At 41.8% G+C, this 102,066-nt stretch overlaps 2 protein-coding genes across 16 annotated transcripts; both read right to left on the bottom strand.

Annotated features, from left to right (window-relative positions):
* Positions 1–12,841: 12,841 nt before the first annotated feature.
* On the bottom strand, positions 12,842–69,204 carry SLC35D2 (solute carrier family 35 member D2). 14 transcript variants are annotated; one of them, XR_006518636.2, is made up of 13 exons: positions 68,998–69,204; positions 58,646–58,679; positions 55,929–56,015; positions 49,523–49,590; positions 43,368–43,439; positions 42,397–42,465; positions 37,762–37,864; positions 36,373–36,465; positions 29,876–29,943; positions 15,736–15,814; positions 15,309–15,630; positions 14,624–14,706; positions 12,842–13,467 (listed from the first exon to the last, which is right to left on the bottom strand). XR_006518636.2 is itself a non-coding variant. In XM_014856939.3 (12 exons), the coding sequence occupies exons 1-12, from the start codon at positions 69,153–69,155 to the stop codon at positions 13,365–13,367; spliced, it is 1,017 nt and encodes a 338-aa protein (XP_014712425.2). In that variant the 5' UTR covers positions 69,156–69,201; the 3' UTR covers positions 12,842–13,364. The 14 variants fall into 14 exon arrangements, 11 of the variants coding, with proteins under 11 accessions (XP_014712425.2, XP_044612519.1, XP_070351500.1 ...); XR_011497233.1 differs by lacking the exon at positions 42,397–42,465; XM_014856939.3 differs by lacking the exon at positions 15,309–15,630 and having other exon boundaries at positions 68,998–69,201.
* A 2,266-nt stretch (positions 69,205–71,470) lies between these two features.
* Positions 71,471–93,608, bottom strand: ZNF367 (zinc finger protein 367). Of its 2 annotated transcripts, none has more exons than XM_044757019.2 (5): positions 92,881–93,608; positions 80,510–80,663; positions 77,591–77,710; positions 76,171–76,309; positions 71,471–74,013 (listed from the first exon to the last, which is right to left on the bottom strand). In XM_044757019.2, exons 1-5 carry the CDS (start codon positions 93,262–93,264, stop codon positions 73,791–73,793), a joined length of 1,020 nt encoding a protein of 339 aa, XP_044612954.1. In that variant the 5' UTR covers positions 93,265–93,608; the 3' UTR covers positions 71,471–73,790. The 2 variants fall into 2 exon arrangements, with proteins under 2 accessions (XP_044612954.1, XP_044612955.1); XM_044757020.2 differs by having other exon boundaries at positions 80,510–80,660; positions 92,881–93,605.
* Between the last annotated feature and the right edge of the window lie 8,458 nt (positions 93,609–102,066).

The following is a 102,066-nucleotide window of genomic DNA, read 5'->3' as shown; positions in this document are numbered from 1 at the left end:
GCCATACATGTGCAAGCTCCTCTCTCTCTCTCTCTCACACACACACGATTGCTGGATCACACATGCTATAGATATACAACTTCAGTTTTACGAGTGTATCGGTCAGGTCCACCCAGGAGACACATATTGAGCATATTGAGACACACATTGGGCTCCCTTGTCTAAGCTGCTTCGGTGGCTTCCTGTTGCTCGCAGACTAAAGTTGAAACTCCTCGCCAAGAGGATCTGGGTCCTCCCCGCACCTGCACCCGACCTCGTTCTTTCCTTTGCTTGTGCTGCGCAGAGCAGTCCCTCACTGTGTGGGGCTGTTTATTCCGCAGGCACGTGGCTCTTTCTCAGCTCAGGGCATTCGAACTAGCTCTTCCCTCAGCTGGGAGGGGGACCTCATCTGTGCAGGGCTGCCTCCTCTTTCCATTCAAATTTTGGCTCAGAGTGCCAGTCCTCACAGAGCTCCTTCCTGAGCACCCTCTCTCGAGTCTCCGCTCACTGGTCACTCTCACAAGTCGCTGCACAGCACTTCCCCACGGCACGGACGTTTATTTGGGCATTGTCTCTCCCTACCAGACTCTCAGCTCCCCGCTGCAGCGACCCTTGTTTGCTATTTGGGTTTCAGAATTTTGAGATCCCCTCTAACAAAATGGAAGCACCCTGCGCTTTTGAAAATCTGGGGGAGAGGATGCAGAAATTTACTTGTGACTATTACATATTCCCAGTGCCTGGAACAGCCGTGTCACCTGGTAGGCGGTCAATAAATATTTGTTGAGTAAAGAAATGAATAACTTACAGGATTTTGCATCCTTTTGAGTTTCCAAATTCAGGGAGAGAACCCTGGGCTGCCACTTTTTCTTTGTCCGGGCTTTATCTTTCTTCCTGTCCACCTTTGGCTTCTTCACCAACTCCCCTGCAGGCACAAAAGCCCAACAGTGCTGGAAAGATATTAGAAAGAACACTCTATTTCAAAGGCTGTGAATCAGACGGTTGTGTAAAGAAGTTACTTTAAATGCCTTAATGGAGTGAAAGGCACCCTGTGGCCGACTCCAGGAGGTGACTGGCTCGCCCCCGCACAGCCGCGTGCGAGGAGGCCTGCCGGTGGTGGCCCAGGCCAGGTCTGAGACAGCCTCTGCAGTGCTGCCATCATGGGGGAAGTTCTGGAACAGTTCTTCATTCTTGTAGGGCTGCTGGTGTGCCTAGTGTACCTCGTGAAGTGCGTGAGATTCTCCAAATGTATTTTCCTGCGCTTCTGGAAGGTTTTGCCGAGATCTTTCTTGAAGTCAATGGGACAGTGGGCAGGTAAAGAAAGCTTCTCATCTCTTGCTTTGTGTTGCTTCTGCTTATCATTATTTATGTCTCAAAAGGTATATCGCACCTTTTCCCTTTGAGCACAAGGACGTAATTCCTTGGGTGATTTTAACGTGGGGGGCTGGAAAGCATGAGTGAAATTAGAATGGAGTGAAAAACAAGATGTGGGGCCTGAGGAGAGGGACTCGGGCAGCATGGTGCTCAGTTCTTGCCTGTGTGCTTCTCCTCTCATCCTCACTAGTTGGGCTTTCTTCTTTGTGGTCTCTGATGACACAAATAATAAATGCTGCAGAAGTTTCTGCATCCTCTTCTTCAGATTTTCAAAAGCCTAGAGTGTTTCTGTTTTGCCAAAGGGTGTTTCAAAATTCTGAAATCTGAATAATTTTAATTCACTTTATTAAAAAAAATTGCTTCAAGCCCTTTCATGAAGTGAAGGTATTGCAAAATCAAGGCAAAAGATCTCCATGGAGATGCGTTTTCAAGATGGTTAGATATGGAAGCTGGGTCTGGTTTCTGTTCCAAGTATGGTGGGTTAATTGCTGCCTCCCAGTGGACTCTGTCTCCTGGAACCACCACTTGGAATTTCAGCCCCATGGCTGGGTTTAAGGTGAAGGGCATAAGGCTACGGTTTCAGCATCTCCTTGGCTCACATGCTAAAGTTACATTTCCAAGTTAGGCACCAAGAAATCCAACGACAGAAAACAGAAAAAAAAGAATTTAAACAGCTTTAGAAATACCACACCAGGTTAAATAGGGGAGATGGTGAACAACCTTACAGGGCTGCCAGATAAAATATGGGATACTCAGTTAAATTTGAATTTCAGATAAGCAAGGAATAATTTTTTAGTATGCGACATCCCAAATGTTATGCGGCATCCATCAGAGTAGGGCAAAACCCTTCTAAGGACACGCATTCCAAAAGAAGCTCACAGGGCGCCAGATACTAGAGTACTTGTTGACTCAAATGGAAAAACGTAATCTTCAGCTGTCTTCTGAGTCAATATTGAATAGGCTCAATGTCACCTGCAAGAGTAAAGTGTCTTGGGCGATGGCAGATCTCAGGGAGGTGATCTATTTCAAGTGCAGGGGACAAGAAGAAACTCCAGCTACTAGAGACCAGAATTTTCAACTCCCCAGAGCTCTGTAGTTGATTTCCTAATTATGTCACTGGTGCATCTGTTTAGACTTGTGGCTCCAAAGTCAGGTATAAAGAGGAACAAGCAATATGCACAGATTCACTGAGAATTACCCAAATAAACAGACAAAATCATTAAGAAGGATTAAAATGAGGGTGCTTTTGCCAGTGTGCTGCTTGAAGCTTGCACAGCTTGGCTTGCTCCCGCTCCGAAGTGAGCTAAATGCACACGTATCTCTTGTTCACACTTCTGGAAAGCGTCCCCTTCAATTGGTGCAAAGGTAAACGGGACACATGTATACGCTGAATTGCAGTGCGTTTTGAAATTGTGACATTTGTGTGAATAAGGCTTATCCTGGAGCTCAGTCATTAAATAAATATATATGTAAGATTGGCTATAAAAGGACTAGAAGGCCGGTCTGAGTGTTCCACATTCATCAATAGACCTATTGAGCACAAAGTCTTCAGGCCCCTGCATTTCTGTGTTTCTGTCTTTGTTGGGTTCCCTATCTTCCTTGGGCTTTGATTGCTGCTTTCTGTGGGGGTGCGGATGGGAAACCAGGAGAACTCGGCTTGGAGGAGGAACCAAGAAATGTCCTTGCAGTGACAGGTGGCTGTGTGGGTGGAGAGATACTAGTGTGCGCTGCTGGCTCCTCGTGAATTACGGCTTAGAAACGCCTAGCTCCTTGTGGGGTCTGAAGAAACGTTCTCTGGCTGAAGTTCTTTGCCTCATTTTGGAGCATGTTTTCCACGGCCTTACCGATGCCTCAAAAAAAAAAACAAAAAGAAAAGAAAAATAGCTTCATTCTGAACGTGTGGTGAGGGGAGTCAAGGCTGGAGACTTCACAGCTGAGCCGAGCAGGGCTGGAGAGCAGAAGGGCGCTGCTCTGGGACATGGAGAGTCCTACAGAGTAGGCCGGCGAGAAAACGTAGTCAGCGAGAAAGGGCACTTGAAAGATTAATTCTCTCCTTTGAAACCGTTTCTGCCTTTTGCAGTGATCACTGGAGCAGGAGCTGGGATTGGGAAGGCTTATTCATTCGAGGTAAGGCGTGCTCTTGGAGACCCCTCCCCTTGTACCGAACACATCAGAGTCACATGACACCCACCCAAACACTCGTTTTCTGATTATAAAAGCAAAAGGCATTCATTTAGGCAAAGAATATTTTCTATAAAAAAAGGAAATTTAGAAATAATAATGTCATCCTCAGGATACCTGTTTTTTTTTTTTTGGCGAGGAAGATCCGCCCTGAGCTACCATCTGTGCCCATTTTCCTTTGTTTTATGCGTGGGTTGCTGCCACGGCATGGCTGATGAATGGTGTAGGTCCACACTCGGGGATCTGAACCCATGAACAGGGGTCGCAGAAGTGGAGCACGCCGAACTTAACAACTACGCCAAGGGCCCGGCTCCTGGACACCTTTTTAAACAAACAAAACGAAACAATGACGTTCAGTTGGGGTATCTCCCCTTAGGAGTCGTTTTACGAATTGATGGGGCATCGTTATTTTCTAGTGTGATTGTACCACAGGCGTTTATACACTTAAACACAATTTTAAACAAGTTTATAAACTACTTTCCTTTTATTTATCTTTTACATTATAGTTGGGGCATATATTGATTTTTCAAAAATTATTTGTGTAGGCAGGGCATATTATCTATGACTTTATTTCAAGAAGACTAATGGGCATTACAAAATAGTGTAAAAAGAGAAGATCTGAAAGGGCTGAGAGTCACTGGAATATAACTAGTGTTTTGAACATTTCCTTCCGGGCTTCCTGTTGCTCTGCAGATAGATAGGTAGATAGATGGGAAGTTACACTCTTTAAAAAATGCATTTATAGCCTATGTAGTTTTGTATGCTATTATTATTAGCATCACTTATTTCCCATTTTCATTAATGAAATATTGTTTCTTGGAGTTTTTATATGTTTTATTTCTTCTTCATGCCTATCACACTGACCTCTAGAACCATGCAAAATGCAATAGGAGAAATAAAGAGAATCCTAGAAATTATGAGAGGATGGCTCTTAAAAAATCAATACCACCTTAAAAATATAGTGAAAAGCACTTCCATTATGAAAACTACATTCAACAGCAGTGTGGAGCCTGTGTGTGTTCCCGTCCCGAAGGCCTGCAGCATGACAGATGCCCAACCATCCTGTCAAGTGGACAGTGCAGTGCACATCGGAGGCACTTGACAGAAACTTTTGGGATGTTAACAAACCTAAACCGTGCCAGTCAAAAAGCTCCCCGTGCTGGTCAGTCAGGTCTGCCCCGACTGTCCATCCTCTGATGAAAATTTCTTTGGTGCTGACGTTCTGCTTCAACTCTGTGTTCCTGAGCTAAAGAGCTCTTCTTGGCTCTCATCCTCATCGGAGTCCAGCAGCTTTCTCACGGTCGGTAGTGCCCAGCGCTCACGAGACCCGTGGTCAGAGTTGAGGGGGCGGGGGGACCACTCAGCAACATTGTCCAAAGCCTTGTGTCTTCCATTCCCAAAAATCGGAGGGAAAGCTTTTTGAGCTATTTGCGTTAGAACGATACCACCTTTTATGTAATTATTTCCCCTTAGAGCAGGTTTCTGGAAAGGGCCCGATCCCTCATCCAAAAGATCCGTGGCCTTACCTCGCAGTTCTCTGGATTGCCGAGAAATTCAGGTTCTTTCTTTACGATTTTCCAGATTCTCGCCTCAGATTCACACTGGCCTGATGTACTTGAGCTCCCCTTGGGATCTTAAGACTCAGACACTTTTTACTTAGAGGAGACCCATGTGGAAACTCTCCTTAGCCGTTTGTTTCTTTACTGTTTTCAAAAGCAACGGCCTGGGGTTCAGGAGCTGTGGGTTCCAGTCCTCACCCTGACGCTCACTGTCTGGAGATTCTGGACCAGTTACACATCCTGTCTGGGCTTCTGGGTCTTTCCTGGCACAAAAGATGCCTCCCAAGAGCCTTCGGGCGCTCAGTTCTGCTTCTGTCCTCTACTAGTTCTTGCTTTGCTCTCCTCCTTGTAGAATCTTTCTCCTCATTTCCGTTTGCTCCTTTCTGAGGCAGTGTTGAACGGTTTTCGGGCTCCCTAGCCCTCCTTCTCGCAGGCTCTTCTCCCTTCCGGAGGCCCATTCCTGTCCCCTGCTGGCTGCTGCTCCACGGAGAGCCGTGCCGAGCTTGGGGTGCCGCGGGCCGGAACGGTTAAGAGCTCGAGGTGGAGAGTTGAGCAGACGTCCATGTGTTCAAACCCTGCCTCTGACGCTCGCTGCAGAATTCCCACATCCATAAACTGGAGGCGATGATAATCTGGCCTTTTGTAAAGGTTAATGGGATGAGGCAGGCAAAATGCTTTGCGGAGAGTAAGCTCCCCAAGAGGCCGCTGTTATTATTGGATGTTTAAACTGTGCTCGCTTTCTCACGTGTTGTGGTTCTTTTTCAGGAAGGAAAATGGATTGTACTTACCCATAGTTTTACTTCTTCCCTTGTTCTTTCTTCTTCCCTGATGTTCCAAGATTCTTTCTTTTGTTATTTTCTTTCTATTTGGAGAGCTTCCTTTAGCTGTTCTTTTAGGGTAGGTCTGCTGGTGAGAAATTCTCTTTGTTTTCCTTCATCAGAGAATGTCTCGCCTTCCCCTGCATTCCTGTAGGATGAACTGCTCTGCTGGATATAGGCTTGGCGGTTGAGGGTCCCTTTCTTCCAGTACTTGAACCACTGTGCCCTCCCTTCTGGCCTGCATGGTTTCTGATGATCTGACGTCATTCCAAGAGTCTTTCCGCAGAGGTGACGTGTTCGCTCTCACTGCTTTCAAGACTTTTTCCTTTGTCTTTAGTTTTCAGAAGTTTAGCTAGAAACATCGTGGTGTGGATTTCTTCGGGTCATGTTGTTCAAGTTTCACTCAGCCTCTTGCGTCTGTAGGTTTATGTCTTTTCCCAAATTTGGAAACGTTTCTTTATTTCTTCAAATACTTTTTCTGCCCAGCACTCTTCTCTCCTTCTGGGGTTCCAATGACACGCATGTTAGATCTTTCTTCGAGTCCAGCGGGTCTCTGAGGTGGTGTCCAGAGCAGTTGGCTCATGGACTAAAAGTATAAGGCCTCAGATTAGAGAGATGAATTAATTTAGTTAACTGCCATGCGCCGTGTTTGGTCGTGGCAGGAGCTGTGCAAGGAAATGGTGAACAGCACTCAGTACTAAAATTCACAAAGTAACAGCTCCTCTTACCTCTGTAGGGGTGGGGAGAATGGGGACCAGCAGAACTCATAACAGCTGGGGGCACTTTGAAAAGACACATCAGGTCAGGTACAGCTTAGCCCGCATATGGGCCCAAAGGGGGTTTCAGATTCAGGACATAACGTCAAGGACAAAGGTCAAGGACGATTTGGGTTAAAGGCATGGGCAGAAAATTAAATACAGAGGACATACAAGTAGCACGCAAATGTGTGAAATAATATTTAACTTCATATATTATTAGAAATGCAAATTAAATTAATAAAATACTATGCACACATAAATTAGTAAACAGAACTTCAAGCTGTTACGCAACCTCATGAGGATGTGATGAAACTGAGACTCTTCTCCATCTCTTAGTGGTAGTAGATTAAACTGGCAAAACTTTTTTGAAATGTACTATATACAAAGCAGATTAGTGGTTGCCTGGGCTGGGTGTAGGAATGGAAATTGACTACAAAGCGAATAAGGGATCTTTTTGGGGTGATAGAGACATTCTAAGACTGGATTGTGGTGATGGTTACACAACTCTATAATTTACAAAAAAAATCATTAAATCATACACTAACGATTGGTGAATTTTACAGTATTTAAATAATACCTCAATAAATCTGTTTTTTAAAATTGGCAGAGCTAGGATGTAAACCATCTGATTCCAGAAGCTGCCATCACACAAGTGTTGCCTCCCCGTACCATCACAGCAGGAGAAAATATCACAGTTGGAAAATGCCAGTGATCTAGATGTCAGCAATCTCGTCAATTGGTTTCCTAGATAAAATACGCAAGTACTGGACCATCCCATTTAAAACTATATACATAGTAACACTATCCACCTCCTGCTCTTCAAGCCAGTACCCCAAGTTTGAGACGAGAACACATGAGCAACTCAGTCTAGAGGAATTATCCCAAACAAAAGTCCCCAAACCACTGGGGAGTTTCTGAAAAAAGGAATGGCCACCCCCAAGTAATTTTCAGTATCCCCAAAAAGCCAAATTTTCAGAATATTTTCCATCGCAAAGCCTCAGGGATGAGAGAGAACATAGAGTGGAGTCTGGGGAAGTACCAGAGTTGGAGCTTGCATTGTTCTCCCTGGGGTCAGGAAACCTGACTTGCCCAGCGTCATTGTGTGATGATATCCATGGAGTATTCCAACCAGGGAGGCTCGGCCAAGCCTCAGCGTTCAGAGTTTATTGGGGTTCCATCGCATAGGCATGACTGATTGCCCATGGGGCTGATCTCAGTCTCTGGCCCCTGCAGGCATCACCCACAGCCCCCACCCTAAACCATATTATTAGTCTTTCTGGTGTGGCCAGCCCCAACTTGGGTATAGCCAGCCCCCATCCTAAATCACACTGTTAGGCTATCCAGTAAGATCCTAAGTCCCCAGGCAAACGACATTTCTTTCAGGCTTAACATTCCAAGAGTTTAGGATTCTCTCTCAGAAGCCCAGGGCAAAGGCTGGACATCTTTTCGGGTAAGGTTAAATTCTTGACTGCACAGACTGCCTCTTCTAGACAAACTCTCTGAGTCACTGTGCTGGGTGCCTGGCAGGGTGGTCGCCTCTGGTCCTGTCTGCTTTCCTCTCCCCAGCATGGGACCTCTGCCCTACAATCAAGTTGGGGCAAGGACGATTGGGAACCCAGTGTTCTTGGCCTCCTGCACCTGGGGTAGGGCCTCCATCCATGGGCTTGGTAGAGGGGGCCCTGTCCCTCAGCCACACTCACCAGGAGCTGAGCCTCTCCCACTTGGAGATGAGAAACACTGGCGGCCTGCCCCTGCAAGTCAGATCCGGTGACCCTTGATTGGGAGCTGAGAAGAGCTCCCAACGCACTGGGGACGGAGCTTCCATCAGGCTGAGGAGGGGAGAGGAACTGGGTCAAGGCTTAAACGCCACAGGCTCTCACTGTTCTTACCCAGCTTTATCAGGTTTTCTTGAATCAATGTTTCTTCATTTGCTACATCTCCTCGGATGATTTCCAGAGAGCTTAAATGGTTGTTTCTTGAGAGCTTCCTCTAGTTTTGCTTGTTTCACTGGAGAGTGGGTCCACAGAGCTCCTCATGTGGCCATCCCACCTCTGCACAGACTTCTAACATCATGCTCCAGGGAAGCAGTCACAGAACTTGAAGAACAGGTGCCGTGCTGTGACTCGAGCGGGGATCCACATCTCTGTTTGATCTTTGAACAGGGAGGCTACGGCAGTGAAGCCGAACTGCCCTGCCCCATGGCCTCCCTCTCTGGCCCTCCGGCTGCAGACGGCTGACCACCTCTGCCTGGAGCGTGCCCCTGGGCTCCTCCGCACCCATTCAGTCAGCAAAGCTCCACTGGTACTAAGGCCAAAAACGAAACAATTTCCTGAGAAAACATATTAATCTGGAATTTTCTCTCTCCCTCTACAGCAGTAATCCTTACTTCTTTCAGTGCCATGGGCCCCAACTACGGCCTCCTCCTCCATAATGTTTTTAAATGCATAAAATAAAATACATAAAAGTATAAAGGAAACCAATTACCAAAAAAATTCTCACAATATTTTCTGAATATGATGGACTAAAAGTAAGCTTCTTTATGAATATAACTAATATTCATAACATATTCTAATATATTATATAATAATAATAATATATAATACTATATTCTAATATAAATAACAAGAACTAGCGGAGGCTCTGATAACTACCAGAAGACTAAAAGTATGGTCTGAACCAAGAGCCTTCTCAGATCGCCCGGGTTAAAACGCAGATTTGGTTCAGTGTGCACAGCTCAATCCTCCGCATTTCTGACAAGCCCCCACGGAACACTGATGTTCTGGTCCAGGAACCACACACAGCTCTGAGGCTTCTCGGAGGAGACTCTAACCTGGAGTGGAGATGGGAGTCAGAAGCCACACAGATGGCATCTCCTGACCCTGGCCGTCCCCGGGCCTGGCTTGGGGGTTCCGGCCTTCATCCTAAAGGGGCACACTTTCTTATTCCACGTGCTCAGCATCTGATGACAGAAGAGAACCTTGGAGATTCTGAGCTGCTGGATGCCCCGTTCCCCAAAAGCTAAGGAGCAGCAGCTACTGGTCAGCTAAGTTGGCAGTCTCAGCACCCAAAGTGTAGTCACCAGGACGCACACCCATTCACAGAAACAAAAACGACTCACATGTCATAAAAATGACTCACTAACACTTAAAAGTTGAAGCGATCATGCAAAAGGAAAAAAGTAACTAAAGACTCCAAAATTATTGACATATGTCCCTTTGCCATTTTCCTGAGGGCACAAAAAATATATATAAATGAAAATAATATATAACAAAAAGTATATATGATACATCTACTATACATGTAAAATATGTAACTCTTCTCTAAACTAGGTTCTATTCTTTAAGCAAACTCAGCTGTCACAAAACTCCAGTGCCCATGCACCTGAGATATATTTAATATTTAGAAAAATATTAAAACAGCAGAAAAAAGTCCAAATTAACAAGTAGTGTCATTGTTATTAGCAGTACAATAGCCAGAAGCAAGCAAAATATCAAGGATATTAAACTAATTTTTTTTGTCCCATCCAGAGCGATTTTTATGATTTTTCAGTAAGAACAATCTGGAGACCTGAGGCATTGGGCTTCCTTGGAGCTCATGGATCCCTTTCCCACCACCTCTCTGCATCCAGAATCCTCAACTAAGCTTAACTCAAAAGCTGGGGTGGAGCTCCCAGCACCCTCGCACCTCGGGAATCTGGTGCTTTAGAAGAGGCAGCAGAAATTGCACGTTTCAGCCCAGTCACAAGGGCTGCCGGGCTGCTCTCAGGGTGCCCTCTGCTGGCCACACAGAGAAGCAGGGGACGTCTTTCCACACAGGTGAAAATAAAGGGTCCTTCAAGAAGAAACCAAGAAAGGTATTCCGATCAACAGCAAAAGAAAATCGAAATAAGAACCCCCACCCACAGGCATCCTGGTGATGAAAACAGAAGACCGACCACGTGAAGAGTGTAGAGAGCCACAAAAGCACCTTCCTTTAAGAATTCTGAGAACAAAAAAAGTTGGAAGAAAGCAAAAGCTTGTTTTTATATGTTTTGTTTTGTCACTGAAAAAATGAGTTGATAATATTTTTCAAATCTTAGCATTTTTGGTCTCTTGGTTTCAGAAATGATGTTGATGATACAAGAGAAGGTGGTCATACATCTCAGGAGCCCCAAGGTCACACTCTAGAAGTAAACTGAAACAATAAAAAACTCCTACAACTCAACAACAAAAAGACAAACAACCCAATTCACAGATAGGCAAAGGATCTGAATAGACATTTCTCCAAAGAAGACATACAAACGGCCAACAGACACCTGAAAAGATGCTGAACATCACCAATCAGTAGTGAAATGCACATCAAAACTACAGTGAGGTATCAACTCACATCCATTGGGATGGCTACTACAAAAAAAAAAAAAAAAGTAACAACTGTTAGACAGGATGTGGAGAAATTGGAACCCTTCTGAACAGTTGGTGGGAATGTAAAATGGTGCAGCTGCTGTGGAAAACAGTGATGAGGCCTAAAGGATGGGGGTTGGAGGGCTTCCAGATTGGTGGCCAGGTCAATGTGCTGGGAGGGGGCTGCATGTAGAGAGGGCGGAGAAGCTCCAAACCAGTGCCCACATGCCTGGTCCTCTTCGCTTTGGCTGTTCCTGAGTTGCATCCTTTATTATAAGCTGGTATTAGAGAGTGAAGCACTTCCCTGAGTTCTGTGAGCCATTCTAGCAAATTATTGAACTCGAGGAAGGGGGTGTGGAAACCCCTGAGTGATGGCTGTTGGTCAGAAGCACCAGTCACAACCTGGGACTTGGGATTGGCATCTGAAGTGGGGGGCAGTCTTGGGGGACTGGGCCCTTAACCTGTGGGATCTGTACTAACTCCAGGTGGTTAGTAACAGAATTAAATTGTAGGACACCCAGTTGTGTCCAGAGAGTTGGAGAATTGCTTACTGTGAGGGAAAGGCCTCACATATTTGGTGTCAGAAGTGTTCTGTGTGTACAGACAACAACTTTTCTTTTACTATCCCAAAGAATTGAAAGCAGGGTCCCCAAGACATATTTGTGTACCCATATGTTCACAGCAGCATCATTCACAAATAGCCAAGAAGTGGAGGCAACCCAGGTGTCCATTGACAGATGAGCAGATAAACAAAATGTGGTCTATCCATATGATGGAATGTTATTCAGCTTTCAAAAGGAAGCAAATTCTCACACGTCCATGCTAAAACAGGGATCAACCTTGAGGACATTATCCTAAGTGAAATAAGCCAGTCACAGAAAGACAAAGACAGTGCAATTCCACTTAGAGTAATCCGGTTCCTACAGACGGACAGTCCCACGGCGGCTGCCAGGGGCTGGGGCAGGGCACGAGGTACAGTTTCAGTTTTACAAGAATGAAAAATGTTTGCAGGTGGTTGCTCAGCAGTGTGAACATACTTAACACTACTGAACTATATACTTAGAAATGGCTGAGATGGTAAATTTTATGCTGTGTATTTTATAACTAAAAGTAAAATTTCTTTTAAAGTAAATTGAAATAACACGTCAACACAATCATTCCTTCATTTGCCGCCCTGCCCCACATCTGGCTCCGCTTCTAGAAACTGAGAAAGTCAGGGCTGGCAGGGACGTGGAGCTCTAGTTCAATTTTCCAGATTAAAATAACGAGGCCAGCATGGCAAGGCGACCTGCTCTTGGTGGGTTGGCAGCAGAGACAGGACTAAAATGAAGGGCTCCAGTCTCCCAGCCTGGGCCCTACCCACCCTGCACCACAGCCCCGATGGGGACAGGCCATTTCTTGATGAAGATAACAGATCACAACACAACGAGGAAAATATACGTATCACATCAACAGTATCAAACCATCATTCACACGAGAAAACGCACTGTTAATAGTAATGAGAACTCTCATCCATTCAGGGCTCCTTCCCGTGTAACCCTGGTCTGGCAGGTCAGGCCTAGGAGGAAACCGACCTTTGGTGAAACTCCACAGAAAGCCACCTGAAAAACCTGGAGGGATATGAGGAGAGAAACATGACCTCCTGACAGGTTACAGGGCACACCAGTCTTGTTTTTTCCATTATTCTGTGATTTTTCCCAGCATGAGCCTTAAGAGGAATTTTACCCTTCAGGGCAGAGTGAGTGAATGACTGTTTTTCCGCCTGTCTCCAATAATATCACAGTATGAGGCATGCATATAAAGTATTCTTTATTTTATTTTGATTGGGAAAAGATACCAACATATAAGATCAAATCAAAGCTAACAAATAACTTTACTAGCAGTTAATTGACTGATTTTATTAAAATGAAGACGTCTGTTTAAGCCGAAAAAGTGTTCACACTGGCACGTCGCTTTGGCTGGGAGCTTTGAAACGAAGGCCAAGGTGCCAAGAAGGAAATAAAGGCCATCCCAGCATCGACCCCTCGGCCCCTCTCAAGCGCGCGCGGCGGACGCCGGCCGGTGCCGAGAGGACGCGCCGTCGGGCGGGGAGGTGCTGCCCACGCTTCCGCGGGGGGCGGTGGATCGGGGCCGCGGCCTGTGAGGTACATTCTCCCTGTGTTTTGCAGACACTCCTGTTCATGCTTTAACGGGGCGGCGCCGTGGGGGGGCTCCCAGGACCCAAACACCAGGCTTCACACGCCCGCGCCTGGGTTGGCCCGGCCCCACCCTCCTCCCCGGCCCCAGTCTGCCAGTCAGTCTGCAATTCTGTCCCAGATTCTAGCCCTTCAAATCCGGCGGGATGCTTTCTTCGTCCGCCAGTGGTTTCGGTTTTAACTGGCTGCTCAGAGTTAAAAAGGAGTATCTCAAGCCCCCCGCCATGCTGAAAGGGAAAAAAGAGTGAAAATCAGTGGGCGTCACAGGTGGCACGCCAGCAGCTACTGACATCTTTAGTAAATACACTGGTTCATTCAGAAGGAAATTATTGACCCCCTGTTTTTCTCCTCAAGTTTGTATATTACTTGATGAGAATTACCCCTCTTATTTACAAATCTTTGGGGTAGAAAAAGAGTAGAATAAATCTAATACAGAAGCTTGGAAAGAAAAGCAGCACCTGGTTTTTCTTTTAAAGATTGGCCGTGAGCTAACATCTGGTGCCAATCTTTTCTCTTCTTCTTCTCCCCAAAGCCCCCCAATACATAGCTGTATATTCCAGTTGTACGTCCTTCTGGTTGCGCTCTGTGGGATGCTGCCTCAGCATGGCCTGATGAACAGAGCTGGGTCTGCACCCAGGATCCGAGCGGGCGAAACCCTGGGCCACCGAAGCAAAATGTGCGAACTTGACCACTCGGCCACAGGGCCGGCCCCCGAATTTGATTATTATTGAATAAACTATATACTTTTGTCCTAAAATAGCATCCTATGTATGAGACCCCAAAACGCCTTTCAGAAGGGTCTTGGTCACTCCTCCCGTGTCCTTAGCATGTGGTGCTCTGAGGGAGCAGAGGTTTAGTGAGGCCCACCTCACAAGAGGAAGGCACATGAGTTAACTTCAGATCTTGGCCCCCTGAATTTTCATTACACACATTCCCGTGATCCACAGGAGGGAGTGTGTCAGAAAAATAGATGAACTGAGTGATTTACATAAAATAGAAACTGTAATGTCAAAACACCTCCTGCTCTTTCACTTACAACATATTAATCAGACTTTTTAAAATTCATATTTTACTAAAATGAGTTCATTTAGAAAACCCTACTTGGGGCTGGCCCTATGGCACAGTGGTTAAGTTCACAATGTTCTGTTTCAGTGGCCCAACCTTCACCGGTTCAGATCCTGGGTGCCGACCTATGCACTGCTTGTCAAGCCGTGCTGTGGCAGGGGTCCCACATACAAAGTAGAGGAAGATGGGCATGGATGTTAGCTCAGGGCCAGTCTTCTTCAGCATAAAAAAAAAAAAAAGGAGAAGGATTGGCAGCAGATGTTAGATCAGGGCTAATCTTTCTCAAAAAAAAAAAAAGAAAAAACACCACCCACTTACCAAATATTTAACCCTACAAAGTTTAACACAGAGAAAATGTAGTCTCCACCAACTAGCATCCCAATGTAGGCAACGGATACATTCTGCAAAGAGAGAGGATTCATAATTTTAAAAGTAAAGGATTTAGCGGAAAAATACATATATATGGTGAAATCCAAAACTAAACGTTTTAGTTACTTTGCACAGAGTTGTACTCAGTAGGTATTCACAGGATGTTGAATGAATGAACAAAAAACCATTACTATGACTTTATTAAAAAAATGAAGTAAAGTATGGCACGATGACCACAGAACACTGCATCATTCGTGCCCCCTTCTAGTTCATACACGAAGAAGATGTAAGCTCTGCATTTCCAGACCCCATCTCTTTACCACCATTGGGTAGTAAATTTTAATCATATTGCTGCTAAACTTGAAGAGATTAGAGACAATGAGCAATTTCCATCTAGTGAATTCCACGCAGTTCTCAGTCCAGTGTGTGGCAGGGGCCCTCTGGGAGCCAACGGACAAGTCTGCTGTGGACGCAGGCAGCACTCCTCACCCACTCTGGGAGTTCACACGAAGAGAAGAACAAAGCAGCTGCAGGTCAGAACTGAGAACACCCCACCTCCTAGTCGCATGTGTATTCAAATGCATGTACACACACAGAACATATCCACAGACACAGCAGTCCATGAGTTCATTACCTTATTAGCGAGTGTATATCTAGATTGAAAACAGTTCTTCACGAGGACTCCCTTTCTTAGTCGGCAGGTTCTCCCAGAAAACCAAATTATAGATCAGAAGGTCATCTCGGTGAGTGCTTGGAAACTTGGAAATTGTTTCAGCTTTCTTACTTGGTTTTCCCAGACCAGCCCCTCCAGCACCCCCAATCTAAAAGTCATATTTGTCTCTCTTTTGTAAATTAACAAATCCTCTCTCTGTTTTCTGGATTAGGAGATGAGAAGACCTAAGAAGGGATCCCCAGCACAGCTGAAAACACCACAAGCCTCCATTCTTACTCCGCCCCTGGTGACGACAACAACAAATTCAAACTCAGCTTCTCTCGTAAAGACAGGATTCCACAGTCCATTCCCCAATTGGGTCATGCATTCCAAGGTTTCATTCACTTACCTTGATGGCTCCAACCACTGCCGTCGTCAGGGGCGAATTGTAATGGCTGCACAAAACTGTGGAGTACATCAACAGAAACCTGGGCCAAGGAAGCAGACGTCTGAGTGCGTGCCTTACTGTGCTGGGCAATAACAACAGGCTAAGAAAGGTCAGCGAGGAACCCATGCACACGTACTTTAAACAAATACAAAAGAAGAGCATACCATAAAGATTTTATCACCTACATCTTAAACATCTCTTCAACTCCGACTTTTTACAGGAAAATGGTCCAGTCGTGCATAGGCCAAACATTCTACCTTAGGTGTCCTTTTCCTTTTGTCTGCATTTCCCACTAGTGTTTCCATAAAAAGAAAGTAAAGACAACGAGATTGTTTTAATGACCCAAAATCTTTCATTTCACAGCTGTTACAACAGTGGTTTTGATCCTCTCTGTGCATCAGGATAACTGGCAAACCTTTAACACACAGTGGTGCCCAGCAGAGGGTCTCCACCAGTCAGTTTGAGGTGGGGCCCCTGCTGTGCGCGGTATCAAAGCTCCACTGACAATTCTAATGTGCAGCCGCGCTGAGAACCACTGGTGTTAGAAGGGAAAATCAGCTGAGTGATCACTGGCTTTGGACAAAGGAGATTAAAATGAACAGATTCCACGTGTCAATAATACTCCTGTACCCTATTACCAAAGTTAATTCAACAGGCACTCAACATTGACCAGTAAGTACCGACACTTACTTGTCGATAAAACGGCTACAGAGTTGTGACCAAGCAGCAGACAAGAAAATACATACACACAGGAAAGAATGTAGAATCCGATCGGAGGTAAGGAAATGAGTTTATTTTCATCGAGTAGTGGGGAAAATTAGCTGCAACCTAAGTGTGGTAAAAATCCGTCTACCCAGACCAGGTGAGTAAAAGTCAACGGAGTTTACAATCAAAACTGAGAAGGCAACTCAAAAGATACAGAGAGAGCGTAAGGTGTGTTGGGTTTTAAAGCAAATCCCAGTTAGACGGCATGAGCATGGCTCCCCCACTGACAGAGCAGAAAGAACCAGGCTCCAAGAAAGGGCCCAGTCCACACAACCAGCGGCAGGTAGACAGGTCCTGTGGGAATTCCACCCCCGTCCCAGGTCCAGGCCCCAATCTCTCACTGTTGATAACAGAATCCAGATCACAAACCTTCCACACAGGAACCACTTTGGGCCCGAGTATGTTTATGATGGTAGAGACAAAAATTAGAGAGAAGCTACATCGGGCTTTTACGTTAATTGAGGAATAAACTCAATTACAAACACATTTTGTAATCTCCAGAATAATGTGTCTTTGTTATCAAGGTAGTTAAAACAATCTGATAAATTAGAGAATCTAACATCTTGGCTTTTGTGGTTTTAACGTGAAATGTGCAATTGATATTAGACTTCCAATCTTCATTTGAAATAAATAAGAGAATCTGAGTAAGTCTGTACACAGAATGTTTACAAGAAACTGATTTACCACATTTCCAAGTTTGGTTTCTTAGATTTCAAAGTTGCGTGTGTAAATAATCTGGCTCTTTAGCTCCGCTTGGGCCTCATTAGGGCTCGGAATTGCTGGAGAAAAATCAGGTAAATCGCATTTGTAAATGCAGTATAAAATGTTTAAAAACTTTCTAATTCAGTAAATTGTAAACGAGACCAATTTACAGCAAATTGTTTAGGAGATTTTAATCAGCTAAACTTGAGTTAATAAACTATTAATCAAATGAAAGTAAATGTTACTATGTTTATACAAAAATTACTAGCTTCATAAACAGAGCAATAGTATTTATAAATTGAACTTAAAGCTTAAGAAAATCTAAGTTTTTTTAATGTTTACAATTTTAATAAATTCAACGTTAATTCAGGGCCCTGGGAACTATAAATAATCCTATTCATGCATAAAATGAAAAGATTAACACACTCAACCTGATGTTACAAGTGCCTGCTCTGCTTAGCCCAGCAGTAAGAGTACAAAACCCACAGCATCTGCCCTGGGGGGAGTCCAGAGTCTGAGAAGATGACAGGTTACAGTACAGGGAGAGAGGGGGCAGGGGGTGGCGGAGGGGTGCGGAGCACCAATTCAGGGGACCCAGAAAAGCTTCCTGCAAGCTTCCTAAAGTGGGATGCAGCCTAAACCCAGGACAATCATGGGTGTTCTTTATTTTCATTTTTGCTTAAAAATTCCTACTCCAGGATTCCAATCATGCAACATGTTCCCCATCCTGCATTTTCGTGAAACCAGCTGGGCCCACATTCAGAATTAGCAGATAGCTTGGACCTAAGATCCCAGTATCCATCTCCCATGAGTGTGGGCAACTAAGACACACACCAGCTGGGCTGAGCCAGGGGAGGAGCCCCGGTCTCTAACACCCTGGGGAAGTCTGAGTCAGCAGCAGTCCTCCTCAGTAACACATGGCATCTGTTACCGGAACAGCCACTCTCTGTGCAGACAGAAAGGCTGCACTTCTTACTATAACCACTAGGTGTCCCCAGAGAGGGTGCATGGAAAACCACTAGGATCAAGTAGGATATTAAAATTTTTCCCAAGAAATATAATCTATTTATATATGCAAATAAGTACAGATGTAGTCCTCTGGCGAAGACTAAGGTTCTGAACTAAATGAACCTCCATTAACTCAGTACACAGGAAACCACACCACTTTAAACACCAAAAATGTCAACCTCCACATGACAGAAGTTTTGATTTTAGCATCCATGGATTAATAAAATGCAAAGATATTTAAAAGCATTGCTGAATTCTCAGTAGCTTTTTGCCACTCTGTATTTTTTAAATTATATATCATCTGTGTACATTTGGAAAATAACAGCACATATATGCAATACACATTTATTCAGACAACAGATGCCAGCTGCGTGTTTTGGCTCATAGGGCCCCAAGGGATGGAGGTGCCCACGTGGAAACCCCTGGACCAGAACCCTGCCCAAAGGTTTCTTCCTGTTTCTGAAAATGACACAAAAAATAACCGATTTACCCAAGGCTGTATGGCACATTCATGGCAGTCACAAAGAGAAATCAAATGACCTCATTTACAACCTGTTACCGGTTACTATTCTATGTACAGGCATATATATAAAATCAACACAAATACTCAAATAATTAAAGGCCACCTTTACACTCCTTCCACTACCACAATGGTAGCCAAGCACATTACTTTCTTATAATTCCAGATTTCAAAGAATTTCAGTAATCTCACCTTGCCCTTCTGTGGTAAGAACTCACTCCAACCAAAGGCCTCAGGGTGTGCCAAGGATGGCAGAGTCATGGGACAAATATGGTCCATCTTCCTAGAGCATTGGTTTTGCACTAAGATTTGGTTAGTCTGTAAATGAAGGGAATATTTGCACTCTAAAGGTTCCATTGCCCCTGGGCCCCAGCAATACACAGAATCCTGTTTCCTCTTTTATGCTCCATCTCAGCGCCACCAGTAAAGGTTCAAACAATAGAACATTTTTTATCCTATGAGTAGGGAAAATTTGATACTTTTGTGTTTTTATTAAGGAATATATTATTGCTTCAGTGGGATCAAAGGGCCTCCTACTGGGGCAGAAACAGATTAGGATAATCACCTCAGGGCCGGGGGGCTGGTGCCAGACGCTGGAAGAACAAACCAGAGCCTGTCATTTCTCAGCAAGATTAAAAAGACCTGTGCTGCCAGCTTTTTAAAATCTAGTTGTCAACTTAAATTCCAGTCTATATTTTACCTTTACCTGCATTAAATTATCTTAGCTCCCACAATCCAGTTTACCCTCCTGAAATAATTTCACTCCATCATATGCTTTATTTACAAACTCTTGATTACAAACAGCATTTCTTAAAGCTGAGTCCTTCATCATAACTCAAAAAAAAAAAAAATTAAAAGCCTGCCCTTTTCACCACTCCACTGGCTTCCTAACATATACTTTTTACATGTTATAATATTTAATTATATTTTCAACTTGGGATAAAGGTTTAGTGATTGGAAAAAGCAAGTTTGAAATGTAAACTTGAAAGAGTGAAAATAAATAAGAAGCTGAGAGTCAGAGTCCTCTGCAGTCAGGGCTCAAGACTTTCCGCAGGGACCAGAAGAAGGGACAGCCCGGGCCCACGGCTAGTTGTTCTGAAAACCAAGGATATGCTCAGAAGCTTACAATGACTTCTCTTAATATGAAGCAGCCAATGACCCGATCCTTTGAATGAGAAAATGTGAGAAGACAGGATTCTGAAAAGTTTACCATGCCAAAATTGGAGCTTCCTTCCAGAGTAGTTTCAGAAATAAAACTTGACCATGGAAGGTAACATATACGTAATAGAAGAAAGACAGTTGGAGCTACGGGCTATAGGTAGAACCAAATCTGTCTGGGTAAATAAAGGACAGCCAAACCAAACAGACTGACCACAAGAAAGAGAAGCACGTCAACATCAACAATAATTCACACTCACCAAGCGTTTCTGTGTGTCCAGCTCTGTGCTAAGTGCTTTTCACTATAAACTCATTCATCCACATAACCCCACCCCATGGATCAGATACTTCAGCTCATTGTTCCCATTTTAAAGATGAGGAAATGGGGCTCAGAGCAGTTAAATAACTTGTCCAAGGACCCAGAGCCAATAAGCGGCAAAGCCAGGACTCAAATTCAGGCCATCTGATTTCAGGGTTCAGGCACTTGACTGTTGGAATGATGATTTTAGTGTGCTCAAAAGACCCACTGAAAAAACTGAGACCTACCTAGTTTTTATCCTTAAACTTGGGTGAAACCTAAAATGTTAATGATTTCATCACTTTTTACTGATTTATTTATAATTACCATGCCTTTATGACATTTTCATTTGCAAAGTGACTACTGACAAAATAATATATTAAGAACTTTTATCAAGAGAGTGTTTGTTTTCTAAGAAGCACAGTATTAAATGGAAAAACAAATGTATAGAGTTGTACACAGATGGGGTCAAGCCTGGGAGAGGCAAGCCCCAGGGAGTCACATCTCACATCCAGGTGCCGCCCACCACATCACTCACTAAGGACAGTGGACAACAGAGCGTTTACTGCTTGATTTCCTTCATGGAATGGTTAAATGGAAAAGTGAAAGTAAAAAAACAAAACAAAATAAAACCAGTACCACATCAAGTTTATAATGAAGTGAGAAGACTCTGAAACTTGGCTCTGCTGTTCACATGTGAATATGGGCTTAGGCAGGGAAAGGTGCTGGTCTGAGTTTGTCTGATACAGGTTGAATTTTTTTTTGTAATTGGAGAGAAAAAAGTAGATGGTTTGACAAAAGGTGACTCTCAAACACAGTCCAGTAGATTTTTTTTCAAAGTTAAATGTGCACAGTCAACAATTAGAAAAACTACCAAGATCTTACTAAACTTATGCTTCCAACAGTGGCTGCCTGAGTACTTAGAGTACTTAGTACAGAAGTCCCCCCTTATCCGTGGTTTTGCTTTCCTCAGTTTCAGTTACCCTGAGTCAACTGCAGTCTGAAAATATTAAACAGAAAATTCTAGAAATAAATAATTTATAGGTTTTAAGCTGTGGCCATTCTGAATAGCATGATGAAATCTCATGCCATGCCACTCTGTCCCTCCCAGGACCTGAACCATCCCTTTGTCCAGCATATCCATGCTTTATATGCTACCCATCCATCAGTCACTTAGTAGCCAAATGGGTTATTAGAACAACTGTCATGTTATCACCGTGCTTGTGTTCAAGTAACACTTATTTTATTTAACAATGGCCCCAAAGTGCAAGAATAATGATGCTGGCAATTCAGATATGCCAAAGAGAAACTGTAAAGTGCTTCCTTTAAGCAAAATGGTTAAAGTTTTCAACTTATCAAGGAAAGGAAAAAACCCTACACTGGACTGATGTCAGCATCATGGCGGAATGAGCTCTTCCCTTAGACTCACTCCTCTAAGATACAATGAAAAGGACATTCATAAACCAACAGAGGACATCCACACAACACAGAAGACGTCTGAGAGATCCATGCAGCCATACGTCTGAAGGCAGAGGTGCTGGACTCCTGGGGAGGCAGTGGAAGGAGGTAAGGGGATCTCCTCTCCCTCCCCAATGGCAGTGATCGAGGGTGTGGGACTGCACACAGCTCTGAGGTGAGGGGAGGGCAGCCCTCCACAGGAACCCCTTTGCTCTCAGAGCTGCCTCCCAGCCCACGGGAAAGCTCCATACTGAGGAGGTTAGGCTATTGCAGGGACATCTTCACCAAGCCGAGCACCCCAGGAGGGCAAACGGCAATTGCAGAGAGGGAGTGCCCCCAAGATCACACATACGAAACAAAGCACCCCTCCCCTCGTCTAGAACACCAGCTTGGCCAGTCGGCCAAAGTCAGGGACCCCACCAGAGCACCTGCACAAACATGTGTAAAGCAGTGCTGGTCAGGAGACAAATGCAGATGGCCTCTGTTGGCATAGCTGCCAAAGGACAGGCACAGCTGCCAGGGATCATGGCAGGCTCAGAATACACAGCTCCCACCCCTCTCCCAGTGGCGGCAGGTGGAATCTGTAACCACATACTACTACTATGTGATGGCACACTCCTCCCCATCAAATATTATGAAGAGGTATATTAAATCTCCAGACCAAAAGGAAACTGAAAAGCACCCAGAAATCAATCCTAAAGGCAGAGAAATTTATAATCTAAATAACAGTGAATTCAAAATAGCTATCATTAAAAAACTCAATGAGTTACAAGGAAACTCAGAAAGACAGTTCAATGAAATTAATGAACAGAAGGAACTGTTCACAAAAGAGCTTGAAACTATTTTTTTAAAAAAACCAATCAGAAATACTGGAGTTGAAAAACACAATGGGTGAGATAAAGAAAAATCTGGACTCCTTAGATCTGATATTATGGAGGACAGGATTAGTAATTTAGAGGACAGAAATAGAGAAATGCTTCAGATGGAGGAGAAAGAACTAAGACTAAAAAGAAATGAAGAAATTCTCTGAGAAATATCTGACTCAATTAGGAAATGCAACATAAGGATTATAGGTATTCCAGAGGCAGAAGAGAGGGAAAAAAGAGCAGAGAGCTTGTTGAAAACAATAATAGCTGGAAACTTCCCAAACCTGGGGAAGGAGCTGGAATTACAAGTAAACAAAGCCAAGAGAACTTCTAATTACATCAATGTAAAAATACCTTCTCCAAGGCATATATTAGTAAAACTGTCAAAAGCCAATGACAAAGAAAAAATATTAAGGGCAACAAGGCAGAAGAAAATAACCTATGGGGCCAGCCTGGTGGCATAGTGGTTAAGTTTGCACACTCTGGTTCAGTGGCCCGGGGTTCATGTGTTCAGATCCTGGGCACATACCTATGCATCACTCATCAAGTCATGCTATGGCAGCATCCCACATACAAAATAAAGGAGGAGTGGCACAGATGTTAGATCAGCAACAATCTTCCTCAAGCAAGAAAGTAAGATCAGCAACACATGTTAGCTCAGGGCCAATCCTCCTCACCAAAAACAAAACAAACCTACAAAGGAACTCCTATCAGGCTTTCAGCTGACTTCTCAGCAGAAACCTTAAAGGCTAGGAGAGAGTGGAATGATATATTCAAAATTCTGAAAGACAAAAACTTTCAGCCAAGAATACTCTATCCAGTGAAAATATCCTTCAGGTATGATGGAGAAATAAAAATTTTCCCAGATAAACAAAAGCTGAGGGAGATCATCGCCACAAGACGCCCCCTATAAGAAATGATCAAGAAGGCCCTAATACCTGGGGGAGCAAAAGGGTTTACAAAGCCTGGAGCAAGGAGATAAATAAGCAGACAAAATCAGAAAATTTCAGCTCTCTATCAGAACAGGTTAGCTAACACAATTATAAAATTAAAGATAAAGGGAAGGAAAATATAAAAAATAAGTATAATCACTTCATTTTAATAACAAATTCACAACACAAAACAGAGTAAGTTGTGACAACAATAACTTAGGCAGGGAAGAGGAAAGGGATGGAACATGCTTAGAATAGCGAAATAAGAGGCTATCAAAAAATGAACTATCTCATCTATGACATCTTGTATACAAACTTTGTGGTAACCACTAAACAAAACATCAGAACAGAGACACAAATGATAAAGAGAAAACTGAGAAAACCATCATAGAGAACCACCAAACTGAACTAGCAGTCAGAAATACATGGGATGAGAAACAAGGGAAATACAGAACCACCGGAAAACAAGTGATTAAATGGTAGGATTAAGCCCTCATATATCAATAATCACTCTAAATGTAAACGGACTGAATTCAATCAAAAGACACAGAGTGGCTGGATGTATTAAAAAACAAGACTCAACAATATGCTGCCTCCAGGAAACACATCTCAGCTCTAAAGAGAAACACAGGCTCAGAGTGAAGGGATGCAAGACAATACTCCAAGCAAATGGCAAACAAAAGAAAGCTGGTGTTGCCATACTTATATCAGACAAAGTAGACTTCAAGACAAAAAAGACAATGAGAGACAAAGAGGGGCAGTATATAGTGATGATAAAAGGGACACTCCACCAAGAGGACATAACACTTATAAATATATATGCACCTAACACAGAAGCACCAAAGTACATAAAGAAACTATTAACAGATCTAAAAGGAGATATTAACAGCAACACAATAATAGTAGGGGACCTCAACACCCCACTCACATCAATGGAAAGATCATCCAGACAGAAAGTCAACAGGAAACAGTGGCCTTAAATGAAACACTAGACCAGATGGACATAATAGATACATAGAGCAAGAACACTCCATCCAAAACTAGCAGAATACATATTCTTCTCAAGTGCACATGGAACATTCTCAAAGATAGACCATATGTTGGGAAACAAGGCAAGCCTCAATAAATTTAAGATGAGTGAAATAATGTTAAGCATCTTTTCCAGCCACAATGCTATGAAACTAGAAACCAACTACACGAAAAAAGCTGGGAAAGTCACAAATGTGTGGAGACTAAACAACATGCTACTGAACAACAAGTGAATCATTGAAGAAATTAAAGGAGAAATCAAAAAATATCTGGCGACAAATGAAAATGAAAATACACCATACCAACTCATAGGGGATGCAGCAAAAGCAGTCCTAAGAGAGAAATTCAGAGCAATGCAGGCCCACTTTAACAAACAAGAAAAATCTCAAATAAGCAAGCTGAAACTACACCTAACAGAACTAGAAAAAGGAGAACGACCAAAGCCCAAAGTCAGCAGAAGGAAGGAAATAATGGAAATTAGAGTTGAAGTAAATGAAATAGAAACAAAAAAATAACAGTAGAAAGGATCAATGAAACTAAGACCTGGTCCTTTGAGAAGATAAACAAAATTGACAAACCATTAGCCAGATTCACTAAGAAAAAAAGAGAAAAAGAGAGAAGGCTCAAGTAAATAAAATTAGAAATGAAAGAGGAGAAATTACCACAGAAATACAAAGCATTATAAGAGAATACTATGAAAAACTATATGCCTACAAATTGGACAATCTGGAAGAAACAGATAAATTCTTAGACTCATACAACTTCACAAAACTGAATCAAGAACAAATAGAGAATCAGAATAAACCAATCACAAGTAAAGAGATTGAAACAGTAATCAAAAACCTCACAAAAAGTAAAAGTCCAGGACCAGACGGCTTCTCTGGAGAACTCTACCAAACACTCAAAGAAGATTTAATAACTAGCCTTCTCAAACTATTCCAAAAAATTGAAGAAGTGTTAGGAACACTTCCTAACACATTCTACGAGGCCAGCATCACTCTGATCCCAAAGCCAGATAAAGACAACACAAAGAAAGAAAATTAAAGACCAATATCACTGATGAACATAGATGCAAAAATCCTCAACAAAATATTGACAAACCAAATACAGCAATATGTTAAAAGGATCATAAACCATGATCAAGTGGTATTTATACCAGGGATGCAGCGATGGTTCAACATCTGCCAATCAATCAATGTGATACACCACATTAACAAAATGAGGAATAAAAATCATATGATCATCTCGAGAGATGGAGAGAAAGCATCTGACAAGATCCAACAGCCATTTATGATAAAAACTCTCAATAAAATGGGTGTAGAAGGGAAGTACCTCAAGATAATAAAGGCCATATATGACAAACCCACAGCCAACATCATACTCAATGGAGAAAAACTGAAAGCCATTACTCTGAGAACAGGAAAAAGACAAGGATGCCCACTCTCGCCACTTTTATTCAACATAGTATTGGAGGTTTTCACCAGAGCAATTAGGCAAGAAAACGAAATAAAAGGCATCCAAATTGGCAATGAAGAAGTAAAACTCTTGCTGTTTGCAGATGACCTGATTTTATATATAGAATACGTAAGGAATCCATCAAAAAACTATTAGAAATAAGCAACAACTACAGCAAAGTTGCAGGGTACAAAATCAACTTACAAAATTAAGTTGCATTTCTATACCCTAATAATGAACTAATAGAAAAGAGAACTCAAGAATACCATCCCACGCCCCCACTTACAATCGCAACAAAAAGAATAAAATATCTAGGAAAAAATTTCACCAAGGAGGTGAAAGACCTATACAATGAAAACAATAAGACATTATTGAAAGAAATCAATGATGACATAAAGTGTATATGGATTGGAAGAATAAACATAGTTAAAATGTCCATACTACCTAAAGCAATCTACATATTCAATGCAATCCCAATCAGAATCCCAATGACATTCTTCACAGAAATAGAACAGAGAATCCTAAAATTCATATGGGGCAACAAAAGACCCAAAATAGCTAAAGCAATTCTGAGAAAAAAGAACAAAGTTGGAGGTATCACAATCCCTGACTTCAAAATATACTACAAAGCTACAGTAATCAAAACAGCATGGTACTGGTACAAAAACAGACACACAGATCAGTGGAATCGAATTGAAGCCCAGAAATAAAACCACACATCTACAGACAACTAATCTTCAAAAAAAGGAGCTAAGAACATACAATGGAGAAAAAGATAGTCTCTTCAATAAATGGTGTTGTGGAAAACTCAACAGCCACATGCAAAGGAATGAAAGCAGACCATTATCTTTTGCCACGCACAAAAATAAACTCAAAATGGACGAAAGATCTGAAGGTAAGACATGAAACCATAAAACTCTTTGATATTGGTCTTAGCAGCATCTTTTCGAATACCATGCCTACTCAGGCAAGGGAAACAAAAGAAAAAATAAACAAAAGTGACTTTATCAGACTAAATAGTTTCTGCAAGGCAAAAGAAACCCGAATCAAAACAAAGAGACAATCCACCAACTGGGAGAAAATATCTGTAAATCATATATCCAACAAGGGGTTCGTCTCCAAAATACATAAAGAACTCACACAAGTGAACAACAACAACAAAATGACCTGATCAAAAAATGGGCAGGGGATATGAACGGACATTTTTCCAAAGAAGATATATGGATGTCAAACAGGCACATGAAAAGATGTTCAACATCACTAATCATCAGGGAAATGTAAATCAAAACTGCAAAGAGTTATCACCGTACACCAGTCAGAATGGTTATAACTACCAAGATGAAAAATAACACACGTTGTAGAGGATACAGAGAAAAGGGAACCCTCATCCACTGCTGGTGGGAACGCAAACTGGTGCAGCCACTATGGAAAACAGTACAGAGATTTCTCAAAAAATTAAAAATAGAAAATACCATATGACTCAGCTATCCCACTAGTGGGTATTTATCCAAAGAATTTGAAATCAACAATCCAAAGGGACTTATGCACCCCTATGTTCATTGCAGCACTATTCACAATAGCCAAGACATGGAAGCAATCCAAGTGCCCAACGACTGATGATCAGATAAAGAGATGTGGTATATTTATACAATGGAATACTACTTGGTCATAAAAAAGACAAAATCGTCCCATTTGCAACAACACAGATGGACCTTGAAGGTATTATGTTAAGCAAACTAAGCCAGACAGACAAACACCATATGATTTCACTCATATGTGCAAGATAAACTAATACATGGACAAAGACAACAGATCAATGTTTACCGGGAGGGAAGGGGGTTGGTGGGGGTGGGCATAAGGGGTAAAAGGGCACATATATATGGTGACTGACAAATAATAATGTACAACTGAAATTTCAAAATGTTATAAACTATTAATGACCCCAATAAAATAAAATATGCTAAGGTTGCTAAAATCTACAGTAAGTTTTATTACAGTATATTGTTATAATTTTTCTATTTTATTATTAGTTATTGTTGTTAATCTCTTACTAGGCCTAATCTATAAATTAAACTTTATCACAGGTGGGTATGTACAGGGAAACACATAGTATATATAGGGTTCAGTACTATCCTTGGTTTCAGGTCTCAGAACATATCCCCCACAGATAAGGGGGGACTGCTGTACTCTCCGTTGCAGAACAACCAATACCTGGAACAGACATACTATTTAACAGATTTTTCATCTTGAAAGAGGCACAAGAAGTCCCCCTAAATCCAGTCTTTGAAAAAGGGAGGCCCTGGCACAGAGTGATAAGGAATCAGGGCCAGGGAGGGTGAGAGCAGCAGACAGTCAGAGCAGGATCTGGTTGCCTCAGGGCAGAGGCTATGGCAGAACAACGCTGTCTGGAAACTGAGCCTTGAGCCAAACTCCAGGTGGGGAGGGACACTGTAGCCCGCTGAGCCCATACCCTCAAAGAGGCCTCAAGTGGTCCAGGTTAGGGGCAACACCTGGCTACCAGCAGGAGCAAAAACAATTTGTCTCTGCAGTAAAGTCTCTCAAATTCCCAGTTTCAGCCTACAGGACTGATTCAAACTAAGCAAAAGGCTCACAATCACAGGTCACCAAACACACATGAGAGCAAAGCACAATGACAGTCACAAATTACATATTTAGTCAACAAACTACAGATTTACATTGTCAAGAACTGCAGATACTGGAATCATCAGACAGAATATAGAACAGCTAAGTGTGTAACATTTAAAGAAATAAAAGGTACAACAGTCACAAAGATCAACAACGAGAGAGTGTTAGGAATGAACGGACAAGTTCCCCCAAAACTAGAAATTCTACAAATAAAATATAAAATTGTTAAAATCAAAAAGTCCATCAACAGTTAAATATTAAATCAGACAGGGCTAAAGAGAGAATTAGTAAACTGGAAGATATACATAAATGTTTATACTGTAAGTGACTACATGACTGCAATTAAAATCAAGTTTGAGGATTGAAGAACGATCAAAGAGACCATGAGTTGTCACAGTTCATTTACACATAATGAAAATTGGAGTATTAGTGGTTAAAAAAAAAGAAGTAAGGTGGAAATTCATCCTTCTTCACAGGAAAAATCTTTTCATAAGTTATTCCCTGAGACAGTCGTTCACAGACCCTGTCAGACGGGATGAGACAGGGGTGCTTGTGTGCACAGGGAGCCCAGCACAGGAGGTGTACTCCAGAGACCCCAAACGCCGGGGCCCTGAGGAATAAGTCTGCAGTGTGCAGGGCAGGAAGAAGGGCGGGCCGCTCACACTCCCTGTGCATTCTTGTGCAGCTGTTGGATTATTTCCTAGTTGTGTGCATTATCTATTCATCAAAAGGAATTTTCAAGTTTTAGGAAGAGAAAAAAAGGCACAAGCTACATGGCCCCTCAACAGGAAGATACAACTAAGGAAAATTTTAAGAACAAAAGCCTAAAATTATTGGGCAATACAATGACCTGGACATCTCTCCTCAGAAATTTCCCTGAATAGGGCACGTACAGCACTACAGAAAATGGCTGTTATTTCCACACATTTATGTAAAGTGGGGCTCTCGGAAATTCTGCAGCATTGTGACAAAGATAACAAACACAGTCCTGAACTCAATAGTCAGCTGACTTCACTGCAGACCAACTTCCGGCAGTCAACAGACAACACCTCATTTGGAGAAGGTGCCGTTGGTGCTGCTCCTGGACTGCCAGGCTGCGCTCCCAGGCGTTGGGTCCCAGGCCACTCCTCTGCCACAGAGGCACTCTCCAGAGAAAGTTGGAGAAGGACAAAGAGATTTTGCAGAACAGACAGAATGCATATTTTTCTTAGACTTGCCAAGAAATAACAGAGACCAAAGCTTGTATTTATCTATAGTTTCTTACCCCAAAAAACAGGAAAGAAGAAACTGTATGAGAAATAGAACATTCTTCCATTGGTTGAATTCAGTAGCCTATTATCAAAAAGAAATAAAACTAATGGTTAGATTAATAATACTGCAGTTTAATCTATTGGTTTTATGAAATGGTAGATTTTATTCAGGAATCACTTCCCAAAACAGAAAATACAATTTAAAAACTCCTAGGTAATACCAGTTGTGTGACATTGGGCAAATTACTTTTCCTTCCTGAACCTCAGGTTCATTTTACAAAACAGGGATTATTTTTAAAAACTTCCTCAAAAGGTCAAAGTGAGGCTTTAATGAATTGTTTAGAACTTTGCAGGTGACAAGTACTAAATTACAGCTACTGCTGCTGTGGCCACCATTAACCCTTTACTAACCTGTAGCCACAAAATCAGTGTTGGGTTTCTTTTTTTTTTTTCTTTTCCTTTTTTTTTTCCTGCTTGAGGAAGATTAGCCCTGAGCTAACATCTGTGCCAATCTTCCTCCATTTTTTTGTATGTGGGATGCCTCCACAGCATGCCTGGTGAGTGGAGTAGATCCATACCCGGGAACCGAACCTGCAACCCAGGCCGCCGAAGCAGAGCACGCAGGACTTTAACCACTAGGCAACGAGGCCAGGTCCTGGGTTTACTTTTTATAAGGAAAGTTTATTATCAAATTAATAATGTTGGCAAGACTAAGAAAACCTTAAATTCATAAACTGTTTTCAAGAATTTGCAAATGCTCAGAAAGTAACATGAAGAAATGAACTATTATTTGCTACTTACAAAGCAAACAAGTAATTGAGGAGGAGTAGTTGGGAGACAGAGAAGTTTAAGACTCAGTTTCTGCTCTCCGAGAACTTAGTTCCTAGCAAGAAAATAAAACTGACCCTCTTGAAATGACAGGTAACAATAAAAAGTATTTTATTCAGGACTTGTCCGTTGCCTACATCCAAAAATGATTTTAAGGTGACTCAAGACTATACTTTATGTGCTAAATAACATGATTAAATATAAGTTCTATTCACTTTCTATTAAGTAATACTTTGTTAGCCAAGTTTCAGCAACTATATGTTAAAAACCATTGCAATCTTTTTTAAGTTTATAATTCAAAAATTTTAAACCAATTAAAATGGAATTCTCTTCTCCAATTAGGACACCCTTGTCGCACTTTACTGTCCTTGTTTCATTAGTAATACTTTGCCCACCCTCTCTAATCAAAAAGATACACACTAAATGGTGATATTGCTGAAACTGGCTGATGGGGCCACTGGGTTTATTATACTATTCTCTCTCCTTCTGTATAGGTTTGAAAGTTTCCATCATAAAGCTTTTTTTCTTTAATGCTTACTTGTAAAAGAAGAAATATAGTAAATATAAATCTGTCTTACTGGCAAGCCTCAAGCCAATCAAAGGAACAGAAAACATCCAAGACAGTTCATGCTGAGGTGAAGATCAAAACCAAACAACTGGGGCCGGCCTAGTGGCGCAGCCGTTAAGTTCAAGCACTCAGTTTCAGCAGCCCGGGGTTCACCAGTGTGGATCCCAGGCGCAGACCTATGCACCGCTTGTCAAGCCATGCTGTGGCAGGCGTCCCACATATAAAGTAGAGGAAGATGGGCACAGATGTTGGCTCAGGACCAGTCTTCCTCAGCAAAAAGAGGAGGATTGGTGGCAGATGCTGGCTCAGGGCTAAACTTCCTCAAAAAAAACCCAAAAAACAAAACACCAAACAACAACTATGGAAAACACTCTGTGTCTGAAATTAAAATACAATCGGGAACAAGAGAAAACCATATGCCCGAAACTTCAACCAAGGGTAGAAAAACATTTATTTACTCAAAGACCTGGAAGCGTTTACATAAACAGTAAACATACATATATATATTCCTGATACCACACAGACCATTGAGCGCTATTTAGTAATTTTCATAGAAGTATTTGGATTCTTTGCCCATCTAAATTTTGACAGATTTCAGTTTTGTTTCTTTAGTAATGATGAGGCTGTGCTGGTGGCATTTTAAAAAATAATGTAGCATGACATTTAATTTAAAACGAAAATAATTAAAGATGAATAACAATAAAGTAATTCTTCTTTGAGACTTACTACATTGCTGTAAAAGTATGTTGGAGTGTGAATCTTTTTCATTTTGCATTTATAGATTTTTTTTATTAAAAAAAGTCCCATTATCTGTCCCTGTTCATCAACTGTAATACACTAAATGTACACTGAACCTATTGTAGTGATTCAAATGACAAAACAAAGTTCACCGACTGAGGATTTTCCAGGGGCCTCATCTGGTAACAAGAGTTGCTGACATCGCTGACTTGTCAGAGTCCAGGTGCTGTTACCAGATCTACTAACTGTCTAAGGCCAAGGTCCAGGTGTGAGCCCAGGGCTGTGGGTCACACACACGCATCTCAGCACCATCTCTGGTGCTCTCCAGTCAACCAGGATAAACGACTCACCCAAGAACTCCCTCTGTTAAGGAGAGAAGGTAACATTTCACTGTAATTCATCAAACAACTTTTGGTACAAGCAAACCAAACTTGGCAAATAAAATGCAATTTTATATTGCAGCCTAACACATTAATTACATAAATTTGCCTCTTTATTGCATTTGGTGCACAATCTAAAAATGGATTCAGCCATGTTAAAAGTGACCACCTGAAGAAGTTTGTCCTGATTCAGTGAACACAGAGTGGATCAATGTCAGTAGGGAAAATCTCACCATTTTTTCTACAGAGTTTATTTTCATTACTGATTACATTACAGAAAGTGTCCCGTATCTTTTGGCATCTCTTATCATACAAGAGTTTTAAATTAAAATAGAATTTTTAACTTTGACTTAAGTATTTTGTCATTTCACAGACAGCCTTCCTTACAGTCATAAATATATTCCATTTTTCTAATTATAATTTTTCTTAGAGACTTTTGAATAAATCTATATATTTAGCTCTGATCCACCTGGAATTTCAGTGAACCGTAATCACAGCCAGGGCTCTAAGGTACTTATAGGAACTTTTATTTGAAATCATAGGAGTCCGGTCAAATGGAAGAAGTCAGACAGAGTAAATATTGAGATATTCTAGTACCACCAGCCAGAATAGGAACATAATATTCTCCTAGAGCACCACAATTTAATATGTTAAAGTATATGCCAGGCCTCTTGTACTTTCTAAGATACATGTGTGACAAATAGAAATGGCAAGCAATAGGATATATTGGAGTATAAGAGGAAGCCATTTGGTGTAAACCTAATTCGGTCTGACCTTGTTTTTTCCAAAAGGGCCTGACATGACCATTGAGCATGCATTGTACATCTGCTTAAGCATATGCTATGTCCCAAATACAAGAACAAATGGCCTTAAGATAAAGGTGCAACTTCCCCCCCCATTGGCATTTCCTTAGGGATAACCATCTTTCCTTAGGCTAGGAACTGATTGCTGCACTCACCTCTGACCACCCAGACCTGCCACCTGCTGAGTCCACCGAGACAGCAGACCTACTACCTGCTGTGCCCATCAATCACTGTGCAAACAGAGGAACCTCGCGACTACTGTAAAAGGGCCATTTCAATCATCTGTGAAACATCCTCTTTGGGGTTATATAACCACTCTGTACATTCCACTTCTTTGGTGCCCTTCTTTCCTTTGGGAAGGAAGGCCCTGGGCCATGGTCCTCAGATTTTGGCTCAGAATAAACTCACCCAAATTTTCATTTATAAATTGGTCATGGATTATTTTCGTCAACATGTGATAGGTTATAGTTTTTCATGCGTGCAAGAAAGAAACACTTTTCATATATAAATAAAACCACTGAGATTACAGCAGAGGATGTGTTCCAGAGTCGACTGCCTGGATCCATCACCGACTGTCCTTGGGAAGCTGTTGAAACGTGGGGCCCTAGGTTCCTTCTGGGGAACAGGGATCTCAGCAGCACCTCCTCCTTGGAGGGTGTTGCAGGAGCAGGATGAGACAGTTCATGCACAATGCTTTGATGTCTGATAGAACAATCCTCAACAAATATCAGCTACTCTTATTTTTACTATCGTATGAGAAAGTATAATAATTCTGGGTGATAATCATTACAGGCAGGCAGCAACTTCAGAAGCACCCGCTACAAGTTTATAAGTCAATGATCTGGATGTGGGAACACATATTCTTACAAAACAATGTTACAAATTATTAAAAAGATATATCATCTAGTTTAGTCATAATGTAACTAAAATTCAGTTTTTGGTCACTATGCCACTCATAAAATTGTTCCTATGGAGAAATATGTTTTAGTTCCAATCAGGTGTTCTAAGAGTTCTTAGGAGTTTCTAGATATCTATTTCTGGAAATAAATATATAGCTGAAACAGCTATAAAGTACCAGAATTTCAGAACTGATGAACTCCAGTGACTTCAAAAAACCCCACATTTCTATGATAATGAGGTAAGCCACTAGGACTACTTCATTGAGGGTTCTTTATTTCACTTTATGTAACGTCATATGTCATATGTAATGACACTGAATTGGTTTAAAATCAATTGACGGCAGCTGAAAAATAAATATTGTGTTTTCAGATGTCCTGTTCATTACTACCAGAGAGCTGTAGGGTGCCTGCTCTAACTTCGGTGGGAGACTGGAATTGGCCACCCCAAGATATGTCTCTTTGGCATGAGGATTATTTGGGGCTGGTTACTTTTAAAAACTGCAGACAAAAGAGAAACTCTGAGAAGTAGAAGTTACCCTTTGTAAGAGACATTTACATTAATAAGGGAAATCTCCATCTGTGAAGGTGTCTCCCTCTCTGTACCAGCAAGAAGCAGGAATGACCTTATCTCTAAAAACTCTTATCAATGCAGAGGGCAAGGACTTAAATCTGCATAATAACCTTACCCTTGTTTACTGTGCTTTTCTGGTAATCTCCTATAACTGGCTGCCCCCACTCCCAACATCCTCCTTTGTCTTTAGTTGAGGATGGTATTTAAGGGGAGAGCTTCCGCCATTTTGGTGTGTTGCTCAGTTTTCTTGGGTCTCTCCCATGTATACGTGTTATAAAGCTTTGATTTTCTCCTGTTATTCTGTCTCATGTGAATTTAATTCATTGTCTGGCCAGAAGGACCCAGAGTGGGTAGAGGAAATGTCTTCCTCCCCTACACTTCCAACACTCTGAATTAATAGCAGGGCCCAGGGTCACACACGAGGGTTCTATATCAATACTGGTGTTTCCTGCTAGTTTTCAGTATAAACATGTGGACATGGCTGTTTACCTCTGGGGATGCTGCTGCTAAGCCCTTCTGCTGCTCCATCTTTCAGAAAGGAATTGTACATGTGAGAAAGTATAGTTTTGAGAAAGAATAATAAACCCTCACATCCCCCCAGGAGTGCACAGGAGCCCGCAGCCTTCCAAAGTCATCCAAACCCCTAAAGGCTACAAATGGGATTGGCTCTCAGCCAGTGTGCATCACACCACCATGCTGACTGTGAACACAGAAATACTGCCCATGGCAGGTAAACGCCTGCTGCACTGGCCTGCCTAAAGCCCCAGTCCGGGCCAGCACTGAGAAGGGGGCTGCCCAGCCAGCTTGGGCGGGTTCTGTGGGTGGAGGCCACAGTGGACCAGGATTTTGCCCAGCACATCTAGTTTCCCACATGAACTTAAACATCTCCTTGAGATTCAGGCAAAAGTCTTCCTGGTGGTGTGGCCGGCAGCTCTCTGAAGAAGCAGGGCTCGGCAGGGGCCGGCAGACTCCAGGTGGCCACGGCAAATGCGATGAGTGAACACTGAGCCTTCCTGAGACAACGGCCTCTGCCCCCTCCAGCTGGGCCCCCACCTCTCTACTTATTCACCATTTTCTTAATCTCTCAGGAGTGTGCAGCAGGTGAGGCGAGTATGGCAAACACCAAAGGAACAACATTTCTCAAAATTCAAATGTAGATCCTGGAATATTTAGAGGCAAAATTCCATGATATCTGGGATTTTCTTTAAAATACTCCAGGGGAAAAAAAGTGAAAGCGAATGGGGATAGAGGAAGTAAGGATAGTGAAACGATGAAAAGGTTAAAGCCAGCTGACAGCTACATCAGCGTCCATTAAATTATTCTCTCTACTGTATGATTCAAAATGTCCATAAAAAAGGTAATAAATAAATAAATCCATTTTTTAAACTATCAAAATCCCCTTCTAAGTCAGTTTTCCCAGGATCCCTACATCAGCAAAGGGGGATGAGAGGACTCCATTTTTAAATTTTTCTTATTTGTATTGTTGTTTCCAGAAAGCTTCAAGTCTGGAGTTCCCGTGACTCCTTCCTGCTGCACGCACATGTCTGAGGATAAACGCCAACGCGAGGACAGGGCCACAGATGTGCCTGGGATGGCAAGCATCTTCCTTCCATGTGCCCTCCTGTCACCCCAGTTACGTTTATGTTTATTTCCACGAGTACCAAAGGTTAAACATTCACATTTTCAAAGACGGCTAACTAAGAGTGTGCAGACGGGACGCTCACCTGCCGCAGGTCCCCTGTGGAGGCGCTGAGGACGAGAGTGGGCACAATCATGAAGCAGGCGTTGTAGAAGAGCACCCCGTACTTCCCCAGCTCCTGAGAAGACAAAGAAAACCCCTCACCCACAGAAACAAATGTTTTTTTTTTACACAAAAACAACAGATAAAAGGGATGGAGATGGATGGCCTCCAAGGTTCCACCCATCTCTTAACATTCTCACTGATTTTTTTTTTTTTTAGGAAGATTAGCCCTGAGCTAACATCCACTGCCAATCCTCCTCTTTTTGCTGAGGAACACGGGCCCTGAGCTAACATCTGTGCCCATCTTCCTCTACTTTATACGTGGGATGCCTACCACAGCATGGCTGTGGCCCCCACTGATTTTTTTTTTAAAGCATGCTATTCAAAATGAGAAATCGGGAACAAAATAAGGAACATTAAAAATGTTAATATAAACAGAACTCCTTAAAAACATCTGCTCTCTCTGTGAAAGAGCAGCAGGGTTCAAACACCAGGCGTCCTGTTTTCCAACCTTGCATAAGCTGACTTTTCATTAAAGTGGCTCCACCACTTCCCATAAAAGGTGACACATTGTGATTCTCAAAAAGCAACAAATCTGTTTTGTAAAACTGCCACCATTAAAAAACAGTCATGCAGAAAAAAACAGTGCTGACAAAAAACAGCTCGTAGAAGTCAGCCTGCCTGTCAGAGGGAGCTCCCTCACTCAACACAAAGAACCTGGGACAAAGAAACAGACATCTGGCTCATCCTCCGGAGCTTCCGGAAGAGCTGGGGGAGGGGGGTGGAGGGCTGGGGCCTCCATACGGAGGCAGCTACACGGAAGAGAGGCTCACGTGCCCACCAGGCCCCCACGACCGGGAGAGGCGCTGACTGCTGGACAGGACCTTACAGATGACCCATTCCAGTCACCGCATCCCAGAGGTGAAGCGACTGAGGTCTGGAGAATTTAAGGTTCAAAGTCACAATGACAAGTAGCAAAATCTGTATTGTTTCTGTCACCCACGTCTCCAGACTCCAAAACAGAGCTGTTCTCAGAATATACCTGACTTCACCTTGGTCATTGACGATAATCGTAAAAAACCTGTTTTAATTTTAATTTGCTTTTCAAAATAACCCTCTTTTTATATATTCTGATTGTGCACCTAAAGTAGTGGCATCTTTTCCCTTCCTACCTTAATTTTCATCCAAAACTGCAAGACAAGGAGTAACGAGAACCTACACAGACAAGATAACTGAAAAGAAATTAGTAATTTATAGATCATATTATAGAAGTTAAATGACATGCCAACCTTACAAATTTGTTTTATTTTTTCATGTAATTTCAGGGGCCAGAGGACAAAGCCTAAAAGCCATAGGAGTGAAGATCTGGTACCTTCGGGTCCATTTTCTGTTTGGTATAAACTCCATTCGCTGCTGTGAAGATATCATTCAGGAACACAAAAATATAGCCTTCCAAGTTAAAAGCAAGGTCAGAACTGGGAGGAAGAACACAAGAGGAAGAAGATTCTTCAGAAACTCGCAACTTGGCCTGTTTATTTTTCCCTAATCAAATCCATTTGCGACGCCAGTAACTACGCTTTCTCTGGCGCATTTCCCCCTCTGTGGTGGAGAATGGGTAATTCCTCTGCTTTGCCTCCAGACAAAGACATAACTAGGCCATCAGGTGGCTTCAACTTAATCCTGAATGGTTTAAAACCAGAGGGACATTAACCATCTTCCTTTGTTTCTTTGCTAACTGATAAATCAGCATAATAATTGGGGAGCTGCTTTCCTAAGGGCAGTAATTTGTTCAACCCACTCAGTGGCTTTGCTCATGGCAGTAAACAGGGCATCCCCAGGGGACAGCCGTGTGGGGACAGCTGGGCAGTGAGGGGCAGTAGGGGTGAATGAGGAAATGGCACCTCCATCTGGTGCCCAAATAGCCACCTCATCCACCAGCACCCCCAGCACCCTGCCCATGAACAAGGCGAGGCAGGGATCCATTCCTTCTCTGCAACTCCTCTCAGGCTCCCTTCTTCCCATTCTTTTGAAGCACCTTCTCTTTGCTTTCCTTTTTAAATAAATAACACTAGTACGACAATGTCTGGGGGGATAAGGCATTGGGAGAAGACACAACAACAGCTGGGCCACGGCAGGATTTGTGCACCCGCACCTGACCTTGCAGACAGTATAGCCCCACGCCGCAACTCATAAACATACACTGTCAGGAATGCTACCTCCACGCTCTTAGGCTCACTACAGGGGGGCCTGCAAATTTAACTGAGAATAGACAGATTAATGGGAAAAATGGAATACAAATTGTATTAAATATCTTACATGCACAGGAGTTCACAGAAAAGAAGTAAGACTCAAAGAAGCAGTTAGACTCTGGGGCTTATATGCCATTTTAACAAAGAAGAAGGTTTGGGTTTTGAGGAACAAATAAATTATGGGCAAGGGACTAGGAAATATATGGGGGAATCTAATGGAAGGTAAGGGTTATTTTAGTGAAGTTTGTTTATGCAGACTCTGTCCTGGGTGATAGGAACTGCGTTCCCATTCCTGGTGCGGGAGAGGGGGACACCTTCACAAAGGGAAATTTATGGTCTGCCTCTAGGCAGAGAAGGGAAGGGCAAAGAACTCTTCCCACATCTGTTAAGTGTCAAGTGCCTTCAGCTCAAAATAATGCTTATGCCAAAGCGGCATATTTTGATCCCTTCAATATCAAAATAAGATTATTTCTAATCAAAGAGAAGGAAATAGGCAAAAATTGCATCAAAATCTGAACACAAATTAAACCCGATTTTGCTTGAGGCCTCCACTAGCATTATCATCTACAAGCATATTTGTGAGGACGTAAATTAAGTTTAGATCATCATGACTCAGAATTCACTAGCTCAATCACAAAAATAGAATCTCTCAAAAAAAAACCTTTTCCAAACCTCTCGCCTCCCCACATTGGGCTGAGCGGGAAGTCTCCTATTCCCGAAAATGGAAAGAGCTGAATAAGCAGAAAAAGCCCGGCTTCTAGGGGAATGGAAAGGAGGCACGGCTCACCTCCCCGCAGCCGAGGGGAATTCCAGAGTTCTCAGCCCTCCCCCTCGGGGCCAAGAGCTCCCAACAGCCATCTGTTTAGGCCAGTCACGAAAGCACAGAGTTTGAGAGGAATTTACTTGTTTCATAAGTGAGAGCAGATTCATGGTTAAGCCTTGTGGTTGTCATTCAGGGCCGTTCACAGACATTCTCTTTCAACTTTTTCTGGATATGCGACTTGCTTTGTCAAACAAAATGCAAGAGGAAGTAACACATGTCACTTCTGGGCAAAAGCCTGAAGAGTCAGTACACGATTGCCCATGTTCTCTTCCCACCCGGACGTGTAAGGAAGTCCCCTTTGACGCAGGAGTTCCATCAGCCTGGGTCTGAGTAGCTACGATGAGCAGAGCACCCCCGCAGCATTCACCAATGCTGGTTTGCATGTGTGGTGTGAGCAGAATACATGTGGTATGTGAAACCACTGAGACATGCGGGCTGTTTGTTACAGGAGCACAAACCAACTCATCCAACTGAGTCCATTCTGCAGTTACCTGCATTTGAATAGGTTAACCTGACTCAGAGGAGAGAAGGGTGCAGTCACAGCTGGCCTGCAGCTAGAACTGTACTAGTCACCCACCAGGACAGTTCCATCCTGTGGGTGCTGAGGAAGGGAAAGTCGAGAACTACCATTCCAAGACGGCTCTTGGGTAAAAGTTTAGGAAACACTATTTACCCTTTCAGCTCATTCAAGTGTCACATATGTTAATTTCTATGGACTGGTTCTAGAAAAGTGCTTCCACATAGCCAGCATCTGAAGGGCCATTCCAAACCAAACACTTAGATACTTTTATAAACCATGTTTTCTACAAATCTTCAACTGGCTCTAAGTCAGTGGTTTCCAAGTTGAGCACTAAGAAACCTAAAAGAGAGAGGCTGCCCAGGGGAGACCCAGAGCATATGGGAGGAAGGCACCTTCAACAGAGCACCACTGTTTTTTAGCCACTTTACTCATATAATTTCATTTGAACAAAGTCTTCATGACGAAAACAGGCTCTAAGTGCTGTAACGTCTACACTGGTACCATACCAGAAAGACGGAGCACAGAGCGACAGCACGGAGGCCAGCCTTCAAGGGGCTGTACTCAGCCACAGCTAGGACTGGGGAAGAGGAAGCCATGAATGAAAACATACATTACAATGAAAACACAAATGTGTAAAGACACATGCACCCCTATGTTCATTGCAGCATTATTCACAATAGCCAAGACTTGGAAGCAACCTAGGTGCCCATTAAGGGACAAATGGATAAAGAAGATGTGGTTTATATATACAATGGAATACTACTCAACCATAAAAAATGATGAAATCTGGCCATTTGTGACAACATGGATGAACCTTGAGGGTATTACGCTAAGCGAAATAAGTCGGAGGGAGAAAATCAAATACCATATGATCTGACTCATAAGTAGAAGCTAAAAACAACAACAAACACATAGAAACAGAGATTGGATTGGTGGTTACCAGAGGGAAAGGGGAGGCAGGAGAGGGAAAGGGGTGATTAGGCACATGCGTGTGGTGATGGATTGTACTTAGTCTCTGGGTGGTGAACATGATGTAACCTACACAGAAATCAAAATAAAATGATAAAATATAATGATTAAACATATAAACCAATGTTACTGCAATAAAAGGGAGGCAAGGAGGGAGGGAGGAAGGAAGGAAGGAAGAAAAGATATTAAGAAAAAAAAAGAAAACATACATTACAAATTTTAGTCTAGGCCAGGGACTACATGCCTGTATAATAAGAAGAAACATCACTGTTTTTGCTAATATCTGTCACCATCCAGCATGCTATATTTTTTAACATTTCTTTTGCTTACTGTCTGTCTCCACTGAATAGAATGTAAGCTCCGTGAACACAAGGACTCTTGTCTGTTTTGTTCACTGCTGGACTCCCCAGTACCTGAACAATGCCCAGCATACAGCAAATGTTCAATGTGTTTCTGTTGAACTTGGCCTCATACCAGCATAAACCCTAGTTTATTATTATCTCATTTAATTCTCACAATGACCTAAATAGGTGGATGCCATTCTAGAATAATCGCCACTTTACAGTTGAAATAACTGGGGCCCACGGAGGTTAATAGCTTGTGCTTGGTTATTAGCTAGTGAGTGAGACTAGACGAAGATCCAGACAGCCTGGCTCTGTGGCCTACACCCTTATTTAATTTGTAATTAATGATCCAGAACTCTTGCTTCTGAAGAGTTAAGGAAATCAATTTAACGGAAATTCCTCCAACCTTTTCTTTCTTCCCTTTATTCAGGTAGCTTTTTCTTTTCTGTTACCATCTTAACAGATGAGGAAGCTGAGGCAGAGAGAGGCTGAGAAACAGCTGGCAAGGGAGGGCTAAGTTTGAACCCAGGGAATGTAACTGCCCGCGTGCCTTAACCACTGTGCTATCCAAGACAGGAGTCTGAGTGCCTGCTTTCAAAAGCAAACTTGGAGTCTGCATTCCTGGTCCTGCAGATCAATGGATAAGACAGTAGTCATGCACTGGTATTGGCTCAGGTCCTGAGAGTATTCCATCCTTGGAAATAATGACTGCTAAGGCATCACAGGATAATGAAATAAATCCTTATAAAGGCTTTATAAATCTGTTATTCTGCTTGATCAAATGCCTAAGAATTTTTCAAGTAAATTTTTTATTTTGAAGACAAACATTCAGTAATAAAAGTAAACAGTTCACTCCTTTTTATGAAGAAAAAGCTGTATTAGTATCTTGTAATGCTCTCTTTCTATGTTCTCAGAAATGGCCAACTTGGAATCCGGTTTGACTTTCACAAGAACACCTGGGGATTCAACTAACATCAACAGCTTTGTCTCTTGGCTGCTCAATTCAACTGCAGCCAGATGGAAAACGAAAACCGAGGATGGGGCTGGGCCTGTTGTCAAAGACACAAAGAAGTTATTGAGCAGAAACAGTCCAAAGTCTTACCCAGCGGCTATGAAAGCACCAAGAATGATGGCAAAGACACTGACAATGATGTTCACGGAATACTGTTTCCTGTAATAAATAAATGGATGGATGGATGCACAAATAAGGAGAAGAGGAAGAGAGGAAAAAATACGGATTATATTTTTTAAACAAACTAAAAATAGACATTGTTAACAGCTTTATAGCTAAAATCTAAGGGACAATGCTTTACATAGAGAAAGCACTAAAGTCTCTAAGTGCCAGACCAAATTTACTTTATTTCTTAAGCAGTTGTCTTCATCTAATTATAAACTTATTTCTCTGTTCTCACTACACAGATGCTGGGATGAAATGCAGAAGAGCTACCGCTGGTAGGTCTAGGCTGAGTGTACTCATGTCAAGCCTACAAAGATTAAGATAAAATTCAATATAGGACTTAAAACATCGGGCCATCATCCAAATTTCATTGTTATATAATCTTCACAGCAAAATCAAGAATCATGTTTTTGTATGTCAGCCTAAATATCCTCATGAGAAACTTTTAAACCAACACTATAAAATCAACTTATTCTGATGTTACATTATAATCATTGCATCACAATGGATTTCCCTGGTTTTCTGCATTCCCATCTTACATGTCTACATGGACAATTTTCCCTCTGTATTCCTAATCAGTGTGTATTACATCTGGCTCAGGAAACAGGTTTATATCTGTTTTGGGGTGCTTGTTTTTTTAATAAATTTCTACCACAAATATGTATTATTTGTCTAATGTAAAATTACAATTAAAAAATCACTTATTAAGTTCTTAGGAAAACATAGAAACAGGAGATTGCTTTTAGGTGAATAAACATTTGTCCTTAAACAACTGCTACTAGCAATTCAAATCAACGATTTGGAAAGATGACTCGATGCTGAGAATTTGCGAGGTAAAAATAATTCAGGGGAGGGAGGAGAGGACACCACAGGAATAGACGAAAAAGAAAAATCACCCGAGTATGATGGTTTCCAGGAGTAAAGTAAGTGGAATGGTAAATTTCCTGAGCACGGTGAACATCGGCAAGCTGTCAGGAAAAGATTCAAGTACAATAACATCAGACAAGTACTTTTTTAACATGTTTTACATTTTTAACTAAGCCCACTAATTTCCCAAATTAAACTTAAGGAATTAACCTTAATTCTCACATATACCACTAACAAATCACATTAAATAATAAAAAGAAAAGGAGATTAAATAATTTCATGCCACTTTCACCTATAAGCAATTTAAAACATCATACTATCCAACTACTACAAAGATTGTGCTAAAACTAGTTCATAATGTAAACCAACACACCCTTTGGCAAATCAAGTTGGGACTACGTATCAACAGTCACTAAATGTCCCTCACCTTGGACCTGATTATTTCTTGCTGGAAAATGTATCCTAAGGTAATCATCCAAAGGAAAGACAAAATCCTGTGCACAAAGTGTTCACTGCAGTGCGGTCTTTGGGAAAACATCAGAAACAACCAAATGCCTGACAACAGGCAATGATTAAATTAAGAGAAACCCACTTGAGGAAACATTATACATATAATTCTATAGTATAAAACTTTACCAGTATTGGAAAATGAATATTAAAATAAATATTAAATAAATCAAAGAGGACACAAAACTACGTAGAGTCTACAGCTGTATATGTACATTCTATATAGGGGAAAAGACTGAAATGAATATTTAAAAGTGTATTAGAGGATAGAATTACAGATGATTTTTCCCACAAACTGTATGTTATGAAGTTACATTCAATGCCTTAAAAAATACTTAAGAACCTTTCACCCACTCTCAAAACCCAGAGATGCCAGGACACAGGTCAATGCAAAGCCCAACAGCCTGTCAGGGCTGGAAGAGGCTACTTTCATCTGCTTCCAGAAGTGGCCCTGAGACGATGGTGACCTGGGGAAGGAGAGTCAGACCCTTCGCCAGGAGGGACAGTGGCCAGCTCCTCCTGACCAGAGCTGAGCAGGGGTTTCACATTATCAATGACTCTACAACTAGAGAGCAGGTGCGGAAAGAATTTTCAGGAACTTTTTATATCCACACTTAAAGATGTCTTATGAGGCTGGTTTGAACTGCCTTTTTCAAAGTAAGCAAAAAAAAAGTCTTATTATTTTCAATTAACTAAAAAACATTTTTAGATGATGACTTTTAAAAGCAGGTAAATATAATTAACATACTTAAAGGAAAAGCTGAATGTTTCCCCCTAAGATCAGGAATAATACCAGGATGTTTGCTGTCCCCCCGACATCTGTGCAACATTGTACGTGAGGTTCTAGACAGGGCAATTAGGAAAAAAAAAATCCAGTTTGGAAGGGAAGAAATAAAGTTATCTCTATTTGCAGATGACATATACATAAAAACTCCCAAGGAGTCCACTAAAAAATTACCAGAACTGGGGCTGGCCCCGTGGCCGAGTGGTTAAGTTCGCGCGCTCCGCTGTAGGCGGCCCAGTGTTTCGTTGGTTCGAATCCTGGGCGCGGACATGGCACTGCTCATCAGACCACGCTGAGGCAGCGTCCCACATGCCACAACTAGAAGGACCCACAACAAAGAATATACAACTATGTACCGGGGGGCTTTGGGGAGAAAAAGGGAAAAAATAAAATCTTTAAAAAAAAAAAGAATTACCAGAACTAATGAGTTAAGCAAGTGTGCAGAAAACAAAATGAATATAAAAACATCAATTGTACACTAGCAATGAGCAACCCAAAAAGAAAATTAAAGCAGTTCCATTTATGATAGCATAAAAAAGAACAAAATTATTAGGAATAAATTTAACAAAAGAAGTCTAAGGCTTATACACTAAAAACTACAAAATACTGTTAAAAGAAATTAAAGAAGACCTAAACAAATACAAAGATATTCCATGTTCATGGATCAGAAGGCTTAAGATGCCCCAGATAGATCTACACATTCAACACAATCCCTCTCAAAACTTCAGCTGGCTTTTTTCCCCAGAAATTGATAGGCTGATTCTAAAATTAATACGGAAATACAAGGAAACCAGAAAGCCAATTTCAAAACCTACTACAAAGCTACAGTAATCAGTACTACCTAGTACTGTTTTAAGGATAGACATATAATCAGTGGAATAAGACTGAGAATCAAGAAATAACTCCTTACAATTATAGTCATTTACTTTTCAACAAGGGTGCCTAGAAAATACAATGGGGAAAAAAACCAGTCTTTTCAACAGATGGTGCTAGGACAACTGAACATCTACATGCAAAAGAATGAATTTGGACTCCTACCTCATACCACGTATAAAAAACTATCTCAAGATGTGTCAAAGACCTAAACAGAGGAGCTAAAACTCTTAGAAGAAAGCATAGGAGTAAATCTTCACGACCTTGGGTTAGGCAAAGTCTTCTGAGATATAATATCAAAAGCACAAACAACAAAAGAAAAAACAGATAAATTAGACTTTATCAAAATTTAAAACTTTTATAAATACATAAACAAAACATGACATATACATACAACAGAACATTATTCAGCCTTAAAAAGGAATGAAATTCTGATACATCCTACAACATGGATGAACCCTGAAAATATTATGCTAATCAAAATAAGCCAGACATAAAAGGTCAAATATTATATGATTTCACTTGTATGAAATATCGAGAATAGGCAAATTCATAGAGACATAAAGTAAAATAAAGGTTACCAGGGGCTGAGGGCAAGGAGGAATGGGGAGTTTCTGTTTAACGGGTGCAGAGTTTCTGCTTGGGATGATGAAAAAGCTCTGGACATAGTGGTGATGGTTGTTCAACACTGTGAACATACTTAACGCCCCTGCACTGTACACTCAAGAAAGAGAGTCCACCAAAATGGCAAATTGTACGTTAGGTATATTTTAGCTTAATTACTAATTAAATTTTTTAAAACTTAAAACTTTTGTGCTTCAAAGTACACTGTTGAGAGTAAAAAGACAAGCCACAAAATAGGAGAAAGTTTTGCAATCATATATAATAAGGGACCTGTTTCTAGAATCTATAAAGAAGACTTATACCTCAATAACAAAAAGATAAATAACCCTATCAAAAAGTAGGCAAAAGAAGCTACATAAATGGCCAATAAGCAGATGCTCAACATCATTAGTCATTAGGAAAAGGCAAATCAAAACCACAATGAGAGAACAACTCACAACCACTAGAATAGCTATCATCAAAACAACAACAACACATCTGGCAAGAATGCAGGCAAATTATAACCCTTATACAGAGCTGGTGGGAATATAAAATGTTGCAGCCACTTTGGAAAACAGTTTGGCGGTTCCTCACACGTAAACACAAAATAGCCGTATGACCCAGCAATCCTACTCCCAGGTACAGACCCAATCAACGGCAATCCCATTCCCCGACTTCATCAGAGCAGAAACCATCAAGTCATCTTTCTCTCTTTTCTTTCTCTCATATCCCACATGCAATTCATCAGGATATTGTATTAGATCTTCCTTTAAAATATATCCAGCACCCAGACTGTGGCCTCAGTCAACGCTGGAAATAGCCAGGGGATCCTTGGAGAAATAGCAGGAAAATCCAAGATAAGCCTGGGATATCACGTGCCAGAAAGCAAGGAAGTAAAGACTGCTGGAGCCCCCAGAATACAGGGGCCAACTGAAAGGGGCTCCCGCTGGCCTGAGATGGTACAATTTGAGCCTCAAAAGAATCATTTCTCTAATGAATTGAAACAAAGTAAACGAAACAAATAGATCAATGGAACAGACTAGAGAGCCCAGAAATAAACCCACACAGTCAACCGATCTTTGATAAAGGAGCAAACACAATTCAATGAAGAAAGGACAGTTGTTTCAACAAATGGTGCTCAAACAACTGGACATCCACATGCAAAAAACTGAATCTAGACACAGGTCTTACATCTTTCATGAAAATTAACTCAAAATGGATCATACACCTGAACGTAAAATACAAACTATAAAACCTCTGGAAAATGAATAGGAGGGAATCTAGGTGACCTTGGGTTTGGTGATGAGCTTTTAGATACTACACCAAAACCATGATCCATGAAAGAAAAAATTGATAGTGGGGGGCCGGCCCAGCGGCGTAGTGGTTAAGTTCGCATACCCCGCTTCTGCAGCCCAGGGTTCGCAGGTTCATATCCCAGGTACAGACCTACATAACACTTGTCAAGTCACACTGTGGTGGTGTCCCACCAAATATAAAATCCTCTACAAAACAGAGGAAGATTGGCACAGACTTTAGCTCAGGGCCAATCTTCCTCACCAAAAAAAAAAAAAAAAAGATACTGGTACTTCATTAAAATGTAAAATTTCTGCTCTGAAAGACAGTGTGAAGAAAATGGAAAGACAAGCCACTGACTGAGAGAAAATATTTGCAAAACACATACCTGATAAAGGATCTGCATCGATAAATGAAAACTCAAGAGTTCATAATGATAGTAAAAAAGAAACAAAAAACCACTCTCATTGGTCACCATTGAAAGTGACGGGACACTAATTTATTACTCTGAACATTATAAACAAAGGTTTTATCCTGCTTTTCCTGTGTGAAATGGTGAAAGTTTGTATTTATTGAGGTTTAGACAATACACACAGGAAGGGTGATATAGTTAAAAAATCACCAATTTGCAATTTGTAATGAAATAATGGATCTAGACAATGATCATCAGTGGATGCTAAAACCCTTAGGTGAAAGATTGACGGGGAACTTTCTAATGAAGGGACAAGATTGACTCCTTAAAATCATTAAAAAGTGGAATTGATCTTAATATCATTAAAAATGAGATAAAACATTATGTGGGGTAATGCAGTAGAAAGAACTCAACATCACCAATAAACTGATATTGCCTGGAAAATTGAACCTGATTCTGATCAAGCCTCTGGAACCAACTACCAGTTTATGGAAACTACAGGGATAGAGGAATACACTACATGACACCATGTATAAGCAATCTTCCTTCCTTCTTCCTCCTAGTTGTCATTTGCTGGTTCCCCCTCTTCTCCCAGAAAGCCCCCATGGCACCCGAGAAGCCCTCATCTCAGCCAGCCTGAACTGTATGTAGAGAAGTGTTCTAGAACACGTGTAATAAAGATGTTTCCAAGATCACTAAAAAAACAAGCCTCATTGCAAGGTAGAGACCCCCACAGGAGAGGGAGCAGCTGTTAGTGCTAACTGAAGCCATGGCCCCACAGCGCAGGTGAACGCAGTCAGGCCAAGAGGACACGTGGGAACAGCAACAACATTTGCCACAGGGCGCTTTAAAGCAAATCTGAGGAACACTGATTGTCCTACGTGCAGAAGGAAACAACAAGCCGACCAAAATATATAACTAAAAACAATAGTTCACCTGTTGTTTTTCACACCCACAACCTGTCCTTCCAAACACGAGTGAAAGGCGACAGGCTTCCATTCACATTTCTCAGGTTCACACACCTTCTCCTTCTGGTCCACCTCCAACCTGCCTCTTCGCCACCCACACCATACAAACAGGTTTTCCTCCATTTCTGTCACCCTTTGCACAAACTTTATTTTCTCATTATTTACGTTTTTGTCACAAAGGTGGTGATCCTAATGTGTGTTCGTTAGGCTACATATTTCACACCACATTTTCCAATTTAAAGGACGGCTTGGTCTTTTTACATTTTTATTTTCATTTTGTACAGTTACTTTTAATAAAAGCAGTCAATCAAAGGACCCTAAAATAAATACAGATGCAAATTTCAGGAGTGTATGGCACACACTTGAAAATAACATCTGTCATTTATTTTTCCCTGTACCAAATCTGACGTACACCAAATCTGACAGAATATTCTGCTTTTATAAAACTGTGACGACACCAGAAGTTACACAGAACCATATGCATGTAAGTGAATCTTCCTTATTTTGATTTCTACAGATCTCACATTGTATGCTCAGGCTTAAACACAAGGAAAAAAATATTGGCTTTTAACATTTCTAAAAACATTATCAAATTAAAGTAAAAACTCTACCTTATTTTCTTAAATTATTCAATATTACTCTCTCCTATATGTAGCCCAAGCAGTATCGTGAAAACTCAAACCTGGTCTTTTGTACCAACAGAAGCAAAGGAAGAACCTCGTCCCCTACGACCCCACACTCTACCTTAATTTACTCGTGCTTGATAATCCACTTATGTGGTTCCCAACGTACAGCAGAGGCAAAGGAAACAGCTTCAATAAAAAAAAGAAAGAAGATTTGTTTAGAACTCCAATAATGCATTTTCCTTCATATATAAAAATGGTGACATTCACACTCCATCACTAAGCAAATCATTCTGAGTTCCTTTCCCTGAAATGACTGTGAATTTTCCAGAATCCAAACAACATTCACAAGTTCCTCCAGGTGATCAAAACAATTAGGTGGGCAGTGATATCCATAATCATGGGTGGGCAGGGCGTGGGGGTGTGGGCTGGATAGAAACAGAAATCTTGACCTTGCCCACATTAGTAGACTATTTCCCTAAAGGAACGCTCTGAAAGAGCACCTCTCCCGTTGGTGGGTTGGTGAGTTGAAGATGGGTATTTACAGTTTATGCATGAGATTCAGGAGGCCTGGGAGGCGTTCAAACTTCTGTTATCTTCGCCTAGATGCATTTTTCTGGACAAAGACAAAGGGTCATATCTCTCATTGGAATGTCACACAGTTCGTGACCCTTTCAAAAAGTTGTGTATACCAGCCAAATTACTTTGGAGTTACTTTATTTGCTTTAAATGCCTAGAATGATTAAACAGCTACCAAAGTCAAACACCGTACCCTTCACTTGAATTAGCTTTACTGAACTCTGAGCTCCTGAATTATTTGCTGATTGTCAAGAGACAGATTGTTAGGAACAGACAAACATTAAGTCCTAGTCTCCTGTAAGTGGAAAAAATACATATCCTTTCATAAGTTCAAACAATAAATTTTAAGAACTTTTTACCTGATCTAACAGTCTGTAGCTATCAAGGTGAGTCCAACATTTCTTTTTCCACTAAACAGACACTAAGCATGCAACTCAGACAAGACATCCTTTGAAAGATTTTGAAATACTATGTGTCATCTACAAAAAAAAGATACAATTTTTTATGATCAGGATATTTCTTCAAGGAAGAAGATACACGGAAGAGAGGCTAAAAGATCCAGGATCTTCCCCTTTATTTGTCAACATTCTGGCTAACAGCCTACAAATCACTCAACAATAACACAGCTGGTGATGTTTCAACTTCACAGGGTCTTAGGCATTGAAAAGAATCAGTTGCCTCTATTTCCATATATATAATTCAAAATAAAAACAATAGTGACTTCTAGTTTCTGGTAACGGTGGGCTACATTATTTGTGCTAATCTCCCAGCTGACAACAATTAAAAATACTAGCTAAAATAACTTAAAACCTTCAAAAGAGCATGGAATAACTGGGAAGATAGTGAGGAATCAATCCCTAGGCCAAAACCATAGGGGACACAGAAACCCAGAGAGAAACAGTGGCGCCAGAGGACAGCAGAGGTGCATCTTCAAAGCTCTGCCAAACTAGAATTCCACCCTCAACAAGAATATTTTTCAAAAACAAAGTAAAAACTTGGACTTTGTCAGACAAACAGAAACTAAAGGAATTTAAGCAGACCATCAGTAAAGTAAATTCTAAACGAGGTACTTCAATCAGGAGGAAAACGGAAAGTGTGAAATGCAAAAAGGAAAGAAAAACAAAGGAAGCAGTAAATCTGTGGGTAAATATAAATAAGCACTAAGGGTTTTTTCAAAAGAAAATATAAATGTATTGTGAGATTTAAATAGAATATTAAAGAACTTGGTGACAAGCCAAGTATGCTCTGACGAGAGCATATAAGTTGGGAGGAGAAGTAAATGGAGGAAAAATCCTTACATTGTTGAGGGAAGGATGCATTTACTAGTCAACTCGAGAATCTGGTAAGTTAGCTGTGCCTGTTGTAATTTCCAGGGTAACACTAAAAGAAATGAAACAGAAGAGGTCCACCTCATATAATTAAACACTTTAATCACCCAGAAGACTGAACTAGTTAAATTTTTAGGCACCTAACAATACAGCCTCAAAACACATAAAATAAAAACAAGACAAAACAAAAACCTGACAGAAATATCAAGAGAAACAGACAACTCCACAGAGATGACGGCTGTGCTAATATCTCCCATCCCACATACTCTTAAAATGTGCCTTTGACATTCCCTTCCATCCAGAGATAGGGTCTATGTCCCTTCCTCTTAGAACTAGATGGCACTGTTTCGACTAATAGAGCACAGCTGAAATGATGCCATGTGACCTCTGAGGCTAGGTCATCAAGAGGAACACAGTTTGGGTCTTGCTTGCTGGAACACTCACCTTGAAGACTTCAGCCAGCCTGTCAACCATTCTGACTCCCCTGAGCCTACCATTTTGTAAGGAAGTCCAAACTAGCCTACACGCGTGACCACATGGAGAGACCTGAGATTACAGTTAGAGAGAGATGAGTGACCAGCCCCCAGCTGCACTAACCACATCACCATTGTTTCAGCTCTGCCATTGTCTGTTTGCAACTATATGGAAGCCCTAAGCCAGAACTGCCCAGTTGAGAACTTCCTGAATTCCTTAACCACAATAACTGTGAGAAATAATACAATGATTATTGTTTTGAGTCACTAAGTTATGCAGTAAAAGATAACTAGAACACAGATAAAAGGTATCTACAGAAAACCCACAGCAAACAACATACTTAATGGTGAAATGTTAAAAGCTTTCCCTCTGAGATCAAAGATGCCCAGTAATACTATTTCTACCAACATCGTCCTAAAGGGTCTATGTTATACAGCAAGGCAAGTGAAAAGAAGTAAAAGTTAGAATGTTGGAAAGAATAAAACAAAATTGTCATTTTTTTGCAGCTGACCTGATTGCGAATCTAGAAAAAATCCAAAACTACAAATAAATTACAATTAATATTCCATTATTTTGCAGATACAAAAATAATATACAAAAGAAATACAAAAATAAGCACCTCTAATTTTCCAAATATATTTTTAAAATATACATGCAATGGCAAAAAAAAAAAAAGAAGTACCTCAGAATAAATCTAACAAAAAATAGACTCTACATGCTGGCCCGGTGGCGCAGTGGTTAAGTGCGCACGTTCTGCTTCTCCGCAGCCCGGGGTTCGCCAGTTCGGATCCCGGGTGCGGACATGGCACTGCTTGGCAAGCCATCCTGTGGTAGGCGTCCCACGTATAAAGTAGAGGAAGATGGGCATGGATGTTAGCTCAGGGCCAGTCTTCCTCAGCAAAAAGAGGAGGATTGGCAGTAGTTAGCTCAGGGCTAATCTTCCTCAAAATAAATAAATAAAATAAACTCTATAGAGAAAATTATAAAACTTTACTGAGGGCAATTAAAGAAGGGGTATGTATACCATGTTATACATATGGATTCGAAAGATTCAATACTTTAAAGACATCAATTCATCCCAGACTGCTTTACAGCTTCAATGCAATCCCAATCAAAATCCCAAAAGGTTATTTTTTCTGAAACTTGACAAGCTGCTTCTAACATTCATATAGAAATGTGAAGAACCAAGAACTAGGAGGAAAGACTCGCTCCACCAAAGCGCAAGACTTTTTCATAAAGCTATAGTAATTAAGACCGTGTGGTTATGGTGCAGACAACACAAAGAGACCAATGAAAACGCATGGAGAGCCCAGCAACAGATGCACACATATGTGAACGGCACATGGGAACACAGTGGCATGGTCCAAGTGGCACAGCACCAGGGACAGACCTGTCAACTGAGTCTGTGAAAAGTGAGTGCTCTCTGGGGAAAAAATGAAATTGGACATTAACCTCACATCATACACAAAAATCAACTCCAGGCAGATTAAAACTTAACTCTGAAGACCTAAATACCTTTTATCTAGAAGTATATCTTCATGACCTCAGAGTAAGGAAGGATTTCCTAAATAAGAAAAACAGTGATGAATCATAAAGGCAAAGATTGATGAAATTTAACTATTTTAAAATTACGATTCCTACACATGATAAAGAAATACATGCTAAAGAAAATAAAAAGAGACGCCACAGAGAGGGAAAATGTATCTGTAATACTGCATATAACTAACAAGAGGACTATCATTAACATATTTTTAAAAACTCCTACACGAATCAGTATGAAAAGATGTCAACCCAATAGAAAAATGGGCACAAGGGCTGAACAGGTACTTCACAAAAGAAGACATCCAAACCGGCACTAAAAAATGAAAAGGTGCTCAACCTCATGAGTAACCAGGGAAATGCAAATTAAAGTCAAGAAAATGTCACTGCACCTGCCAGACTCCCACAATCTAAAAGGACCGACACACCAACAATCGGCTAGCATATGGAGCCACATGCACTGTGATGCACTTTCGTCAGGAGTGTGGACTGGTACAACCCTTTGGAGAACACTTTGACATTGTCTACGAAAGCTGAAGATACGCACACCCAGGAGCAGCATTCTACTCCTTGATATACCTCACAGAGAAACTCATGCGCATGTGTTGTTTTGGACTGAACTGTGTCGCCTCAAAATTCATATTCATTCTTTTCCAGCCCTCCAGTGCATGTATTTGGAGATGGGGCCTTTAGAAGTAACTGACGTTAAATGAGGTCAGAAGGGAGGGGCCCTAATCCAATAGGACTGGTGTCCTTATAAGAAGAGGATGGGACACCAGAGATCTCACTCTCTTCTCCAGAGAAAAGCCCACATGCGGACACAGAGAGAAGGCAGCTGTCTACAAGCCAAGAAGAGAACTCTCACCAGAAACCAACCCTGCTGGCACCTTGACCTTGGACTTCCTGCCTTCAGAGCTGTGAGAAAATACACTCCTGTTGTTCAAGCCATGGCAGCCTTACCTGACTAGTATATGTGTACTGACATCCAACTATAAGTATGTTCAGAGCAGTGCTTTTTCTTTTTCTGGTGCCCAAACTAGACGCAACCCAAATTACCGTAAACCGTAAAACAGGTAAGTAAATTATAGTATATTCATACAATGAAAATAAAAGAATACAGCTACACACAACAATATGGGTGAATCTTACCATCATAATAACAAGTGAAAGCAACAAGATACAAAAAAATATATAGAATTTGATTCTCTTTATACAAAGTTCAAAAATAGGCAAAAGTAAACTATATAATTCAGGGATGCAAACAAACTTAGAAAAATTACAAAGCAAGAAAATTATTATTACAAAAGTCAGAAGAGCTGGTAAGGAGGATTTTGTGGTCTGATCTCACAACCTGGGGCATGGTTACAAGGGTAATTATTCATTCAACTATATTCAGATATAATGCCTTTTTCTCTATGTAGAGATGAAATTCCACAATTTTAAAACATTTCAATTTTTCCCATGATGACTGGGTTAATACCTTCTATATACTTCAACATTTTGTTTTTCTCTTTTTGTAGATGGCCCTGTTGATGCCATAAGCATGTGCTTAGCCAACCTGATGAATAATCCAGTGCCAGGTGCCAGCATTTTTCCAGGCCTTAGAGACATGTCAGTGAACAAGCCATGTGAGGTCCTCACCCTCAAGGAACTGACAGTCTGATTTAACCTTCTTAAATCCAAATGTCACTATAACAAATTTAACACTACCCATTGTACGGGACTGCTCTAAGAATTAAATGCCTGGCCTAATGCCTGGCACCCAGCACTCTTGAATACAAGTTAGCTCCGTTCCACATTCCCAGGAAGGAATGGCAGGTCTCATGTTTCTGGTTCCACCATGAAAAAAAACATGTATTTCTATGTACAGTTATGCATCACTTGACAGGGAGACGTTCTAAGAAATGTGTCGTCAGGGGATTTCATTGTTGTGTGAAAATCACAGACTATACTTACACAAACCTAGATGGTATTAGCCTACTGCACACCTTGGCTCTATGGTACTAACCTTATGGCACCACCATCATTTCTGCGGTCTGTTGACCAAAACCTAGTTACGTGGCACATGACTGTATATCAAATTGTATTTTTCATTCAACTCATGGCTTTTATCAAATCAAGCTATAAATGAAAACTTAAAACAGGGATCAGCGAACTAGGGCCCATGGCTAAATCCAGCCCACCTCTTGGGTACATAAATAAAGTTTTATTAGAACACACTTATACTGATTCACTTATATATCATCTATGGCTGCTTTCATGGTAAGTGGCAGAGCCAAATAGCTGCAACATAGATGGTCTGGCCCACAAAGCCTAAATATTTACTAACTTTTCCTTTACCAAAAAAGCCTGCCAATCCTTGATACAGGGCTTTGTCATTTCAGAAGACACATAGTATTTACTTAATGTCAACTGCTAAGCACACACTTTTACTATTATTATGTTACATTAATGGATAACTGAATGATATAAAATCTTTATTAAGACATTTCTACCCAATGTAGTCAGGAAGAACAGTGTATACAGAAATGGACCTGTACTCTAAGATCAATTTGTATGGTATTTTCACATCTTCCATCATAGCTGTATGTACTTTTCATTACATACCTTTACAGGAATTTTCTTGTCAAAATCAGGGAAGTGAATTATTTTATTTAGCTTGGACACATAGAGTATCATTATGGTAGCTGCCATCTAAAGAAAAGGGGAGAGAGAAACTTCAGCAAAATATCTGGAAAACGGATTCATCAAAAAGAAATACATTCAAAGAAATCCATTTTTTAGGTTCCAAAAAAAAACTATTTCTTGCAATATTAAAATTGCTTTTCTTGCCACTATATGGATTCCATCAGGATCATAGGCCAAAAGTATAACACCAAATATTCTAACCCATATCTCAAGGGGCTCAAGGAACATTGACAAAAGGAGAAAAGGAATGGTGTCCCCAAGTGACCAGAGTGATCACAGTCGCTGAGGCCACTTGATCCTGGACCATACTTCACATAGACTAAGCATATGGTCACCTTCCCTCATAAAGTGAGTGTGAGGGTGGGGCGAGGGGGCAAACTCCACACATAAATGCACTTTTTGTAAAGTCCAATATTTCTGTAACATGGAAGACAAATTAAGAAAAAACAAATTTTAAAAGGGATTTACTTTTCTCCTCAGTCTAGCTGGTACTGCAAAAATGTCTCATTCAAATCCTATTCATCTGGAGTATACCAGGTATATTAGAAATACTCCAGATTATCATTACAAAATTAAAAACGTCAATATCCTCTTCCTATGCAAATATTAGAACTTAATTTTCTCCATGTTAGGATGCAAAACTTTAAGGACTCCTTCAAAATGATTATGATCCTAAACCTTAATCCCAATGGTTTACAAACTTAATACTTACGATAGATTTATATAATTTGACTCCATCCTGAATTATAATTGTAGTCTGTATTTATTACTTACTTTATAATTCTTACAGAAACACACTAACACTTATTTTAAATATTCTGTAATTCCGAATATTTAAAATTAAGTCTACTGGCCTCTCTCCAACAAACTACAAATCAGAAAGGCTTTACCTTTATTCAGTACAAGCCAGTGAGTTGACCTGCCTCAAGGAATTAAAAGGGCACATGACCACATAGTCACTCATCTTTCAATGTGCTTTTTTCTACATATTTTCACATTGAAACATAAAAATAATATATTTTTGAACTTAAGGAAACATATTGTTTCCTTATTATTATTTTCCCCCAAAATTGAAACCGGCAAGCAGCCATTGATGATTATCTAGGAACTAAAGTTTTTTTCCCTTTTTGCAATTACTGATTATAGGTTTAGCTGTTTAATGCACCCATTGTTAACTGTGCTGCTTAGGCAATATGCTCTCTGACTCCCACTAGGCTCCTATAGATAACATCTCCCGGAGCCTGGGTCACCACGGTAATGGGTGTGGGAGCTGTTTTTCAGGAATTAGAACCCCCTGTGCACTTCAGGCCCGTTGAGACCACCAACTCATCAACTGGGCCCATGCAGATGTCCGATAAGTGACCTTTTGACATCAACAGACTAAAAACTCCACCCTCAGATTGTGCTAATGCTGCCATTTTGTGAACATGCGTCCTATGGAGCCATGAAGTCTGACTATGCTTGTGTACATCATCAATGACCTCACCTCTCCTCACCTCCGATCACCTCCCTCCACATTTCAGACCACCTTGCCCCCCATCCCATAAATATCCCTGAGCCTCTACTTTTGGGGAAGCAGATTTTAGGCTCATGCTCTCGCTTCCTCACATGGCTGCGTTGTGAGTAAACTCTCTCTCTGCTGCAATCTCATTGTCTCGGTGTTTGGCTTTCTGGGCAGTGGGCAAACACAAACCTGGTTCGGCAATAAAATGAGGTTGCAAAACTCAATGTTGCTTAATAAGATATTAGCAAAACACTTAACCAGAATAATGCTTAATCATATAAACGGCAGTCTTTGCCAGATTCATAGTTAAAAATTTAGTTAACAGATACAACTTTCATAATTTTAAGCTGTTCTCCCCATAAATTAATGCAAAACAAAACAAAAAATCATTGGTGCCTACTACTGCTTGTCTACTGGAAATCACCAGCATATGACCAAAAGAGTAAACAAGCCACAAATTAATATTAATGGAAAATTTCAGAAACAGTCCAATGGGGTTGGTCTGAAAACTTATCCAAAGCTCACCCTTCTACTTAGGAACAAACATCACAAACTGCAGGAAGCAAACTGCAAACATGTTTTGTTCGGCCCAGAGAGGGTTTTATAAAAATCTGAAATCAGTGCCAGCATTTACAAACTGAGAGATATGAGGTAAGAATTCATTCCCTGCTTCTCTTGGAAACACTCTGGGGTTCTGACAATAAGGGCATGGTGGGCCTCCCCTCATCTCCCCATCCCTTCTCCTCTCAGGCATGGTGGTTTAAACTGAGTATCAAGAGCAACTTCAAGTGGGGCAATTGTGCTCCAGGCCCTACCTAAGCCACCAGCCCCTTCATCTGTTACCCATGAGGCCTCGGGGCTTTCAGTCTTCTGGCCCGTTGCTTTAGGACAATTAAATTCAATTAAGAAAGTTAAAATAAGTAGTTGTTTTTTCTACAAATACAACCATTCCTAAGTTGTAGAATGAACAGAACGTGTCACTATTTCATGCTGTTTCACCAAGAGTACCATGATCCTCTGGTCCTCTGCCAGCTGAATACATTTGTAAATCACAGTCTTAAACAAAAGCTCTTAAAACTTCATCAGTTATACTTATGACTAATTATGAGGTTAATTTCTTTTTTTCACTTACTTGTCCAATTCCCAGAATCACTGGTGATGGGAAACTACAAAGAACACAGAATAACAAATAATTTGAGCAACTCACAAAAATTTGAAGACAGTCTATAATACATAATGACAGGAGTTATCAAAAAGCCTTAGACAATGAAAACATCAAATTTGTTCACTTTCCATTTGTTCATGTCTTTTTCATTTTTTAAACTGATCATTGCTAAACATGGCAATCTTATAACTGCCCTTTGAGGCAGACTGCCCTTATACTAAGAGGCAATACAGTTGTGTATGCAGAAAGCCAAAATAATTTGCAGATAAGTTATTTGAACTAACAAATAACTTTAGCAAGGCTACTGGATACAAGATGAATCTATGAAAAAATCATTTATATATCTATATACCAGCAAGAAACAAAGAAAATGAATATTTTAATGACATAATTTACAATAACACCAAAAAAACATCAAATGACACTAACTGGATATTTTATGGTATTAAGGAATTACTTTTATTTTTTTAGGTATAAAATGATATTGGGGTGGTGTTTTTTTAAAACAAAAGAGAACTTCTTATCCTTTAGAAATACATATTGACATGCATATGATGATATATTTTTAATTTGCTTCAAAATAACCTGGGGGGAAATAGTGGGGTTGAGTGGAGGAGCTCTATAATGGAACAAGGTTACTGAAACTGCTGAGGCTACATGGTGATTCATTCTACTATGTTTTTTGAATAATATATACAGGAAAAAAACTAATAAAAGATTTCTAAGAAAGAACTCTGCAAACAAAAATATAAATCATTTTTTAAAAATTAAGGAAACCCTAAATAAAGATCATAGATTGGAAACTTAATATCCTAATGAGGCACATTATCTTCAAACTGATGTATAATATCAACGCAATCTCTGAAAAAAACAGCAGCAGGTATTTTATGGAAACTGACAAACTGATCCTAAAACTAAGAGGAAAGGCAAAGAGCAAAAATTACCCAAGATTATCTCAAAGAAGAACCAAGTTAGAGGAATGACTCTAGTGGACGTCAGGACTCATTTTAAACTTACAATAAACAAGACAGTGTGGTGTTTGCACAACAATAGTCCAACAGGACTAGGGAAGAGAAAAGAGATGGGAACAGATACACACAGATAGGAACACCTGATTCACGATCAACATGACAGTAAAGACAGCAGGGAAAAGAAAGTCTTTCAGCAAATGGCACTGGGTAATTTGGATACAGCATCCTGACCCCTACCTCACACCATACTTAACATTCTCTGAGGCTACTGAAAAAGGGAGAATATCACCAAAAAAACTCAGCTCTCCATCTCTCTGTTGGGGGGAAATATACCCATTTCAGCTAGGGTGAGAGGATAATAAAGAACCCATCTACCTTATCAGAGAAAACAGAATAAATGTCTGGACAATATCACTAGGAGAATAAAATTAACTCTGGATGCTGGGTTGTACCACCCAGACACCCTCTTCTGGACTGAAGCACTCATTCCCCAGTTGCCCAAGAGCATCCTTAGCTGAAGCTGCCTTGCCAATAGCTCATCCTCTCCCTAATAGCAGCCTGCATTTCAATCACTGGTCTATGCAGGAGAATCAAGGCCAGGGCCCCTCATGCCCATTCTGGACAACTCTGTAGAACCATCTCAGCTCCAGAGCCCCTGGGTCAGGCTTTGTTGTGACCGCAGTACAGCCCAACCTCTCCCTCTGCCTAACCCTGCATCCCTCACTCCCCCATAGGAGTGGATCCCAAGAGCATTCCTCAGTTTACTTCCTCTGTATCTTAGAGTCTGCTTCCCAGAGAAAACTACCTACCATGTCATGCAAGACAACAACATAAACAAACAGTAAAACAATAACAAAAGAGCCCAGCCTAGAAGAAAATATAATACATGAAGAGGAGGAACTCTTCATAATTGCTTCCGGCTACAGAACACCTTACTAAGAAGAAGACATCAATAAACCAAGAGCTCAAAATTGTGATGATAAAATAGTCAAACAAGATGAAAAGGAAGCATACAGATCTAAGGAAACCAACTGAGGACCAAATAACACACTGCCACATGAATAATTTAGAAACAACGTGGAACTAAACGGCCACCGCTGAAAACGGAACTACCAACACTGGATATAATCACAGTAAATGCAGATGAAAAAGACAAGTTCTCAAAGATAAACAGACATGGAAGACAAATACCACCACAGAGGGCCAACTGCTGTGTCAGGTGTGAAGAACTCAATAAAGAGAGAAGAAAATGATTCAAAGATAAAAGACAAATCTGTTTCCTTGACATGAGGAAAATAAACAAATAAACCAAATCTTCAGATCTAAAAGCATACTGTGTTACAGAAAAATCTGTTAAACAATGTTCAACATGATTAAAGTAGAAGCTATGAACTTTCCATAAAAAAACTACCTGACAGTGGATCCAACAATTAGAAGTCAAATCAAAATAATGAAGTTGGGAATGGAGACACTGTGGTGAAAGGGCTGTTGCTGATTGCTGTATCATTCAAACACAGCAGAGTCAGACAACCTCAGGACGACAATCGCCCAACAGGAGGCTACATGATAAAAGACGACGCACAGAGAGGGGAGATGGGAAGAAGTGTGCCAGTGTCCTCATCTTTCATGGCAGAGAGGTCATCCATAATATCAAAATGGAAACATGTGTTTACAAAATAAATATAATGACTTCAACTTTTTAACATGTTTCTTGACCTCTCAATCTCAGAGGGATCTTTTAAGAAATACTAAGTATTGTAGTGAAAGAAATACATATTTGAAAGTCAACAATCCTTTTAGTTGAACTTTAATTTCTCTTTTCTCCATTCAATTCGGTCAAAACTAAATTTCATACACACACGCAACTTGCAATCCCCATCTTAAATAAGCCCTCAAACACAGCCAGTGTGACTAACCGAGGTACCGCCCCAATATGACCCAACAGGAAGCTCACGGGGTCAGCCATGAGGTAGTCTTGCCAAAAATGTTCAATCTGAATGTAGTCAAGCCTTTAGGTCTAACTTTCAGTCAAGAAATAGAGGAAAATAAGTTAAATGAGACTTCAAAAAGTAAATCAGACAATCCATAATGTGAGGCATTTTATAACACACCTGGCCCAGGCTTTTCAAACAGTCAGTATCACAGTGAAAGCGGGGGATGGGGGACTTTTCTAGAATAAATAAACTAAAAAGACATAACTCTATGCATTGCATGAAGCTTGCTTGGATTTTGATTCAAATGTTTAAAACATCCATAAAAACATCTTGGGGACAATTGAGATGCTTATAGATTTTGTATTAGATTATTTTAGGAAATCATTGTTAAGTTCGTTAAGAGCAAAAATGGCACCATGTAGGAGAATATCCATATTTCAGGAAAGGCATGTTGAAGTACTTCATAATGAAGTATCATGATGTTGGCAACTCACTTTCAATGGTTTAGGGGGAAAAATGCAAATACAGCCAAATGTTAATTACTGAATCTCAGTGGTGTGTATACAGGTGTTCACTGTACTTTGCTTTCCATTTTTCTGTATGCTTGAAGTTTTTCATAGTAAAAAGTGGTGAGGAACCTACGTGATCCTCAAAAAAATAAAATAATTAAATGAAAGTTTCCCTGTTCCAACTCCTTTTTGAGATAAAACAATTTGTAAATAAAGGAGTAAATAAGTAGCATCAATAATATTGGACACATTTATATAAAAATAATGCAATCTACGTCTCCAATCCATCCGTCTAAAAAGATGTCTAAAATTACTGCCTAATGTCAGACTGATTTTTTTAACTTTTTATTAAGATTATGATAGTTTACAACCTTGTGAAATTTCAGTTGTACATTATTGTTAGTCATGTTGTAGGTGCACCACTTCACCCTTTGTGCCCTCACCCCCCCCCCCCATTTCCCCTGGTAACCACCAATCAATTCTCTTTGTCTCTATGTTTAACTTCAACCTATGAGTGGAGACATACAGAGTTCGTCTTTCTCTATCTGGCTTATTTCACTTAACATAATACCTTCAAGGTCCATCCATGTTGTTGTGAAAGGGACGATTTTATCTTTTTTTATGGCTGAGTAGTATTCCATTGTATATATATATACCATATCTTCTTTATCCAATCATCACTTGATGGGCATTTACGTTGCTTCCACATCTCGGCTATTGTAAATAATGCTGTAATGAACATGGGGTGCATGGGACTTTTGGAATTGCTGATTTCAGGTTCTTAGGATAGATACCCAGTAGTGGGATGGCTGGCTCATAAGGTATTTCTATTTTTAATTTTTTGAGAAATCTCCATACTGTTTTCCATAGTGGCTGCACCAGTTTGCATTCTCACCAACAGTGTATGAGGGTTCCTTTTTCTCCACAACCTCTCCAACATTTGTCACTTTTTGTTTTGGATATTTTTGCCATTCTAACAGGTGTAAGGTGATATCTTAGTGTAGTTTTGATTTGCATTTCCCTGATGATTAGTGATGATGAACATCTTTTCATGTGTCTATTGGCCATCCGTATATCTTCTTTGGAGAAATGTCTGTTCATGTCCCCTGCCCATTTTTTGATTGAGTTGTTTGATTTTTTGTTGTTGAGTTGTGTGAGTTCTTTATATATCATGGAGATTAACCCTTTGTCAGATATATGACTTGCAAATATTTTCCCCCAATTAGTGGGTTGTTTTTTTGTTTCAATCCTGTTTTCCCTTGCCTTGAAGAAGGTCTTTAGTCTGATGAAGTCCCATTTGTTTATTCTTTCTATTGTTTCCCTCATCTGAGGAGTTATGGTGTCCAAAGAGATTCTTTTGAAACCGATGTCAAAGAGTGTACTGACTATATTCTCTTCTAGAAGACTTATTGTTTCAGGCCTACTATTTAGGTCTTTGATCCATTTTGAGTTTATTTTTGTGAATGGTGAAAAAGAATAGTCAATTTTCATTCTTTTACATGTGGCTTTCCAGTTTTCCCAGCATCATCTGTTGAAGAGACTTTCATTTTATTGAGGGTTTTTAGCATAAATGGATGTTGGATCTTGTCAAATGCTTTCTCTGCATCTATTGAGATGATCATGTGGTTTTTGTTTCTCATTTTGTTAATGTAGTGCATCACGTTGATTGACTTGCAGATGTTGAACCATCCCTGTGTCCCTGGTATAAATCCCACTTGATCATGGTGTATAATCTTTTTGATGTACTGCTGTATTCGGTTTGCCAGAATTTTGTTGAGGATTTTTGCATCTATGTTCATCAGTGATATTGGCCTGTAGTTTTCCTTCTTTGTGTTGTCCTTGTCAGGTTTGGGGATCAGGGTGATGTTGGCTTCATAGAATGTGTTAGGCAGTGCTCCATCTTCCTCAATTTTCTGGAATAGTTTGAGAAGGATAGGTATTAAATCTTCTTTGAATGTTTGGTAGAATTCTCCAGAGAAGCTGTCTGGTCCTGGACTTTTATTTTGGGGGAGGTTTTGAATTACTGTTTCGATTTCTTTACTTGTGATTGGTTTATTCAGATTCTCTATTTCTTCCTGCTTCAGTTGTGGGAGGTTGTAAGAGTCTAAGAATTTATCTATTTCTTCTAGGTTGTCAGATTTGTTGGCATATAGTTTTTCATAGTATTCTCTTATGATCCTTTGTATTTCAGTGGTATCCGTTGTGATTTCTCCTCTCTCATTTCCAACTTTATTTATTTGAGTCTTCTCTCTTTTTGTCTTGGTGAGTCTGGCTAAAGGTTTGTCAATTTTGTTAATTTTTTCCAAGAACCAACTCTTCATTTCATTGATCCTTTCTACTGTCTTTTTTGTTTCAATATCATTTATTTCTGCTCGAATTTTTATTATTTCTCTCCTTCTACTGACTCTGGGTTTGGTTTGTTCTTCTTTTTCTAATTCTGCTAGGTGTCGTTTAAGATTGCTTATCTGAGATTTTTCTTGTTTATTGAAGTGAGCCTGTATTGCAATGAATTTCCCTCTTAGGACCGCTTTTGCTGCGTCCCAAATGAGTTGGTATGGCGTGTTTTCAATTAGAGTAATTTTTTTTTTTCCTTTTTCTCCCCAAAACCCCCCGGTACATAGTTGTGTATTCTTCGCTGTGGGTTCTTCTAGTTGTGGCATGTGGGACGCTGCCTCAGCATGGTCTGATGAGCAGTGCCATGTCCGCACCCAGGATTCGAACCAACGAAACACGGGGCCGCCTGCTGCGGAGCGCGCGAACTTAACCACTCGGCCACGGGGCCAGCCCCAATTAGAGTAATTTTTTAAATTCCACCTAATATTTTTATTTTATTTGAATTCTTTATAATGATCACAACAGAAGGACTTTTCTTTAAAAAAAATACATATTTCAAGATATTGACTCTAGGTAGTGGGAATATGGATAATTATCATTGTCGTCTTTGTACATTTCTGTATTTAAATAACCCCAATTTTTTAACTGAATTCTTGTAGGAGTGAATGCAAGGATGTGAAGACAGTATGTGTACACAACTCTTTGAAGAGTATGACTCTGAAGAGAACAGAGAAATCCCTGTGGGATCAAGGGAAGATTTTCATCTGCTTGAGAAACTAGAATCTATTTTAAGCTGACAGAAGTTGCTGATACTGAGTAGAGGAGGACAACGGAAGGAACTGGGTGGAGTGGACCTCCAGAAGCGTGCAGTTGGGCCTTCCACAGGAACAAAGCACTCCCTCTATCTCAGCTGGAAGGACACGGAGGGGGCTTGTTGTACGGTTTGTTTTCTCAATGAAGCATCAGAGAAGGAGTGTGGAGAACGGGGCTGTGGGAGGTTTCAGGCTGAAGGAGAAAGCCTGAAAGAGTCATTTCTGAGACAACAAGAGCTGGTTGAGGTTTGTGATCAACAATTTAAAGTCAACTGAGCCAGCCCAGAAGTGGCTTTTCTCCCAGGAGAGTCAGAGCTGCTCAAGGTCTGAAGGAAGTAGGCTAATAAGGGCCTTAAGCCAACAAGGGCCAGCCAAGGTGGGAGCAGGAAAAGAGCCACAAGGTTCCAGAGCGGCTCTCCTCTCCACTGGTCTAGGATCTGCTGGACCAGAAGGGAAGGGATGCTGGGAGGGTAGATGTGACAGAAAGAGCTAGGTGGAAACTGGAGCGGTCACGCTGAGCACCTGGCCCTGGGAGTGACCATGGGAAGTGGAACAAGACCGGCTGCGAGGGTTCCAGCCATGGATCCTGAAGTCTGATGACTGACGGGAGTCCAGGGGAGAGGAAGACCAGGACTCCTCACTGAAGGAGACACAGGAGCTCTAGGGCCGACACAGAGAGGACGGAAAGGGAGTGGTACAGGCAGAGTCTCCAGGGAGCTATGAGGACCCATCCACCTCCTGGCCACGTCTGGAGAGAGACCAAGATCCAGCTCCCACTGAGGGGCCAAAAGGAACAGCATCGTCAGCTGAGAGCAGGTTTTCACTAAAGTAGGAGAAAATTAGGAGTTGTTTTTGTTTTTTATGATAGACTACCAGTTCCCATCAGCGGAGACTCAGATTCAATAGCTTTTTATAAAAATCTCTCCAATTCACACTAGCAGGAGGTTTAGAAACCACTATGTCAAATGAGCCCAAAGCCCTGGGATGCATAAGGTAGACACATTGCGAATGCCAAGCAAATACTTGTTGAACTGAATACAACTAAGTTCTATATTTTTATTAAGCATCATTAGTAAGTTCTTATGTGTCATAAAGAATAATATTAAAATAACAATTAAAAAACAACTTCAGACTGCCTGCACAACCCTCATGAATCTGATTTCCAAGACCCACCAGTGTAACCAACAGGCCACAGATTCTTAGATGACCTTGCTTTTCCCTCTCCCCCAGTAGGGTCACATCCTTCAAAGACTTCTCTGTCCAACCATGTAAATCTCCTATTACAATAAACTAAACTAACAAATAACTAAGACTACCCATTAACCTTGTACGCCAACCAGAAACAATCTGCTCAAAACGGAAGAGAAAAAACATCCTCTGAGCCACGGTCCCACGATCCTGTGAACTAGGTGATTATTTAAAGGTCCTTCCTTCCATCCTACAACACAACATCCTATCTTTAAACAGCTAATGTTTGGATCAAATTTCTACGGTTTATTTTTGTAACCAAATCACCTCAACCCTTCTCCCCTCAAAAATGTGCTCCTAAAGCATTTTGAGATGAGAGAACGAAGAATGGTACTTGAACATTGTTCTCCAACTGTGTAATATATTATGTGACGGAAATGGGAAACGTCTACTCACAAGGTTTTAAGGGTTTTGCCTTGCTGAGACAAAAACTCGATTTCCTCCTTCAATCATGGAATTCAAACTTTTAAAGATGGGAAGGCTAGAGCATGAGCTCTCTCAAAGAACAATTCTTCCTGGCTGGACACTGCTCTTCGTGGAAGCACTTAACCAGTGTTTACTGGTCCCTGCTTCCAACAAGAAAAGACACATTTTTGGAGGCACTGACTGTGGCCAGAGAGCACAGTGCTCACTCAAGAGCAGAAAGAAGAGACTGATCTTCAAACTTCATCTGACAGAACTTCCGACCACTCTGAAACAAGCCCATTAACAGCATTCTCTTGTTTTTTTATCATAGGTATTTGTTTTCCTTTTCTTTCATTAGCTTGCCTTGTATGTGTGAAATGATCCTGGTTTAGGTATTTTGTTCATTGTAATTTCTTTGAAGCAGGGTTTGTTTCCCATGGACACAGAAAGCATGTGGCAACACTGGTAAGACCTTATAAAGACTATCAAGAGCCATGGGATCCCCCTAAGAAACCCCAATCCATCCCTTCCCTCCACATCTGCTGCTACTCCCACTCCACTCCAAGCCGTCTCTTAGAATTACCTAGAATACTGCAACCGCTTCCTAGCTCCTCTGCCTGCTTCCAATACCATAGTTCTCCAATCACGCATCAGCCAAAGAAATCTCTTTAATTACACAAATTACGTCATGTCACTCCCCATGCTAAAACCTTCCAAGAACTTCCAACTGCATTTAGACTAAATTAAAACTACTTATCATGGTCTCCCTGCTTCCACCCTGGTCCCCTAATATCTGCTCTCAACCCACAGCCAGAGAGATTTAGATCCTGTTACTCCTCTGCTCAACACCTTCCAGGGGCTCCCATCTCCCTCAGAGCTCCCACGTGGCTGCGAAGGCCCTACACAATCTAGGAATCCATTACCCTGGCACCCCATCTAGTACTGTTCCCACCCAAACTCCTGACTCTTCCACAGCTGGAATGTTCTTCCTCCATCTCCCTCACCTCACTCATGTCTTGGCTCAGATGTCACCTCCTCAGCAAGGATTCACTGATCACAGTGAGATAGCAAACTGATTCCCACACCCACACTCCCCAACTCCCTTTCCTGCTTTATTTTTTTTCTCCTAACTACACAGCTGCATCTGACATAATATAAAATCTATCAGTTTATTTACTGATCCACTAGCAAGCTCTGTGTAAGCTCCAGGAGGATGGACGTACTCTCCATGACATCTGGGATTGTGATCTGCTTTATTCACTTCTGTATCCCAACTGCCTAGAACCGTGCCTGGCACACCACAGGTGCTTATGACAGCTCATGCAAAGCTCTGGGAGGTAATTAACAGAGTTGTAATTACCCAGCTTTTGCATCTGATAAAACTGCTGACTTTGGGACTGGCCCAAGAGACAGAGCTATTAAATGGTGGCGGTGGATCTGAATGCACAGTGCCTTCAATGCGGCTACAACGATAGCAGGATTAAACAGGATTCTCTAGTCCTTAGAAATAGGTTCCAGGATCCACAGATATGCTGGTTTACTGCACACTAACCCAAATAAGTACCTCACGTGAACTTCTGTTTTCCATGAACGCGCTGGTATTTCAGAATGAATGATCCAACAATACGAACAAACTTCTCCGCTCAGGTCTCATCTGACTGTCGAGCCAGGTTTGCACAAAGAACCGTTCGCCTTTACCGACAGGCTCCGACCGCTCGCGTCGTTGCCCCGCGCCTCAGAGCGTCGAGGCGCGCAGGTCCAGCTGCGGAGCTGCCACTTCGCTGGGTCGCGGGGTGGCCCTCGAACCGCGGCGAAGCCCGGGCCCCGTGAAAGCGTGGCCACTGCGGAGCACACCGCCCTCGCGCTGGCACGGAGTCAGCAGGGACTCCCGGCTCCGTCCCCGCCCGCCCGCCGACCGGGGCGCGGCCGAAGGGCACCGAGGGCAGGGCACGGCAGCCCCGCCGCCCCCAATCCCCCGCCGGGGACCTCCGAGTCCGGCCACCCCGGCCGACGGCGTGGCGCCGGAGCGGGAAAGGCCTGGACAGGTGGCCGCCGCGCAGCCGGGCGCCCCCGCGGCCCCCGCCCGGACCCCTGCGCCCGCCTCACCGGTAGGTGGTCAGCAGCGCCTTGTTGACCAGCACGAGGAGGAAGGAGCAGGTCCCGTAGAACAGCGCCGACAGCAGCTGCGCCCCTCGCGGGGGCGGCCCAGCGGAAGCCGCGTCCCCGCCCGCGACCCCGGCCCCCGCCTGGCCGCCTGCACTCATGTCCAGCCGCGCCCGTCCGGCGGCCCCGACCGGCCCCGCCTGTCTCCGCTCCGCCCCGCCCCGCCCCGCCCCGCCCACCAGCCTCGCTCCGGCCCCGCCCCAGCCCCGCCCCGCCCACCGGCCTCGCTCCGGCCCCGCCCCCGACCTGGCCCCGCCCCAGCCCCGCACCGCCCACCGGCCTCGCTCCGGCCCCGCCCCCGACCTGGCCCCGCCCCAGCCCCGCCCCGCCCACCGGCCTCGCTCCGGCCCCGCCCCCGCCATGGCCCCGCCCCAGCCCCGCCCCGCCCACCGGCCTCGCTCCGGCCCCGCCCCCGACCTGGCCCCAGCCCGGCCCGGCTCCGCCCCGCCCTCCAGGAGGCTCGGCCCCACCCCCGCCCCGGCCCCGCCCCGCCCTGGCCTCGCTCCGGCCCCCCCCCCCCCCCCCCCGCCCCGTTCGGTCCCCGCCCTGCCGGCCGAGAGGGCGAGGGCGACACAGGAAGAGCTGCCGCCCGCGCCCCCTGCCCGTTCCCCGGGGCCGCACTGGAGGACCGGGCGGCCAGAGTTCGGCCGAAGCACCTCCTCCAGACTCGGTCTAAAGGGAGAACAGAAACGGGTCTGAGCGCGTCAGAGAGCCCTGCCCCTTCCGCATGGCTGTCTCGGGGGAAAATACTCAGTTTCAGTCTCAGCGTTTGTTTTGCTGTTTTTTCCTGCTTTTTTTTAACATATAATTTACATACAATGAAATGTAGATTTTACGAGTACACAGTTCCATGTTTTGACAAATGCATACGCACACGTAACCACCCAAATCAAAACATTTCCATCACCCCCAAAATTGCCCTTTGTGCCCCACTGAGGTTAACTCCCTACCCCCGCTCCTTCTGATTTCTATTACCATAGGTCAATTTGCTTTTCCAGAATTTCATGTAAGTCTCATGTAAATTGAGTATGTGTACTATTTTAAGACTTTTCGCTCGGTTTATTATTTTGGAGTCTCACCCATGTTGGTGGTTTAATTGAGTAATTATCACAATTTGATCATCCATTCACCAGCTGGCGGGCATGTTGGTTGTTTTCAGTTTAGGGCTATTATAAAAAAGCTTCCATGACCATTCGTGTATAGTGCTCGTGTGAGCGTGTTTTCCTTTTTCCTCGGCAAACGCCCAGGAGCGGAACTAGGGTGAGGCGGGCGCAGTCGAACCGCTTCTGCCTCTGGGTGCCCTGGGCAGGTTCCCTCCTCTCCGAGAGCCCCTTTCCCACAGGGATAGCAACCAAGCCTCGGTGCTTGTCGCCCACGTTCACTGAAGGAGAGCCTCCCAAAACTGCCCACTCTGACCGGTCTACCTGCTCTAGCACTTTTCCAAGTTGTGTCCCATATTTCCATTCTAAATAACTAACTTTAAAAATCTGAAATTTTAGCTTTTTAGAAAAGCTGATGACTTCAAGTTAAATAGAAGTTTGAGCCTAACTATTGATCCCCATAAAACAGTTTTTCCATTGTAGGCACTGAACAACAAAGGAAACGAACACAACATCAGACCGTTTTAAAGCAGAAAATGAATTCATATTCAAGTTGAACCAAAAGATGTGAACTTGGTCATTTTGATTGATTTCCTCAAAAAGATCAAGTTGCCAGTGAATCCAAATAAGGTTTGACTGCAAAACAGTGAAGTTCCTTTTAATGACAATCATATTTGCATTTAATTGGCTTCTTTGTACATACTTCAGGGACCTAAGTCACTGTCAAAATCTCACCCTTACTGTTTAAATCACAGCTCACCGAGAGCTGCTTGTGAAATTCTGTTGTGCAAGCCTGAACGGGCTGAAGCTTACCATTTTAAGTACCGACTAAAGACCTACCAAAAGTAACTAATGAAACAATTAAATCAATTTGCTTTACTCAGAAAAGTAAGCAGGACCTGAGTGGATTCTTGGGGAGATGACCCCAACTTCAATACATCCTGAATGTAAGTGAAATGAAATCCCAGTTCCTGATGACCCTAACAAAAGGCCTGCGATGGGGTGACCTTAGTTTAATACTCAACTGCACCAGTGTATTTTTAACACTGTAATAATGAACCAGAGGAAGTTAAATGAATATCTATAATCTAAAAGGCCATCCTTTCAAAGTAAGAAAAAGCAATTCACACTGGTTAAGTAAACCTAAAAAGACGCCTGGGATGAGACAGGAATGAAATATAAAATGCACCAAAACAATAACGATAGAAAAGTGTGGGGCTTTAAGAGACATTTCTATCTTTTAAATTTTTTATATCATGGTTATTCCATTTTTGATAGGAAAACAAATTATAAAGGGCTCAAGAATGAACATATACTTTAAAGTGTAAATTAAATTTTTATTCAAAGCATCTTTTAAAATTACAGCATGTTTATTCTGATGCTGTTAACTCTGCCAGACTACAGCTTAGCCCTATGAAGCACAAAACACTTCAAAAATTTGAATGTAAACCACATTTTTAAAACAAAAAGCAGTCTGAAACACCTCAAATTTTAGATGCCAATGTATTTTGTCCAAGTGTATAGCTTATATCAAAAAATAACATTTTAAATATTTCTGAAGTAGTTGTAATCATTTCTTAAACTCCCAATTATACAAAAAAAAGAAAAAGTGAATATAACTATTATAGTTGACAAAAGCTGACCAGAGAAACAAACAAACAGAAACTCTTACTTTTGAAGCCTTAAATTTTATTATCTGTGACACGGCAAGTATTTGTATTTTTTAAATTCTTACTGCCCTTCCCTCTTTAGATTAAGTTCATCAAATTCTAAATTTCCCAAGGCTGATGAGTGCTGCTTTTCATAGTTCATTTAAGTCATATTTGAGGGGAAAAAATTCTAGAGAAAATGTTGAAACCGAAACCAAGAAAATTCAGATGCTATAGTCTCTCTTGTGTATAAGTGCTCCAAATTAAAATTCCATATATCAGATTACAAACAAAACTCTTAGACCATTACAAATATAAATTCTCTTAATAGGAAAAAAATCCCACAAGATCTGTAATTTACTATACAGAGGAATTACACCTTTAAAGCATGTCCTCATCATACACATTATTTGTTACTATCGTCTTCCACACTTTCACTCCTTGTCAAGACATTTACACACCTCCCCTTCCCATGGCTACGTATTTTAAACTATCTGTGTACTGCAACACATTGGGATTTTTGGATAAAGAAGCCTAATTTTAGATAACGTTTAAAACTACATCTGTAGGCTACTACTTCAATTTTAAAAAAAGGCACTGAAAAGCCCATATTTTCCTTCTGTTATTCTGAGGTTTACTCCAATTAAGCAATCTATAAAATTACCATGCTATGCATGTTATTTAAGTTCTGCTTAAAACAAAAGCTAAAATGGTAGAAGTTTATGCCTACATAAAGGAAGTGAACTGCTCAGCTCTTGATTTTTCTGTTCATGCTTCAGTACATAAGGTGGTATTTAAAAACTTCATTTATTTGGAAGAATAGTTTAAAACCACCACACAAGTTAACACACTTGCAGTTAAAACTATTCCAGAAGCCTACTTATTTGAGTAGCTAATATTTTCTGCAGTGTTTAACTGACAGCTAAGTTGAGTGAACACAAAATAGCTTGGCATGTTATTCTGAAGGAAAGCAAGAAGGTGGATTTATGCACTGGAGATATAAATAGGAGGCTTCTGTTTGCTAATAATTCTAAACAAGCAGTACAATTAAAATTTAGTGTTTGCTAACAAAAGATCTAAAACAGTTCATTACAAAACAACCCTGCAGATGTCCCTTTTATCAATAAAAGTCCAATTGTCAAATCTCATTACAGGGCCCATAATATATAAAAAAAAATACCAATTACCAAGTTACCTAGACTTTGCAAGATTAATCACTCAATTTCAGCAAATGAGAAATATGAAACGTGCAAAAGTTCCCAAGTTAACAAGTTAGGGATGACAAGTGCTTTTCAAACCTGAACATCATAGTGAGTTGTAAAGCCTAAGAAAGATAGAATAAGATTGATTTTACTCCAATTTTGAAAATTCTGAACGATTGTGCATCTTATGAAGATCTTCAAATATCTATTTTCTTCTAAAGTCCATAACTTAGAACATCTTCCGAAATAGTCAGTTTTCCATTTCTCTAGTCTTTTTAGGCACACTATTATGCAATTTAAAAATGTATATCTTACACCCATTTCTTATACTTTCTTGTTTGCTTCAGTGTTTACAGTATTGTTAAACATACTAATATACATTGTTAAAAATGATCTCATAAATAATCTATTTTGACCTTCTTTGGCTACATTTACCAATCTGTTTTTTCATATAAGTGTCTTATTCAGAAAGTGCTTCCTGTGAGAACTGCTTCCAATGAATGCATTAAACTTGCAAAATCTAGCTTCCCACAATAGGTAGTTTTCTACCCTGTACTACAAGTCCCATATTTACAAAATATTTTAAACTTTACAACAAAACCAATACCATATAAAAAAAGTGCAATTCTCTCTCACCCCATATTCTGGGGCAATGACATTCTTCATAAATTTCTACAGAATAGCAGCCTATGATAAGCAAATAAGGTGCTTAGCTTATGCCCAAGGATCTACTTTTTAAGTACGCTGGGCAGTACTTTTGTACAGTGGAAAAGTCAGTGTTCAGGCTACTGGCGCAGTGGCGCCCCTGTCAGGTTGGCGAGCTCTATGAGAGCGAGGGCTCCGTGCAGGCGCTCGCGCTGCTCCTGCAGCCGGCGCTGGGCACCGCTCTTCTCGTCGTCCTCCTCATCAGACTGGAGGTATTCCAGGGGGTCCTGCTGCTCCTGATCGGCCTTCTGAACGAGCTTTCCTTTCAAGCTGGGCATACGCTGCTCTCTTGTTTCCCAATACCTGTATGAGATGCATAGGCATTAGTCATATGGTACATGTGACATTCTCAAATGTTTACTTTTTTAAAAAAAGGTTCATTACCACGGTATTATTTTATGTGTTTCAGTTTAAAAAGTTATAAAGTGATTTCACATACATTATATATATTTCCCATTACAGAGGAAAAACTTCAAGTTCAAGAACTTGAGGAACTTGCTCAGATGTCCAAAATCAAAACTGGCAGTTCTGGGTCTCATACTCAACTCTCTAATCACATGTTTTCGCTATTAAACTATAGCTGCCTTAAAGATCATATGTGAAATAGATTAAAGTATAAAATATAGACATAGTAGAACAAATGATCATTAGAAACCTATTTATCCTATCCACAGAGGGACAGTGACTTGACGGAGTTAACTATGAGAAACTTGAAACCTACAAAATATGACAAATAGTATCTATAACACACGGAGCCTATTCAAAAATTTAAGAGCACCACCATTATTCTATTACATAGCCAACTGATAATTCACAAGAAAAAATGCAAATGTTCTACTTTTTGGTAACTAAAGAAACACATATTTAAATGACAGTACCATTATGTACAAAAATGTCCATAAAAGACTGGTATATTTATATTCATAGTGGCTTTATTTGTAATAGCCAAAAACAACCTAAATGCCCATCAACAGATAAATGAATAAACAAATTGAGGTATAGCCATACAATGGATTACTACTCAGCAATAAAAAGAAATGAACTGTTCATATACTTAACAACATGGGTGAATCTCAAAATAATTATGCTGTGTGAAAGAAGCCAGACAAAGAGGAGTACCTACCATATGACTTCATTTGTATAAAACCCTAGAAAATGCAAACTAGTTTATAGTAACAGAAAGCAGATCAGTGTTGTGTGGGGAAAAGGAGGGCAGGGAGGGGCAGGAGTGATGGATTACAAAGAGGCATGAGGAAACTTTGGGAAGTGATGGACATGTTCACCATCTTGATTGTGGTAATGGTTTCACAGGTGTATCCATATGTCAAATGGAATCAAATTATATATTTCAAACATGTACAATTTATTGTATGTCAATTATACCTCAATAAAGCTGTTTTTAAAATTACATACAAAAAATAATACAACTACTAGATTTCAGGAAATCCAGACTACACAAACTGGAGAAGTTCTGGCAATACTCAGAGATATAAAGACAAGGACGACCAACAAGTTTCTGGCTTGGACAAAATTAGAGATAATGGGGCAGTGGGGGCCTGCCAGGAAGAAGAGGGAGGGAGGAAGTGATGCAGTAACAAAACAAACATAATCCACGCCCTTGTGGACTTACAGTCCAAATAAGTGTGACGGAGGTTCTGAAAGGGAAAATACATTGTGTTATAAAAGCATCTCTTAAATGGGTCTAACCTTGTTTGTTTGGGAGGTTGGTAAGTCGGTTAGGGAAGAACTTCCTGAAGTGATGCTTAACCTGAGCAACAAATGAAGAATGAGCAGAGTGGCCAAATGAAGAGGGAAGCGAGCATCCCCAGCAGAGGGAGCAGTGAGCACAAAAGCCAGGAAACAACAGTGATAGTGGTGTGAGGAGACAGGATGCCCAGGTGGCTGAAGACAGCTGCACTGCCAGAGGGAGGCAGAGCTAAAGCAGCACACTTAGGAATTCCCCACCTCACCCTGAGTGCAGAGGATGCCGATGGAGCTGGGGAGGGGCCTGGTCAGCAGCTGCTGGTTTGTATGCAAGAGAGGACTCCTGACATCAAGATATCCTTGGAGAAATTTTTTTATATTGCCCCCCTGTTGCCATTAAAAAAAAATAAACTGAGGGGCTTTTCGGAACTTTAGAAGAATCTCTCACCTCTATCCCTGCAATGATCAACACATATCTAGCTCTAATATACAGAAAATGAAGAGGGGCTGCACTAACAACAAATGAAACATAATACACAAAGAACAGTCCTTTCAAATGGGGTAACTCTTGCTTTAGTTTTCTATCACACACAGATCCTAATAACACTCCTGTGGTTTAAGGAAATAAAGCACCATTTCAATTTATTTTATAAAGTGTGTATAAAAGCGACTTATTTAAAATGAGAGAACTGTTGAAGTCGCCAACATCCACCCACGCTGGGTGACTTCTGCAGGGGACCCCAGGGAGAGCCTTACTTTGCCAGCCACTCCGCGGCAGCCTGGTTGTCCACAGCCTGGTGCTTATTGAGAGCGTCTGTGGGCTCCTCCCGCTTCAGCCTGGCATAAGGGTGCTTTGGACAGTGGCGGTTTGCATGGGTGAATCTGCTCAGGCAGCCTTCAAAACACGAAAGCAAACACTTATCAGAATCTGTACATCCAGCAGACATAGAAAGCATTCGGTTTCACTGGTATCTGAGGAAAGTAAATTGAGACAATGAGATTTAGCATTCTGTAACTTGGAGGAGAAAAAAACCCCTAAGCATAGTATCATCACTGCCAGTGAGGGAGGATGGGAAGACGGTTCTTTCACCGCGTGGTCATCGCAGAGCAAATGCATCCAACCTCGAGGGAAAGCAATTGACTGGCACGAGTCATAAAAACGTTCAAAACCTCTGACCCGGGAATGCCCTTCTTGGAACCGATCTTAAGGAAACATCTCAAAAGCTGAAAAAAGATTTAAGTAGGAAAACTTGGCCCTCAGCTTTGTTGGTAACAAATTTTAAAAAGAAATTAAATATTCAATATTCCAACATTGAGGCCATCATCACATACATGCTTAAGTGGACTCACTGGATGAAAAAATGTGCAGACATCTGTAACAACTTACAGCAATCAAGAAAAACACAGAGCAGCAGAACAACACTGTATTGGATGTTAAATGTAACCGTAAAAATGCGCATGAGAAAAACACCTTAAGATGTGATAAGAGATTAAGAAAATCACTTAAGAAGAGTGATAAGAAATTACAAACAGCAGCAGTGTTAAAATGGTAAAATCCCCGCTTTACTGAGGATTCAGACGATGCTGCGCTTCCTTCAGTTTAACAGTCCAAAGTTTAAAACCAAAGTAAAACCCTACTCTAAAGGCTGTATTTACTTTTATAGATTTTTCTACTGCCTATACCTGGATATACTATTTTTGATTGCCCTTTAAGATTTTTATCTAAAAAGAATACTTTATTTAAAAATCAATCTTCCCAGAAATTGAGCATGGATCACAATTAGCAAGAAAGAAAGCTTACGGTGTTTTATGAAATTTTTTATCAAAAATCTCTCCTCCCCAAAAATTCAAGCAAAAGTTTTTTTTTTTTTTTTTGATGAGGAAGATTGGCCCTAAGCTAACATCTGTTGCCAATCTTCCTCTTTTTTTGCTTGAGGAAGATTCTCCCTAAGCTAACATCCACGCCAATCTTCCTCTATTTTGTATGTGGGTCACTGCCTCAGTGTGGCTAATGACTGGTATAGGTCCACACCCAGGAACCAAACCCGGGAACCTGTGCCATTGAAGCAGTGAGCAAACTTAACTACTATGCCATGGGGCAGGACCCTAAGCAAAAGATATTTTAACTTTTAACTCACATCTAGTTATTCCATAAACTTAACTCCTAACACCGTACCATTTTCTGAACAAACAAAAGGTTTCTCCCCGGTGTGAAGACGCTGGTGCGTTTTGAGCTGTCCACTTTGAACAAAGGCTTTTCCACAGTCTGGATAGTCGCACAGATAGGGTCTCTCACCTAAGTAGACAGATGGTATCTATTATTTCTGAGACAATAACAAGAGAAGAGGAAGGGGCAGGGAGAGAATCCACCTTTATAGAGGTCATGACTCCAACCCACAACAAAACACATCACAGCTCTACAGAGCTGCAGTGGAAACGCTCATGAGAGCGCTTCACTACCCAGCAGCTATCCACCTGGAGGCACAGTAAGATTTTCTTCAGGCCTTGAGTTTTTAGGTGCCCAGGTTCAAATCCTTGAAGTTACCATCTTTGGCTTAACCCATATTTTTTATCCCCATAATCCAGATCACTAGCTCTTGCTGATTCTTTAAGATGTCTCCCACTCCTGCTTTTTAACTGGCAGGCCCTCTCACCTAGACCCAATCCTGGCTGGCCTCTAGTCTCTCCCCCTGCACAGACTTGCTTTAGTCATAACAACTACTCCATAAATCACTCCAAACCCTACTACACTTCTTGAACAACTGAAAATGATCTGCTGACTTTTAAATGGACTCCTAATATCTATAATATAGCTACTGGGCTAGGGAGCAGGGTTGATATTTACTTTCCTCCTGGACACTGATTCTGGCCATGAGACAGTTCCTCATCTTGTTCTACTCCCTAAAAATCCCATCTTCTCTGCCCATTCAAATCCTCCCAATCCTGTAGGCTCTCAGTGAAACTCCTCCTACCTTCCCTACCTCCAAATCATTGAACTACGTATCCCTTCACTAACTTAGTATCCTTCGTTGTTTACCGATAGTGGGACTCTCCTTACACAAAGATGCACAATACCTTACACTCCACTTCAATTCCTATACACAACATAGTGCTAGGCTCAAGAAAGTGCTCAAAAATGTTGTTCAATCATAATCAAACTTATGATTCCTTTTCTTTTTTTTGTGAGAAAGATTGGCCCTAAGCTAACATCTGTTGCCAATCATCTCCATCTCCTCCCCCTCCCCCTCCTCCCCAGAGCCCCCCAGTACATAGTTGTATATTCTAATTGTAGGTCCTACAACTATAGGAATGTTGCCTCAGCATGGCTTGATGAGTGGTGCCGTGTCCACGCACAGGACCCGAACCGGTGAAACCCTGGGCCCCCGAAGCAGAGTGCGCAAACTTAACCACTTGGCCACAGGCTGGCCCCTAAACTTATTATTTCTTGATAAAACATTCTTTGGTTGACAATTATACAACAGTTCTTCCAATATGACTCAAAGAACAGTAACAAGTCCTCCCTAAATTTGTCATTATTTAGAAATGTACTAAATGGCTATGAGAGTTGGACATAAGTTAATAAAACACAGGAGGTAGGTGGGGGACATTTAAAATAGTAAGAGAAAAGCTTTTTACAAAGCGTGCACTACGAGACCCTAACCACACCCTGCAGACCTCAGGCTCAGTTCCCTGGCAGCCAGTGCAGGAGGGCAGGGCCTAGAAGCATCGGGGGCACCACAGGTTAGTGGTCGAGCAGGACTGGGGCTCAGGGATCTCTTCATTATGCCAGAGTCTTGAATCTTATCTACAATGGCAACACATACTCTGAAGCCTGTGAACCAGTTTTCTGGGGGTATTTCAGACTAATTAGATTGAAAAAAATACAAAAGTTCTCAAAATCAGATATTTCAGTAAGTACTAGTTTTACTGAGTGGTACCTAAAGTCAAAACCTCTGGGCCACCTTAGTTTATAATAATTCAAAATTAAAACTTTACCCTTTTTCAGGGATTTACCTAAGAAAACTATATTCTAGCATATTATTAAAATGGATCTTTTCAAAAACTAAAAGGAAAAAAATAAGGAATGGATGATGCAAATAAACATAGTGGAAAAACAGGGGACTAAGGGTGAATGTCTAACAGTACCGCCCAACAGAAACATAATGCAAACCACTTCTAGGAGCCACATTAAAAAAGTAAAAAGAAACATATTATCAATTAATTTCACCTATTTTATTTAACCCAATATATCTCAAACATTATCATTTCAGTATGTACTCAATATCAAAAATTATTAAGGATATTGTTTATTCTTTTGTTTCAGACTTAGTGCATTGTGCACACACTGCCCATCTCAACGTGGAGAAGCCGCATTCCCCGTGCTCAGGGCCACATGTGCTCTTCCCGTAGCTGCAGCGCAGCTCCAGGTCTAAAGAGGTAGTGGTTTGGCACCTCGGCGTCCTCATCTGTAAATTACTCGACACCGTCACTAGAACCCTAAGTCTCCTCCCGGGCCCAGCTTTCTCTGTGGCAAGAACAAGAGCCTTTATATATCGTTTTTTCACTCTCTCTACGCTATTTAAAATGCAAGTATAATTTCTCCACACAAATAAAGATGTATTATAGTCTTGGGAAAGCTACCTACAATACATTTAATTCTGAAAAATTACTTCACCTTAGAGTCAATGGCTAGGTCAAATACTCTGATGACACACTGAGGACTCTAGAAATTCTATTAAAAACTTGCTAAGTACTGTTTTAGTATGTGGCCTACAAATCAGTTTTAACAATTACACAGACAACTTAAGGGCATGTCAAGTAAAATTCAGGTAGGTAGAAGGATAGAACTAAATTTAGTAATAACATTCCTGTGACAACCAGCTTAATTACCATGATAACTTTAGAAGTCACATGGTAGCAATGTTCAGAAAACCATCCCTCCCCACCAGAAAAGAAACTGACTATACAGTGCCTATTTTAAAAAACTTTACAATTGAGAAATCTAAGGCAACTAAAAAATTAATTTATTAGCCCAAACATCAAATCAGCTTTTTAAGTATTATTTTAGGCATTCTCTAAAATTTGCTCAACTTACCCGTATGAGTCCTTTTGTGGGCCTGGAGCGATTTCTCCCGCGGAAACACCCTATTACAGATGTTACAACGGATTCTGCTGGATGAGTGCTCTCCTTCATTTATTAAATCCCGGACAGTATCTGCTCTGGGTCTACCACGTCGGATCCCATCCTGCTAACAATTTGTATAAACATTAGTATGATTTCTCGGACTCCTCATTAAAGCAAAATATCCTAATAAATACTTTTTAAAAATCTTTCTTGAGTGACATTGAGAATGGCACAGTAGGTAGTTCCAAGGGCCCATCCCTCCACAGATCACTGAAAAATCGAGCAAAACTATCAGAATCAGCTTTGTCACAATTCCAGAAAATAGTCAAATTTACAGCTCAGCAAACACTGAATCAAGAAAAAGGCAACGTAAAACAGTAGGAAATTGTTTGCAGAGTTTTGACATGCTACTGCCCCTCCTCATCCCCCACAGTGCTCTTGGACAGCAGCCTTGATCCTCAGTGCAGGAACCTAGTCCCTGGTTCCAGAGAGCAGAGCGGATCTCATTCTGAAGGAATTGTGTTTGTCTGTTTTGACCTGTCTGGGGGCTCCCTGAAGGACTGAAGCAGGGTGCTTGTCTTTGTTTTGCCTACCTTAGAGCTCTCTCAGGGCGGAAAAGCAGCTACACAGAGAACATTGCTCAAAAACCCTGTAAGGCACATAACAACTTGCTGCTAGCTGGGACAAAAGGTTTCAACCGAGGCAAACAAACAGGCCAAAAGCCTGGGAAGAAAAGCTGGGGAGGGAGTTTCTTTGGAATTTAGGGCATTGCAAAGTGCCCACATATCCTAAAGATAGGAATTTAGAAAGCCACACACCTGCCAGGAGCAGGAAGCATGCTCAGAAAAGATCTGAAAAGGCCCTAAGCTTTCACCTGTAGCTGATCTTCAGGCTCAACATAAGCAGGAAAGGAGGCTAAGGCAGGTTGCAAACAGTCTGGCTCAGCAGTGCAGGAGAGCCACGGCACAGAGCCCTTCTGCCAAGATTAGGAAAAAATTTTTTTTCTTTTTTTTGGCTCAGGCATTCAAGGAAATCTCTCTCAAAACATGAGCTGACTACAAGCTAAAGAAACAGACTTTAGAGAACAAATACAACAAAGAACAGAGATTAGAAAAAATAGTTTAGAAAAGTCACCAAACAACTACAACCCACAGCACAACAAAAACAAATTCTGAGAAGAACCTGATTTCCAGAGTTTACCACAGTATAATATTCAAAACACACAGTTTTCAACAAAATATGACAAAGCATGCAAAGAAACAAAAGTATGGTCTTAACACAGGAGAAATTAATAGAAATGAACCATGAGGAAGCAGACATTGGACTTACTAGACAGAGACTTTAAATAAACTGTCTTAAATATGCTAAAAGAGGTAATGGAAACCATGGACAAAGAACAAAGAAAACCAAGAGAACACTGTTTCAACAAATAGAGAATATCAATGAAGAACCAGAAATTTATTAAAAAAAAGAAATTCTGGAGCTAAAAAGTACAATAACTGAAATGAAAGCATTCACTAGAGAGTTTTAATGGCAGACATGAGCTGGCAGGAAGAAAGAATGAGCAAATTGGAAGATAGGTCAACTGAAATTATCCAGTCTAAGAAAGAGAAAGAGAAAAGAATGAACAGAGCCTAAGACACCTGTAGGATGTCAAGTGACTTAGTCCGTTTGGGCTGCTATAACAAAATATCATGGACAGGGTAACTTATAAACAACAGAAATTTACTTCTCATAGTTCTAGAGGCTGGAAAGTCTAAGATCAAGGTACCAACACGGTCAAGTGAGGGCCCTCTTCCTGGTTCATAGCCAGTACCTTCTCACTGTGTCCTCATGTGGGAGAAGGGGCAAGGGATCTCTCAAGAGCCTGTTCATAAAGACACTAATCCCATTCATGAGGGCACCACTCCCATGACCTAAGCACCTCCCAAAGGCATCACCTCCTAACACCATCATGTTGGGGGTCAGGATCTCAACACATGAATTTTGGAGGGACATGAACATTCAGACCATAGAATCAAACGTACCAACACATACATAATTGAAGACCCAGAAGGCTGGAGAGAAAAGGGCAGAAAGAATATTTGAAGAAATAATGGCTGCAAACTTCCCAAATTTGATAAAACAGAAGTCTAAACATCCAAGAAGCTCAATGAACTTCAAGAAGAATAAACACAAAGAGGCATACACAGTGAGATACATTAAATCAAACTATGAAAAGACAAAGACAGAGAATCTTGAAAGCAATAAGAGTAGAAGTGATTCATCACGTACAAGGAGTCCTCCGTAAGATTGACAGTTGATTTCTCAGAAGAAACTATAGAAAACAGTGGGATGGCATGTTTAAAGTACTGAAAGGAAAAAAACGTCAACCAATAATCTTATACTCAACAAAACTATCCTTCAAAAATGAAGAAATTAATTGGGGCTGGCCCAGTGGCACAGTGGTTAAGTTCACACACTCCACTTTTGCAGCCCAGGGTTCGCAGGTTTAGATCCCAGGTATGGACCTACACACTGCTCTTCAAGCCATGCTGTAGCAGCATCACACATATAAAATAGAGGAAGATTGGCACAGCTGTTAGCTCAGCGACAATCTTCCTCACCAAAGAAAAGAAGAAATTAAGCATTCCCAGATAAACAAAAGCTAAGAGAGTTCATTGCTAGTAGACTTGCCCTACAATAAATCAAAAGAGAGTTTTCAGGCAGAAATGAAAGGACATTAGACAATAACTCAAAGCCAACCAAGAAATAAAGAACGCCAGTAAAGCTAACTACATAAACCAGAATTATTGTGTTTTTGGCTTGTAACTCTTTTCTTTCCTATACAATTTAAAAGACAAATGCCAAATATATTTAAAACATTGTAAACCTATGTTAATGGAAACATAATATAATAAAATGTAATTTGTGACAATAACAAAAAGGGGGAGGGACAGAGCTGTATAGGAGCAGAGTTTTTGTATATAAAAACTATTGAAGCTAAGGTGGTATTAATTTAAAATAGACTGTTTTACGTTTAAGAGGTAACTTGAAATTCCCAGGGTAACCAATACAAGACTAACTAAAAAATAAAAAGGAAACAAGAAAGGAATGAAAATGGTACATTACACAAAAATCAACTGAACACAAAAGAAGGCAGTAATGGAAGAAGTGAAAAACAAAACAGGTATGACATACAGAAAACAAATAATAAAATGGCAGAAGTAAGGTCTTCCTTATAAGTAATCACTTTAAATGTAAATAGATTAAATTCTCCAATTAAAAGGCAGAGATTAGCAGAACGGATTAAAAAAAAAAAATGATCCAACTATACCAGTCTACAAGACTCACTTTAGATCCAAAAACACAAAGAGGTTAAAAGTGAGCACATTTAACATTCCCCAGATCTATCCTGGGGATATTCTTGCTTTGCATGTAGGCCACAAAGCAAGTATCAATAAATTTTAAAAGACTGAAATCATCCAAAGTATCTTCCCTGACACACATGGAATGTAACTATAAATCAATAACAGGAAGGAAAACTGGAAAATTCAAAATATGTGGAAATTAAACAACACACTCTTAAACAGCCAACAGTCAAAGAAGAAATCACAAAGGAAATTAAAAAATACTTTAACACAGATGAAAATGAAAACACAACATATCAAAACTTATGGGACACGGTTCTTGGATCGGAAAGCTTAACGTAAGATAGCAATGCTACCCAAAGTGATCTAGAGATTCAATACAATCCCTATTAAAACTCCAAAGACCTTTTTCGCAGAAATAGAAAAAGCAATCCTCCACTCAGATGGAATTGCAAAAGGCTCCAAATAGCCAAAACAATATTTAAAAAGAAAAACCAGGAGGACTCACACTTCCCTATTATGAAACTTACTACAAAGGAATGGCAATCAAGACAGTGTGGTACTGGCACAAGGAAAGATGTATAGACCAATGAAATAGAATTGAGAGTCAAGGAATAAACACACATCTATGGCCGATTGATTTTCAACAAGGGTGCCAAGAACACTCAATGGGGAAAGAAGAGTCTCTTCAACAAATGGTTCTGAGATAACTGGATTTCTACATGCAGAAGAATGAAGTTGGACCCCTACCTCAAAAATGTACAAAAATTAACTCAAAATGCATCACACACCAAAATGTCAGAGCTGAAACTAAAACTCTTAAAATAAAACAAAGAAAACTCTTCATGACCTTGGATTTGGCAATGGATTCTTAGATATGGCACCCAAGCATCAGCAACAAAAGAATAGATAAACTGGACCTAATCAAAGTTAAAAACATTTGTGTACCAAAGGACATTATCAAGAAAGTGAAAAGACAACCTACAGAATGGGAGATAATATTTACAAATCATATATCTGATAAGGATCTACTATCCTGGATAAAGAACTTTTACAACTCAACAACAAAAAGGCAACCCAATTTAAAAATGGGTAAAGGATTCAAATACACATTTCTCCAAAGTAGTTATACAAACAGCCAGCAAGCCCATGGAAAGATCCTCAACATCTTTAGTCAACAGAGAAATGCAAATCAAAACCACAGTGAGGTTAGTTATAGCTCAATAAAGCCCAAAGAAAAAAACTTTAATCTAATTTTTTAAAAACCCACAAGGAAATACCCCATCACGTCAACTAGGAAATACTCAAAAAAAGGGAGGGGAGAAATAAAAGCGTTTTTTGGCAAGGATGTGGAGAAAGTGGAACCTTCATACACTGCTGGTGGGAATGTAAAGTGGTTCAGCCATTGTGGAAAAGTTTTACAGTGTGGTACAATGTCATATACATATGTACATATATATATACAACGGAATACACATACACACACAGTGGAATGTTATTCAGCCACAGAAATGATACATGCTGCAAGGAGAATGAATCTCAGAAACAGAATGCTAAGTAGAAGCCAGATGCAAAAGGCCACAACTGTATGAATCCATGTAATGAAACATCCAAAATAGGTCAGCCCATAGAGACAGAAAACAGATTGGTGTTTTCCAGAGACTGCCTATAGAGGGGAGTAGGGAGTGACTACTTAAAGAATACAAGGCTTACTTTCCGGGTGATGAAAGTGTTTTAGAACTTGATATAGGTGATGGTTGCACAACACTGTGAATTACTAAATGGCATTAAATTATACTTTAAAATGGTTAATTTTCTGTTATGTGACTTTCAGTTCAACTGAAAAACATTAAGGAAATCTGAATATATGGTATGGACTTCAGTTAAGAAGGTATCAATTTGGTTCATTAATTGTAACAAATGTATCATAGTAATGCAAGATGTTAGCAATAGGGGAAACTGGGTATGCGGTTTATGGGAACTCCCGGTACTATCTTAACATTCCTATACATCTAAAACTAATCTAAAATAAACATTTACTTGAGAAAAATCTTTCTTATTTCCCAGGTAAGTTAATTTTTATACATACAAGTTACATGAAAAAAAAATCATAAAAAGACTATGTACTACATCCAAAATGAAGATGCTTTTACTGCTTTTAATATAAAAACCTAAAGCCTTCCAAAAGCTTAAAAACATCAGCCTCAAACCTTGATGATAAGCTACAGCAAAATTCCCTTCAATCAATTTTCACTTTGAAAGAAAAGCTCAATCTCAACATGGATGAGTTATCTTATAGGATAATTTAAAAAATTCTTAGGTAGTAAAATCTATTTCCACAACAGCCAAGGGGTGGAAGCAATCCAAATGTCAACCGACATATGAATAGGTAAAGGACATATAATATAATGAAAAATTATTCAACCTTAAAAAAGAAGGAAACCCTGCCATATGCTACAAAACGGATGAACCTTAAGGACATTATGCTAAGTGAAGCAAGCTATTCACAAAAAGACAAACACTACATGATCCCACTTACATGAGATATCTACAGGGGTCCAACTCTTAGAAACAGAAGTAGAATGGCAGTTGCCAGAGGCCATAAGAAGGAAGAAAAGGGGAGTTCACTGGGTACAGAGTTTCAGTTTTGCAAGATGAAAAAGTTCTAGAGATCCATTGCACAACAATGTGGACACAGTTAACGCTTAAAAATGGTTAGGATGGTAAATTTTGTCATGTGTTTTTTGCCACAATAAAAAAAAAAAGAATGTGGGAAAGTTCTGTGGCAAATTATATTATTATAAAAATATTGACTGCCCCTCTCTCACTGTGGGCCCTAATGAGGCTACCTTGGCCCTATGACTTGCTTTGGCCAATAAAATGTCAGTGGAAATTACATGTGTGACTTCTGAGCAAAAGCTTTAAAAGCCATCATGTGGTTCTACAATCTCTCTTTTCTCTCTGCCTTGAGACCCACCTGTCTGTTCCTTCTGGGTCACAGGATGAACAGGACAAGCAGCACACCTGCAGTCAGCTCTCACAGGACACATAACATGAGCCATGTTTAGAGTGAGATTGAGATTCTGAGGTTGCATTCTGCTTTAGCCTAAGCTAACTGAATCAGGCACATTGTTAATAAATATTTGTTGATGGGATAAAGATCTCATCAATTCCTTATTGATACTGAGACGGCCAAAGAGGTACATAACTGATGTCTTTTTCCAAACTTATATAACTCTTTAAGAAGTTTCCTTTATGATGAAGCTAGCAATTAGCAAGGTCCTCACTGGATTTTGACTTACATATGTTTACATCCAAATTAGCAAATCAATATGTGGCGATTATTGGTGGTTATCAAATACTTTCACCTTCCCCTTCTTTATTCCTTGGCTGTGATCCTCACTAGCTACATTTGGCTCTAGCCTTTCTTGCTAAAATTGTTAACCCAGTGTCAGCAAAGTGAGATCTAACCAGGAATAAAATTACAGACTCAACTGCCCTCATTTAGTGAGCCACAATAATTGTACAGATTGTTGCTGGTTATGGTCATATCATGAATAATTTTAAATTTTGTTTTTAAAATGCAAAATAAATAAGCAGAATCTAGGATCCATAAAAATAGCAGGTGATTCTGTAAAGAAAGAAACGTAACATGAGGGTCAGCCCCAGGGGCCTAGTGGTTAAGTTCAACACGCTCCACTTAGCAGCCCGGGTTCAGCTCCTGGGCATGGACCTACACTGCTCTGTTAGCAGCCATACTGTGCTGGTGGCCCACATTCTAAAAAATAGAGGAAGTCTGGCATGGATGTTAGCTCAGGGTGAATCTTCCTCAGCAAAAAAAAAAGAAATGGAACATGAAATCAGGTTAATTAAAAATCTTAGTGATACAACTCCTCTGTCATGAAAGGATCCTTTTCCTAATATTTTTTAAATACATAAAAACATATTGTTGACTCTATTACAATTTTAAGTAACGGGTTAATTAGTATCAAAATTTTAAGATTATCCATTTTCTCTGTTTCTGGTAAAAAATAAATAACAAGCATGTTTAACAGGGAAGGAGATAAATAAAAAAAAAGTTAACCATTTGGCTCCTTCCCAGCAAGTCTAAGATCTTGTTTCAGCTACAAACTACACACATTTTCTAAATGAGACATGGAGAGTTGAAAAATACAACATAATACAATATTCCACCGACAGACAGGTGAGCCTTCACGAACTACATTCTTTCAACTAAGAAAATTAGGCAAGGCAAGTAGTCATCTAAAGCCCTAACTGAATCAAGAGCTTATTTTAATCATACATATAAAAATAAGCACCGTTACACTTAAAGAAGACCCTTTTCATTTTGCCTTAGCAATAAGAAAACCACTTTTCTAGGTACATTTTCACGATAATAGAATGTTAACTCATCAGCAACTAGGTATACCCATAGCCTAAGAGACAAATCTTGTCAAGACTGCTTGATGATTCAGAAGAAAAAATACAGCTAACAAGAAATTCTGAGACATCGTATTGTCATTAGGTGGCAACTGCTGCAAAATAAGCTTCTTTCCAGTAAGAAACAAAATGAATTGTCAAAAATGTCTGCACACTTTAGTAAATTTGATTTTTAAAATAGAATCTAAGTACCTCCAGAAGGTAGATTAGTGATTTTGAAAGTGTTTTCTAAAATATTTCACGATAAATGTTTTGAGTTTTCAATGTCAATAACTAACTTTAAAAAGTTACTTGATAAAATTTGGGTTATTTCTCAAGCCACTTAGGATAATGTACACATTTACCGAGGCTTTAGAAAAAGTTACATTCAAACTTGGTATCCATGTGATTACTAAAAGAACTAAGTCATTGACACATTTTGATACAATGTAAAATTCAAATAAAGTACACAAACACAACCTAGAAGGAAGAGATACAGGTCTCAGAGGGAGGCACGTGTACCTTGACAAGAAAATGAGAAAATGTGACTGATCATATTTCCCTTTTCGAATTCAGATTTAGATGCAAATTTCCTACGGCTCACATATCTGCTTGCTGACCCTTCCCCCACCTTGACCTATCCGCACAACTTTCCAGGTCTTCATCTGTATCCATCTGTTGTATTGTGTGTACCTGCCTAAAGCATCTCAACTGAGACAGAGGTAGGTATAAATAGTGTGTATTTCATAAGTCTACTTGCATCAGCTTAATATTAGTCAATTCACACATGACACACACAGGAGCGACGTCACGTAGACAGTGAGAGCGAGGATTCCGCAAGGTTCCAGTCAGTTCACACATGACACACACAGGAGCAATGCCACGTAGACAGCGAGAGCAAGGATTCCGCAAGGTTCCAGTCAGTTCACACATGACACACACAGGAGCGACGTCACGTAGACAGTGAGAGCGAGGATTCCTCAAGGTTCCAGTCAGTTCACACATGACACTCACAGGAGCAATACCACGTAGACAGTGAGAGCGAGGATTCCACAAGGTTCCAGTCAGTTCACACATGACACTCACAGGAGCAATGCCACGTAGACAGTGAGAGCGAGGATTCCGCAAGGTTCCAGTCAGTTACAGGAGCGACGTCACGTAGAGAGTGAAAGCGAGGATTCTACAAGGTTCCAGTCAGTTCTGCCACTTACCACATGATGTTAACTAAACTTAACCTTACAAACTCTTTTCTCTAATTTCTTCTTTTTCATCAGCTAAACAAATTAATTAAAGAATTCAATACAAAGCCTCTTGGTTTGCTGTGCCAGGCAACAAATGGTGGCTACTATGTTAAGATGACGCTATGTTTAACATGGTGGTAGTGAAAGATTACTACACACTAATCAGCTATTTGTAACGCTACGTGCAGTCTAGAGGTTTGAAGCGTTCAGGTGATTGAAAGGGGAAGCAAGATAGGCAGCCAGCAGGTCCTGAAGGAAGAATGGTGTCTGAGGCTATGCAGAGAACTCAAACCACGCAAGTCCCACAGTGGAGAAGTGACTTCACGAATGCAGTCTGAGTACAGGGCACAAGGGCACAAGGTGGGGAGGCTTGGGATATCCTATGGCAGAGGGAAATTAGACCTGCTCCCTTCCCTCCCCAAATTCTACAACCCAGGAGAAGATAGTGCTACGCAATCTTGTGATGAGGGGTCAAAATAAGTTGGGTAAATGATGGAAGTTCTCCTCAGAGGCAGGGGAGGCGATGCTGTGCAGGAAAAACGAGAGAGCAAGCAAAAGCTGGCACTGGGTGTGCAGGACTCAGATGTTAACACTTCCCTTGGGGGCAGTGGCAACAAGTAGACAGTAAATGAACACAAATGTTATTCTCAAACCCACAGCTGTTTTTGTTTTGTTTTTGGTTTTTTTTTTGAGGAAGATTAGCCCTGAGCTAACATCTGCTGCCAATCCTCCTCTTTTTGCTGAGGAAGACTGGCCCTGAGCTAACATCTGGGCCCATCTTCCTCTACTTTATATGTGGGACACCTACCACAGCATGGCCTTCTGAGCGGTGCCATGTCCACACCTGGGATCTAGGCCAGCGAACCCCGGACTGCCAAAGTGGAACGTGCGCACTTAACCGCTGTGCTACCGGACCAGTCCCCCCACAGCTGTTTTTGCCTCTAACATGCATACTGAGAGAAGGGAGGAGAGGAGAGCATGTGACTGGCACCAGTTATAGCAGACACTTGTCTCCCATCTTCCCAAAATGTGAGCAGACTCAGTCAGCATGATTCGCCCATGATGCACATGGAGATAAAGAACTACAAGGACTTTAGAGAAGGACGACAAAGTAAAGGGCGCTGGGACTCCCATCTCTAGTCCAGGGTATGCTGATCACAATCAAACTAGGGAACTGCCTTAAATAAAGGGATAGTCCAGACCTTTCCCCCTCAGGATGGGGAAGCAAAATGAATGGATTTTTGGAGCTGTATTTGGATTGCTTCATTGATAAAAGGACAAATTAAAATCAATTAATCTAATAATTTATGAAAGTTACAATAGGAAAGACTGTGAGGAGAGGGGGAAAAAAGTGAGATATAAAACAGCCTTTTCACTTTTACATGTTCTTCATAACTTCTGGTATATTTAACCTCTGTAAAGGGGTAGACAAAGTGAAAATAAAATTCAACCTGTGCATTGTGTGAGCAGCTTTTAGAAAAGGTTTATGTGAGGATAAGTCTGTTTTAGGTAAAAAAGAACATACCTATAGATTTTATTTACCTATGATAACATTAGCCTTCTTGGATAATCCAAAATTAGATTGTTATAATTAAGAATAAAATAATAGGGGCCGGCCTGCTGGTGCAGCAGTTAAGTTCCCACGTTCCGCTTCTCGGCGGCCCGGGGTTCACGGGTTTGGATCCCGGGTGTGGACATGGCACCGCTTGGCAAGCCATGCTGTGGTAGGCGTCCCACGTATAAAGTGGAGGAAGATGGGCACAGATGTTAGCTCAGGGCCAGTCTCCCTCAGCAAAAAGAGGAGGATTGGCAGCAGATGTTAGCTCAGGGCTGATGTGCCTCAAAAAAAAAAAAAAAAGAATAAATGCAAAATCTTTCACAAGTATTTGTGCATGTATGCCCTTACGTAGCTCAACGATAAAATAACCTATTAAAAAAAAAACAAAACGACTAAACATGTAGTAGTGCTAAATATGTCAGCCCAGAAAAATATCTAGGCTACCCAGCCAGCTTACTAAGGTCTACCTAGAAACAGTCGACAGTGATTGATCCCTTCACAAACTCACTCAGCACTATTATGAATATTTCTACTGCCTGTTCTTTCAAATTTTTACTGAAGCCAACTTTAAGAGCTGAAGTGCATCAAAGCACATCATTTTACAACTGTATAGTTCTTTAATAACAATGTCATTAGTGAGATAAAGTGTATCAATTTTCTCAGGGCTCAAACAACACAAAGATTTAACATGTTTGCTACTGCATGTAAAATGATAACCAAACTTGTTTCAGTTTATAAATACAGCATTTGCCAATATAGGTGCACTTATCCATTAGATGACTTTCTTGTTTTACCTTTAGCGAACTGCTTATCTTCTATGCCACCTAACACATAGAAACTGAGTATTAACCTTATGTTAACACCATTCATTCATTCATTAGACAAATACTTACTGAACACCTTTATTCAGTATTTACAAAGTGTAAGGTATCAAAGTCGAAGAGTTTACCAGGAGAAACGGTCCCGGCTTTCCTGGAGCTTACAGTCTATGCAGGTAAGTATACGTCAGCAGAGAGGCAGCCCGAACACAGGCTCCAGGACTAGGATCCACAAAAGCTCCACGAGGTCCCAGCTCTCCCACTGCCCAGCTGTGTGACCCTGGGGAGGTCCCTTCACCAATGTCCCTGGGCCTCAGATGCCTGATCCGTCAAACGTAGGTAGTCGCATCGTTCCCAGCTCTGAAGAGTAGGAGCCTGGGCGCAGCGCGAGGTCAGCCACCCCAGCGGCCCCAGCCGCCGCGCGCGCTCAGCACCCAGCCGAGCGGTCCGCAGCTGACCGACAGGCAGCCAGGACCCACTCCGCGGGGAAGGTGGACCGAAGGCCCCTCTTGCTCCGGGGCTGTCGCGGCAGGGCATCCTAGCAGGGCCCGGGAGTCCACCGCGAGGGGCAGACCTGCGCAGCCCCGCCCTCCCGCACCCACAGGGCAGGCCCCAGGCCCGCGGGCCCGCCCCGCTACCGGGGTGGGCGCCGCCCCCGCGCCCCCGGCCGCGCTCCCGCCCGCTGCACCTGCTGGCCCCACGCCTCCCGCGGCACGGCCTCCCCCGGCGGCGTCACGTGACCATAGCCCCGCCCCCCCCCCACCCCCGCGCGGGGGCCCGTTTTTTGGCGCGCGACAGTGACGTCAGCGTCCTGTCACCCGCCACCGCCTCGCAGCGGCCGCAGCGACCTCGCGTTTTAAACTCGGCCCCGCCCCGCCCGCCGCGTCCGCGGGCGCTGCCGGCTCCCGGCCGCGCCGTTAACGGGCCCGCCGCCCCGCGCCCGCTGCCCGCTCACCTTGAGGGGGCCGCTGTCCGGGCTGCTCGCCTCCTCCTCGTCCTCCCCTCCCGAGGCGGCAGGCGGGGGCGCGCCCCGGCCCCGCAGCCCCGGGCGCTCGGCGGCGGCGGGCAGGACGGCCGCGGCGGCGCCGCCCGCGGCCCCGGGGCTGAGCGTCACGTTGTGCGCGTTCTCGCCCCAGCGCCACGGGTACACCATGAAGTCGCTGAAGCCGGGGCTAGTGGGGACGAGCGGCGGCGGCGGCTCCGGCTCCCCGCCGCACGCAGGCTTGACCGGGGTGGTCCTGATGACCGACACCAGCACCCGCTTCGGGGAGTCGTGGCAGAAGATGACGGGCGGCGGCGGCGGGGCGTCCGCCATCGGCGCCTCCACGCCCCGGATCATCGCCCGGCCTCGATGCGCAGCTCCGGCGGCGCGGCCGCACCCCGCTCCCGGGTCTGGCCCTGCGCTCCGCTCGCCCGCGCTGCTCCGAGTGGCGGCTCAGCCCCGTCGGCTCATGGCAGGCGGACGCGTCCCGGAACCCTCAGCGCGGCCCGGCCCCGGCGGCCCGGGCCGGCCCCCAGCGCCGTCGAGCCGCCTCCGCCCTCTGCGCCCCTCCACGCAGGCTGCAGCGGCGACGGAGAGCGGGACGCGCGGCGCCGAGCCCCGAAAATAACAACCTGCCGCCGCGGTCCCTGCCCCGGCTTTTCCCGCGTTACATTTCGCGCCTGGGCGGAGCCAGTCACCGCGAGGCCCCTGCCCGCTGGCCGCGGCGGCGAGTGACAGGCCGCGCGAGCCAATGGCCGCGCCCGGCCTGCCTTCCAGCGGGGCGGGGCGGGGCCGGCGGCGCGCGGGTCCTGGCCGCCGCGCCATTGGCCGCCGCGCTCGTGTTTTTTTCCGCCTGGAGGGCCAACTGCGTTCGAAACTCCGGGGCGGCGCGCGCCGTCGGCGCTGGCCGGTCGCCCGCCGGAGCCCCGCCCCCGGCCCCGCGCGGGCGGTCAGCGCGGCCGCCGGCCGGAGAGGGCCCGCCGGCGGCTGTGGGCCCCTCTTCCCGCGCGCCGGGAGTTTAAAGGGCTGCGGCCCGAGGCCTGCCTGCCGCGCGAGGTGCCAGCGGACGCCGGCGGCGCGGCTGCCCAGCTGTCGCACTCGCTGTGTCCCGGCTCCGCCCGCGCCCGCCGCCTCCACCGGGCTGGGGGCTTCAGCCCCGGCCGTCGCCTCCCCGCCTCGCTTTCCCGTCTATGTAAAGCGGGGTCGTTAGGAAGTGGTCTCCGCCGCCCCTGTGCTGCTCGGGCGCCGAGGGGACAGGAACGCGGGCGTGCGCCCGCCCTCGCCCGGGGCCACCCCCGGCGTCCGCACCGACGTGGAGCTCCGGGGCCGCCGGGTGCGGTCGTTCCACGCTGTGCGTCGCCCTCGCCCGGGGACCCCAGCCCGCAACGGAGGGGTGGCTGCTGGACGGCCCGGGAGCCGCAGCCTGACAGTCGCCCGCCGCGCGCCCGCGGGGCTCGGAAGCACGGCCGGCGGAGGACGCGGCGAGGTGGAGCGGCGGCCGCGCTCGCTGCAGCGACGGACGTGGCCGTGTCTGTGTTGTTCTTGGTTGTGTTGCCGCGGCCTGGCCTGACTCGTGGTGGGCCTTCGATCAGTAGTAGCTGAGTGAATGAATGAATATCCAGCAGGTAAGGGTTGGAATTGTAATTAAGTTAGAGCACATCTGCGTAATAGATACCTTTATAGAGCCTCTCTCCCTCTCTCTCACACACATACACAAATACACAGCTGTGCCTAAGTTAGCCACAATTGTTTAAAAACAAATTTAACTTATATGAACAACTTCTAAGATACATTTTTTAAGTGGTAGAAAGGGAAACATGGAATAGTATGATTTCATTCATGTAAAAAAGGTGGGAAAGAATATAAATATACATTTTTGCCTTTAGATATACAAAATATCTCCAGCAAGATACACAAGAAATTGATACATCAGTTGACTTCAAGGAGGGGAATTATGTAGCTGGGAAACAGAAATGGAAAGATACAACATATAACTCTTTGTATCTTTTGAACTTTGAACCAAGTGAAAGTATCCTCTCAAGAAATAAATAGTATATAACTACCATTTGCTGGAGGACTACTATAATAATAGCATATATCTACTGATAGCCATATACAATAATATGGATGGATGCTTCACTTGCATTCCACTACCCTCAACAATTCTGGGGGTAGACATTACTATTCCCATTTTACAGATGAAGAAATTTGAGGCTGGTCCAAGGTCACATAACTCAGTACATAAATCCTTTGGAGGGATGGCTCTGAAAACTGCCTATGGATTATACCTCTCAGAGTCGGCTGAACAAAAGGAGAAGGCAGCTCAAAAATGGGGCGCCACATTTCTGAAACCCATTTCTCATTCCAAAACTTTCAGGTTCGAGGGGTTAAATCCAATTTGACATTTTAATAAATAGTTCATGTGGAAAGCTGAAAGTTCATCTCTCTTTGCACTTAGTAAATATTCATTTTGTTTTTACAGTTTGATGCGAAATGACTGCACCATGTTTTTCTGAGTCAGTTGGAAGGGAAATATAATCTGTCTATCTTAAAAGATAGTGAAAAGAGGGGCTGGCCCCGTGGCCGAGTGGTTAAGTTCGCGCGCTCCGCTGCAGGCGGCCCAGTGTTTCGTTGCTTTGAATCCTGGGCACGGACGTGGCACTGCTCATCAAACCACACTGAGGCAGCCTCCCACATGCCACAACTAGAAGGACCCACAACGAAGAATATATAACTGTACTGGGGGGCTTTGGGGAGAAAAAGGGAAAAGAATAAAAAATCTTTAAAAGGGAGAAAAAAAAAGATAGTGAAAAGAAAAAAGTGATATATCCATCACAGATACTCAAATTATGGGTTGAGCAAGATCCAACAGATTAAGCACTAACCAATAGTTACTGTTTAACAGGCCTCAGAGTACAAGATGAATCATTCAGAACCAGGACACTGACTTTCTGCTTCTAAAAATTACTCTTCATCAACAGTAACCTGGCAACTGCACTTGCTCGCCACCACAAGAGAATGAAAGACATGCCAAGAATGTGCAAGGTGGGCAGAGGGTGATTCCAGGAGAAGCGCTGAGGTCATGCAAGATCTGCTTGTTTGGCTCCATTTTAATGCAACCAGGATGCTGAAGTATGTGGATCATATCTCTGATGTCTTTGTTCTGCCCCAGACCTTGAACATCCCGTAGCGTATACTAACTCTGAAGAATACTAAAAGCCATCTCAGGATACTTACTGTGTTATTACAGTAGTCTTTCCAATTGTTAAAAATGTGGGCCTCTTCTCATAGAGATCTATACCTCAAACCCTCTTTTCAAAAGATATTTTAAAGTTTCAAGATGAAATCTGAATAAAACAAAGCAAGATTTATTTGCACTTTGAAAACATGGTATCAATAAGAGCATCTGAAGCTGCTTGATTCCTACAAAATCTTCTATCCTACTTAGTGTGGGAGACAGCATAATATAAATCCTTTGAGATGACTTATCTTCACAGCTAAAAGTACAGATAAAACAGCTTTGCAAATAGATGTAGACAAAACAGGATAAAAATGCCTGACAACTTGTTTGGAGATTAACAGGAAGATATTTTACCATAAAAACTCTCCAAAATAATTTTCTCAGTGTTCTATTTGGCAACAAACTCAAACTTGAGTTCTAAAAAATCCTCTTACAAAGACAAATCTGGGGGAAAATGGTTTCCTATAACATTTCAATGGAATTTTTAAGTTTTAACCACAGGAAAATATCTGCGTAGATCAGGTACATTTTTCATCTGAAAGAGCCTTCCCCAAAATGTTTCCCAAGAACCTTGCCCATGAGATAAAGAAACATTTTAACATCAGTTTGCCATTTCTACGGTCACAAATGCCCAAATATCTCATAATGAGCAATGGTGGTATTGCTGATTTTCTTTCAGTTTCAAGTAGGAGATCTAACTTGGGTTGCAAGTAAGAGTAAGCCTGTCAGACCAGCTTAGAGAACAAAGACAGAATTATTCAAAGGAAACAAGGGTGTCTAATGGACTCCCAAGTCAGGATTAGAACCTGGAACTGGACATCAGAACCCTTTGGGGACACATGGTTTCTGGCCTCAGTTCCTCTCTCTTTAGATACGCTTCATTCTTGTCTCTCTGTGGACACAATTCTTTGCTTCTCCTTGTACACAGCTAAATGTACACAACCGTACACCAGCCCCTGAGTTATTTATGCCGCACATATTCCAGCCACCAGCAGAAAGAGAGCGGCATTTACACATCTGAATTTCAAATTACTAAGAGGCATTTGATTGCCCAGCTTGGATCAGGTGGTCCAGTCAGCAGACACGATGCAGAAGTCAACAGGTAGACTGGAGTCTAGGACCTGAAGGACTATTCTCAGCGAAGGGGGAGGTGGCTTGTAGATGGCACTGACAATGCAGAAAGTATGTCTTTTTTGGTGAGATGTGTTTTCCACTTAGCAATAAATCATGAATGTGTGTTATATGTCATCAGTATTCCTTCTCAGTGATCTAAGTGACATTGCCTTCAGTTGCTTGGGAGCACCATAACTTATTTTTTTCTTTTCTTTTCTTTCTTTCTTTTTTTTTTTTTTTTTTTGAGGAAGGTTGGCCCTGAGCTAACATGTGTGCCTATCTTCCTCTCTTTTCTATGTAGGATGCCACCACAGCGTGGTTTGATAAGTGATGTGTAGGTCCGTGCCCAGGATATGAACTGGCAAACCCTGGGCCATCGAAGCAGAGCACATGAACTTAACTGCTACACCGCCAGGCCAGCCCCAGCAACATAACTTCTTGAATGATCCCCTATTATTGAAATCGCAAGTTTTTAGTTTGCTGTTTGTATAATCAGTGCTTTAATGACCATGCATATAGTTAAATCTTTGCATGCATCCAGATAATTTCCTCAGGTTATACTTTTCTGAGTAGAATTGATCAGTCAAAGTTTACAAAACTTTTAAATCTTTTGTTATGTATTAGAATATTATTTGATCTCATGTATCCAATTTGATGGTCCCTGAGTTCAATATACTTATGTCCTATGTCTCTTTTTCATCGTCTCCAGCAGCTTTCAAATTGCAGAGCATAGTGTAGGGGTTAAATTAACATTTGTTAATTGACTAACTTCATAAGTGAATATGTGTGATGTGGTTGGGAAAACGCCAGATTGAAGTATATGAAATTTGTTTAACACACAAATAGGGGATGACAATTGGTGATTATTTAGAATGATTATAAATTGGAATTTGACTCTTAGACAAAAGACAGACCCTAAACATATTTGCAGCTTTTTGCATTTGCCCAGTTCATCTGGTTGATCGGAGGAGGGAGTGGAGTTCCCTGTGCGCCATACTGAGCCATTGTTTCCGGAATTGTAGCAGGAAGCTACACATTCCTGCTCTATATTCAGAGTGACCCTGTAGCACTAGTTGAGTTCCTGAACATCTGTTGTCTCCACTTCTTCATAATAAAACCCTATATTGTTGCTGCACCATTGTCTAGCTAAAATTCTACATCTACCATCGTCCCTTGAAACCATATTTGGTCATTGTCAATGAGATATCAGGCAATGTTGTCAGGTGGGATTTCAGGAAACTTCTTGAAAGACAGACCCTTTAGTCTTTTCACCCTCCTTTCCTCTTCCAGCCTGAAATGTGAATGTGACGCCTAGAGATCTAGCAGCCATTTTGATAAACAGAAACTAAGTGTTAAGGATGATAAAGCAGAAAGACAGAAGGACTCAGTCCTTGATGACCTGATGGGCAGACATACCTGCCAAGACTGCCCAATTCTGGGTATCTTTTATCTGAGAGAGAAATAAAAGATACTGTCTTTGGTGTTGTTTAAGTCACTCTTATTTATGGAATGTATTACTAATAGGCCAAAGCCATTCCTAACAGGTAGAGCACCTATATCCAAGTTGGCCTTCAGCTAGATGGCTGCAGTGCTAGGGTGTTCTGGTGTGGCACACAACCAGATGCCCACCAAAGATTGGGGCTTCCCTTCCACAGTGTGGAATTTTGCCATAAAGGGACTACTCAGGTAGAGACTGCTATTCTGTCACTTCTACGTCTGGGTGTTACCACGTGACTTGTTCTCAGGAATGAAATATGAGCAGAAGTGATGTGTGTTATTTCCAGACCAGCAGTGTTAAGAGGAGGATGTGCCTAACCCGCAGTCTCTTCTCCTGTCTGTCATCTGGATGCAGAGACTCAAACCAAGGACACTGAGGCCTTAGGAGATAGTGGAGCCACAATCTGGAAGGAGGTAGTATCCCTCTGTCACCATAAGGAGGGAAGCCACCAGCCATTAAGAACATCATGGAACTTTGTATGAGTGAGGAATAAGCATCTGTCTTGGCTGAGCTATCGTACATTTTTTTGGTTCATTTGTCATAGCAGCCAACCTTAACTGATATAAAAATTAGTATGAGAAGTACAATGTTGATGTGACAAAAATCTGAAATATGTGAAGCTGGTTACTGACCAGGTAGAAGCGATACAGAAACTGATATCCAGATCTGGATCAATAGAGATCCATGTCATGCAGTTGCAAGACATTTGGCAGAACTGTCTACCTGCTAAGTTGGAAGGAACACAGAGGTCTACTGAGTCAGTAGCTTTAGGGGAAGTGGTTGGTAAGAGTTGGTGTGATGGTGTGTGCTGACATTTACTTTCTGCTTTTAGCTAGTTGTTACAAGAAAGAGATGGACTTCAGGAGAGAATTGGCCAGTCTGCAAGCAGAAATGAAAGGTAATGTTGAAAAGCCAAACATTTGGGGCCTCTAAGGATTGCAAAAACTGTTTGCAGGTCCTAAACAGTAAGAGACAAGACTGAAAGAGATTTAGGCACCAAAACTTGTACCTAAGGCAAAAGTCGGATCAGGAATGCAGCCTTCTTACCTGTTGTTTCAGAGGTCTTCGGTGTAGTTAAGAGAGCTATAGGGACGAAGAAGCAGAGAAATCGATGAGGCGCCAGAATTCTGCCAGAGTACAGGTAGAGGCACACTGAACTGCCTGGACGCTAACAGATCAGAAGCCTGACAAGTGTCACAAGGAATTCATGAGCAAGGACTAGAAGAGAACGTGGCCAAAGGGAGTTCCTTCCAGACAGCATAATCAGAATCCACTCAGTGAACTGCCCCCCACCCCATTTCAATGCCTGCCATGAAAGATTTGTCGTTGCTATGGACCAGTGACTGCTGTGTGTCTCCATTTTTTCTTGTCTAAGTGGGTATTTTATCCTGTCCGTCCTCCACCATTATATATGTGGTGCAGACAGCTTTTTGGTTTGTAGGTGGTAAGCCATGAGGAGCCACTTTTGGCTTTGTAAGGAGGACTGTGTACCACCTGGATGTAGCAAATGGATGGATCTTTGGAGGAATCAGGTATGTTCTATATGTGAGAAGAAGGATGTTCTTGGAGATGCAGTGGTTTGGGGGAGGTGGATAGCTGTCCACTACAGGTTCATTTTCTGCAGACGTTCTTTTTCAGTGCAAGGAATACATTTCCTAGCCCTCTGTGTACCTAGGTGGGATCATGTGACAAGTTATTGTCAATTAATAGGATTAGAAGTGATGTACTTCACTTCCAGGCCAAGGAGATTACAAAGCAGCTGACCCGATCTCCTCCCTCACTGCCCCATCTTCCCGTCTCCCACTCCCATGCTGAGGATGCAGCAGGCTTCAGGGACCAACGTCATCAGCATCACCTGGAACTTGACAGAAATGCACCCCAGCCCTGAGCTAGAGACTCAGAACTCTGGGGATGCGACCCAGCAACCTGTGGTTCAGCAAACCCTCCAAGTGATTCTGAGGACCATTGCCTATGACAGATAATGGAGCCCAGTCTCTAAGGAGCTTAGGTCCTTCTCTCCCCAAGGAAGAAAATTGTCCTTGAGTCAGGAACACTTCTTTTGGGCTCTACCTGAGTGAAAAATAAAGTTCTTTCATGTTTGAGCTGTCCTTCATTTGGGAATTTATCCGTTTCAACAGATAGAGTTAATTTAACTCACTTGGAGAGATTGGAAAAGGGCTAAGAACCAGGACCATCTACACCCCACTCACCCTGGACACTGAGAACTGAAACTACTTCATTCCACTTACCTTATTCTCTACATTAATATTGGAGTTTTTTTCGGTTTTTTGTTTGTTTTTGTCTCCCCAAAACCCCAGTACATAGTTGTATATCCTAGCTGGAAGTCATTCTGGTTCTTCTATGTGGGAATGCCACCACAGCATGCCTTGATGAGCAGTGTGTAGTCCACACCCGGGATCTGAACCGGCGAACCCCGGGCTGCCGAAGCAGAGTGTGCAAACTCAACCACTCAGCCACCAGGCCGGCCCCAGCATCATTTTTTCATTCCTCTGTCTTCATTACTTTCTGGGAGTTTCTTTCCCAGGCAAGGGCTTGAAAGTTCATCAACTTCCTAAAGAAATTCTTCAAAGAAAGACATCAACAGGAAGTGTGTGTCCTAAGATTATTTGAATCCCTATCCTCAAAACCCATTCCTTCTTGTTTCCACCAATCGTGAACTGTTTTATCTGATATTTACCCATTCTAACCAAATCCCCACGTTGAAAGACCTACCTTAAGCCCAGCTTCAAATTCTCAATAAATCCTCTCTTGACCTTTCCCCCTTTGAGAAACTGCCAAAGCTCTGAGGAGTTGTGGTTCTCCCTTACCAGTGGAAGCAATAAGCTCAACTTTGTCTCCTCAACAGATTGTGTTGTGATATCTGGGGGCCATCAATCTACAGGGCTAACAAAATGCCACTATATCTGTGAGTTGCTTAGTAAATCTGGCAAGGAGAAATCATGCAAATTGAGAGCATATAATTTATGTGCTTATAACTAGAAGAATGAAATCACAACCTCCCATCCTCCCTAGACAGAGTATGACCTTGGCCAATGATTTAATAAGAACTTACAAGTACTCTTTTTACAGCCTCAGCCAGGTCTAATATAGCTAAGGGAGCTGCAGTAAAGGTACAGTTTATCGGCTAACAATAGGATTGCTTTGTTTTCCTAGAAGACCTGAGAGGTTATAATTTGAAAACAGAAGAGAGAATGAAGGAAAAGAACCAATACTGCTCATATTATAATGTCCAGTAGATAATGTACAGGACAGATTCCATTGACCAAGAAGTGGCTTATGAATTATA

Source organism: Equus asinus, chromosome 23, assembly GCF_041296235.1.
Source record: "Equus asinus isolate D_3611 breed Donkey chromosome 23, EquAss-T2T_v2, whole genome shotgun sequence".
NCBI classification, from domain to species: domain Eukaryota; kingdom Metazoa; phylum Chordata; class Mammalia; order Perissodactyla; family Equidae; genus Equus; species Equus asinus.
This window is presented reverse-complemented; position numbering and strand designations above follow the sequence as displayed.

Excerpts from the sequence above, each read along its gene's own strand:
- SLC35D2 (XM_044756584.2), bottom strand. The coding sequence starts at position 69,155 with ATGAGTGCAGGCGGCCAGGCGGGGGCCGGGGTCGCGGGCGGGGACGCG. Across the intron at positions 56,016-58,645 it reads TGATTCTGGGAATTGGACAA|ATGGCAGCTACCATAATGAT; the intron begins GTAAGTGAAAAA and ends CCTTTTCTTTAG. Across the intron at positions 42,466-43,367 it reads CTGGAAACCATCATACTCGG|GAAACAGTATTCCGTGAACA; the intron begins GTGATTTTTCTT and ends TATTTATTACAG.
- ZNF367 (XM_044757019.2), bottom strand. The coding sequence starts at position 93,264 with ATGATCCGGGGCGTGGAGGCGCCGATGGCGGACGCCCCGCCGCCGCCG. Across the intron at positions 77,711-80,509 it reads CCACAAAAGGACTCATACGG|GTGAGAGACCCTATCTGTGC; the intron begins GTAAGTTGAGCA and ends CTGTCTACTTAG. Across the intron at positions 74,014-76,170 it reads GCCGCGGAGTGGCTGGCAAA|GTATTGGGAAACAAGAGAGC; the intron begins GTAAGGCTCTCC and ends CATCTCATACAG.